This window comes from Hemicordylus capensis, chromosome 4 (genome assembly GCF_027244095.1).
Source record: "Hemicordylus capensis ecotype Gifberg chromosome 4, rHemCap1.1.pri, whole genome shotgun sequence".
Taxonomy (NCBI): Eukaryota; Metazoa; Chordata; class Lepidosauria; order Squamata; family Cordylidae; genus Hemicordylus; species Hemicordylus capensis.
Window position 1 is genome coordinate 282,314,984 of NC_069660.1, and position 134,071 is coordinate 282,449,054.

General features: G+C 43.9%; 3 protein-coding genes across 15 annotated transcripts; 2 read left to right on the forward strand and 1 right to left on the reverse strand.

Moving 5' to 3' along the window:
* Positions 1-404: 404 nt before the first annotated feature.
* Positions 405-26,395, forward strand: CIBAR1 (CBY1 interacting BAR domain containing 1). The gene is made up of 9 exons (XM_053248905.1): positions 405-780; positions 5,355-5,589; positions 6,238-6,306; positions 6,771-6,872; positions 7,495-7,500; positions 9,884-9,988; positions 11,172-11,285; positions 17,942-18,061; positions 25,202-26,395. Exons 1-9 carry the CDS (start codon positions 749-751, stop codon positions 25,298-25,300), a joined length of 882 nt encoding a protein of 293 aa, XP_053104880.1. The 5' UTR covers positions 405-748; the 3' UTR covers positions 25,301-26,395.
* A 2,045-nt stretch (positions 26,396-28,440) lies between these two features.
* Positions 28,441-35,567, reverse strand: RBM12B (RNA binding motif protein 12B). Of its 5 annotated transcripts, none has more exons than XM_053248902.1 (3): positions 35,495-35,567; positions 32,031-32,076; positions 28,441-31,401 (listed from the first exon to the last, which is right to left on the reverse strand). In XM_053248902.1, exon 3 carries the CDS (start codon positions 31,371-31,373, stop codon positions 28,917-28,919), a length of 2,457 nt encoding a protein of 818 aa, XP_053104877.1. In that variant the 5' UTR covers positions 31,374-31,401; positions 32,031-32,076; positions 35,495-35,567; the 3' UTR covers positions 28,441-28,916. The 5 variants fall into 5 exon arrangements, with proteins under 5 accessions (XP_053104877.1, XP_053104874.1, XP_053104876.1 ...); XM_053248899.1 differs by lacking the exon at positions 35,495-35,567 and adding an exon at positions 35,238-35,376; XM_053248901.1 differs by lacking the exon at positions 35,495-35,567 and adding an exon at positions 34,489-34,609.
* A 104-nt stretch (positions 35,568-35,671) lies between these two features.
* Positions 35,672-115,283, forward strand: TMEM67 (transmembrane protein 67). Of its 9 annotated transcripts, none has more exons than XM_053248895.1 (28): positions 35,672-35,708; positions 41,264-41,349; positions 41,467-41,560; positions 45,253-45,352; positions 46,158-46,227; positions 46,336-46,410; positions 48,582-48,644; positions 49,987-50,141; positions 50,250-50,358; positions 52,696-52,782; positions 56,442-56,507; positions 57,844-58,003; positions 60,131-60,254; positions 68,223-68,328; positions 72,497-72,553; positions 72,647-72,745; positions 76,153-76,251; positions 76,642-76,728; positions 78,920-79,019; positions 84,003-84,142; positions 97,856-97,996; positions 99,941-100,021; positions 101,186-101,302; positions 102,737-102,853; positions 104,050-104,154; positions 104,462-104,564; positions 106,789-106,931; positions 114,905-115,283. In XM_053248895.1, the coding sequence occupies exons 2-28, from the start codon at positions 41,347-41,349 to the stop codon at positions 114,983-114,985; spliced, it is 2,682 nt and encodes an 893-aa protein (XP_053104870.1). In that variant the 5' UTR covers positions 35,672-35,708; positions 41,264-41,346; the 3' UTR covers positions 114,986-115,283. The 9 variants fall into 9 exon arrangements, with proteins under 9 accessions (XP_053104870.1, XP_053104873.1, XP_053104871.1 ...); XM_053248898.1 differs by lacking the exon at positions 35,672-35,708 and adding an exon at positions 35,811-35,833; XM_053248896.1 differs by lacking the exon at positions 35,672-35,708 and adding an exon at positions 35,841-35,972.
* Positions 115,284-134,071: the final 18,788 nt, after the last annotated feature.

Here is a 134,071-nt window from a genome sequence, read left to right on the forward strand (position 1 = left end):
CAGTGGTGCTGATATTCCCCACGAACACTGGCCCAGAGCATGGCGCTCACCCAGGGGTGTAGCTATAACTGAGCGGATGGGTTCAAAGAACCTGGGGCCCCCCGCTCCCGAGGGCCCCCCATTCTACCCCTCCCTATTTTCTTCATTATCTCCCTCACTCCAAGGGGCCACCAGGGAGAGGGGCGACCATGGCCCCCTCTCCCGTAGCTACACCCCTGCTCAGTCCCACCTATTACAGTGGTTGCCCTCCGACTCAGCTGGGGCCCGTGGTGCACTTTGCTCAGCCAACTACACGGCACACCACAGGGCCAGTGTGGGTGGGGGGAATAGGGTGGGGCACAGAGGGTGGGGTGGGGGGAATAGGGTGAGGCACAGAGGTGGGAGGCAGAAGATTTCAGGCAAGGATCTCCCGCTCGCCTCTCCCTGCCGCCACCACTGTCGCCTCTTGCCGGGGACCGGCCGGCCGGCGGCACCCGCCTCTGGCCCTGCCTACAACTAAAACCTGCTCCCCGCAGGCTGGGTCCTCTGGGGGTGGCGGAGAGAGAAAGCGCAATAGGCTGCAAGTCGTAGCAGACGTCACCCAATCCGGCGGCCGGCCCTGCTCCTCGCAGTCGGCGGCGGCGCCACCAGTTCTAGGCCGGGTTAGACAGGCCGGGAAGCGAGCCGGATGGGTGGTGCTCGGTTTCCATAGGAACCGGTCGGGCCGCGGAGCGCAGCGCTCCTTCCAAGCACTGCCGCCGCCACCGCCATGTTGATGCTGGGCCGTGGGTTGGACAGCAGGTAACGGGCCGTGCTTGGGCCTGCTGCTTTCCCGGGAAGCGGGGCCGGCACTTCGCCTCATTGCTACTTGGGCCTTTCTCTTTCTGGAGATGGGGACGAGACGTCTTGAGTTCGGGGGAGAGGACGGGGTGATCATTTCCATGGTGATCGCTGGGGGTGGGAAGAGGATTCCGTACACACCATGACCCCCGGTGGTGGCGGGGTAGGGGGTCGAGAGACCGCGAGTGGGCTTACCGTGGGGGCTAGCGGGAGAGCAGGGCCTCCTCCTCGCAAAGCGAGGCTGCCGGGGCTCAGGCCTGCCTTGCAAGCAACCCTCCTTTTCAACCCGGAGCATCGGTAGCTCGGCCGCGAAGCAAAGCGTTGCGAAGGGGGCACTTCACATATTTTAGGATTAAGCTTGGTTCTGAATTCAGATGCCCGAGCGGAGGCTGAACGTATGTACGCCTACTTGGTGGAAGTCCCGTTGGGAGGAGTCTTGATCCTGAGTAAAGATGGTTAAGTTTGCACTTTTTATGAGTCCTTGTGAGCTTGGGCACAAATTAAGCCTGGGGTCCCTTTTGAGTCCCTTGGGCACCACAGTCTCCCCTCTATTAATTGGGCCTATTTCAAGGGTTGTTGAGAGGGGGAAAAGCAAACTTTTGTCTTCTATACTTACTAAGTCCAGATCTTCTGGTCACTGACATTAATAACCATTGTCTGGTACGCACACCTACCACGTTTTGAAGTTTGAAAATAATGATTATACTTCTTTTAAAAAAGCAATTCTAGTACATAAATGTTTGGGGGGAAATGTGTGTATTCGTATTTAATTTCACAGATTTGCTAACTGCAGTTATGTAGAAATTAATTCCATAGGTTTACAAATAGAACATGCTCTTTGGTCAGTTGATCCATTCCCTCTATAGGAAAGTCTCCCATGGCAAATATTTTAAAGCTCTTAACCAGTCCTACTAAAGAAGATATGTTGCATCATGCAAGGGCCAAAGGAAAATTACATTGGGGGCCAGATCATCAAGATGTTTGCATTGCAAGATTATCAAAGGCAGTTGTTGACAAGTGAAGGGGATTTATTGAAGCAAGGAAATTAGTAAGAGAGAAAAATATGGAAACCTATTTTAAGTACCCTGCAACAGTGTTCTCTCTAATTTTTTTCCATCTGTGTGCAGAATGAGTTTTGTTCTGGGTGGCAGTATCAAGGCAGTGTGCGCACACCACCCTTCAGAATGGGGCCGTCCTGATTCAACCTGAGCGGGATCTAAAATGAACTGAGCAAATCAGAGTGAACAAAAAGTGAAAAGTTTTCACAGAGTGAAAAAAAAACCTTGTGGGTGCGCAAACCTTAGAGGGAACACTGCCCTGCAATGCTGTGTGTTCATCATGGTGAAAAACACATACGTTTTAAAATGCCAGATTTAGCATTAGACTTTATTAACATTTAATGCAAGTGTTAATCCATATTTAGTTGTTTGTTGGCATATGACATAAGGATTTCATGGAACTTTTGGAGTTAAATGGCAGAATCAAGGGAAGACCAGCAAGAATGGGAGAGCATGGCTAGTCATGCGACACAGATTAGATCACTATGGCTTTTAATGTTCTGTACTCTCAGGCATCATAACTTTGTTAGTTTGGGATTTAACGCTAGCGTGAACAATTTTAAGTTTACTAAATTTATTGCAACCAAAAGGATACTGTTTCTCTTCCTTCTACAAATGCGAAAGGGTAGACTGTTTCTCTTGCTTTTTCTACAAATGCAGGGTTTTTTTTACAGGTGTTACAGAGAGAGAAGACAGAGAAGAAGGAAAAGAGGGAGAGGAGTGGGGAAGAAAGAGATGAGACTGAGGATGGATGGGAAAAATGAGCCAAGTCCACAAATTTAGGCCATCAGTACTCGCTCATGGAATGAATGTTCATAGTGACTCTCTCCCCTGGCCCCCAAAGATGGAAAAGAGGAGATAGGATTGTTGCACTTACAGCTTTCTCTGTGATATCACTCCTTTTTTTCTTTTTTTTTTGCACATACTTTTTATTGAATTTTGACAACATCAAAAGACAAACACAAATAACACAAACACTCACACACACTATAAGGACTTCCATCTCATCCTTGGAACAAGTGTTGTTGTCAGTAATCAAGATCTTGCCTAAAGGTTAAACATTCTCTCCCCAGTAGTTCATAAAACGTTATCTATTAATTATTATCAACACATCTACATCGGCCCATATCTTCTATTCTCATATACGTTTTATGTCTATCTAAAAAATAAAAATAAGAAATAAAAGGTCTACTCCCTCGCATCTATTTGATTCACCATATATCATATAAACCAAAGTGCTCAATCATATTGAAGCGAAACTCTTGATAATTTCCCATCAATTTTTCCTCAAATCTGTTGTATCTCTACAGCCTACATTAAAACAGTTCCAAAAAAAGTCTCCCATTAATATAATCTGATGCCTATCTATTTCTGTTGTTTGGTTTTCCAATTTTCAACAAAAATCTACTTTTGCCTCATTGGAGGCATATACTGTATGCCCGCTGCTATGTACTTTGAATCTCCAACCTTTATTACTACCACCAATACTCTCCCATAATCATCTTGAAATAACAAATTTAACTCTAAAAGTTCTTTTGTATAAGAGACTGTGCCCCCTTTTCCCCTTAATATCATAGGGTTTCAAATTGTTAACCTAATAATTTATTTTATAAAGACTTTCTATCTTTCCACTCTTGTATATACATTCCTATAGGCAAATCAAATTGAGTTTTCTTTTTCTCAGATCATTAACTATTTTTTTTAGCGTTTTGTTTTGTGATATCACTCCTTCTTAATCCCTACCCCCCAATGATTCTGGTAATATTACAGTTGTTTTTGCACAGAGGAAAGGGCTAGGGAGGATTAGGGTAACAATGAAAAAATTGTTCTCTCTCCATGGAAAAATCTTTGAAGGACATTCCCACCAATTTTCATTTCCATTCCTCTGACCACATTGATAACATTTTATAGTAGTTGTGTTTTTAAAATACCGTTGTAAATTTGACCACTACAGGGTCCGAGCAATAAAAAGCATGATAACATGTTGAAAGCTGAAATTATTACAATGCTATCATCTATTGCCGATCTCTAGAGATGCAGACCTTGTTAAAAATCACAGTGAGCATTTATCCCCCAAATGGTACTGACCACCCCAGCTGGCTCAGCATAACGCTGAGGCTAGAGTTTTGGGAGAGGCCCTCTTTTTCAAGCTAATCTACTTTACAAGGCGGATGTAAGGATAAAATGGGAACATCCCATGTATGCCAATAGGAACTCTCTGGAGGAAGGCAATTTTACCAATTTAATTAATAACTGCAAATACTGACTTATGTCATTTGCGAAAGTGACCTCTTAGGAACATAGGAACAAAGGAAACTGTCATATACTGAGTCAGACCATTGGTCTGTCTAGCTCAGTATTGTCTTCACAGACTGGCAGCGGCTTCTCCAAGGTTGCAGGCAGGAATCTCTCTCAGCCCTACAAGGTGGCGTTTATACCACCAAGTACTACCGCATTGCTTAATGCGGCTAAGCCTTGGTTCCCAGAGGACCAGCAAGAGTGTCCTAAAATCACCTGCAAACAGAAAGCTAGTGAGCTAGGCAAAACATTCAGGGAAACCCATTCACATTTCTTAAAAGACTGTGTGGTAGCCAAAAGAGTGTGGCAGGGAGTAAGCAAGTTGTTAGAGTGGCCTGATTTGGAAAAATAGTCTTGGGAAGAACTAACCTCAGGTTTGAGCGATGGAACCTCTTTTTGAGGTCCCAGAAAGAAACGGGACAGAACAGGTGCCCTCATACTAAGGAATTGGAACGTTCCCCTTCTCATAATCAGGTTAGTAAACCTGTATGTCATTTATGCAATGCTCCTGCATAGGAATAGGGAGGGAAGACGCGACCAAGAGGTTCACATGGATGAGACAGGAAATCTCTTCTGGAAAAGTTTGTATGGTTATGTGCAAAAAGACAAGTGCATCTCTTCTAAACAGCAATGGGACAAATTATGGAAATGGATGTTGGACGTAACCCCCTGCCCCTGCCCCCGCCCCCCGATTACCTGATGTGCCTTGAAATCCCCCATCCCCGAGTTACAGTACTGCCTGCATATACTTTATAACCCTGTGGGTTTCCAAATCCTTGTGTGTAAATCTTTGTAGATATATGATGTACAAACAACCACTTTGTATATAATTGTGCTTTGGCAACGTACTGTATGCTTTGGTAGTTCGTTGGTTCAATAAAAAAATCTTGTCCTATCTTGGAGAAGCCCGAGAGAGAACTTGAAACCTTCTGCTCTTCCCAGAGCGGCTTCATCCCCTGAGGGGAATATCTTGCAGTGCTCACACATCTTATCTTTTTACATTATATATAAATGTTGTTGTGCACCCTGAGCTCTTGTGGATAGGAGAGATTTAAATCTTGATATCTATTTCTGGTTCTTGGTTGTAGTTGAGCTTGGATTACAATAATTGTAGTAGTATTGTAAATGTCTGTAGTATTGTTAAGATCATCTGATGGTATTAAACATCTCTCTGTCTAGGGACAATCAGACTAGACAAGTTCGGGAAGCTGTGTCAAATGTGGAAAAACATTTTGGTGAATTGTGCCAAATATTTGCCGCATATATACGAAAAACTGCCAGATTGCGAGACAAAGCAGATCTCCTAGTCAATGAGATACATGCTTATGCAGCTACAGAAACACCGAATTTAAAACTTGGACTAAAAAACTTTGCAAATGAGTTTTCCAAACTTCAAGATTATCGCCAGGCAGAGGTATGTACTTAAGTCCATACATTGTTGTGGAAAATGAATAATTTAAATTAGGGGCTAAGATGAATGCACACACAACACATTTCTCTCTCAAAGTGTTATATAGTTACCAGTTGGGTGCTCACCTAGAGGCAACTTCTACTTGGAAAGGCAAATGACAAATCACAAGGCAGACATAAGAGCCTGTACATTGTTTCCAGTGATCAGGAAGGATGAACCTTCATATTTTGCATTATTGTTATTTATTAAGCACTTAAGATACTCCTAAGCACTATATGAACTGTAGAACAGACATGTCCTTGCCACAATGGTTTCTGGTCTAATTGAAAAGACCATCAGTGGCCTGGTACAACACTGTGTTAACTCTTGTGCCAAAGTTTGAGTTTTAATATTGTTAACCATCGAGTGTCTTGGTCAAGGCAGAAAGGCAGCATATAAATGTAACAAATATATTTTAAATTAAGTAAGCATGCAGATTTAACTGGCTTAATCCTGAGAGCACAACTTCGGTTTCTTTACTACAAAAACTAAACAGTTTTTTCCCTACCACTTCTCCTCCTCCCACACGCCTGCTTTGTAGTGGGACTTCACATGCTTTAAGATTAGTAGCCAAAATGTACAACTGAGATGGGTTGTTGCTTTTCCTTATAGGTGGAAAGACTTGAAGCCAAAGTGGTTGAACCTCTGAAATGTTATGGGACCATCGTAAAACTTAAGAGAGTAGGTGGTGGAATTTGTTTTGCTATTTTTTAAGGATTCCCCCCCCTCCCCCAAAAAAGTAGATCTCCAATCAGGATTAACTAATGTTTCTGGTATAAGGAAATAGAATTCAAGTAATCAGATCTTGATATCTGCCAAGCAGTTTTTTGTTGATAAATTTTGCATACATGAACATGAAAAGCATGCATGAACTTGAAATTATTACTGTTTAGTTCAGAATAATCCCCTGTAGTTTACCAGAGTAACAATAGCAGCAGTCCTGTTGATCCCAAAATGTAGTGCATTCATGGCAAATAAGCTTCGGAGAGCTGAAAATGCTTTCACCCACATGGAGAGAACTGCAGTACTGGACTATATATATAAACAGATTTTAGTTTATTTCAGATAAGTTATCAAGAACTCAAATGAGCAGAACTTGTGTTTTAAAAGCTTCAGTCTTTGAATATAAATAATTATAATTGCAGGAGGATCTCAAAGCAACTTTAACAGCAAAGAATCGAGAAGCAAAACAGTTATCTCAACTAGAAAGGACACGTCAACGGAATCCATCAGATCGACATGTTATTGTATCCTTTGCACAAAAATTAACACCTCAGGAATAAATAGACTTGTTAAGACTGTGTGTGTGTGTGTGTGTGTGTGTGTGTGTGTGTGTGTGTGTGTGTGAGAGAGAGAGAGAGAGAGAGAGAGAGAGAGAGAGAGAGAGAGAGACTTTTCTACTGCAAATCTTGCTATCCTTCAAGGGTTATAAAAAGCATGGATGCTGTACCTAGTTTCTCTCTGCAAATGTTGTACTTGTGGACAGCAGGACTACAGAGCTACTAACATGCTCCTTAGCCCCACTGCCCAGGTGTAATAATGCCTGAAGAAGGCAACTGTCTCCCTAAAATATTTGTCGGTTGGCAGCTAAATTGGCAAATCAACAATTCAAAGGAGGTTACCAGGTAATGAGGTGAATTTCTTGAAATGTACAGAAAGCCACTTTTAGTTCCCAGTTTGTTACAGGTTTGAGATTTTTTAAAAGTAAAACCATCAGTAATACCTGGGAATGCAGCAAGAGAGAGAGAAACTGGGAGACCTGAGTTACTGTTATGAGTCATAACAATAAGTAGGTTGAGTATCGCACACATAGTTTAAATATTTTCTGTAACTTATAAGCATATTATTTTCCTTTACTGCTAACTTCAGTCACAGGTTGGTCATCTTATCAGACTAAAGTTGCTAATGATATTCGCTTCTTGTGGTTCTTTGCTGCATATTTGTGAAATAGTGGACAGCACCTGAGCAATAACAGATCACTTACTGTATATCTTGTTAGTTGTAATAAACTGCTGTAGTTACAACCAAGAGGCACCAGATGTCATCAGCTATTCTTCAAAATCTCACTTGAGCAAATCATGCACTTTTCTGTTGAAATGGAGTTTCTGAATTTAGGAACTGAAGAGGATTCCATTAATTATTATTATTATTATTATTTACATTTATATCCTGCTTTTCCTCCAAGGAGCTCAGAATGGTGTACTACATACTTAGGTTTCTCCTCACAATACCCCTGTGAAGTAGGTGAGGCTGAGAGAGAAGTGACTCGCCCAGAGTCACCCAGCAAGTATCATGGCTGAATGAGGATTTGAACTTGGGTCTCCCCGGTCCTAGTCCAGCACTCTATTTAAACATATAGTGGTCAGCTTGTTTTGCTTTGAAATTAGTTATATAATTACAAAAAATATACAATGATGTGAAATGCAGTCATAAGAAACATTGTTCTAAGAATAGTATATTGAAATCTTTTGAGATGACAGTGGTGTAAGTGGCATTGAATAACTTCATAAAATTTGAGGGTGGTAATATCTTGCTTAGAATGGTACAGTCTTTTGCTTGTTCACTTTCCCTCTTGTCTCTCTTCAGAATGAGTCTTCTAAATCATTTTTAGTTCATTATAATCAGCCATCCTTTTAATGTATGTTATTAATTTATTTCCCTTTTAAGATCAATCCTGACCCCCAGCCCTGAACTTTTGAAGGCTGCCTTTATCTCTTATCTTAATGGCATTTCTTCCATCATTCCTCTTCCAGTTCCCTCTACAACAAGCCACACTTCTGCTGTCAGCCTGCTCTGATCTTTATGCCTTCTTTTATGCATCTTCCTGTGCCTGGAACATTCTGTCAGACCAGTTTTCCTCATCTCCCTTCCAAATGTGCTTCTTCTTCAAGGTCTTTTCAGAATCACCACTGTTTAAGTTATGAACTGTTCACTACTAGTTACTTGCGTGCCTTTGCCATCTTTGCTGCAAATTTGTCCTCTCTGCCTTTCCAGACCATCCATTTTCAGATTTAACATCACTTCACAGGTTAATTCCTTTATATCCTCCCATACTTAAGATTTCAGGACAGAGATTTTCTTTTCTCAATTAATGTTCATATATGAAGTAGTAATTCCAATGTGTTGGATTTTGTGCATATGGACCTAAGAAATTGCAAGTTTTTCAAATGTATTAATATCGAGTAAATATGTATGATTGTTTTAAAATTGTTATTCCACTAGGTAGGAGTTTTGTCGCCATTATGGTCTATACAGCATCTTTCACTAGGGATGTGCATAGAACAGGTTCAGTGCTCCTTTTCTGGAGCGTTGAACCAGTTCAAAGTTCCTGCGTTCAAGCCCATCCGGAGGGTGGAGGGGTTACTTTAAAGGACAGGAAAGGCGCTTCCTACCTGCCCATCCCTGCCGCACCACTTTCCTCCCGCTGGTGCTCTTCTAAACAGCGCTGGATGCACATGGGCATGGCCAGGGGCGTAACAAGGCTGGAGTGGGCCCAGAGACAAAATTTTAAAATGGGTCCCTCGCTGATACACACACACACACACACACACACATACTTCACAATATATAGTCATGTGACTTGCCTCTGGGGGCCCCCTCGAGGCATGCGGGCCCCCAGGCAGCCACCTCCCCTTGCCTAATAGTAGTTACGCCCCTGGGCATGGCGACGCTGAATGGGGCTGCAAACAGGAACACTGCAGCCCTGCACCCATGCTGTTTAGGAGAGCCCTGGCAGGGGAAAACCAGTGGGGCAGAGATGGGCAGGTAGGAAGCACCACCCCGTCCCTTAAAGTGACCCCCCCCACACACCCTTCCAGGAGCGCACGGACCGTTTTCGTGCACATCCCTATCTTTCACACACTACACTAAACAGAGTTCATAATTAAGTAGCAATAAGTTTCTTAATGCAGCTGTAACTTTGCATATGTTCCATGCCACACATGTTCTCTAAACATTGGAAATGTAGGTATCAAAGACTGATATTAATAGATTTCTTCATGGAGCTTATTACTATAATTGTATGTATTTCCAGAGCATCTGAATGAGTTCTAATTAATAAACTAAATAATACTGGGCTATATCCAAAGAAAGTTGGCCATAACTAAACACTATCAAGATCTATAAGATCATTGTGACTACCATTAATTTCAGTATATAACTATTATTATAACTATACATTATAACTCACTTTCTTTGGCTACAACCACTAAATGTCAGTTTGCAGAATAACTAATTATATCACTATTTACATTTTTAGGCTGAAAGTGAATTACAAAGAGCTTCATTGGATGCGACTAGAACAAGTCAGCAACTGGAGGAAACAATTGACAACTTTGAAAAACAAAAAATAAAAGACATCAAGGCGAGTATATAATTGACATTCTAATATAATGCATTAGCTTGACTTGAGGAATATTAGATTGTTCGGATCTTTTATTTAAATGAGATAATGCTATTCCCAGTTTGTAGCAAGAACGAGATGCCTATTTGTACCAGAGTCCCAAAGTAGAAAGACCATGGAGGTAAACAAAAATTTGAGATTTTTAAATATTTACAATACAAGATAGTAGCATACCCCCAATCCACAGTAAGCCTCTACTTTGTGCCAAAACATCACCTTACATTCTAGCTTCAGGAGTCTTGGGCCTGCAGTTTGCACTCTCTTATGAGAATGTAAACTGGTGTCACTGTGTATGTGACTTGCATTTTGGGTGGTATACAAATGTGTTAAAGAAAATAAAATAAATATGTGAGTTAGTAATTATAAGTATGCATTCTGTTGACCAATTCTTTTTTGGCAGTGAATAAAGTCAGCTAGGGTTGACTAATGTAAAATTGTTTGTCTGCTGAGTATACATATGCTTCTTTTTCCATTCTAAATATTTCTCTTTCCTTTTCTTTTTGATGGGCAATGAAGACTGTTCCTATTCCAGCATGTTTTAGTTCCTTCTGTCCTTTGCATTAATTGTTAAACTGCTGATCCTTTTATGCTTCACAATTATGACTAAGAGGATCAGAATAATAGATTTTATTATAGGATGGTAGGCTTAGCTTAATGGCCAAGCCAAAACAATCATTGTGGAAAGTTTATATCAAGAACATTTAGCCTTAGATAACCTAAAAAGTATATAAAGGGATATCTTGCCAGTTGAAGAGCTGGGTTACACAAGAACTTGGTCACACATTGCTGGAGAAAGAGCCAGTATCTGGCTCAGTAAACAGAAATGTGCTATAACTTCCTTGATCACCTGTAGGATTATGTGAGAAAGTCTCTGTGTATAGTTAGATGAGCTTAGGTTCCAACTGCACAGAGACTTATCTATAATACTGTATAAAGGTAAAGTTGTGCCAACTCCTGGTGACCACAATGCCATTTGGATTTCTTTGGTAGAATACTGTATAGACATACACAATTAGTATAGAATTGCTTTTAACATACATTGAAGCAGGCTCCTAGTTCTCATACATGTGGCATCCAAGTTATAATCTGGCTTTGGGCTAGAGAAGTTACCATAAATATGTAACACTTTTCAATTTACTTTTAGAACATCTTTTCGGAATTTATAACAATTGAAATGTTATTTCATGGAAAAGCCTTAGAGATTTACACTACTGCCTTCCAAAATATACAAAACATCGATGAGAATGAAGACTTGGAGGTAAGAAACCTGATAACCTGTTCTGTAGTGCTATATTTAATTAGTTTTTTTTAAGTTGCTGCATTAAAAATATAGATATTTCAGTAAATTACACACAACTCTTTAATGCATTAAGTTCTTTTTTGTAATATCTAGTTCTAGGAAGAGATTTGAAAATGAAACCTAACTGCGTATACAATCCATGATAAACAAAATAAATACTGTGTAGATAACTAACTCTGGACCATCAGAACTGCTGCTGATTTATTGTAAATATTTATATACTGTTTTTCAACAAAAGCAATACTCAGTGCAGGATACATAGCAAAAGGTAGAAGAAAATGACTTTTCCCAAAAGGGTTAACAATCTAACACACATGCACACAAAGGAGACACCAGCCGCAGTCAATGGAAACAGTATGCAAAACTACATAGAGACAGTTGAACTTCCCTTTACTAAGATATCACCTGCCTGCAACAGAGAATGGTTTTAAAGCAAGCCTGTTAAACTGATTGAAATGCACCATTAATTCTAGAAAGTTTTAAGGGGAAATTTCAAATATGTAATATCTGTGATGACTTGTTTTTTTAAGAGGAGAATTACATAATCGTGGTGTGCATCAACAAATATTGGGCAGTATTAGACTAACTTAGACATGAATGTTCACATTAGGTTTTTGCAGCAACCAGAATATATGAGCTGGGGTGAGGCTGTTGCCATCTTTATCTCCACTGCCTTGCTGCATTTGCAGCTGCTTGCAGCCAGGGGTGGGGGACAAGAAGTAATCCAATTGAAATTAATGGAATTAAAGTTAGTAATAACTGATGTATTTCTTTGATTTCAATGATGCTTATTTGTGACTAATTAAGCTAGATGCTGCCTGCTATCTCAAGAGTTGAATCCTAAACACTTGTTGATTCATGTCTCAATAGAGCAGGGGTAGGCAACCTTGGCTCTTGAGCTGTTGCTGAACTACAACTCCTTTCCTCTCCACCCGGAATAAACTGCAGTTGGGGATGATAGGAGTTGTAGGTCAGCAACAGTTGGAAGAGCCAAGGTTGCCTAGCCCTGCAAGAGTGTACAAAGCTTGTTTCATTGGAGTGCTTTTAGTATTTTTATTTTATATTAGAAAATGGATTAAATTATCAAATACAAAAGCCTGTCTTATACTTACCTTTTAAATGACATTGATATGACATAAGGGGTATCACTTTTGCATATAATCATTCTACTAGGCTCTGTTCATCACAATATGCTACTGTTGTAAAACTACTCACCTTAACTTGTTATATAAACAGTAAAAACTTTGTAGTCTTATATATTATTCTAGCTTTACAAAATTGGCTCCATGCACTCATACTTTGCCTTCATCTTTCACCTTAATGTTGAGCTGAGGAAGGATGCAGAAATTCAGCAGGTGCAGCTTCCCCACTAAACATTCTACTGGTGCACTTGATGAATTGTGACACTATCCACAGCATCCCACAAATGGGCTGGTAAAACAATGTGCAATCAATACCATGAAGTAGATTTGCACTCTCAGCATTCTTCTAGGGTCCTCAGATAACCTACACTAGAAGCACTTCCAGCCCTGAAAAATTGTCTAGTTGATATTTTATTTTAATATGTATACCCCGCTCCTCCAATACACGACTGTTCGGGGTGGCTCACAACATCAACAAAACAGATAGTACTGCTCTTATCTCTCCCAAAAGTGGTATTAGCAGTTGGAGGAATTGCAGAGTGTTGGATCAAGTCTCTGATTATTCCCAAGCATTTAAAAGAAACTTCTTTCAAACTTGAAACATGTAACTTGGAAATTAGTAGAAATCGATACAGAAACAATGCATCTTCTGATTATATAGAGCAAATTGTTGTTGCATTTCTGAAAGTGAAGGGACAAGAAAGAATAAGGAGCAATGAGTAGGAGTAGCCAACGACTCCAATTTAGAGCTAAGCCAATAAATAAATGAGAGGAAAGCACAGTTCACTGCAGTTGTCCATCACAACTGTGCCCTGCATTTTTATTATTTAGGAGGAGAAAGCATGTTGGCTTGTACTGAGGCAACCAGGCAGATTTCTTCATTTTCTTGTTCTGCACTGGCAAGCAAGAAAACAGAATGAAATACAAGAGCACAAAACAAGAAAAGAGTTGCAGTCTGACAAACTGTTCCCCCTCTTCCATTCAGGCTGATGGCAATGCAAAGTTTTTTGGTCCCTCAGCCTGGATGAGTGGTAGAGGAGAAAAGGGAATCTGCTGTATCTTAGGGATGTGCACGGACGGAACCAGTTCAGAGGCCCTTTATGGACCTCCAAACCGGTTCGAACGTCCAGCGGTTTGGCCAGTTTGAAGGTGGGGGGACCACCATGTTTCCCCCACTGGCGCTGTCCTGAAAAACAGTCCCACAGAGTGGCAGTGTACCTCCTTGCTGCCCTGGTGAGTCGTGGACTGGAAGTACCCAGCATGCACACCGGGCACTTCTGGTCCACGACTCACTGGAGCAGCAAGGAGATATGCTGCCGCCCCGTGGTTCCGTGAACATCCTTACTGTATCTGGAATTTCTGCCTGAACATTTATTAAGGTAAGTGGTATGGGGACGGGGCGGGGGGAGCACTGTCACTTGACAATACATCAGGCAGAAATTCATCAAGTGATTAGCAAGCTGTACTTGTTGAATTCCTGCCCAGTCTAACATCTGGCTGAAAGAATGAGGCATAGTGCAAATAGGTGGATGGAGCCTAATTTGTAAACCCTACATAATATACGATAGGGATGTGCAGAATGTTGCCCTGGTGAAATGTTTTGACCCAAAATAAGCAATTTCGAGTGTTTCAAGCTCGAAATAGAACACACTTTAAATTTAGGGACTGTTTCAAGCTCAGAGCCGAACAACCTCCTTTTCAATCTAAATGTTTCAACATTCGAGCCCCAGTTTGGAGGCCTGTTTTTCCCTTGCTGATTGGTTTTCTGGCATTGGCTTTCACTCTCCTTGCCGATTGGTTGGCTTATCATACAAATCAAGTGTTGTCATGGGCAACTGTGCCCCCATTGGAGGGAGGGGGAACATAAGGAGGGAATTTTAAATTCAAAATGTACTCAAAGGGACTGGGAGGCAGAGCAAGATCCCTCATACTGTCCCTCACTTAAAGATACATCAGGACAGGAGGAAGGAAGGTTTGATTTTGTGGTTTTCTTTTCTCAGCACTGAGTGAGAATATGCTGTGCTACTGCTGTTATAGAACTATCTGGTTTTGCTGGGTCTGGTTGACAAAGACAGAACCTGGTGGCTGCCTTGAACTTTCCTTGTTGTGGTTTGTTTTGTTTGTGAGATAGTGTTTTGGTGAAAAATGGACAGTGGCAGCTGTGTGTGTGTGATATTTCTTGGTGATTGCTGTGATAATCTCCATGTCTGGCCTCAAGACTAACTTGTGCTTCTGCTCTGCAATCTGCATTGCAAGAACAAAATGCAGCTGAAGTTGCTATAGTTGAGCTTATGGCTATGCTGGCTGCTAAGTAAGTGTGCTGCTGTAGCAGCTGTTGCAATGATAGGAAGTAATGTAAGGAGTCATAGTTATGTGTGAAAGAGCAGCTTGTGCCCATGTTGTTACTGCAGCACAAGCACTGTGGCTGGCAGTGGATTCTGGGTCAATTATTCTTTTTTGGCCATTTTTGAACTGTTTGAAACGTGTGCTTCTGCAGTATTTTTCAAGGCAGGCTTGCAAATGCATTGCACTGTGTGGCTGCTGCTTGTTCTGGCCATAGGGAACAATGGGTAAATGTGGTAATATCTGCTAGTTCAAGAACTAATCTGGAACAGACATTATTTAATCTGCAGTGCCTTTACATCAGCACAACACCATTATGCTCATGCAACACCAGTCTGTTTTCCCCCTCCGCTGAATTGACAGTGCGAAAAATCCAGGAGTAAAGAACTATACTGCTAAAGTTATATGAGAGTAAATGCCTATGATTTTATGAGAACAGTGCAAACATTTTAATTTTAGAATTCTACCAATTCAGGAGTAGATATAGTAACCTTAGTTACTGAAGTGTCTTTACAGTAATCAAGTTTGAGTGTTGTGCTAATTTTTAACTCTTCCCCCCTCAAACCCCATAGGGGTTTGGGGGGAAGGGTTAAAAACTTGTTTATAATCACCCGCTTGCCCACTTCTTTTGTGGGTTGGGTGGTAGATAGCACCTATCATGCCCTACCACCCAACCCACTAGGAGCTGCCGGTGGGGAACAAAGGGGTGTTTCAAGTTTCCCCATTGTCCCCTATGGCCAAAACACTTGAAATGTTTATAGTTTGTTCCAGCAAAACCGCCGGCTCAACGGCTGTTTCAACAGAATGTTTCAGATGTTTTGTATTTCGTTTCGAGCTTGAAACAGAACGCAAAATCCTTTTTGTGCACATCCCTAATATACGAGATGGTACAAAGTCTTTACTGCTTACATGATGTAAAAGTCAAAGTTACCACCTTCATCTGCAATTTACATGCTTCACAGACTTTACAGTGAAAATTATAAGCATCTTAACATGAAGGGTTCTTTGATATTTCAGTATAAATAAAAACCTTTACAACTCAGTTCATTTCACACACCCGTTAAGCAGAAGTATGAATTGTGCATTTTTGTTTAATTGTCCTCAATGGAATGAGATCTTCATATCAAAGTATATCTGGGTCATAGAACAGATTTTTGATTTTGTTCAGAGGATTTCAAAGTATGTTCCAAGGATCCCTGAGTTTGCTGTTCCTCCATAGTACCTAGTTTTGAGGTGCTCCATAAATACAGGTGAAACTCGAAAAATTAGAATATCGTGCAAAAGTTCATTAATTTCAGTAATGCAAATTAAAAGGTGAAACTGAGATATGAGATAGACGCATTACATGCAAAGCAAGATAAGTCAAGCCTTAATTTGTTATAATTGTGATGATCATGGCGTACAGCTCATGAGAACCCCAAATCCACAATTCCAGAAAATTAGAATATTGTGAAAAGGTTCAACAGTCTAGGCTCTAGGTGTCCCACTCCAGTCAGCTGATCAGTCCATAACACCTGCAAAGGGTTCCTGAGCCTTTAAATGGTCTCTCAGTCTGGTTCATTAGGAATCACAATCATGGGAAAGACTGCTGACTTGACAGTTGTGCAGAAAACCATCATTGACACCCTCCATAAGGAGGGAAAGCCTCAAAAGGTAATTGCAAAAGAAGTTGGATGTTCCCAAAGTGCTGTATCAAAGCACATTAATAGAAATTTATGTGGAAGGGAAAAGTGTGGAAGAAAAAGGTGCACAAGCAGCAGGGATGACTGCAGCCTGGAGAGGATTGTCAAGAAAAGGCCATTCAAAAGTGTTGGGGACTTTCACAAGGAGTGGACTGAGGCTGGAGTTAGTGCATCACGAGCCACCACACACAGATGGATCCTGGACATGAGCTTCAAATGTCGTATTCCTCTTGTCAAGCCGCTCCTGAACAACAAACAACGTGAGAAGCGTCTTACCTGGACTCAAGAAAAAAAGAACTGGTCTGTTGCTCAGTGGTCCAAAGTCCTCTTTTCTGATGAGAGCAACTTTTGCATCTCATTTGGAAACCAAGGACCCAGAGTCTGGAGGAAGAATGGAGAGGCACACAATGCAAGATGCTTGAAGTCCAGTGTGAAGTTTCCACAGTCTATGTTGATTTGGGGAGCCATGTCATCTGCTGGTGTTGGTCCACTGTGCTTCATTAAGTTCAGGGTCAACGCAGCCGTCTATCAGGAGATTTTGGAGCACTTCATGCTTCCTTCCCCAGACGAGCTGTATGGGGATACTGACTTCATTTTCCAGCAGGACTTGGCACCTGCCCACACTGCCAAAAGTACCAAAACCTGGTTCAATGACCATGGGATTACTGTGCTTGATTGGCCAGCAAACTCGCCTGACCTGAACCCCATAGAGAATCTATGGGGCATTGCCAAGAGAAGGATGAGAGACATGAGACCAAACAATGCAGAAGAGCTGAAGGCCGCTATTGAAGCATCCTGGTCTTCCATAACACCTCAGCAGTGCCACAGGCTGATAGCATCCATGCCACGCCGCATTGAGGCAGTAATTGCTGCAAAAGGGGCCCAAACCAAGTACTGAATACATATGCATGCTTATACTTTTCAGAGGTCCGATATTGTTCTATTCTACAATCCTTGTCTTCTTGGTTCCATGTAATATTCTAATTTTCTGGGATTGTGGATTTGGGGTTCTCATGAGCTGTACGCCATGATCATCACAACTATAACAAATTAAGGCTTGACTTATCTCGCTTTGCATGTAATGCGTCTATCTCATATATCGGTTTCACCTTTTAATTTGCATTACTGAAATTAATGAACTTTTGCACGATATTCTAATTTTTCGAGTTTCACCTGTATATTCCTCAGGTCTTTCCTTCAAGATGTGTCTGTAATGCGGTACTGAGATTAGAATCTGGAATGCTGAGAGTTTAAGTCAAAATCTGGATCCCCCATACAAATTGGGTTTGCACCCCTGAATGTTCCCTCAATCTTTTAACACATACAAAGATTCTGTGATGTATGGGTTACTTGGGATAGAAATTGATATGGAAAATGTTTACTGAAGTTAGAAAATCTAAAAACCATAGGTCTAGTGAGTAATCCTGAGCATTTACTTTATTAACAGGTGTTTCGGAGTTCACTCTATCCACAGGACCATCAGACACGTTTGGATATTGTCCGTGCAAATTCAAAGTCTCCCCTCCAGAGAACTGGTTCAGCCAAATCTTGTGCTGGAATAGTTCAGGTACAATAGAAAGCTTGGTTGCTCCTCCTCACTAAATTCTACAGCACTGAATTCTAGTGCATCAAAGCATTTTCCATTCCTCTCCTCATCTTGCCTCATCTCAAAGGCTCAGGATAAATGACAACAGTTTAAAACAGATTTGTACATATTGATTTGGTGGTTGTTCGTGTGAGCTCTAAAATATTTTCCATGTGCTCATTAACTCCTTATCAAGGGGCATGGTGGTTCTTACTCTAGGATTTCTATATCCATCATTCTTACTTAAATATTGCAAACGGCAGCTTAAGTATTACACCAGCTGCATGAAAGATGCTATACTACTACTTTTAAGAGCCTGTCTATAATATATAAAAACTGAGGGACTGGGTTCTACTTGAATTTGACATGATAAAGGTGTTATGCAGGAGACGTTTTGCTGAAATCATCTCCATCTGAAAATCATGGAACTTCATGCCAGAGGTAGGCCTTACAAAAACAAGCTTATTTCTAGCATAGTAAGTTCTTCAGTTCCATATCACAAAGGGGCAAACTCTGGCAGTGTTCTAGTGGTCTCAAAGAAACAATTAGTAGCAAAGACCGTTATCTGTCTTCCCATGGTATCTTTTTTTCTGTTCTGCACATCAATCTAGTCACTTGTTTTTCTCAAGTTATTCTTGGTATTAGGCATGGTATTTACAAGATACAGCAGACTATTTTAGATTAATATAGTGTTTGAATAATGTGAGAGGAAACACTACACCTTTAAGGAAGGCTTTTGGCCATTGATAATAGCTGCTTCTTCAACAGCCTGAAATGTAATATTTGTTATGCAGTCATACATCTGGAATGCTTTCAGGTTCTTAGTACATTGTTTGACAATTTTATACATTTCAGGGGGGAAATATTTGTAACTCCCTTTTCCTCTGTCACTGATATTAGCATTGTAAAGATGTACGCTGTATGTATAAGATACAGGCTCACTATAGTTTATAGAACAAATTCAATGAAGTTTATAATCAAAATAATTGAATCACACAACTACGCCAGCTGCGACCCTACTTGGAGAAGTCATACCTGACCTCAGTCACTCATGCATTGGTAACATCCAGATTGGACTACTGTAATGTGCTCTACTTGGGGCTGCCCTTGAAGACTGTTTGGAAGCTTCAGCTGGTTCAGAATGCTGCCGCAAGGATGCTCATGAATGCAAGTCACTTCACGGGTATCACACCCATTCTGCGTCAGTTTCATTGGCTACCGGTCTGCTTCTGGGCTAGATTCAAGGTACTGGTATTGACCTTTAAAGCCCTACACGGCTTGGGGCCAGGATACCTGTCGGACCGCATTTGCCCATATGAATCTGCCAGTACCCTCCACTCATCATCTCAGGCCCTGCTCATGACCCCACCACTAACACAGATCTGTTTGGCAGAGACTAGAGACAAGGCCTTTTTGGTTGTGGCCCCTCGGCTTTGGAACACCTTTCCTGAAGAGCTTTGCCATGCTCCCTCCCTCAGTGTTTTTTAAAAAAATCTTAAAACGCACCTTTTTAAGGAGGCTTTTTAATGCTCCATTATTATTATTTTGTTATATCTGGTAGGTTCTTTAGCTTTTTATAATTTCCAGTTTTAATTTGAACCTAATACTGTGATTTTTAATCTGACAACTTTTTTTCTGGTTTAATTTAGTTAATGTTATTACTTTTATTCTATCTTGTGTCTGTCATATTGTTGTGAGCCACCTTGAGCAGTAGTGCACTGGAGAGGCAGGGTATAAATATTTTAAATCATAATAACAACTAGAATGGAACTTATATAACTCCCTTAGCAAGTTTGAATTATAGACTAAATAAAGAGTCCCAGCTGACTCCCATCTCTTCCCATCACCAAACTTAGACAAAAGAGGGACATGAAAATAATAGCATCATTAGAAAGTATTATCAATTCTAGGATCATATAGTCTTGCTATATATCCTCACTGCAAAAGAGAATGAGGACGTGCTAGGAAAATATTATGGCAACTGAAAGTAACTCTTCTCTTCAGTTAACATGATTTATTTCTAGTGTACTCCCCACCTTTTTTTGCAGTAGAGGCATATAATAACGCAAGATCCAAGAACTGAAATTTCTTTTCAATATCGGCTAAGATGGGGAAAGCTTGATGGGGTAGCTTAATATGCTTGTGTAAGTGAGCATCAGAATATTTTCAATTTTTCTAGCCCAGCATATCTTTAAGACTCAGAGTGGATTTCAGATGAAAACACTGGGGTGTTTATATGAACATATCAGAATGCTCATTTGATGCAGATGCTTGAGTTGGCAGCCAGCCCAACAATTGACAGCTATTCAGAAAAATGACACATTGTGTCATCCATTGTGACTAAATTGGATTTCTTCAAGTGAAATAGTTTATCCTAATGACCAATTATTGGCAAATATGCACATTCATCTGGAAAGTTGGAGTAAAAAAAAACCAATCAAAAAACAGACTGTACCTGAATTGCTGAATTCATAGTGCAACCATGAAAGAAATACTTCCTTTTCATACATAGCAAAGTCCTCAGAGTGAAAAGGTAAAGTCTTCAGAGAGGAGAGGGGAAAGGAAGAAGTAGGCCACTAAAAGCAATTGTAGAGATAAGTGAGTGAATGTTTCAAAGCATGTGTGGGAATACTGTATAGAGGGGCTTGGTAAACATACTTCAAAAAGGCCATTGGAGTCCTGAAAAAGCTGTATGAAAGGGCAATGGAAAGAAGCCCTGGAGCTCCTTCTCTCTAAGGAAACACATTTTTGGAGCCTCTTAATTTAGAAAATACATTGGAGGGCTAAGGCTATAGAATTTTGTATGGTGCGGAGAAAGTTTTTCACCTCTTCTACAACACCAGAACTCAGTCATCCATGACTAGCAGGACAGGCAGAAGGAAGTATACAACTTATGGAATTTGCTACCCCAAAATAGGACAACTAGCTTAGACAGCATTAAACTCCTTAGAAAATAAGTCTTAACAATTATTAACAGTTGTGGTGCTTATATAGCCTCCAGATAAAGAGGCAGTATGCATCAGGAGGGCTATTTGCCTGCTTGTGGGCTTTCCATAGGCGTCTGGTGGCCACAGTTCAGTGTTGGAATAGATAGATCTTTGGTCTGCTCCAGGAAGCCTTTTATGTTGAGCATTCTTGGTATAAATGTACTAATAGATTGTTTTAGCTCCAGTAACTGCTTAATAACTCCAGTTGTGACAAATCCAATGAAATCTAGCTCTTCATTAAGACTAGAAATCAAAACAAAAAAGACTTGCATGCACATAATGGTGTTGTGCTGATGTAAAGAAACTGCAAATAAAAGAATGTCTGTTCCAGACTAGTTCTTGAACTAGCTGATATTACTGCATTTACACAGACAGAAAATGACTCAGTATTTAAGTCAACCTTTCTAAGCATCAAAGAACTTGGAGAAACACCTAGTCTTGGATTCAAGATACATACAATAATATCTGACACACATTGTATGTGTGCCAGAGTTGATCTTAAGAACAGCCCTGCTGGACCAGGCCCAAGGCCTATCTAGTCCAGCAACCTGTTTCACAGTGTCCCAGCAGGTGCCTCCGAGAAGCCCACAGGCAAAAGATGAAGGTATGCCCTCTTTTGCTGTTGCTCCCTTACAACTTGTATTTAGAGGTATCTTGCCTCTTAGGCTGGAGGTGGCCTATAGCCACCAACTAGTAGCTATTGATAGACCTGTACTCCGCAAATTTTTCAAAGCCCCTTTTAAAGCCATCCAAACTAGTGGCCATCACCACAACCCGCTGCAGAGAACTCCATTGATTAATTATTCCCTATGTGAAGTACTTCCTTTTGTCGGTCCTAAATTTCCTGGTCTTCTGTTTTATGGGATGACCACTGGTTCTAGCGTTGTGAGAGGGAGGAAAAATTATCTCTGTCCACTCTCTATTCCGTGCACAATTTTATACACCACTATCCCGTCTCAGATGCTGTAGCCTTGCCTCATAAGGAAGGTGCTCTAGGTCCCTGATCATCTTGGCTGCCCTCTTCTGCACCTTTCCCAGTTCTACAATTTATTTTTACTTACTAACATATTTTTATACCACCCAAACTTGTGTCTCTGAGCGGTTTACAACAGATAAAAACAACATTAAAACATTAGTTAAAAACAAATTTAAAACATTTTTTTTAAAAAAATCTATTTATTTACAATGTCCTTAAGATATGGTGTATCTTAACTGTACTGTAGACAGTACTCCAAATGTGGCTGCACCATAGATTTGTGTAAGCGCATTATAAGATTAGCATTTTTATTTTCAATCTCCTTCCTAGTGACCCCTAGCATGGAACTTTCAATGAGCTGTCTGCCATGACCCCAAGATCTCTCTCCTGGTCACTCACTGACACCTAAGATGCCATCAGTGTATATGTGAAGCGGGTGGTGGTTCCCCAATATGCATCACTTTACACTTGCTTACATTGAACCACCTTTGTCATTTTGTCACTAACTCACCCAGTTTGTAGAGATCCTTTTGGAGCTCCTCAATCTGTTTTGAATTTCACTACTCCAAATAGTTTTGTGTCATCTGCAAATATAGCCACCTCGCTGGTTACTCCAACATCTAGACCATTTATGAACAAGTTAAAAGAGCACTGGTCCCAGTGCAGATCCCTTGGGGGACCTCAGTTCTTATTCTCTGCATTGTGAAAACTGTCCATTTATTCCTACCCTCCCGCTTCCTATCCTTCAACCATTTACCAATCCACAATTGAACCTGTCCCCTTATCCCATGATTTCCAAGTTTACTCAAGATCCTTTGGTGGTGAACTTTATTAAAAGCTTTTTAGAAGTCCAAGTATACTATGTCAATCAGATCACTTTTATCCACATGCCTATTGATAATCATGCCTGTTGACACTCTCAAAGAACTCCAAAAGGTTAGTGAGGCAAGACTTGCCATTGCTGGTTCTCCTTCAGCAAGGCCTGTTCTTCTATGTTTAACCATTTTGTCCTTGAGTATGTTTTCCATCAGTTTACCTGGCACAGAAGTTAAGCCTGTAGGTTTTTGTTATGCCCATCTATGTTTTCATTAGCAACCAAGCACTGGCTCAGAGGCTTCTGGCATTGGTATATAAACACTTATATGTCAATTATCTTGCCTGACATTGGTGTGTGCCATCTCCATTACCATCACTTGACCGTTTTGACCAGCTGTCACATGTTCTAATGTAAACCGCATGTGAAACATTACATGTTTTAATGTAAAAGGAAACATGTTCCTTTCTGCTCTACTCCTGTTTCTACTCTGTCCCTTTCTGCTTTATCTGAAAGGTTTGCACCCTCACACTGTAAGGGATTTTGCTTGCCAAACCAAATACCAACCAGTTCCTGTGCAATCCTGCAGGCAATATTTAATTTTAAGTGCCAGCAGTCTGGTTCCATCTTTGTTTAAGTGGAGCCCATCCCTATTATACAGGCTTTGCTTGCCCCAAAGTTTATCCCAGTGCCTAACAAATCTAAATCCCTCCCCCCGACACCACTTTCCCATCCACATATTGACACCCCTCAGCTCCACCTATCTCACTAGCCCTTCATGTGGAACAGGTAGCACTTGAGAGAAACCTATCCTGGGAGTCCTGGACTTCAATATGCTACCTAGCAGCCTAAATTTGGCTTCCAGGATGTCCCAACTGCATTTCCCAACAACATTGGTGTCATCATGCACCACGACAGCTGACTCCTCTTCTATCTGTGTGACATCTGCAACCTTTGCACCAGGCAGGCAAGTCAGTGTGCATTCTACACACAGATCACAAAGCCACCTCTCTATATCCCCAGTGATTGAATCGCCCACTACTAGCAGGCCCTCAACCCCTGGAGCAGTATCCCCTGTGAAAAGATATGGGTGCATCACACAAGGAAGGGGTCCACTCTTCTGCCAACCGATGCTCCACTCTTCTGCCAACCGATGCTCTCCCTGCTGGAGATCTTCATTCTCCATGACAGCAGAGGGAGGCCTCTAACATATCTCTCTGCCTCCCCCCACTTCTCCAGGTCAGCCACTTTGGCTTTGAGATAACAAAGTTCTTCCATGAGAGCCAAGAGCTCTTTGCACTGAATGTACACCCATGACTTCTACCCCTCAGGCAGGTAGTCATACATGCAACATTTGTTGCAATACACTGGGAAGCACCCCCTCCCCCGCTGGCATTCTTCATAACTGCCTTTATTGGCTATTTAGAATATATAGAGCTTGTTTACTTGAAAGCTAGGTCTTAGCTGCAGTTGTCAGCTAATTAAAAGTTTCATGTTTTGTCCTCCAAGAAAATTAGGAAAGTGGGGTAGTACTCAGCTTCTCATGCTGGGAGTCTCCTTTGTGATAAAGAGGAATCACATGTGTGTCTGCTTGCACATTTCCCCACTAAACTCCACACAAAACTATGTTAGCAAATATATGTTTGCATGACACTGAGTATCAAAACTCCCCTGGTGTGAGCCTTGTCTTCTCAAGAGTTGCTTCCAAACTGAGCCATCTCAGGAATGTGGCCTCTCCCATAAGCTGTATGACTTACCTGCAGCAACTCCTTACCCACCATCTCTCTAGGCAAAACTGAAACTGCCCTGTCAAAAAGAAAACTCTAGCTGGCCAGAAATCAAACCCTAAAAAAAAAGACTAGCTCTGACCCAACTTACCTTATCCTTTCCCCACTCATTTTCTTGCTGATTTATTTGCTATAGGAAAGAAAACAAAATTTGCTGCCTCCCCTGGGTCTGAGCCTTGTCTTCTCTTTGTACAACTAGTAGTTTCACAAAAGTGGGGAGTGTGGCCAACTAAGTGCACACAACCTATCTTGTTGTACTAGCATAACAGCAATCTGGATACCAGCCACTTTTTCTCTGCTTTGACCACAGGCTTGAAAAGAAAAGTAGCTTTTCCATACCGTGCAAGTATGGATGCTGATCGTATTTAAAGAACACATAACCCAACTATCTCGGTCTACCTACAAGGACAGAATTTTTTCTTACTGCTCTCAAAAATATTGTTGTAAAATAAGGCACTAATGCAATTTTTAAAAGTGAATTGATTTCACTTTAAGATAAGTTTCTCTTCTAAAAAAATTTAATTTTTTTAAAAAATCTGATTTCTCATTCTATGGTAGATTTCTAGGAATCGATTAAAGAAGGAGGAGGAAGAAGAAGATGATGATGATTATGAGGATGAAGATGATGAATTGGAAACCACCAAGGAAGAAAGATAGTTTTTGAGACTAGAAGACATTTAGTCAAATTAAAAATTTTTCCATTGTTGACACATGATATTAGATAATTCATTAAGGCCACCCATTAAAGTTACACCAAATGAAACTGGCAGCTATAGCTAAAAAGGTGTTACCTGGCCACCCTGTGATTTAATAGTATGAAATCTGAAGTCTACTAAAACTGGCTACTTTTGGTAACTAAATACATCTTTAGCTTCTTAACCTATGCAAATTGGTTATGGAAGTAAGTGTAGCAACTCGTAAAAGTAGACAGCTTTGTTTCAGTCCATAATTCTAAAAAGCAGGTACCACAGTAATATATTGGTCATTAATTGTTCCCAACATGTCCTATACCTGGGCTGCTAAAGAGACTAGCGTGCAGGTTCCTCTTGTACCTGCTGAGGTCACCTTCCTCCCAATTCCTTAAATTAATTGAATCTGCATCACACTTGTTCTGCAACAGACAATGCCATTGGGTGAGGACTAGACAGACCTTCTCTCTTCATACAACTTCAGTATTCCAGGTGAAAGTGCCTTCAACCTTACAGTTTCTAATATAGGGTGAGTTCAAACATCATAGTGGCAGGTATGTGAGAGAAAAATACGGGCAACCGTTGCCACCGCCTCATGCATGTCACCTAAAGGTACCAATGTCCAGTACCCTTTGCAACTTCAATTGTTGGTTATGAATGTTAGGCAGCAGAGGGTCCCAACGTTCTTCACCCAACACTGGTGGTTTCAGGCAACATGGAAGTGAAAGCAATAGTGGGAAACCAGTGGTTAGTTGCCAGGATGTCTGAACCCATCCACAGACTTAAGTTGTATCCTAAGAAAGTTAGGATTCCTACATCCCATTGGAATTAATGGAACCTACAGTAAATCGGTCACAACTAACATCTCATTGATTTCAATGGCATTAAGTCATGACTAATTTTCTTAGAATACAACTCTTAGACTTTATTATAATTTCCGATGGAAACACAATATTGAAGACACTTGGGACAATGTATTTCCTTGTAATTCCTCTTAATATCAAATATCTATCTATTTTAAGCTTGTATTGTCAGTATTATAAAGACCTGTATTTCTGCTGGATTGTTTTATTCATCCTTTACTTTAAAGACACTATCATAGAATATTTAAGACACTTAGAAATGAGAAAAGCAAGTTCTTTCATGTTAAATATTTGTAAGAACATTTTACTTTTCAGATGCACTGGGTTAAGAGGGTAAACCTGAAATTCTTACCCAGAGTTAAAGCCCAATTCTGATGGAACGGAATATATAGTCTGAAGGGAAAGCAAAAGCACTGAGCCCAAATAGTGCCGTCTTGATTTATAATAATGGCAGTAACACACAAGATAAGCAAACATACCTGCACACTACTATGATGAATGTTTTGAAAATCATTTGCATTTCAATGACATTCCCCCCAAAAGTAATTTCAAAGTACAAAATAGAAAAAAATCCTATATTGTGAAGCAAGATAATTATGAAAAAAGGTAAAAAGTGACGGCCACAAGATGTGGAAGTTTCTTTGAAGTTGTCATGACAATTTTCCATGCTGTTTCTTGCTTTGGCACAGCGGGGAAATGATTTGACTAGCAAGCCAGAGATTGCCAGTTCAAATCCCCTCTGGTATGTTTCCCAGACTATGGGAAACACTTATATCAGGCAGCAGCAATCTAGGAAGATGCTGAAAGGCATCATCTCATACTGCACAGGAGATGGCAATGGTAAACCCCTCCTGTATTTTACCAACGACAACCACAGGTCTCTGTGGTTGCCAGGAGTTGACAAAGACTCAATGGCACACTTTACTAATTACAAGAAGAAAATTTTTAAACAAGATAGTGAATGAAGTTACCAAATGTCAGACAACACTGCATCAAAGCAGCAGGATGTTGGGAGAACACAATTTTTAAAATAAATGTTTGTAAACTATTAAGATCTTTTTTAAAAAGCAACTCACTAGGATGTCAGCCATCCGTATGTACCTATGCTAAATTAGTTGGATAGAACACACTACTGGATTACTACGAGAATACTAAGAGGATTTTAGCAGTTTTTAATTTGTCAATTAAGAATTCTTTAAAATAACAGTAAAAAGTGAGCTCTGAGTATCACAAATTCATCAATATTGCTACTGTGAAAACTCCACAGGCACCTATTAAGATGACTCTACTAAATCAAGAAAAAAAAAATGAAATTGAGTCCTCAGGCCACTTTCCTACAGCAGCCTATTAGCTCAAGTCTATCCTCCTGCAGACCAGTAATCTCCACTAACCATTAAGCAACTATGGTTCACACTGTTCACAAGAGTTCTTCCCATTTTTTAATTTTTGAAAAGCTATTCCATCTTGGAGCATTCTGTAATCTCAGTAATGACTGTAAAGGGTGACATCTGTGCTAAATACCATAAAAAGTAGCAGTTGGAAGAAACACACTCAAACATAAATCTTTGTTAAGAGGGAATGGAATAAAATAGCATTGCTCACTTTTCTTAGAAGACCAACTAGGGAGTTACAGGTCCCGAGAGCCTTAAGTTCTGGGAAGAAAACTTCTCTCTAACATAGATTGTACCCACCTTCATTTACTTGGAAGAACCGATGAGAACACCACTCACAGACAGCATTCTAAAGTTTGGGAAGCCTGTGTGGTTATGAAAAAACGTATCTTGTTCCTTTTCAGACCAATAGCCATCGACATTACTATTTTGTTATATACTTCCATTATGGGACTGAAACCAAGGTATATGGGTTACCCAGCAGTCACCTATACAGGCACTAACCATACCTAGTCTTCCTTAGCTTCAGTAAGCTGGCTGTATCATGTGCCACGAGGTCATGCAAGAAGCAAACTTGTCTTGCCATTTTTAACCCTTATTAGGAGCTTTCTGGATATGAGCAAACACAGTGGATTTGAGTTCCACAGGCTAATCCTGCAAGGGGCAAAAGGGGGGGGCCTTTTTATGCCAACTGTATCTTCCAATAATATCAACATAATTTCCCATACACAGAACATAATTTGTACACTTGATGGATCAGACACGTTTATACACTACTAAAATCCTATGCTGGTTCTTATTAGGGCTGTCAGTCACTATCAGTTATGAATAAGCAATACACAAGAAACCATATATTTCATTATGTGTACATTTATTTTAAAAGAAATGCTGAGCTGACATTAACAAGTGGTGACTGGACACAACAATGAGCAAGAACTTAAGACACTCATGAGATCATTTGTTAAGAATACATGGGGTGACTTACAACCTATCTAATAGCTTGGAAGGTGCATATGTATTGCATCAAACAGCACGTTCAGATAAGCTGCAAATATACAGGCAACCATGGAATGAAGAACAGAATACACAATATGCAATACAATGCTGTATTTACATTAAGATGCACTTTGCAAGCTAACTGCGAAAGTGATCCAATGCTGTTCACAAAAAAGCTCTAAGAGTTAAGCAAAATAACTTGTAAACTTAAATCAGACATAACTATTTACAAAGAGATTAAGATCCCCCCCATTTTCCACTAACAAAAGTGTGAATCATTTTAATGCATTAATACTATAAATTGCTTTGCCTTTCCTCGTGTGCATTCTCTCATTTATGCCAAAGTTAGCCTAGCTTTACGCTGACCAATTGGCCTATCATTTAGTTCATTAATAACAGCCATGGCCTCTTCATAATTTGCCACAGCAACAACAGCTTGACCGGAAGGCATTCCATATTCATTTTGCTGAATAGAAAGAGATTCTGGTATGATTTTATAGCCATGGAAGAAATCCAAAATTTCATTTGGGGCAGCACGAAATGGTATATTCCTTATTTTAATCAGCGTGATGCGATCTGGGCCACCACTGAAATGAGAGTCAGGCATAAAGCGTCCATGTGGGAAACCTCCAGAAATACCTGCAGCACCAAGTTCTGTAAAGGGGGGAGGGGCTCTAAAACGATCAGGTGAACAAATGAAGTCATCGGATGGACGTCTATAATCAGATGGATACTTTATGTTCCCCTGCATGGCTGGTCCTTGTGAATCAAGTGAATACAAATGTTCACTTCTATCATATGCACGGAGATTATTCTGCATCTTTTCATTTGAGATTAGTGAAACATTAATACCAAACTCCTGCATTTGCTCCTCAGATATACATCTTAGAAGTACCTCTGTTCCCAAAAATCGTCGGCGATTTAAGCTTTCAGCTTTCTGGGCTTGATCTTCAGATCTGAATTTCACCAATGCTTCTCCCAGTCCAACTCCTTTGTCATCATAAAGCAAATGAATATCACTATTTTCAATATTAAATCCTGCAAAGAACTTCTGTACTTCAACGTTTGTCACATCAAATGGAAAGTTTCTTACATATACACATGTTTTTGAGCTGGGGTATCCGTCTCGATTACTTTTTTCTTTTTTCTGTCTTTCTGGTGATCTTTTAGTTTCAGAAGATTCTATTAACTCCAACACTGTTTTTTTAGAAATGGGAAAAATGTGAACTGGCTCACCAAATATAACATTCTTGTGATAGCCCAATGCAGTCTCATATTCTCTCTCAGATTTAAACACCACAAATGCATCTTTCTTCCTTTTCTCATTATCATGTGGCTTTAAGAATGTAATCTGATTACTAGTTACATTCAGTTCTCCAAAGAACACTCTCAAATCTCTCTTCTCAACCGCAGCAGATAGATTTTTAATTAGTATATAATACTCTTTGTTATGAGGCAAATGAGACCGTGTTGAACCAGAGAGAGGTGAATGGGAGTGCGTTATAATCCTCCTTGGAGGTGACCTTGAAAGAGTTTGTGCCATAACCCTCCTTGGAGACCTAGAATGGGTCTGTGGTATAACCCTCCTTGGTGATCTTGAGCGGGTCCGTGCCATAATCCTCCTTGGAGGAGACCTTGAATGGGTCCGTGCCATAACCCCCCTTGAAGGAGACCCTGAACGAGTCTGTACCATAATCCTTCTTGGGGGAGACCTTGAATGGGAATGTGCTATAACCCTCCTTGGGGGAGACTGTGAACGAGAGTGTGCCGTAACCCTCCTTGGGGGAGACCTTGAGTGTGCCATCACCCTCCTTGGGGGAGACCTTGAGTGTGCCATCACCCTCCTTGGGGGAGACCTTGAATGGGAGTGTGCCATCACCCTCCTCAGGGGAGACCTTGAATGGGAGTGTTTTCTTGAGGTCAAATAGCCTGACTCTCGTCTTGAAGAATATTCTCTGTTGGAAGAAAAGCTTTCATTTAAATGAGCAAAATGTTCAGTTCTGAAAGGAGGATCCACCTTGTTGTCAATTCTTCCACCATATGCAATCCATGTATCTTCATTAGAAGGATGCACCTCTAAAAATCTTGAACCCATAAACTCCCTATTACGTTGTTGGCCTTTTAGGGCATCACTCGATGTAGCAAATTTTACCACACCATCTCCATTGTTTCGACCATCACTGCGTTTTAACATGATCACCTCATCCACTTGTAATCCAGAGAAGAAGCTGAGTACATCACCTTCTGTTGCACTGTAAGGCATACCACGTACAAATAAGTACAAATTGTCCGATTCATTCCTAGGTTGATTATCATTTGATTTTGAAATATTGGTATCACACTTTCGAGAGCCATTTGAACGTAACTTGTCTTCCAAGGGATCCATAGAACCATAGTTAAATTTATTAATTCCCTTTTTAATGGCTGCAACTAGATTTGAAAGGTTCCGAACTCCAGATGCTTCCGAATTACTGGAACCCATTCGCCTAGATCCAGTTATTGTTTCTCTTCCATCACGATCAAACCTTTTCCTACTAATTTCTATTATATTCTGCATTTCTGTCTTGCTGCTGAGAAAGAGCTGTATACGCGAATCCTTTATAAATCGTCCTGAGTAGCTCATTGCTTGTCTTGCATCTTCATCTGTTGCAAATATAATAAAAGCATCCCCATTTTCTCCTCCAATGATATGTACACCTCCATCAGGGATATTTAATCCTGAGAAGAAACGGCGAATATCTGCAGAACCCGCAACAACAGGAAGCCCCTGTAAACGGATGACTACAGCCATTCTGAACTCAACCCACAGCAATAATCACCTGTGGACAAAAAGGTATACATGATAGCAAGCCTTTAGTATACTGTAAAAAAATAAGTACTATACCTCAAACTATACTGTTTGAAACAAACACCTCTGCCTTGATCATGATATAAAATGAAAAAACTCCATACACTTTTATCTAATGTTTAGAACAATTAATTATTCAAAATCTGAAATTCTGCAGAACCAGTATTCCTAATCCTAGAAGCACTAACATCAACGTCACTCTTACTAAAACATCACTCTTCTTGTTATCTAAGATAAGATGTATTAAAACCTCCACAGTTTATATGCATTATATAGTTCATATGAACTTCTATGTAAGGATTAAGACAGCTCTGGTCCTAAGTTCCTGCCACGTAATATCAAACGCATAAAACAATTAAGCAATCAAGGAGATCACTTAATAGCACCCCAACACCAAAGTCTATTAAATTTTCAGACATCATAATCTACCAATAAATTAGCTCACTTCATAATGAAGCATGTTCCATCATTCTTCAACACTATTATCCTTTCCCCATGATTAGGATACCCAATTGCCTAGCTTCCTTGCCAGCCACAAGAACGTGAGAAAAGGACACCACCTCAGACAATGCTCAGAAGCATTAAGCTTTAGAAACTTACCTGTTTTTGCTTGAAAGGCCTGATAAAGTCTGTGAAATCAACTTAACTGTGAAAAGAAAATGAAACACAATTAATCGCTGAGAGGCAATGTGATTTACATATTGTGCCGTATTACTGTGCCAAAACCATTAACAAAGCAGGAAAGAAATTCATTGCCTTAGGCTTTCATCCCCATTCCAGGGATATATATATATTTATTTAAATCAGAAATAACAAGCTTCAACCGAACAGCTTCTTAGCTTGTGCATCCATTTGAGGAGGATGTAATAACATCCAAATATTAAAATCACCCTCAGCAAGCAATGAAAATGAGTATTCAACTGATCCACACAAAGTTGACAATCAAGAAAACCGCTCAATGCCTGTAGTCCTTGAAGATGAAAGTGTAACACAGAGAGATGTCTAGTTCTTCTGAAATTCTTTTGTTTCCAAAAAATGGTGGCAAGATTTTCACCAGCAACTAGATTTTGCACTGCAAAGATGATCACATTGAAAGTTTAAAAAACAAAACAAAACTCCAAAGCAGGGATTCCAAGAAAATTGATAGTCATTCCAATTCTCAAAGTGCTTGGTATCCTACCATGAATCTCTCCTCATAAAATCCAGTATATAATATATCTAACTGCCAGAGCATGAATACATCACAAACAAAAGGGTATACAATATGCTTATTCTACACCAAACAAAACATACTTGTGGCAATTGCCAAATCAGTCAGTTCACAAGCTCCACAGAAATGCTTATGTGCATACGAAGAAGAAACAGAAAACCATGTAGCTCAATCCTATGCATGTTTACCCAGAAATAAGTTCCACAAAGTCTGATAGAGCTTACTTCCAAGTAAATGTGCATAGGATTGCAGCTAGTTTCAAAAAGATATATTCTCTAATATTTTGCAGACACACATAACTTAGAACATTCTAACAGGTGACTGCGCTTGTGACTGATGCACAAACCAAAGTTTGTGAAACTGTTCACTCTGAACACTTGAATTCTGTAAAAATACCTAGAACCAACCTATTTTTTCTCACAACACACACATACACCTGTAACACCAAATCAAAGATCTCTAATCCCTTGGTTCACCAAGGATACAATATATATATATACCTATTACAACCAATGGCAACATTCCCATTGATCATAATAGAGATGAACAACATCCTAGTGCTTTACTCAAAAGGCTTAATTCTGCAATTTCCCAACCTACAATTAGATAAACCTTGATATGACAACAAAGTGCTAGAAAACCAGCTAGAACTGTTCAAACATTCGAGTCAAATTGTTCAGAAAAACCATAGATAAAACACCCACATCTAGTACAGAGAAATTAGATCATAGCCTTTCCGATAATGTGCACTTTTAGTTGCTTCTCGAGTCCAAACTGAACGAAAAGCAAAATTAGCTATCTTCGCAACACTTAGTTATCAGATCAGAATAAAGCATGAAATGATTTAGATGTTTCAAGAGGATAAGCTGTGAAAACATCGGATTAACCTCCGGAAAAGCCTTCAGAAATCTAAACAGCTGCCAAATACTCCCCGGATAATAAATTGCTTTGCTTAAACACCAAATATTGGAATTCTGTGAAGTTCTCAAAGAGAAAACTTAAGGGGAAAAAAAAGGAAGTACAGAATCCTGTGTTAACAGCCCCTATCAAAACAAAACCGTGGTGCCTGTTCTACTCATTCCCAACGTGCTCGCGCTGTTTGCCTTCTAGAAATCAAAACCAAATGGAACTCTGGGATATCCTGACATGACTTCAGCAAACGCAACAGTTGTCGCTCACCAGCTGCGAGGGTTCAGTTCCGGGAAAACCTTGCGGTTGGCCAATTCACGGTTGCATCCACAGTGCGATAAATGGGAAACATGGGGTTAGAGGAATCACAACCGAAAAAATCCACCCAAAATAACCCCCCTGACAGGGTGGGGGGGGGGGGGGGAGAGAGTTAAATCTTTTACCATTGCCGCTGTGCGGCGGCAGCGCAGCGAAGACTGCGGCGAGAACTCTGCTGGTCTCCCAAACAGTCGGGTACTGGAGATGGCAAAAAGAACTTTTTACACAGGCCCGCCTTCCTCCCAAATGTTACAGATAGGGTACGTGCGTGAAATCGGCCTGATCTGCAGCATTTGGAAGGAAGGCGGGCCCTGTAAGGAACTCTTTCAGTGCGGCCAACACTGGACCTCCTGCCCCGCCGTTTGGGAAGCGGGCAGAGCTCTTGCCACCGTCCCTCTTGCGCCAACACCGCACAGCGGCTACGGCAAAAGAAAAACAGATACCCCGGAAACCGCCCCCGAAACGCACCCCCCCCCATTTTAATAAAAGCTCTGCAAACCACGAATATTCGGGTCGCTGTTTGCGAGGGCTGTCACAATTTCCCAGTCGCGGATTCTCAAATCCGCGATCGGGAAACCCACGAGAAGCGAGAGAGGACTGTACACCATGTATATAGAGTACCTGAAGAGAGCAGAAAGCATGCGCTCCTAAGCAACTTCTCCAGGAGCACCCAGAACTGTTTATTTAAATTTCCACGTGACTTATACCGAAACTTAAACGCTCGCAACCACCAAGAGGCAGGTTCTTTTTGCAAAACAGACTCTGAGCGGGACTGGCGTTTCTTTAATCCTGTGCCGTTTTCACGTGCCAGTTGTGTACAATCCATTATACTTCCTAGAGGGAACAGCTTCAGAGTGATCCAGTGCGCTCCGAGCGATTGCCATGAACCAACCAACCGAGATTACGTGGGAGAACAAGGAATTCCTAGGCATGGCTCCAGGGGGTCGAACCCATAACCCAAACCTGAGATTACACTTGGCGGAGAAGAGGAGCAGATATGGCGATCAAGCTTCGCAAGAGACCGCGATCCACTGCCGGCTACCCAAGACGGGTGGTGTAAAAGGAGTCCCTTTCGCACAACCCAGCCCCGCGATTCAGCAGCACCACGTCTTCGGCCATCAGAGCCGGAAAGGCCTGCGCGCGCGTCCTTCCCGGCTCCCGCCACCCTGGCAGCACCAACTTCCCGTCCGCTCGGCAATGGAGGACTCTGCCACACGCACGGGGATGCCGCTGGCCCTCGTCTCTCACGAGGAGACGGAGCCAGGCGAGACATAAGGACGCTCCGAAAAGCGGGACGAGCGCCGCGAGACACACACCTCCCCCTCAACCACCCGCGAAGGACGAGCCGGTCGCCCCACAGTTCTACTGACCAGGCCCGGAGGCGAAGGGAACCTCGAAAGCGCTCGGGCTCTCCTTTTTCCCTCGCGGAGGGCGTGGGAAGGAAGCAGCAGTGGGCTTGCCCGCAGTGCGGAGGCTTTGCGACGCCTCTTCTCAGGCTTCTTCCCTGATCCGGCCGCGTCCGTGTCTCCCGTCCGCCAGCAGCACAACACAGCTGCTGTAAAGCAGCCAGCGCACGTGCGCTCCCCTCAAGCAGCGGCGGCGGTGCCGCTCTCCCACGGCTCCTCACCTGCCCCCCAACACACAGACACACGCGCGCGGGAAAAAGCGCTTCCACACAAGCAACAAAATGGCAGCCTCCGTCCAACACAGCGAACGGCGCGGGGGGGGGGAATAGGCGCTCCGCGCACGCGCGCAACCCAGGCCAGACGCAACGGCTTTCGACAACGCGAAACGCGCATGCGTACATGCTACCGGAAACTCAGGACTTCACCAATCCGCAGGTGCGGCGCCTTCCGGTGGCTACACTAGTACGCAGGGGCTACGCATATCATGCGATAAAGTTTTGTCTTGCGCAGGGATGTGTGGGGTCTCTAGCAGCTGTGGGACTCCGACTCCAGTTATGATGGTAGGAGTTGGAGTCTTACAACAGTTGGAGATCTTTAGGTTAGCCACCCCTGGCTTAGAACCTTGTGATAGTGGAGGGACCAACAGGATTTGTTGCTTTTGTTATTCATGTGACTGTGGCACATCGGCTGCCGTTCAGTGTGAGTTTCTCCCCCACCCCACTCTCCGCTTTTTGGAGGCCTACGCGTTTCACGGCTTTTTAGGGTTGGTTTGAGTGCAGTTCGCACAGTTTTCCGGCGCTAGTTGTGGGTATTCTCAGTGGGCTGCTAAACTTATTGAAACAATTCGTGTTTTATTGGACATTAATATATATCGGGAGTCTCAAGGTGCCAACTCGAATAACAAAATGGGGCACCACCCAAACTGCAAAATTGTTTCCGTGTTCGAGACAGACTTGGGATAGATGTAAAAGCAGCTGTTTGACTTCTGCAATTGACTTGACTTTATGTAGAGAAAGCTAACTTGATCCAAATATACGCCCGTGTTGTAAATATAATTTACATCCCATGAGAGATTTTGCATAATGAATGATACACATCATGCGTGTGTGTGATAGTCACACACACACGTATGTATGACACTTAAAAACAAAAAATATGTTCTCAGCTCCGTATACGTAGGGAAAGAAAACGACGTTGGTCCGAAGGATGTGCGTATGTAATTACCTCTTTAAGTAAATTGCTTTCATATGTTTATGATTTGATGTTTAAAAAAAAAAGCCATCCCTCAATTTTAACCCGATCTCATGATTGGCTTGGAGGAGTGGTCTATCAACACATTTAACTTGACTAGAAAGATCACTGTGTTGGCTTGCAGATAACTTACCAATCTTGTATCTGAGAATGCATCCCTTTGAACTTGGTGGAACTTGCTTCTAAGTAAAGTGGTTTACAATTGTGTCTAAACCAGTTTACTTAGAAGCAAGTCCACCAAGTTTAAAGGGATGCATTCTCAAATACAGCGATTAGACTATAACTTCTACTACTACGAATATTTCTATACCACTCTTCAGCCAGAGTTCTCAAAGCTGTTTACGTAGAAAAATAAATGATACATAAATAAGATGGATCCCTGTCCCCCAAACCACCTAAGGATGCACTGGGAAAAGTAACCTGCCTAAAGAGCAGGAAGCTATTAGTTCGAATCCCCACTAGTCTGTATCCCAGAATATGGGAAACTCCTATATCGGGCAGCAGCGGTATAGGAAGGTACTGAAAGACATCATCTCAGACTGCGCGGGTCGCGGCAGAAGGCAATAGTAAACCTCTCCCGTGTTCTACCAAGAAAACCACATGGCTCTGTGGTTTTTCCTTTCCCTATCGCCAAAGGACTCGCATTCTAAAAAGAAACATCAGGCAGATACCAGCAACAGCCACTGGAGGGTTGCTGTGTTGGGTTGGATCGGGCTATTTGCTTTCCCCCAGCTAAATATAAGCGATAAAGAGAATCACCACTTTAAACGGTGTCTCTTTGCTCAGTTAGCAGAGGTTTGCCTAATGAGTACGGAATGAGCTATATTCTCTTTTTTAGATTGATCGGACAAACATCTTGGCCAAAACAAAACGCTCTTCTATGTTTCTTGATCCCTCCGATGTCCTGTACAGGAGTGTCAGAGACCGCCTTTCTTACAAAAAGTTGGGCGTGGCTATTGGCTGTTCTGGCCTAGGATGGAGGTGGGCGGGGTTAAGGTGAGGCCTGAGTAACCATGACGACGCAGCGGCGCTGGCTGGGCCTGGCCTTGTTCTTGCTGCCGTTTCGCGTGGGCCTTTCGACCGGCCAGAGTTTCGCCCTGCCCTTGCGCCAGCCTCAGAGCTGCGATGGAGCCCAATATTTCGACATTGCCCGTTTGGCTTGCGGCCAGTGCGGGTCCTTCCAGAGGAAAAGCACGCAGGGTGAGGCGGTTCAGGCTTCAGACCAATCCTCTTTGACTCACTCAGGCCTGCCGCTCCTAGGGCTGCTCTTGGAGCCGAGGAGAACCAGCCCCCTCTCCACGCGCGGAGCGGTCAGTCAGCCTAGGTGTGGGTGAGCGGATCGGTGTGAGAAGCTTCTCTTGTGAGCCGCCGGTAAAAAACCCACGCCAAGAGCCGAAGAAAGGCGCGAGGGGTGGCGGCCCCGGGAAGTGGAGGGGCAGCCCTTGTGCCCAGCTGCAGGGCAGATGCTGGGCGCAATGGCAGAGGCTGCCGAGGAGGAGGTGTGTGCCCCCCCCCCCCAATCTCTTAAAAATAATTGTGGGGCGGGGGGACTAGAAAGGTGAAATGTTAACGCACAATAAAACAGCAACAAAAACTGACACGGGGGCAAGTTGCAGCAAAAAGCGATCATGAAGGGGAGTGAAATCTGAAAATAAAGCAAGTATACTATGGGCCAGGGACTTAATCCTCCTAAGATTCTAGCAATGCCGCTAAGCAGCTCCATCTCCCTGCCGGCAAGGTTTAAATGCTGCGAGGGTTGAGGGAGAGGAGGCTGCTCGCTTCCCACACCCCCTTTTCCAGCATGCGGAGCTCCTATCTGATCCTTGGAAGCTTTGAAAGGAATGAAGGGCTGTGTGAAGAAGAGATTGCTGAGAGCCTTGGGGTTGCCAACTTCCCGGAGTCTCCAGGAGTTGGCCTCTTTGAAGCTAATGGCAGCAAGGAGAGGCAGTGGAGGCCGCGTTGGGAAGGCAGGCGAAATGGCGGCCCTGGCTGGAAGGAGGATGGCTGCCTGGCCGCAGCAGAGAGGCGGTGGCAGCAGCCCTGGACACGGTGGGAAGCATGCATCGCCGCAGCGGGGCCAGCCATGGCCCGGCCGCAGCGAGAAGCATGCATGGCCGTGGCGAGAAGCATGCGCGCCGGCGGCGGGCCCGGCCGCGGCTAGAAACAGGAGAGCCAGCATGGTGTAGTGGTTAGAGTGCTGAACTAGGACCGGGGAAACTTGAGTTCAAATCCCTATTCAGCCATGATACTGGCTGAGTGACTGGGCCAGTCACTTCTCTCTCAGCCTAACCTACTTCACAGGGTTGTTGTGAGGAGAAACCTAAGTATGTAGTACACCGCTCTGGGCTTCTTGGAGGAAGAGTGGGATATAAATGTAATAAATAAATAATAGTAAACATGCACGGCGGCGGGCCCAGCCGCGACGAGAAGCATGCATGGCAGCGGCGGGCCCAGCCGCAGCAAGGAGAGGCAGTGGAGGTGGCAGCAGCGGGGTTGGCCATGGCCAGGAGGAGGTGGCAGCGGGCCTGGCCCCAGCGGGGTGGTGGCGGCAGCGGGCCCAGTTGCCAGGGTGAGGAGGTGGCTTGGCCGCAAGTCCAAAAAACACAATGGGGGTGGGGAGGCGGGCGGCGGCGGGACGGACTGGCGGTGGCTCTGTGCAGGTTGTGGGGGCAAGGGGAGGAGAGAGGAGAGACGGGCAGGAGGGAGAGGGAAACAGCTGGCCCCAAGGAGTGAGCAGATGCCCTGTGCGGGGTCGGCTAGTTATACTTAATTCTCTTAGCCAGCCATGCGTAAGAATGTAGTAAGGCTATGCATGCCGGTGAGGGAGCTGCCTGATTGGCTGGACACCGGTTGGTCTCTTTGAAGCTAATGGCAGCAAGGAGAGGCAGCGGAGGCCACATTGGGGAGGCGGTGGCGGGAAGGCAGGCGAAATGGCGGCCCCGGCTGGAAGGCGGCGGGCCTGGCTGCGGTAGAGAGGGCGGCAGTGGCCCTGGCTGCAGCGAGAAGCATGCACGGTTGGTGGCGAGCCCAGCCGCGGCGAGAGGCGTGCACGGTAGAGGGCTGGCCATGGCGAGAAGCATGCACGGTAGCGGGTCCAGCCACAGCAAGAAGCATGCACAGCGCGGGCCCGGCCGCGGCGAGAAGCATGCATGGCAGTGGCAGCGGGCCCGGCCGCGGCGAGAAGCATGCATGGCAGTGGCAGCGGGCCCGGCCGCGGCGAGAAGCATGCACTGCGGCTTTGGGCCTGGCCGCAGCAAGGAGAGGCAGGCGAGGTGGCAGCGGCGGGTCCGGCCATGGCCAGGAGGTGGCGACGTGCCCGGCAGCAGCGAGGAGGTGGCGGCGGGCCCAGTCACCAGGGTTTTTTTTAATTTGATTTATGCCCAAAACAAATTACCCCTGATTTATTTTGTATCCAAATATATCCCATCCAAATCACCCCAGATTTGATTTGTATTTGCTTTGAATTGATTCAGTTTCAGACCAATTCAGACCACTTAACAAGGTGCTAGGGGCACCAAATTTGGGTGATGGGTAGGTCCCCATGGATGCCACCTACCACCCAAATTTCAAGGCAATGGGACACTTGGTTGATTTTTAATGATTTTTTATATTTTTTTTACTGATTTTGAACATTTCCACCATAGGAAACAATGGGGATTCGAACTTGCCATGTCCTCATCCTAACATGGATCCCCAGCTTTCATCATTTTTTTTTAAGTTAAGCGCTAGCCCTTGTAGAAGTGGAGTTATAGAGCAAAATGTGCAGTCATTTTTCAAGTGTTTGGATTCTTTGGTGTATAGTAACTTTTTCTCATAATGAATCACTGAGAGGATTCATTGCACACCTTCATTTCTTCTGTTCATTTTGACTGTCACTGGACCAACTGCCAGCTGACAGTTGGCACTGTCGAAAAGACTGTCAAAATGAATAGAAGAAATGAAGGTGTGTAATGAATCCTCATATGGATTCATTGAGGGAAAGTTATTATACACCAAAGAATCTAAACACTTGAAAAATAGTGACCACACATTTTGTTCCATAATTCCACTTCTACAAGGGCTAGAGCTTAGCTTTTTTTAAAAAAAAAAATGAAAGCTGTGGATCCATGTTAGGGTTAGGACATGGCAAGTTCGAATCCCCATTGTTTCCTATGGTGGAAATGTTCAACCTCACCCCTCCCGCCGCATTTCCCCCACCGGCGCTCTGTTATTTTTAAGCCCCTCAGGACGACAGTGTTCCTCCCTGCAGCCCTGTTTCCCACATCGGCTGGAAGTAGCCAGAAGTAGCGAGCGCGCGTTCACATGCGCTCACTACTTCCGGCCGATGGGCGGAACGGGGCGGCAGGGAGGAACGCTGCCGCCCCAAGGGGCTTAAAAATAACAGAGCGCCGGTGGGGGAAATGCGGCGGGAGGGGTGAGTACACCCTCCCCTGCCCTCAAAGTACTACCCCCACTGGCGCCGAAACACACACACACACCCACTGCCGAAACGTTTCAGGCACATGCCTACTGGGTAGTTGCTGCTTAATATTCTGGTCCCAAATGCATTACATGTGGGGAACTTCCATTAGGTGGAGAATGTTTCCATTTAGTTAAGCTTAGAATTGTATAAATCAATAACTTTTATTTTTTTAAATGCTGCTTTTAGAGTAAATAACACTGTATTATCACTTTAAAAAGCTATCATTTTGGTTTTAACATGCAACTGTTAAGATAGCAACTTATTGCATACTTTTCAGATACTTCATGTACTTGTCTACCGGGATTCAAGCTGGTTTCGGATAATGGTGGATCTATTACTTGTGAAAAATGTCCAGATACCATGGTAATTGTTATACCTTGAATATGCTCTAAATAGCTTCCATTATAAACACAATACGTAGATGTATGTGCTTTTTCAGCTACTGTAGTGAGCTTTAATGTATTTTAACCTTTTGTTTAGAGTGGAGTTACTCAAGATGGATGGGACTGCATTGCTTGCCCTAAAGGCTTAACTGCTGATGGGAAATGCAAATGCCTTGTTGATGAGATTTTAGGTAAGAATTATATGTAGTTATTCATTGTCTAAAATGTCTGCTTTTGCTAGCAGAGACGACTGCATTAAAGATTTTCTGTGGCCGTTCAGCTGAAATTAAAAGTCTCCGTCAAAAAGTCACATAACGTAAAAGTAAAGTTGTGCTGTCAAGTCAGTGTCGACTCCTGATGACCACAGAGCCATGTGGGTTTCTTTGGACAGGAGGGCTTTACCATTGCCATCTCCCGCACAGTATGAGAAGATGCCTACAGAATTTAATCTATTAAACCACCTTATGCTGTCATCCCATTGGTTTATCAAACGAAGCATTGTCTACTCTGACTTGAGTGACTTTCCTTGGCTTCAGGTAGAGGTCTTTCCCAGTTTGTTACCTGATGTCTTTTCTACCCCCACCCTCAAAATATAGCAGAATTTGAAGCTGGGAATTTCTGCATGTAAAGTGTATGTACTGTAAACCATAACCCTTCCAATACAAATTATTCTGTTACCTCAATGTTGGAATTAGCCTTTAATTCTTTGGACAGGAGGGCTTTACCATTGCCATCTCCCGCACAGTATGAGAAGATTCTGCTGGTGTACCGGGGGGGATTCTGCTGGTGTACCGACCACCCCGCTGCACTTCAGTCTCCCTACCTGAGCTGGCGGGGGTGGTCTCGGAGGTGGCCTTGGGTTCCCCCAGGCTTATTGTTTTGGGGGATTTCAATGTCCACGCTGAGGCCCCCCTAGTGGGTGCGGCTCAGGATTTCATGGCCTCCATGGCAACCATGGGCCTGTCTCAGTTGGTATCGGGCCCTACCCACGTGGCGGGACACACTCTGGATCTGGTTTTTGCCGACCGGGAAATAAATGATCTGGAGGTGGGGGAATTTGAGACCACTCCCTTGTCATGGACAGATCATCACCTGGTGGGGTTTAGTTTGACTGCTCCGTCTACCCTCTGCAGGGGTGGTGGGCCGATTAAGATGGTCCGCCCCCGGAGGCTTATGGATCCGCTTGGATTTCAGACGGCCCTCGGGGAGTTTCCAGTGTCCAGAGCTGGTGACCCTGTCGAGGCCTTGGTTGATCTCTGGAATGGAGAGATGGCCCGGGCTGTTGACACGGTTGCCCCCAAGCGCCCTCTCCGGCTTGGTGGAGCCCGTTCCGCTCCTTGGTTTTCCTCGGAGCTTAGGGCGATGAAGCAACTCGGACGACGGCTGGAGCGACGCTGGAGGAAGAGTCGTCACGAATCCGATCGAACACGGGCTAGAACCCATTTTAGGGACTACGCCGTGGCGGTGGGGGCGGCGAAGAAACGTTTTTTCTCCGCCTCCATTGCGTCTGCTCAGTGCAGGCAAACAGAGCTGTTTCGTGTGGTGAAAACATTGCTCCACACATCCCCCCGGACAATGGGGGAAGAGCCATCTACAGCTCTTTGTGATCGGTTTGCCTGTCGCTTTGCAGATAAAGTCGCTTGCATCCGTGCTGACCTGGACTCCAGAGTTTTGGCAGTTCCAGCAGACGTGCCTTTGGTACCATCTGGTCCCGTTGTGTTGGATTCTTTTCGGTTGGTGCGGCCTGAGGATGTGGACAAGATCCTGGGCAGTGTGCGGGCGACTTCGTGCGCTCTTGACCCTTGCCCTTCATGGCTAATAAAAGCTGCCAGGGAGGGGACAGGCAGATGGCTGGAGGTGATCGTTAATGCTTCATTAAGGGAGGGCAGGATGCCATCGGGCCTTAAGGAGGCGGTGGTAAGACCTCTATTAAAAAAGCCCTCCCTTGATCCCTCCAGCCTGGACAACTATAGACCTGTGTCTAACCTTCCCTTTTTGGGCAAGGTGATAGAGCGTGTGGTGGCGTCCCAGCTGCAGAGGGTCTTGGATGATACGGATTATCTGGACCCTTTTCAATCTGGCTTCCGCCCCGGATATGGGACTGAGACTGCCTTGGTCGCTCTAGTGGATGACCTACGCCGGGAACTAGACAGGGGGAGTGCGTCCCTGTTGGTTCTGCTGGACCTCTCGGCGGCGTTCGATACCATCAACCATGGTATCCTTCTGGGCCGCCTCTCGAGTATGGGAATCGGAGGCACTGCGTTGCAGTGGTTCCGGTCCTTTCTTGAGGGGAGGGTCCAGAAGGTGGTGCTGGGGGACTACTGCTCGGCCCCGTGGCCGTTGGCCTGTGGGGTCCCGCAGGGTTCGGTCTTGTCCCCCATGCTGTTTAACATCTACATGAAGCCGCTGGGAGAGGTCATCCGGGGATTTGGACTGAGTTGTCAGCAATATGCGGATGACACTCAGCTCTATCTCTCCTTGTCATCTGATCCTAGGGAGGCGGTGGATGTCCTGAATCAGGGGCTGGAGGCCGTGATGGGTTGGATGTGGGCTAAAAACTGAAATTGAATCCGGATAAGACGGAGGTACTGTTGGTCAGTAGGAGAGCCAATCGGGATGAGGAGATTTTACCAGTTCTGGATGGGGTTGCACTCCCCTTGAAGGAGCAAGTACGCAGCTTGGGGGTACTACTGGACCCGGCTCTGCTTTTGGAGGCTCAGGTGGAGGCGGTGGCCAGGGGTGCCTTTGCACGGCTTCGGCTGGTGCGCCAGCTGCGTCCCTTTCTCGAGAAGGCAGATCCGGCCACGGTTACCCACGCCTTAGTCACATCACGGCTGGATTACTGTAACGCGCTCTACGTGGGGCTGCCCTTGAAGAATATCCTGAAACTGCAGCTAGTGCAAAACGCGGCAGCGAGGGTTTTATCCAGAGCTGCCCGTTGGGAACATATCACCCCCATTTTGAAAGAGCTGCACTGGCTACCGGTTCGTTTCCGGGTCCAATTCAAGGTGCTGGTTTTGACCTTTAAAGCCCTAAACGGTTTGGGCCCGGGGTATTTGAGGGACCGCCTGCTCCCAAGGGTTGCTGCCCGCTTGACGAGGACATCTGAGGGGGCCCTGCTCCGGGTGCCGACAATGAGAGAGGCTCGGCTGTCGTGCACTCGGGACAGGGCCTTCTCTGTTGCTGCCCCCAGACTCTGGAATGCTCTCCCAGTGGCCATTCGTTCCTCGGACTCCATCATGGCTTTTAGAAAGCTTGTAAAGACTTGGCTTTTTACCCAGGCTTTTACATAATCGTTTTTACTGCTGCTTCTGGGTGTTTTTATTTGTTGTATTGTTTTATGCCTGTTTTTATATGTTTTTATATTCTAAGCATGTTGTTTTTATTGTGTTTTTATTGTATGTTTTTAACTTTTGTAAACCGCCTTGGGGTTATATTTTAACGAAAGGCGGTATAAAAATGCTAAAATAAAATAAAATAAAAATAAATAAAAATAATTAATACATGTGTTAGTTTGCTTTCTAAAGATTAGTCTTAGGATTCCAAGACCTGTGAACACATAGACACACAAGTAGCTGATTTTTCTTTCCAGTTGTAGTCCCTCATGCTATTTGGAATGCCACTCAGGAGAGGCCCCAGATCTTTAGAAGTGAAATTTGAGCATCTACCAGAGACTGTGTAATGAAGGGCAGCCCCTGAACCTCCACCATGTGTGCAGAACACTGAAAACAGCCTTTTGGATCCTGACCAAGCTTTCCAAATTGTGACTTGAAAGGAAACTGAATTTATCTAATTTTGCTCTTTCAAATCATTATATTTGTACATTGTCATTCTCTCTGTGTGTGGTACTGCATGTTTACTTTCACACTCTCTTTTAACTTAGTGGAAAGAGATACTAATGGTGCATTGTTGCAAGCAGCATTATGTGTTCAATGTGATGGAAAAGAGCAATCATTTGCTGCTTCAAATGTATTAAGTAACAGGTAAGTTTTTTTTAAAAATGTGTATAACATTGAGATAGGAAACATGATTGATAGTTCTTGTCCACTCCCACCCAAATATATGAAAATGGAAATAAAAGCAATGGATAGAAGTTTGATAAACTATATGCACATAGTTTCAGTTCACAAAGTGCCTGTGTGTTAGAAAATATATCTTCTGAATAATCCTGATTATTATTATCCTGATTCATAAAGAGAGTTATTTCTGGAATATATTTTATAAGGACAGCTGTTTTCTGGTTTTATTTAGGAAAAGAGACAGCATTCGTGCTTAACATACTAGACCAGTTCAGACATAACATGAAGCCAGGATTAAACTGGAAGGATTCTACTCATTGTGGTTTAGAACAAGCCAGGATTGCTTGTTGTATCCAAACCAAAAAATCCCAACATTAAGATCTTCAAAATAAACCAGGATCTGAACCCAAGATACAATCCCAGGTTCAGATCCTGATTTATATTTAAACTCTGGTTAGAATAAGCCAGGATTGATCTATTCTGAAATAATGAGCAATCCTGGCTTGTTCTAACCTAGAATCAGAAATATAATTCTTCCAACAGTTCTCCAAAGTCGTGTGAAGGGTAATGGGGAGCGTGTGCTTTTGAGGCTAGGAGATGTTGCACGAAGCCAACATTTAATCCTGGCTCTGTGTTACATCTGAACCTGCCATGTTATGAATCTAGCCATACAATCAACATTGTTATCATTTTCCACTTTATAACATAGCAAACCTACATTTTTCTATTACAGTTATTTACATTTCTAACATTTATCTTGCTTTTATAGGTGTATAAGATGCGAACCAACATTCATCAGTGTAAACAAGTTGTGCCAATGTTCTGAGCCAAATATTTTAGTAAGTAGGGGTCGATTTAGCAGGGGTCGATTTAGTATGTAGCACCATGAGTAGATATAATTAAAAAAAATGTTCTTATCTTGGAAATACATTTTTTCTCTCTCTTAGACAGGAGGTTTATGTTTCAGAAGCACTGGAAATTTCCCCCCAAAGGGAATTGCAACTGTGCGTTTTGGAAAACTAGTAAGTGCACTTGTTTTCAAGCTATTAAGCTTCCTCGTCACAGATCATTGTAGAAAATGTCATAGTTAGGGCAAAAAGAGAAGTGAGTCAGCAGGTGGCATTCTTAAAAGGAGCACCAATGGCCATTTAAGCTACTCTTCATACTCTGTAGCTTAATCAGAAAAATAATTGTCCCTCAGAACAGCATTGTATATCTAGAAATTGGCCTCAACCAAAAACAAAAATGTTTACAAATTGTAGATTATCATAACTGCTATCGTACATGTGGACTTTTATTATTATTATTATTATTATTATTATTATTATTATTCAACCATCTGCTGTACATGGATGATCTGAAGTTGTATGGAAAGTCCCAGTCAGAAATTGAATCACTGCTAAACACTGTCCGTATATTCAGCAGCGATATAGCAATGGAGTTTGGACTAGACAGGTGTGCTGCATTAATAATGGAAAGAGGAAAAATAACAAAAACAGAAGGAATAGAACTACCCAATGGAAGCAAGATAAAGAACCTGGACGAGAAAGAACATTACAAATACTTGGGCATTCTCCAGGCTGATAACATCGCACACACTGAAGTTAAAAGAAAAATTGGAAGTGAATACATCAGGAGAGTTAGAAAAATCCTCAAGTCCAAACTCAATGGCGGGAACACCATACAAGCCATAAACACCTGGGCTATACCTGTTATCAGATACACTGCAGGAATAATAGACTGGACCCAGGCAGAGCTAGAGATGCTAGATCATAAGACCAGGAAAATCATGACCATCAATCATGCTCTGCACCCACGCAGTAATGTCGATAGGCTATACCTCCCTCGCAGCTCAGGTGGAAGAGGAATGCTGCAAGTCCATCAAACAGTAGAGGAGGAGAAAAGAGGCCTTGAAGAATATATCAAGGATAGTGAAGAAGATGCACTTCAAATGGTCAATAATGCGAAACTATTCAACACCAATGAAACAAAGCAGGCCTACAAGAAAGAACAAGTCAAGAAGCGAGCAGAAAAATGGAAAAAGAAGCCCCTGAATGGTCAATATTTGCGCAATATAAGTGGTAAATCAGACATCACCAAGACCTGGCAATGGCTTAAGAATGGCAACTTGAAGAAAGAAGCAGCGGGTTTAATACTGGCTGCACAAGAACAGGCACTAAGAACAAATGCAATAAGAGCAAAAGTCGAAAAATCAACCACAAACAGCAAGTGCCGCCTTTGTAAAGAAGCAGATGAAACAGTGGACCACCTAATCAGCTGTTGTAAAAAGATCGCACAGACTGACTACAAACAAAGGCATGACAAGGTAGCAGGGATGATACACTGGAACATCTGCAAAAAATACAAGCTACCTGTAGCCAAGAATTTGTGGGACCATAAAATTGAAAAAGTTGAAGAAAATGAAGATGCAAAAATATTATGGGACTTCCGACTACAAACAGACAAGCATCTGCCACACAATACACCGGATATAACTGTAGTCGAGAAGAAAGAAAAACAAGTTAAAATAATCAACATTGCAATACCAGGGGATAGCAGAATAGAAGAAAAAGAAATAGAAAAAATGACCAAATACAAAGATCTACAAATTGAAATTGAAAGGCTGTGGCAGAAAAAGACCAAAATAATCCCAGTGGTCATTGGCGCCCTGGGTGCAGTTCCAAAAGACCTTGAAGAGCACCTCAACACCATAGGGGCCACAGAAATCACCACCAGCCAATTACAAAAAGCAGCTTTACTGGGAACAGCCTATATTCTGCGATGATATCTATAACAGCAGCAACAACATTGACAATAAAATTCAGCCATCCCAGGTCCTTTGGGAAGGACTCGATGTCTGGATAAAACAAACCAGTCAATAACACCTGTCTGACTGTGTAAATAAATAATAATAATAATTCAGTTTCTGTACCACCCTTCCAAAAATGGCTCAGGGTGGTTTACACAGAGAAATATTAAATTATTAAGATGGATCCCTGTCCCCAAAGGGCTCACAATCTAAAAAGAAACATAAGATAGACGCCAGCAACAGTCGCTGGAGGTACTGTGCTGGGGGTAGATAGGGCCAGTTATTCTCCCCCTGCTCAGTAAAGAGAATCGCCATATTAAAAAGTTGCCTCTTTGCCAAGTTAGCAGGGGTTGTTCTTAATTGTTCTTTTGTTCTTAATTGAAGGGCATCACCATGATATCCGCATGGTTTCTGAAAAATCTGCAAGCATCAGCCGCTGCTTGCTGGGTAAGTTTTGAAAAAGCATTTTCTTCTTCAACGGGATTACTCATTAATATTCCTAATTCACATGGCTGTGATTTTTGAGGTGTGAACCTTTTTTTATTGGCCCTTAAGCTGAAATGATAAATTCTCCAGAGATCTTGTATATCTAGTTGTTGCTGCTTCCTGGCAATGGAGTGCTGCAGGAGTGGGGGAAGCATTCCTCCCTGCCTGCTTCTGCTGTGCTGCAAATTGTCTCCTCAAGTTGCTTTGCAGAAAGGAAGTGATAGCTGGGATTTGGACAGCTATGGAATGTGCCATTCAGACCTCAGTATTTTGTGACTGTTCTTTCATACCTTATAGATGTGAGGGTAGCCATGTAATGAAACATGCCAAAGCCAAGTTTGCTTGGCAGTTTATTAATCACAACTACAATCCTAGGTTTGCTTATTTGAACAATACAGGTTTTTGTACACTAATTCTAAACAAACATAGCATCAGTCCAACTGATCTTCTTTTCAGATAGGCACATTGGGGGTTTAATTTGTAAGGCTTAATCTAATCAGAGTTACTTTGGAATCCCATTGATTTTAATGAGAGAATTAAGAAGACACACCGTTCTTTCCCATTTAATTAAATGGGGCATCAAGCACTTAATTTTGGCTGGATTGTGTCATTGATTGACATCCAGACAAAGTTACGTAATAGTAAAGGTAAAGTGTGCCATCAAGTCGATTTCGACTCCTGGCGCCCACAGAGCCCTGTGGTTGTTTTTGGTAGAGTACAGGAGGGGTTTACCATTGCCTCCTCCCACGCAGTATGAGATGATGCCTTTCAGCATCTTCCTATATTGCTGCTGTCCAATATAGTGCCAGTGGGGATTCGAACTGGTGACCTTCTGCTTCTTAGTCAAGCATTTCCCCACTGCACCACTTAAGGTGACCTACTTAATACTACTTGGGAATTATTTGAAAGTGTTATTTAATTTCAGTAGGACTACTCAGAAGTACTTTAGCTATCAGCTATTGTTCTTTTAAAAAATTGCTTTGGCTCAGTGACTAGTTTTAAAATGACATTTACCTTCATAACTGAAATTATATCTGTATTTTTGTTTCTGATCTGTGTTAGATTTTTAAAAAGTTACATCCTAATAGCATTTGGTGTCATTCACATATCTGCTGAGTGGATTATGACAATGATATTTGTTGATGAAAAAGCACAAAAACAAAATTGAAGACTGCCAGAAATTGACTTCTAAGATTACACATGTTGCAATAACATGGAATAACTGTGTAATCTGGCAATAATTTTGCTAGATTATACTGTTTTTGCTAACTGGCAATAATTGCCTTTGGCTCTTCTCTTGCAGGTATACTCCAACCTTACCTCTTGCCAAGCGCTTGGAAATATGTGTGTGATGAACATGAATTCTTTGAGCTCTGGCAGCATAGATGCATGTGGTCTATTTCAGTATGTCTTTGCAAATACTGCTGGTCTTGGCACTGTACATTCAGTGTCATTTTGGTATGTGGCCTCTAGTATATACTTTTTTTTTTTTTTTACTTGCAGGTGTTTCATAGAAATTACTTGCAAAAATATAGGCTGTAGTAAATGTTATATACTTGTTTGCAGGAGACAGAACCTTCCATGGCTATACTATGGTGACCAGCCAGGATTAGCATCACAAGTTCTTGACACAGTCCAGTTTCCTACTAGTTTCACTTTTAAAGGAACAAATAAGGTAGGATCAATGACATTAAAATTATAGCTTTGGGTCCAGGATTTTTCTTAGTGTAAGTGTTTTGATGAAATAGTACCAGGTCTAGCTCAAATTTTTAATATTTTTCTTCTTTCAATACCCTGCACTGCATGTAGTTTGTTGTAATACAAACTGCATCTGAATATCTATCATTTAAGTAGCAACACAGGGAAATATCTTAAACAACTATATTTCAACGGCTTCCCACAAAGCACAATTGAGAAGTGACAAAAATGTTAGTGTTTTCAGGTGTAACATAGTAGGGATGTTCTGCAAACTGGTTCAGCCCAACTGCAAACTGGACCAACAGTTCTAGGGCCGGTCAGGGCGTGAAGGCCAGGTGAATGCTGCCGCCGTGCTGCCACGTGGGCTGCTGTGGGGAGCACCGCTGCAGCAGGAAGCTGCCTGAGTGGGGGTAATGCCGGTAAGGATCTGCTTATGTGCTTTTAAAGGTGCCGTTTGCTGCCCTCATTGGCCCTCAAACCACCAGGCCGTGTTCGCAGAACCGATGTTCAGTCTGCAGTCAGACCAGACCACAAAACTCAGTCTGCTCACACCCCTATAACATAGTATCTGCTTCCTCACTGTGTATATATTCCACCCTTCCTTCAAGAACCTTATGCTGCTGTACATGTTCTTTCTCCCCCACCCTCCAATTTTATCCCCACAACAATCCTGTGAGGAAGTTTAGGCTGAGAGATAGTGTCTGCCCCAAGTTAATCCAGTGAGCTTCATAGCTGAGTGGGGATTTGAACACGGGTCCTAGGGATGGACAGTCTGATCCTACAGGATGTGTACCAGGACAGTATATATGCTGGGCCATCGTTTGAGAGTTCCCTTCACTACTTATAGCTAAGGAAGCTTCAATTCCCACAAGATGAAAAAAAATTTTTTTGAATGCTCTATTGCTGAGTTTGTTCAACAATTCTGTAGCATCACAGGAGCTCATCTAATAGCTGCTGAGGTGGAGACAGAGCTTGAAGGCAAGATGATAACAGATACCATCTATCAGAGGCATAATACAAACTCTCAAATAATGGCTCATTTCTAGATCATAATCGGAATATGTCCTCCATATTATCTCTATATATATTTCTCCTAGGTGTGCCTGGGGAAAATGCGTCCCGGCAGCCCAGCTGATTGGCTGGGCTGTGGAGGCGCCTGATTGGTTGGCACACCCAGGAGGAGGAGAATTGGCCGGCCCATGCTGGTGTGCCTGGCTTGGCGACCGTGGTGGCCATTCCCCAAAAGTATCTGCACCCTGGCTCTGTCTTGACAGAAGCTTTAGTCCTTGAACACCAGAATCCTGTGCAGTTTCCTTCTGGCTTTTGATATTTTTCAGGTACCTTCTGGCTTTTGATTGCCTGATTTTATCAGGCAATGCCTTTCAGACTCAAGCGAGCGAGAGAGGCGCGGGGGGAGAGACAGCGCGAGCGAGAGAGGCGCGGGGGGAGAGACAGCGCGAGCGAGAGAGGCGCGGGGGGAGAGACAGCGCGAGCGAGAGAGGCGCGGGGGGAGAGACAGCGCGAGCGAGAGAGGCGCGGGGGGAGAGACAGCGCGAGCGAGAGAGGCGCGGGGGGAGAGACAGAGCGAGCGAGAGAGGCGCGGGGGGAGAGACAGCGCGAGCGAGAGAGGCGCGGGGGGAGAGACAGCGCGAGCGAGAGAGGCGCGGGGGGAGAGACAGCGCGAGCGAGAGAGGCGCGGGGGGAGAGACAGAGCGAGCGAGAGAGGCGCGGGGGGAGAGACAGAGCGAGCGAGAGAGGCGCGGGGGGAGAGACAGAGCGAGCGAGAGAGGCGCAGGGGGGAGAGACAGAGCGAGCGAGAGAGCTGTTGGGGGGGGGACAGAGCGAGTGAGATAGCTGTGGGAGGACCAGCCAAACACATTCTCTCAACTAACCCCAAAAAGGATGTGAACTACCACACAGATGCTCTGTGCGGGTTCAGCTAGTGTATATTATTGCAGTTGCCTTACAAACACTTACATAATCATTTTGAGTCCTAGTTTATTCCAGTTTCATTTCATTGATAAGTTGTGTATTAAAAATACTGTATTACCATTATTCCGGACCACATTTTGAAAATAATAAACTGATTTCTTCATTATGTTTGTATACAATGGAGCCAAGGAGTAAATGGGCAGGATCTGCACTTTGATCTCTAAATTCCTTTTGTAAGCTTATTTTACAAAGGTGCCGGAGGGTGGGGGCTGGGAATATGAAGTACTAATACTAATAGCACTCTAGTTTTTCAACATGTTTCATGTCAGATACACCTACAATGTATGTTTCCAGTTCTTAAAAGTTACTTTTTTGTTGACAGAATGTAAAATTGCAGTTTATTGCAGCCACATATAATGCAGAAGGAAATTTTCTTAAATGGCAATATTTAGAAGATGGTGTTTTACAGGTAAGCTAGTGTTTAATGTGTGTGGTGTATTTTAATATGCAGGTTGAATTTAGATATAGGCCAACAAAATGGACGAACACAGCACCTTGATGTTTATTTTGGAAACCTCATTTTTTTGTCCCATGAACATGCTCTCAAAATGCCAAATATCTGGAGCCACAACAGCAAGCAGTTTAGTTCAGTTGTTCCTTTCAGTCATCCATTTCTTGACTGTATAAAACAAGTTATATTGAATCTTAACTTTCTTTCTGTAAGTGGAGCAGAATATGATTTATGGAATGGGGTTATCTCACCTTTCCCTTCCCGCTACATCCCCTGAAAATGTGCTTCTCAGGAACTGTATTCCCACTTTATAGTCAACATTTGTACAATGAGTTTACACTGTTCACAAGTATAGTTATTCATACATTATTATGCTGAACACAGGTACACCAGTATACTTTCTATCTCTACCATGCATTTGAGGGGCCCATACTGGGGTTCACTTTAAAAATGTATGCAGGACAGTCATTCACACAAAACATGTATGAGTGTACAGACATCTGTACACTTGTACAGTGTAATGTCTCGATAGGGCTAAAGTTGGAGGGCCTCCAGAACAGCCACAGAGGCGGCAGCAGGGGTTGGCAAAAATCAGTGCACGAATGGAAGTGCCTCCCATTTACACAAGCACCTTAGGATAATCTAAGTTTTTCAAAGAATTGTCCCTCTAAGTACAGTTTGTTATTAAACATAGATATTCTGTATTCTTTCTACACGTCGTCAGCCGACTCTCCTGAAATAGTCTTACAATTTTGAAAGTATATGTTTTTCTACTTATTAAATGGTTTTGAATTATTGTTTTATCTTGAGACATACTGTGGCTGAGTTTCTAAATCCTAGGTTTTATGCCCCAGAATAATAATAATAATAATAATAATTCAATTTCTATACCGCCCTTCCAAAAATGGCTCAGGGCGGTTTACAAAGAGAAATAACAAATAAGATGGAAGTGCCTCCCATTTACACAAGCACCTTAGGATAATCTAAGTTTTTCAAAGAATTGTCCCTCTAAGTACAGTTTGTTATTAAACATAGATATTCTGTATTCTTTCTACACGTCGTCAGCCGATTCTCCTGAAATAGAATCAGTATGAAAGTCATTGTAGGCATTTTAATGTATGTATGGAGACTTGGCTGCATATTTCAGAGTAGAGCTAAGCCGCTTTTGAAATTTTTTTAATGTCCACTCATAGGTATTTGTTGTCTTTTTACAACTAGATTTCTGCTCATTTTTCAAAAGGGGCTTTTCAGATTGTCCCTAATTAAAACATTTGTCTCCATAGATGTCCTTTCGATAACCTCTTACTTTGTAATACTGGTGAGCAGCAAAGAAGCTCAATCCAGTGCTGCTTTGCATGGTTCTGACAAACACTCAATGATCCATACAAGTAGTGACTACGATGTTTATGTGTCTGGGCAAGCTTTGGGTACATAAAATTCTCCATGTTGTTGAAGCGAACACGGAAACCCTTGCCCATACAATGCTTTGAATATGAACTATGGTTTCAATGTATCCACGGGAAAGAGGACAGTTATGGTTGATTGTCATAATGATTTCAATTCTATGGAGGTGCTTTGTGCGTTTATGGCAGGGGGGCATTGGGTAGTTCATGAGCGACAGGTAGTTCTTGGGCTTGTCTGAAGCCTTTGGGTTTCCCTTCTGCTTCCTTTCCAACCAGTATTGCAGATCTGCTTGGCATGCTGAAAGGGAGCATGGCAGGGACAGCTCACTAAGGAGGCGAGGTGCAGGGTTGATTTGATTTAAATAAAAGTAATTTAAATCACAATTTAAATCGCTTCACATAAGGACTAAATTTTAATGATTTAAATCACAATTTAAATGACTAGTCAGGAAGATTCTATTTAATCATCATTTTCTATAAAAGTACATTCTTGTTGTCTAATATAAGCTAAATATATATTTAGAGATAGATGTAGGTTTCATTTTTAGAAGATAGGTACACACTTCTTATACTGCTGTTTCATTCGGGCAACCAGGCCATGAATTTCAGTGTTGCACTGTTTGGATTTTGCACACATGCCTTTCTTACCCACAGGTACAGGGATGTCATTAAAATATTACCAAATGGGGTCTCTCTTATGGTCTGCTGACACGATAGATGTTTTCCTTCTGTAGTGGAGGATACACTCGGAAAAAGTTTCCTCAGGACTGCATGAATACGTTCACTTTTGGTTTCACTTTCTAGTCCCCTCCCATGTATTTCTATCCAAACTCCTCCTCCTCTCTCAGATCTACTCCATCCCCCAAATCCTTTGTTCATTCATTGACCTTTGCACTTTTTTGCGGAGGGGGGAGCAAGGGCTTGACTGTGTCTGTTTGTGCGTACTGCATGTACATTATCTGCAGAACAGGACTGATCAGGTCTGTTAATTCTCATCCCCACATATTGCTGTTAAGATGTTCATAGAATATAATTAGAATTTATGATTAATATTCATGATGATATTTTTCACCTAGGTTCTTTATGAACTATTATTTAATCAATTTAAATTTTTAAAAAATCCGCTTTAAATCTGATTTGCTGTAGCTTCTGGGCATGCATCCATGGATGTGGTTTAACCCCATCCATCCTTAGTTGCTCAGAAGCTACTGTGACGCAAGAAGGAAAAGGTGCCATGCAAAGGAGGTGAGGTAGAACCCAACTGACTAGCCCAGTTCCTTGATGCTGGTGTCTGCCTCGGGCATGGCCAGCAGCAGCGCCAGCACTTAAGCTGGAACCTGAGCATGGCCACACCATTTTAAATCCCTCTCTGTTTGGGTGCTCACTGTTTATTTTACCTTCTCTCCAGTTTCTTTCTCACAAAAGCTGCTTCTCATACTCTCCTTCTGCAGCAAATTCTTCCTGGAAGTCCTCCCTTCTTACCCTCATTCACCCAAACATGTATCCCCAATACTTAGTAGCTCTTGCTGGACCTTTGTGCCAGACTTATTGGCTAGAAGGCTGGACAGAAATGGGGAAGGGGTGAACAGAAAACTGGGAGTGGATTTTTTTGAGTATTGAAAACATTGGACACTCTCAACCAAAGTTTTCCTCGTGAAAGAGGGGCTGTGATCAAGAATGCTGACAGCTTGTTGTCCTTTTAAAAACTGCAAATAACTGCACTTCATCAAGCCATCTTCAGATCTTGATTACAAATGTTGACTTGAAGTACAGTTGGCACATTGACAGCCATAGTTCAGTGTCTTTTTTCCTGGGTTCATATGACACACTCCACAGGAGTGTGTGCACTGCAGGAAACTCGGATTCCCAAGGAGCTGTCATTGATATCATTATGTGAACCAGACCTTTATATATCAAAATAATGTGTGTTAGATGACAATTTACAGTTAGATGACAATTGTGGTGGGCCACTGTAGGAAATAGGATGCTGGACTACATAGGCTTTGGGCCTGATCCAGCAGGGCTGTTCTTATGTTCTTAACTATAATATATATCTTGTTTTAGTATAAACAATTTAAGAAATTTTGTATTCTGTAATTTAATTCTGTTTTAAATGTTATAAACAGGGTTAGATACAGTACTTTTTGTTGTTTTGAGGTTTGAAAAGACTATGAAACAATTACAGATGATACATTATGGTTTTGTTTTATGCAGCTTTGCCCAGACACAGTGACTAAGTTGAATGCTGCTTATGTTTTTGGCACAACTTATCAACAGAAGGTAACGTAATTGCAAAGTGTGTTAGATATTTCCATTTTTAAAAAAACAGTTATTATTGGAGAGAAGAAAATAAGGTACTATTTAAACCGAGGATCAGTTATTCTCTGGTGTTTTTAGTTTTTGGTCCCTTATTAGCTGAATGAAGTGAGATTACTGGTAGTGTCTCACAGTGGGTAAAAATGAAATCATGAAGCATTGTACTATATCTCAAAAATGGAATTTTCAGAGCAAAAAATCCGTTAGAGAATTCTGTATTAATCCACTTTATAACCCATAATTGGTGACAAAGTCTGCAAAACCCAAGGACTTTGTTGAACCACCTCTATTCTGCTTGAGAAATCAGTACTTCTAAGACACCTGAGAGAACTAATGTAAGGACTGTATCCATTGTAGATCCCTCAGCATTTTTAATCTTTTCTCATAGTTTGGGTTGTGGTTATTCATGGTGTTAAACATAGCTGTAAATGGAGAGCCGTGTTATAAAGATTGTATTTGAGAATTGCCCAGTATATACCACAATTTCTTAAGAAGAAGATGGTGATGATTAATTTGTTTGTATCCTACTTTATTTCATATGCTCAGAATTGCTTTAGATCATTGGAACCATTTCCCAAACCTAATGTTCTGTTCAGTGATGTAACTCAGGGGTTCCCAACCGGTGGTACGCCAGATGCTGCTAAACTATCACTCCCATCATCCCTAGCTACAATTTATTGTGGCTGGGAATGATGGGAGTTGTAGTTCAGCAACATCTGGAGTGCCACTGGTTGGAAACCCCTGATTTAGTTATGAAGCAATTTGTGTCATTCTAATGCTGCGCGGGAGATGGCAATGGTAAACCCTCCTGTATTCTACCAAAGACAACCACAGGGCTCTGTGATCACCAGGAGTCAACACCAACTCAATGGCACACTTTACCGTAAAGTGTGTCGTCAAGTCGATTTCGACTCCTGGAACCCACAGAGCTGTCCTGTGGTTTTCTTTTCGTAGAATACGGGAGTGGTTTACCATTGTCTCCTCCCACGCAGTATGATATGATGCCTTTCAGCATCTTTCTATATCACTGCTGCCCGATATAGTACCAGCAGGGATTTGAACCGGCAACCTTCTGCTTGTTAGTCAAGCATTTCCCCGCTGCGCCATTCTGTAATTTATTTGCCAAATGGTAATAGTATGTTTATCCTTTGCATTGTGTGAAAGAAAAGCATTTATTATTCATTTTGAGGGAAGAATTTGCATCTTCAAAGCATGCCAGGGATTTCATTGGAATTTGTGAGTGGATGTTTTATTCTATTATGTGTCAATGTTATTACTATTATTATTATTTTTGGTACAGTGTACAGTTTCTGTTTCCAAGATTTTAAAGGATTATTCTCATCCAGTGTTTTATGATGTGTTCCTTGAATATTTGGATGAAGAGGATGGGCAACAATACCTTTGGGCAGTTCCCATTCTAAACTTAAATCTTCAATTTAATGAAATGTTTGTGAATCAAGGTAGGAATATTGATCTGACTCTTTTCAGTTGATTTCTGTTATATACTGTTATAAAAGGACTTTCTTGGTCCTTCTGGATCTCTCGGCGGCTTTTGATACTATTGACCATAGTATCCTTCTGGAACGTCTGAGGGGATTACAGGTGGGAGGCACTGCTTTGCAGTGGTTCCGCTCCTACCTCATGGGCAGATTCCAGATGGTGTCCCTTGGAGACTGTTGTTCTTCCAAATCTGAACTTTCCAATGGTGTCTCTCAGGGCTCCATATTGTCTCCAGTGTTGTTTAACATCTACATGAAACCTCTGAGAGGGATCAGCAGGAGATTTAGTGCAGGGGGTTATCAATATACTGATGACACCCAAATCTATTTCTGCATGTCAACATCATCAGGAGAAGGCATAACCTCCCTAAATGCTTGCCTGGAGCCAGTAATGGATTAGATGAGGAATAACAAACTGAGGCTGAATCCAGATAAGATGGAGGTACTTATTGTGCAGGGTCAGAACTCGGGAGACTATTTTGATCTGTCAGTTCTGAATAGGGTCACGTTCCCCCAGAAGGAACAGGTACACAGTCTGGGGGTGCTTCTGAATCCGAACCTCTCCCTGGTGTCCCAGGTTCAGGCAGTGGCCTGAGGTGCTTTTTATCAGCTTAAGCTGATACGCCAGCTGTGTCCATTTCTTGAGAAGTATGACCTCAAAACAGTGGTACATATGCTGGTAACCTCTAGGCTGGATTACTGCAATGCGTTCTATGTGGGGCTGCCTTTGTACGTAGTCTGGAAACTACAGTTGGTTCAGAATGCGGCAGCCAGGTCTCTGGGTCATCTAGGAGAGACCATATCACTCCTCTGTTGAAAGAACTACACTGGCTGCCAATACATTTCCAGGCAAAATACAAGGTGCTGGTTATTACCTATGAAGCCCTAAACAGCTTAGGCCCTGAGTATTCACCATGAGCCCCACCGCCTTTTAAGATCACCTGGAGAGGTTTGTCTGCAGTTGCTGCCAACTTGTTTGGCGGCTACTTGGGAACAGGCCTTCCCCGTTGCTGCCCCTGAACTTTTGAATGCGGTCCTTGTTGAAATAAGAGTCTCCCCATCTCTGGCAACTTTTTAAAAGGCATTGAAGTCACATTTATTCACCCAGGCTTTTAATTAGATTTATGGTTTTAAAATTTTAATGTTGGTTTTAAATTATTTTAATGTTTAAATGATTTTAATCATTTTTGTTTTTTGATGTATACCACCCTGAGCCACTTTTGGAGGGATGGTATATAAATCAAATAAATACATAAAATTAATATACCTTCAGTTGAAAAACATAATAAATGCAACAATTATAGACATTCTATAATATATGAAGCTGTTGTTTCATTCTGTATGTAATTATATCTTTGTTATAATATTCCCATCTTACTTTGTACATATGTTGCAGCATCCACCCTAAGTCATGAGTAAGTCCCATTGAAATTAATTGGACCCAAGTTAGTGACCAGATAGTCTAGGTGCTGCCCATTGATTGCAAGCTTAATCTGGGATGTTGAAAAGTGGTGGATTTTGAAATGAATGTCAGAACTGCAACAGGTTTTGTGACACCTTGAATAATTTATGGAGGTTTAGAAGCATAGTTTCATATATTGGTGCCTGACAATCAGTGGATCCTCCAAAGTTTCTCAAAAAATGTACTCTATCTGCTTTAGTAATTATCACAGTAATTATTTAGTAATTATCACATAAATAATACAATAATGCATTTCTTTCTAGTTGTGGCCTCCCAGTGATCCAAACCACTGGGGTGCTCTGCTCTTTGTCCACTTTTTTTCTTTGAAGGAAGATTCATTCAGAGTCTAGAATAGGAGACACCTCTTACTTCTTCTCTAAAGGCACAACAACAACCCTGCTGGATCAGGCCTAAGGCATATCTAGTCCAGCATCCTGTTTCACTTGGTGGCCCACCAGATTCCTCTGGGAAGCTCACAGGCAAGAGCTGAGGCATGCCCTCTCTCCTGCTGTTGCTCTCCTGCAGCTGGTATTTAGAGGCAACTTGCCAGTTGCCTTCCATCCTCCGTAGTGAATGAGTTAAGTTTTTTCTTAAAAAATGATAATTTCATCATCTCTTTTTCAAAGGTGACAATATGAACAGCTGGCTTTTGACACGGCGGATGTTTCTGGTGGACACTTTAAGTGGGCGAGAAAATGACTTGGGAAGCCAACCAAGAATAATCCGAATTGCTAGTGAAATAACAATAAGGTGAAACCACATTAAGTCAACTCCACATGAACTTAAAAATTCAGAAGCCAGTCTGAGAACTTTACATATTAGTCACAAAATGTAGGATTGGTCATAGTCCAAAAGAGAATTAAGTGTACTTAAACTTTTTTAAAGCAATGGACTTACATTTATTTAAACCTGTATTCAGTTGGGACCATTACTTGGAACACATACCATGAAGTAACTACTTGCTTAAAAGTAATGAGCACCAAGATTTTCATGTCCATTATAATCTGAAAGTAAACCAAGTTCTGCAATAGCTGTAGATCTCATTGACACTAGCAAGACATCTCCGTATTTGGCAGAAGTGAACCAGTGCTGTATTTTGTATTGTGATTGTTTTCCCAATGAACAGTAGTAACAACCTGGAATATCCATCATGTAACAGCTGCAGAAAACTTCAAGCTACTTTTAAGGACCACTATAAGAATATAAGAACAGTCCTGCTGGATCAGGCCCAAGGCCCATCTAGTCCAGCATCCTCTTTCACACAGTGGCTCACCAGATGCCGCTGGAAGCCTACAGGCAGGAGCCGAGGGCATGCCCTCTCTCCTGCTGTTACTCCCCTGTAACTGGTACTCAGAGGCATCCTGCCTCTGAGGCTGGAGGTGGCCTATAGCCCTCAGACTAGTAGCCATTGATAGCCATCTCTTCCATGAAGTTATCCAAGCCACTCTTAAAGCCATCCAGGTTGTTGACTGTCACCACATCTTGTGGCTGATAATTCCACACGTTGATTATGTGTTTTGTTAAAAAGTACTTCCATTTGTTGTACCTAAATTTATTGGCAATCAATTTCATAGGATGACCTCTGGTTCTAGTGTTATATGAGTGGAAGAAGAATTTCTCTCTATCCACTTTATCTACACCATGCATGATTTTATAGACCTCTATCATGTCTCCCTGCAGTCATCTTTTTTTCTAAACTAAGAAGCCCCAGGTATTGTAGCCTTTCCTCATAAGAAAGGTGCTCTAGGCCCCTGATCATCTTGGTTGCCTTCTTCTGCACCTTTTCCAGTTCTACAATGTCCTTCTTTAGATGTGTTGACCAGAATTGTACACAGTATACCCAAGCGTGGCAGCACCATAGTTTTGTATAAGGGAATTATAATATTAGCATTTCTCGGGTGAGGACATCTCACATGGGTTATCCTCCCAAGCATGTTCCAGAGGGCAGAACATATTTAAATTAGTCAAAGCCTTTAAGAGGCCTGGGAGGATAGCCCCTCCCAGTTTAGTTTGTCCTGCAAAACTCCAGAGCAGACGACACTGCCTTGCTTCTATTACCACTCTACCTCTACTCCATTTTTTCTCTTCGCCTCCTTCACCCTTCTGTACCTCACCTTCTATACCTTAAAAAACAACCAAACAAAAAAATCCTCCTCTACCATTTCTATTGTCTTCCCCACTCTTTTCTCTTCTCCTGCCGATGGAACCTCAGAGATCCAGCATCCTTCATGTGCTGATGCCGAAAGGGAAGAAATCGGCGGACTCCTTCCAGCCCGATAAGCCCCATCACCACCATGTGATGGTGTATGCTGCACAAAACACCCCGCCACACACCACTACTTCTTTGTCAAGCACAATGGGGGCATAAGGGCCACAACCCACTTTCGGAACACCAGAGTGTCTGACTTACAGCAATCTAACGCGCTCGAAAGCATGACCATTCGACCTCCCCCCAGGCCTGTAAGCCCCGACCTAATGGTCCTAGAGGAGGCCATCCTCAGCACTCTGGATATCTCGTGGCCAGAGACACTTCTGGCCAAACCACCCGGTTACCTTGGAATGGACGCTGACACGTCCAAAGAAAGGGAAACCGATACCCAGAGAAGGGACGGACAATGTATCCATGGGCTCCTCCCTACCAGTGAATCCTGCTGGGTTCCCGGACTCTTCAGCGCTGGGAGAAACGCTGTCTTCTCGATCCATTGAGGAGGATGTGGGCGGAGGAGCTCCAAACACACTGCCACTCCAACTACTGCCTATTCAGCCGGAGAGCATGCAGATAGAGGCCTTGACAATACCGGCCCAGCCCACTTCAGTCTGATCCGGTGAGTCCAGGACCCTTTGGGCCAGTAGCCCCTAGTGGACCAGTACATCTCCAACCTCCCGCAGGCCCCGCCATCCCGCCCCCCTCCCACTGGAGAAGTACCTGAACCCTGGTGTCTCTGGTTTTCCTCTCTTTTAAACCAGACACTTGAAAAACATCACCCAAATCGCCCACATAAAAAGCACAACAACCGCAGGAATCAGTCCGCCTCCGCCTCCTCACAGGACTCTGACTCCTTTTCGGTGTCTTCCAAACTCACTCCTAAAAAGAAAAAAAGAGGTCATAAGCATTCCCGTAAGTCCAAGGGAAAGAAATACAAAAAGTCAAACCAAAAGCATAAGCAATCCTCATCTGAGCATTCATCCCTGATCTCTGACTATGACTCCCCTGACCCTCACCCAGGCAGACCTATGGAACCCCTGCCCCCACATGGGCCCTTCACTCCCCAACTAGACCCAGAACTTGAGTCCAAGGAAGAGGGAGAATGGTTGGATGGCCAACAGGTGGAGCCCTCTTCCCATTCACGCAGGCTCTTTCCATCTGAAGACTTTTCTAACCTGTTTGTGAAAGCCTTACAGACTCTGGGCCTGAATATTGAGAGCCTACAGGGTAATACTGCTCCTTCCAGAGAGTCTTTAGTCCTTCCCACCACCTCTTCTCCAGATCTGTTGATTCCACTACTGGAAACCTTTGCAGAAGCACTAAGACAGGAATGGCAGGCTCCTTCTGTACAGAAGAAGACTACTACACTGACTAACAAACACTATGGCTTTGTCCCGGCAGCAACAACCTTATTTCAGATACCTCCTGTCGAAGTTCATGTGGCTGCTCTCACATCTGGTGCCATACTGCCCCAAGACAGAGAATCCATGTTCAAGGACCCCACTGAAAAGAAGCTTGAATTCCAACTTAAGAAAAACAGTGAATGCATTTCCTTATCCATACGGGCGTTCATAGTTGCTTCTATCTTTTCTAGGGCATCACTTCTCTGGACGGATGGACTCCTTCAATCGCCACCACCTGATCCACCCAGACAGAGACTGATTCTCTTAAAAATTCAGAAGGCCCAAACATTCATCGTGGATACAACACTTGATTTGGTACGTTTCGGAGCACACGCCAGGGCCAACAACGTGGTGGCCAGATGCACCTTATGGTTTAAACATTGTCAGGTCGACACAGCTTCCTGCTCTAACCTGTCATCAGTCACCTTTACAGCTAATCAACTTTTTGGGGATGAGGGCTTACAAGATATCTTAGTGGAGATGAAGGATAAGAAAAAAGCGCTCCCTTCATCCACCTGCAAAGATGACAAGTGACCTAATAGAAGATTCAACCAGCTCTTTCGGCCCACTTTTCATCCCAGAGACAAGGACGCAAGACCACAGTGGACCAACTGGAACAGGCCTAGCTTCAACCTCAAGGCTAATGCTACGAAGCAACACTTTGGACAACATTCCAAACCTCAACAATCATCCTGGCCCGTCGGGCATGGGAGGCATGGTCTGATGGTTTCTTGTACGTCGACAGTTCGCTATGTAAAACTACGGCTGCGAAGGCTACAGACTTACTTGGCAGAATTCTGCCGCAATGTTGATTCACAAAATATGATACTACACATTCCAGAGAACGTGCTGGCTTCCCTACATTGGTGGAGCAGCAGAGTAAATCTCCTACAGGGCATACCATTCAAGACTCTGGTTCCTATGGTAGCTATGACAACAGATGCCTCAATGCTAGGCTGGGGGGCACATCTGTCACATCTAAGGATACAGGGCCTTTGGTCAACACAGGAAAGGTGACTACACATAAACTTCTTGGAGCTCCTTGCGGCCTACAAAGTGCTAAGGTCATTCCAGAAGACCATTGTAAACCAAGTGGTCCAGATACAGATGGACAATATGATTGCAATTGCGTATAGAAACAATCAAGGCAGGACTGTGTCACAGACACTTTGTCAACTCAATCTACAGATGTGGAATTGGTGCCTTGCACGAAAAATCCATATGCTAAACATCCATATAAAAAGAGAAGACAACACATTGGCAGACGTGTTGAGCAGAACACAGGTTCTATAGCAACACAAATAGGAGGTGGACCCAAAGATCCTGAAAGAGATATTTGCCCGTTGGGAAACTCCAATGGTGGATCTTTTTGCAACTCAAGAGAACAAAAATGCAAACAATATTGCTCAAGAATGGGGCTGGGAAGCTACTCAAAGGGCGATGTTTTCCGGTACCAATGGACTAAAAAAAATTTCTATTTGTACCCACCTTATCCATTGCTGAACAGAGTTGTCGCCAAGATGTTGCAGTACAGAACCAGGGGCATTCTAATAACCCCTTGGAAATCAAGGCAACCATGGTTTCCACAGCTACTCAAACTTTTTATTGGAACCACAGGTGTTTGCTTCAACCAGTCAACCAGATAAGCCAAGAAAGAGGGCTACTGCTGCATCCAAACCTTCAAACACCGAATCTCACAGCATGGAAGATAGGCTTCTAAGAAGAATCTTTCTCAATAACAGGAAACCATCCACGAGAAGGAGTTATGGAGCTAAATGGAAAAGGTTCTGCAACTATGCACTTACAAAACACTTTAAGCCCAGGAAAGCAACAAAGCAGGTATATCACCTCTTTAAAAACAAAAAGACTAGCGAATGTATCAATCAAGGTACATCTGGCAGCAATATCTACATGGCACAAGGGCTGGGATGGAAGTACAGTGTTCTCACACCGAAAATACAAAAAATTTATGAGAGGTATAAATAATGTGTATCCACCAGTGCGTCAGCCCATGGACAGTTGGAGTCTGTCCTTTATACTCTCTATGTTGACTGCAAAGCCTTTTGAGCCTTGGCAACCACAACCTTGAGGTTAGCTATGTTGAAAACAATATTCTTAGTGGCAATAACTAGTGCAAAGTGCATGAGTGAACTCTTGGCTTTGCTCATAGATTAGCCGTAAACTAAGTTCCATGAGGATAAAGTAGTTAAGCGATTAGATCCAGAGTTTAGACCAAATATAGTCATGGATTTCCATCTGAATCAGGATGTGGTCTTACCAACCTTCTTCAGGAACACATCTACAGCATTGGGACACTCTATGCATTCTCTGGATGTCCACAGGGCACTGTTGTTCTCTATTTAAAAAGAACGGAGGATATCAGGAAAACAAAACAACTTTTTGTTTCCTTCAAAGGACAACATAAAGGCAACTCTCCATCATGCCAACAAGTTTCACATTGGCTAGTAGAGACAATTTTAATGGCTTATAATCTACAAAAGGTGCCTCCCACAAAATCTGTGGAGGCCCACTCAACTCGGGCATATGCAACTTCGGCAGTTCATTTGTCAGGAGTAAAATATAGGGACATCTGTATGGCTGCATCCTGGTCTTCCGACCAGACCTTCATAGTAGGGATGTGCCTGAAACGTTTTGGAGGCCATTATAAAGGCCTTTGAAACGTTTTGCCTCTGGGGGTCATTTCGGCGCTTCAGCACCGGTAGGTGTAGTTGTTTAAGGGTGGGGGAGGGTGTACTCCCCCCCCCCGCTGCATTTCCCCTGCCGGCACGCCGTTATTTTTAAGCCTCTTGGGGCGGCAGTGTTCCTCCCTGCCGCCCCGTTTCCCCCATCGGCTGGAAGTGGCATGCACAGTAGACGGGCGTGCACGCTCGCAATGGGCTCATGCACACTTGCTACTTCCGGCCACTTCCAGCCGATGGGGGAAACGCCGCCCTGAGGGGCTTAAAAATAACGGAGTGCTGTCGGGGGAAATCAGGCAGAGGAGTGAGTGCACTCTCCCCCGCCCTTAAAGAACTACCCCTGCCGAACAACATTCGGGCACATCTCTACTTCATAGAACATTATGCCTTAGTCCTTCACTCTGCAGCAGCAGCCAGATTTGGAAGGACAGTTCTTAAAAGGGTTTTACAATAGCTTGCAGCTCCCACCTCCTTAAAGGAAGCTTGTAAGTCACCCAATGTTTATGACTGTCGTGGGATCACTATTCAGATAAACAGGTTGCTTACCTGTAACAGATGATCTGGTAGTGATCCCACGACAGTCATAAAACCCTCTCAAGCAACCCCACTGCAGAGTGCAAGCAAGAAGAAGAAGGCGGCCAAGAAGAAACTGAAACAGGGACGCCTAACCGCCAATATATACGAATGCTGAGCACGTGCAGCAGGTGGTAGTGGCCGTCTCGAGGAACTAACAAATTTTACCTGAAGTGATCTGCGCAGGCGCAGAACCCACTGTTTGTGAATGTTGTGGGATCACTACCAATCATCTGTTACAGGTAAGCAACCAGTTTTTCCCTAAAGGGTCCATGATATTGACTTGGTCCTAGGCACCACTCAGGATTAAATCCAAGGTCACCTTCTCTCTGGTTGCTTCCATAACCAACTATTCTAGAGCACAGTCATTCAGCGTATCTAGAAATTTGACCACCTTGTCATTACCTGACTGAATTTACCCAGTCTGTGTGGGGTAATTGAAGTCACCCATGATTACTACCCTACCTCTTCCTTGATGCCTCCCTGATTTCCTTCTGCAGCTCCCAGTAACTGTCAGCATTTTGATCCAGAGGGCAATAGCACACCCCTAGTAGCACATTTCCTTTCAAGCATTGTATTGTCACCCACAGGGATTCTGTGGGAAGACTCCAGTCCTCATAGGTTTTCTATCGTATACATTGAATCTCTTACCTGGTGTATACTACCTATCTTTTGGCTCGTTGATTTCTTTGACCAGCTAGCACAGCCTTCTGTCTGCTGTTTATGTGGTTCTATTCTGTCCTCTTCTGTTTTATCTGAATCCTCTACACTCTCACACCTTAAGGATGGCATTTGCTGAACCAGATACTACCCAGCTCCTGTCAGCTATTCCCCAGGCACCCTTTTAAAATCTACTCTGCGACCTTTTTAAAGGTCTTTTATAAGATCTTAAGCACCAGCAGTCTGGTTCCATCTTGGTTCAAGTGCAGCCTGTCCCTTTTGTACAGGCTTTGCTTGCCCCAAAATGTATCTCAGTGCCTAACAAATCTAAGCCCCTCCTCCCGGCACCAACGTCTCATCCACACATTGAGACACCTCAGTTCTGCCTGTCTCGCTGAACCTGTGCGTGGAACAGGTAGCATTTCTGAGAATGCTATCCTTAGTCCTTTCCCACTGTATCCATTAGGGATGTGCATGAACCATTTCGGCATTCTATTCCTAGAACACTGAACCGTTTGGGAACCCCACGTTCAAACCGATTTGGACGGTGTGTGGGGGGGTCATTTTTAGGCGCAGCGAGGGTGCCTTTACCTCCCCCCGCTGCACTTCCCCCTCAGGCACTGCTTCAAAACTGCTGGCGCAGGGTGGCTGTAAACCCTCTTGCTGCCCCAATCAGCATAAAATGGGAAGTGGCATGCACACGTTTGTGTGATGCATACATGCATGCATGCCACTTCCAGTTTTACACTGACTAGGCCGGCAAGAGGATATACAGCCCTCTTTAGGGGGAAGTGCAGAGGGGGAGGTAATGGCATCCTCCCTGAGCCTTAAAGCGACCCCCACCACCGCCTCCTGGGTGTGCACAGAACTGGTGCCCCAGTATCCATTTGTGCTGACATAGTGCAAATTATCAGTTGGTAGCTTGCACATAATGCACAACTCTTGCCACTTTTCCTACCTTATGCTGGCTTGGGGTAATTCACCTGTAGGAAATGTAATCTTCCTTTTCCACAACATGGAACAAATGGTAACTATCCCCAGTTAAAACTAACTGTAAAAAGATAAATGCTACAATTCTGCATTAGCTACCCAAAGCCTGATAGGGCCATACAAATGGCTGAAATAATGTATTCTGTCATCTGTGACTGTTGAAAAGGTGTTTATTACATTTCTGCAGCATTCGCCTTATGCCAAATACTCAGAGAGGAGCCATCTACCCTCCTTTGATTACAATTGCCTACAGTGATGTTCTGGTCCAAAATCCCAGTGCTGAGAATGTGATGGTGAGTATTTTCATTTCACTTTATATTTGTGTCCTGTTGGGGTTTCCCCCCCCCCCGCCTCGAGGAAAGCAAAGCAGCTAACAATAGAAACAAAAATAACCAGTGCACCAGTATCAAAAAAACAATCTGTGAAACAATAATTTCAAAATACATCTAATAATAACCAGGAAATAATTCTATAAGCAAGCCAAATCCATATCAAAAATGTCAATACTCTCATAAACATAACATTTCAATGGCTGACATCCTGACTTAAATATTACTCAGGGAGTATTTTAGAGGACCACTACATTTCAGTAAATTGAAATGTACTTACTCTAATAAATGTAATGTAATTACTGTAGTAAATTTAGTCAGGGTGTCAGCCAGTAACTTAATATCAAATTTAACTAATGAATCCAATAATATTTCAATTCAGTAAGCATACAAAACAAAACTAGAACGTCCAAACCAGCAACAGAAAAATACATCCATATTTATTTATTTTTTAAATTTTATTCTCCACACCACTCCACCTAATAGCACTGGGTGCTTAATATATAAAGATAAAGGTCAGTCACATCCCTCAGAATAGCAGCATTAAAATGAAAGTACAAAAAAATATAGGAGCAGCATAAAATGTCCTTGGTTCTTCAGTTCCCTTCAACCATCCAAATAGGCAATGCTAAGAAAGTTTCCAAACATCAATATGTCCACCTCTCAAGCTATCTTATGACCTCTTATCCAATCTCATTTTGACTTGTATTTTCCTAGATTCACTTAAGTAACAGTCTACCAATTTTAAAAATACATGTTAATGCCTATTTTTATATAGGCACATTTATATTCTACCTGACAACAGGCCTCCAAGGCACTAAAAGAAAGCTAATACAGAATAAGCATACCAACATATTTTTCTAAACAACAATAGTGATTTGGGGAGTGGGGGTGTGGATAGGAGCAGTGTTGATGTTACTGCTGCTGTGGCTATTTCAGGCTGTGTCTGTTGTTCTTCAAAAGCTCTGCAGTGATTGTGGGATAAAATAGCATCTCCCCAACAGGATATGTTCTATCTAATATTAAATTAGTGAATAATGAGCAACAAATAAATAATTACAATCTGGCCAAACAATGTGACTATAATTCTGAAATCTAAGGCAGTCAAAATGTACTGAACAAAACAAGCATTTACATGCCTGCCTAATGCTTCCCATAAGAAAGGGTCTTTACATTCGTTGAAATAGATTCTTGAGCTACCTTTGGCAAACTTCCTGGAGTAGAATGTTGCACAATTGTGCCAGGGCCTCTAGAAATGCCTCTTAATGTTGCATGTGCCTGGACTGTGCTGCTAAGAGGATATCCGTAGCTTCGCGTATCTGTGGTGGGGGAAAAGACACCCAACCTTTGCATACATGGTGGGGAGTCAGAAAAAAACCACGCCAACCTCACGTATCCGCAGATTGGAGGTGTCTAGAAATGATTGTGGAGGTTATTTCCGGTCGCCATTTTGTTTCTCGGAGCCACAAAATGGCTCCCATTTTAAAACAAAAAGTGGCAATTGGGGGGGGCACAGCACACCATGGAGGGAGCAGCAAAGAATGGTAAGGAGCTCCCCCCCACGCGTTTTCCCTCCAAAATTTACCGAAAATTGGCATTTTTGCCTTATTTTCCCGGCGACTGAGAACCTAACCCCCAATTCCCCATTCACTCAGTGCCTGATATTTGTGGTTTCCATATCCGCAGTACAACCGCAGAACAGAACCCCTGCAAATATCAAGGTCGTCCTGTATAGTAAAGGTAAAGTGTGCCGTCAAGTCGATTTCGACTCCTGGTGCCCACAGAGCCCTGTGGTTTTCTTGGGTAGAATACAGGAGGGGTTTACCATTGCCTCCTCCCATGCAGTATAAGATGATGCCTTTCAGCATCTTCCTATATCACTGCTGCCCGATTTAGTACCAGCGGGGATTCGAACTGGCAACCTTCTGCTTGTTAGTCAAGCATTTCTCCACTGCGAAACTTAAAGTGACCTGTATAGTACAGTACGTCTAATTTGCGAAGTGAATTACAATCTTTATTGTCCTCGCAACCACTCTGTTGTTTTCATTTTGCAAATAGGAAGTTAATATTTATTTATTTATTCACATTTCTAGCCCACCCTATACCCAAAGGTCTCAGAGCAGGTTATAATAAAACCAATATAAAACATAGTTAAAATTCAACATCATAAAATAAAAATACAGTGCCTGAGAGGGGAAGAACCACCACATCTCTAGTCAAAGGCCAGGGTAAAGAGGTGTGTCTTCATCATTCTCCTGAATGTACACAATGTTGGAGTTTGGAGCACCTCAGAGGGGAGGGCATTCCACAACCCAGGGACAACTACAGATAAAGCTCTCTCATGTGCCCCTACCCCTTTAACTGCTGACAGTGGTGGCACTACCAAGAGCACCTCTCCTACTTAACTGACAGGCAGGTCTATATGGGGGAAGGCATTCCTTCAGGTTTTTGGGTCCCAGGTTGTTCAAGGCTTTATAAGTCAGTGTTAAAATCTTGAATCGGGCTTGGTGGCAAATTGGCAACCAGTGCAGTTCCTTTAAGACTGGTGTGATGTGCATCTGGCCAGAAGTGCATATCAGCAATCTTGCTGCTGCATTTTGCACTAGTTGCAGCCTCCAAACCGTCTTCAGGGGCAGCCCCACATAGAGTTCATTACAATAGTCCAGTCTGGAAGTTAGCAGAGCATGGATCACTGTGGCCAGGCTATCACTGTGACCCAGATAGGGTCATAGTTAACGGACAAGCCTGAGTTGAAAATAGACACTCCTGGCCGCCGCTGCCACCTGGGCCTCCAGCAACAGTGACAAATCCAGGAGTACCCCCAAGGTGCTCACCTGTTCCTTCTAGGGTACTACCACTCCCTCAAGAACAGCAATAGCTATAGCACTTACATTTATATACCGCTTTATAGCCGGAGCTCTCTAAGCGGTTTACAATGATTTAGCATATTGCCCCCAACATTCTGGGTACTCATTTTACCGACCTTGGAAGGATGGAAGGCTGAGTCAGCCTTGAGCCCCTGGTCAGGATCGAACTTGTAACCTTCTAGTTACAGGGCGGCAGTTTTGCCACTGCGCCACCAGGGGCTCTTGAACAGGATATCTCCCCACTTCATGGACCTGAGAGCCCCTGACACACAACACCTCTGACTTATCTGGATTCAGTTTCAGTTTATTGGTCCACATCCAGCCCATTACCGCCTCCAGGCAACGGTCAAGCACCTCAGCTGCCTCCCCTGATCGAGATGGGGTAGAGAGATAGAGCTGGGCATCATCAGCATACTGGTGGCACCTCACCCCAGACCTCCTGACAACCTCTTCCAGCGGCTTCATATAGATGTTGAAAAGCCTAGGGGATAAGATCAACCCCTGAGGAACCCCACAGGTCAACTCCCAGGGAGCCGAACAAAATTCCCCCATGACAACGATTTGATATCGACCCTGGAGATAGGACCAAAACCACCGCAATGCAGTGCCTCCAACTCACGAAGCCATTCCAAAAGGATACCATGTTCAGTGGTATCAAAGGCTGCTGAGGGATCGAGGAGAACAAGCAGAGTAGCACTGCCCCTGTCCCACTCCTGGGTCAAGGAGAAGGCTGAGATAGTGATTTGCTCAGGGCCACATACTGAGTCTAAGTGTTCTGTGCTAAAAACATTCTAAATATTTCAAATCACAGGCCCAATTCTGTATCAACTGAACTTAAGTGCCTCACATTTCACAGGGTTCCCTATTTGTTTAAGATGTCTCTCATTGTCTTTTGTCCCAAGATACAGAAAATCAGTCTCCAGACTGCCAAGTCCTTTGCATATACAGTCAGGATTTCTACAGGACCCTGATTATCCTCTCTGTGTTTTCACTGATTGCATTATTCATTCACTTTTGGTCAGGTTCATATTCTGCCATTGAAGAGACATGCAGTCACCATTTTTTGTTACTGTCCTCCTTCCACTGTTCATGCTCTGATGCCATTGTTCTTGTGTCAAAATGTAAAAATGTATGTTTTTACCCATTAAATCAGCAGCCCTTAATTCACGTTTAATTTAATTTATGTTCATGTCATCTACTGTAATGTATTGCTGCACGTAATGTGGCATTTGCATGTGTGCTAAAATAATTATTTTACTCTTCAGGTTTCCTTTTCAGTAAACTATGAAATGAACCAATCCGAGGCTCATGTCCAGACAGATGTAAGTCGTCTCTCTCCTTGCCATACTTAGTCTATAGGAACTGGTTTACTGTTTTCTGTATTAAAAGCAATGTGCCTTTATCTTTCCCTTCAGATAGCATTGGGTGTTCTGGGTGGCCTGGCAGTTCTGTGGTCGCTTCTCAAGACAGCAGGCTGGAAAAGGCGTATCGGGAGTCCCATGATTGATTTACAGGTATGAATAGTCCTAGAGGATTGTATAGTACATGTTTTAAAATATAGATCCTGCACACACTCCCTTTTCTGTTACTTTGCCTCACTCAGGGTCAGTGCTGTAGGATTTTAATCTAACAAGCCAACCTTGAGCAGATTTACATGGAAGTAAATCCCCCTGGATTTTTATATATTTTTATACTGCTTTTCAACAAAAGTTCTCAAAGTGGTTTACATAAAAAATAATAACTTTTGGGACAGGGAACATCTTTATCAACAAGAGCTAGGATTATGAACCAGGAAGATGGTACCATCATAGTAAGGCATGTTGGAGAACCAGAGGTGAATGGAGCCAAAGCCACAGCTAGGTAGTCTTCCTAAGGAAGCAGAAACTGGGGAGTGGCGAGTAAATTAATACATGGCTCTAGATCAGGGGTGGGGAACCTTGGCCCTCCAGCTGGGGATGATGGGAGTTGTAGTTCAAAAACAGCTGGAGGGCCAAGGTTCCCCACCCCTGATCTAGATGGATACTAGGAAGGAAGAAAAGCAGAAAAAAACAATGTGGGGGGCCTGAGCCAAAGAGCTGAGTTTTTATCTCCAGGCAAGCCAAGGAGACTATAAGCAGGGCTAGCAAAGTGGCCAAGATCTTTGCTGCAAGTCCTAGAGGCGTGCTGAAGGAAATAGCTCAGTACTGGTTCTGAGATGTTTGTGCTAGGTTCATACACACACCAGGCTGACAGGACATTTTGCTTTCCCTTTTCTGACTTGTTAAAACTATGAAGTCATAATTGCCGATTATAGTTGGAACTGAAAACAAATGAAGCATGACCTTTCATTATTCATCACCTACTCCCTCCTTTTTATTTGTAAATAGCAGCCTTATAAACAGAGATCACACACACACACTTTATTTCAGAAGATGAATGTATCACAATATAGACATGCGAACTTGGTTGTAACTGAACTTGTTTCTAATGAAACATGTATAAGTTGTGCTATAATTAATGGAGGCATGCAGCTGGATACAATAGATCTCCTACTATCAGAGCATGTTGGAACCACTTTTTTTCAGTGGCACAGATGTGCATCCAGTGTACATCCATCCCCCATACTCTACACAGCTTCCTACCTTACTTGTCCCCTGCTAGTCCCTGCAAGTTTACAGTGGAGGATAAGCTGAGTGTAGGATCACTGCAGGCCATGAAATCCACATGTCCAGAGTAGCGTTATAAGTGCATAATTCTTCCATCTGGATAATGATCGTCACTCATGACAAGTGGGTTACTGCGCCTGTGCAAGGATCTTCCGGCTGGACAAATTCTTCCATTCCTCATCATGGAGGAGTAGCTTGCAGTGTTGGATTTAAAGGAAACATATTTCCACATAGCGATCCAACAGAACCACTGGAAATATTTGAGATGTATGGTGGAAGAGTCAGTATACCAATACAGAGTGCTACCTTCAGGTTATCCACCACGCCAAGGGTATTCATAAAGTGTATGGCAGTAATTATTTCATGCCTGTGCACTCAGTGTATTGTAGTTTTTCCTTTCCTGGACGACTGGTTTCTGGTAAGCCGGGACAGAGAAGAGTTACTTTTGCAGATTTGCTCTGTTCTGGACCTTCTAGAGAGCTTCGGGGTACAGGCCAACTGGAAAAAGGCGCACCTGCAACCAGCCAAGAGAATAGATTACATAGGAGTGGTGTTAGATACACAAACAAAAAGAGCTTACTTACCGAAGGAGAGATTGCCTCAGATTGTACAGTTGATAAATTGTACTGTTTTAAATGTTTGCCCTGGTTCTCCAGGGTTTTTGAATGTTTAATTGGTTTTATTCTGTTTTTATAGTTTTGATTTTAATTGTTAACTGGTTTTAATTGGTTTTATTCTGTTGTAAACCGCCTTGAGCCATGTTCAAAGGGTGGTATATAAATCGAATAATAAATAAATTAAGTAAGTAAATTTTCAACAAGAAACCAATACAGCAGTCATGGCAAGTCCAAAAGCTACTGGGCTTGATGGCCTCATGCAGTTTGGTATACACATCTGAGAATGTGTCAGCTACAGCTGTGGTTTCTCAAAATGTTCCATCCAAATGCGGACAGCTAGGTGTATTGCTTACAATCCTGTTACCTGTCTTAAAGTCCTTGAAGTGGTGGACAGTGGAAATAAGGCACGGTGTCTCGCTCCCTGTGCACTCAGCATTCAAATTTGGAACTGCATAGCTCAGAAGGCACACCTGACTGCAATCCACGTCAAGGGCATAGACAACAGCTTGCTGGATAAGCCATATACTTATTTTTACCCAATTAAGGTAATGATGCATATGGACCGGACTTTCGCCCAAAGATTGTATCTGATTTTCATATGAATCAAAATGTAGTACTGCCCACCTTTTTCCAAAATCCCACAACTGATCTGGAGAGGGAGCTTCACTCTTTGGATGTTTGTCGGTTCCTTTTGTACTATCTGCAAAAGACAAGGGACTTTCGTAGGACTAAGACCTTGTTTGTGCCATTTAAGGAAAGAACAAGAGTAGGAGAGTTTCAAGACAGTGAATTTCACATTGGTTAGTAGAGCTGATATTCCTGGCCTATAAGCTGCAGAAACTTCAGCCGCCTAAGGCTGTGAGAGCCCATTCAGCTAGGGTGTATGCATCATCAGCTGCCCACTTGTCAGACATTCAATTTAAAGAAATGTGTGCAGCTGCAACATGGTCCTCTCACTTACCTTTCATGAAGCATTATGCTATAGACATGGCTGCAGAGGCGAACTTTGGGAGAGGTATACTGAAAATAATCCTTGAATAATCTAAGTGGGATGCTGCACCCCCCACTGTGGACAGAGCCGGCTGAACACCCACTTGTCATGAATGACAACAGATCACTATCCAGATAAATTGCTCGCCTGTAACTGTTGATCTGGAAATGAACTGTTGTCATTCATGAGACCCTCCCAGACTTCCCTGCTGCAGCAATGTTTAAAAAAAAAAAAGTAAAGAGAGGAACTTATCTTACATAATGGATGATCGACAATGTATGGAGGTCTACCAGAAACAGAAGAAAATGGCACCCCAATTGATGGAAATAATGGACACGCTGAGCTCCTGCACGGCAGGGAGGGGTGCAAAGAGAAGCTAATTAGTCTGTCCGGAAGGCGCAGTAACCCACTTGTCATGAATGACAACCGATCACCTCCAGATCATCAGTTACAGGTAAGCAACCTGTTTTTACTGCACAAAAGCACCAGTGAAAAGCCATGAGAAATTGTGGCCTAAATGCAGCTCCAAATTCAAGCTATGAACTGTGATTATCCTCCCATTATCAGAAATTCAGACTCTGTGTAAAAATAGCATTTCCAGGTATCTCTGTGGGAACAATTTGACTGTGTCCTGATGTGTCTAATACATTTATAATCTGATGTTGTAGACAGTTCTGAAGTTTCTGCTCTTCTATGCTGGAAACCTCGCAAATGTTTTCTTCATCATAACAGTGGGAACAGGAATTTATTGGCTTATATTCTTCAAAGTGAGTAGTGTTGGTTTTTTCAATATGACTACAAATAAGCAATTGCAAATAAATCTGTGATATCTATAGGTTTACATGTTGTTTTGTTTTCCCTTTTTGGCTTTTCTCATCAGACCATTGAGGCAAGTTGTACCTGCAAAATATTTTCTGTGTGTGTCCCTATATTTTCCATTCATCTCTTCCTTTGACTCTAAATATGCTTGCATTAGCAAATAGAGCTAGTTAAAGTGCTCCAAATCCCAATTTTCTTCCAGCTTTGGTTACTCTTACAAAAGCAACCAGTACAATGTGATATGTGATATGAAATATGATATGATACGATATGATATGATATATATGCATACATATAATTACAGCTTATTTGCTATAACTGACACTCTTCACACACAGGCACAGCAGTTTGTCTCTGTCCTCTTACCTCTACCAAGGCAAGAAGATGATTTTGTTTCTTATGTGGGATGTGCTTTTGCTCTGAAGGTGAGGAGCTTGCTCTTATGTACCATGACTATATTTTATGCCACACTTGTTTTTCAAATTTTAAACTTTTACAGTTTATCAGATGAACCGGATTAAGCATTCATTAGGCAGAGGCTCTAGTTTGGCTGTTTTCTGAAGAAAGCATTTGATAATAGGCTCTCTTTTGGAGTGCTGCATCTTTGTCTAGGGCCATAACGATAGGGGGGCAGGCAGGGCACGTGCCCTAGGCACCACTTTGGTGGGACACGTGGGGGGGGGCGCCAAAAAGTGCCACGATCCCCCCCTGGATCGCACGGCGGTGGTGGGCGGCAGGGGATCGTCATCGTGTGCCCCTGGGTGGCGGTGAGCACAGCGGTGGCGGGCGGCGGCGGTGAGCGCGGCGGTGGCGGTGGGAGTGAGCGTGGCGGTGGCGGTGGATCGCCGAGTGCAGCAGAGCGACGCCGAGGCCTGCCGTCTGGCCCGGCGTCGCTTCCCAACTGCAAGGTGCGCCTGCGCAGTTCATTCTGTGAATGAACTGGTCGCTCTGCTGCACTCGGCGATCCACCGCCGCCCGCCGCCGCCACGCTCACTCCCGCCGTTGCCGCCGCTGCCCACCACCGTCGCGCTCACCGCCACCCAGGGGCACACGATGACGATCCGCCACCGCCCGCTGCTGCCATGCTCATTCCGGCCAGGGCGCAGGTATGTGGGGGCGGGGCGGGGGGAGGGCGCAATTTCAGGGGCAGAGCTTGCCCTGGGGGCCATTTTCCCCAGCTACGCCTCTGTCTTTGTCAGTAATAAGCAAGAGAGGAGGAGGATTAGGGCTCCACATATCCTGGCAGAAAGAAGACCGTTTGCAACAACATGTGCACAGCATGATCTTCCCCTTTTCACTTGCCAAGAGAGTGGGAGAATTGCACTGTTTCTCATGCTGTGATTAGCAACTGCCCCCTGAAAAACTGCAAAAATTGGGGCTTTTAGCCAAAGGGGCAAAAGTTTTTGTGAAAAGGCCCTCCCTCCATTTCAGCTCAGTCATAAAGCATTGCTAAACAAAGCATTGCTAAACAAAGTTCTTTAGCAATCTTCATTTGGAACATAGGAAGCTGCCTTATACTGTCAGACCATTGGTCCATCTAGCTCAATATTGTCTACACTGATTGGCAGCAACTTTCCAAGGTTTCAGGCAGGAGTTTCTCCCTGGAGATGCCAGAGAGAGAACCTGGGACTTTGTTCGTGCAAGCATGCAGATACTCTTCCAGTGAGCTATAGCCCCATCCCCTAAGGGGAATATGTTACAATGCTCACATGTAGTTGCCCATCCATATGCAAACCAAGGTGGACTCTGCTTAGCAAAGGGGACAATTCATGCCTACTACCACAAGACTGGCTCTCCTCCCTTGGCCTTTGTGTTGTAGCTTAAAATAAGTATTTGATTTATTTTTCTGAAAGACAGCATAGAGAAAACCACCACTACCACCACCAAATAGGTACATTTTTGTCATGTTTGTTGTACAGGAAAATAAGCCATGCTTAATATTGCAGCTACCTGTATTCTAGGTAACTAAGTGACGTATGTGAGTCACAAGTTTTGCCATTGCAGGCCATGATCTATCCAAATACTTTTAAAGATCCCATTTCAGAGACAGATTTAAGCACACGTTTGGCGCTTCCACTGAAATCAGTGGAACTTAAAGTGCTTCTCTTTGGCTTGATCATATTCACAGATTTTTAAGTCCCAAGGCATAGTCTGAAGGCACATGATACAGCAATCTTGCTAAAGCAAAGCAGGTTTCGTTCTGATAAATACACAGATGTCAGAATTCCCAGGTGGCTTATATATGCTATTTTGAGTTCTGTCATGGAAGAAAGTTGGGATATAAATGTAAATAAATTAAAAATATGAAGTTTGGCTACAGCTTTTTATCAAATTACACTTTTGTATATCACCTATGATCTAGAGCCCTCCTCACGCAGAGATCTATGGTTGATGGCTATGACCAGGGAAGGATCTAGGATCAGATGTGGCTTTTTCTATGTTGACACTCAGTAATTGGGAAGTCCCATTGTATGCACAAACCAACACTGCTAGATTGCATAGGGAATGCTTGTATGAGTATTATTCTGAATATCGACTGCTTATTTTTAACTGGTTGTCTTTCTTTCCTAAATGCTAATCTCAGTTTATTATTATTTCATAAAATGATTTCCTTAGGCATTGCAGTTTTTGCACATACTGGTTTCCCAACTTACTGTAGATATATTCTTCATCGATTGGGAACGTCCTAAAGGAAAAGTTCTTAAAGCAGTTGAAGGTATTTGAAAACACTCTTTTGTGTATAATGTGAGCAATTAAAAGTTTCCAAGAACATCCATTAAGTTTATTACATGCAACTATTGAGAAAAGAATGTGTATTGCAGTATTTCTCTTTCTCTATATGTAGATAAAAGAATCCTTGTCTCTAAACACGGCAGATCTGATTATATTTATGTATGTATTGGCTCATATCCGGACTAGAACTCACTGGTGCAGCAGTTCCTGACATCCAGACAAACATTGTGCAAGCTGGGGAGGGGCAATTTTCAACATTCCTCTTCCTTCTAAAGCCCATTGTGCTTCCAGAAATTATGTCTCTGAGGGCCACACAACCATGAGGGACATATTTTTGTGGAGACACGGTGAGCTGCAGAGGTTGTTGAAAATCACCCCTCCCCAGATTGGAACAGTGCTAATCTGGATGTCAACCATCCTTCCTTCTCAGGGTGACTTACAGGAACAGTTAAAACAGCAACAAAGGTATAGTCAGAACAGAACTACAGCAGAATAAATCCAACTCTAAAATGCCTGGGTTCTATGAAGTCTTCACTTGGAGGCGAAAAAGCAACAAACTCTGTACCAGAGATTTCAGAGATGGGGCATCACCACAGAGAAGGCCCTTCTATGAGCTCCCACCCACTTCACCTCAAATAGAGTAGGGCTCCAGAGCAGAGCCTCCAAAGCTGATCTTAAGGATCTGGAGCGAGATCCGTTGATACCCAAAAGAATAGGTTCTGCGCCTGCGCAGGAGTCCCGTGGTAGACATGCCTGAGCTTGTCGAAGCGCCGCAGCCACGCCCCCACGCTACAGCGTTATATATAAGGCGTGACTTTGGCGCAAAGTCCCTCAGTTCTTGGACGACCGCCTTTGCGTTTGGACCTCGGTCTGCCGCCTCAGTTGTCGGAAAGTTCCTCTCTTCTCAACAAGAGTTCATCCTTTATTGACTGTTTTCTCGGATTTGACCTACGGATTGGAAAGCGACTTTGATTGGATTTGACTCGGACCGGATTCTCGGAATTTCCTGGCTCTTGACACGGACTGACTTACGATGATCCCCGGACTTCGACCTGGAACGGTACTTGACTACCAAGATCTAAGATGGCTGAAGAGAAGAAATCTTTTAAATGGTGTGAAGGCTGTAGGGCGAAACTCCCCTCGAAAGACCTTCATGACCTTTGTTTATTGTGCCTCGGTGAGGAGCACGTCTCCTTGTGCAAGATCTGCCTTTCTTTCTCGAAGCAAACGAGAAAGAACCGAGCGCTTCACCTTCGGGCGGCTATTTATGATGATGTCTTGAGCCCTTCGACTCGGGGTACGCCTCGTCCTTTGACATCAGCTTCAGCTTCTAAGTTGCCCCTGAGATCAGGATCGGCTCCTCCATCGACATCGAGCCACCACCAGAAGCTGCCTTCTCAAGGTGCAGGGGGCGGATCTTCAAAGTCTTCAAGATCTCCGTCGACGTCAAGAAAGCATTTGATGTCGAGGAAATCTCCCTTGCCGCCGCATAGATCAAAACCGTCGGCTTCGGTGTCAAGACCGTCAAAATCGGCATCGACACCGTGTAGCTCATCATCGTCTTCTCCCTCGAGACCTGCCCTTCGCTCGTGGGAGCAGACTTGATCTCCTTCTGAACAACGGAATACAGATCGGCCTGCGTCTCCACCTCGTAAGCGCCGTAGATCCCCCAACTTAGTTGCTCGTACTCCGCCACCGCCGAGGGGACAGTCTTCGCTATTGTCGGCTCCATCGACATTGAAGCCTCCATCGGCATTGGGAGCTCCATCGGCGTTAACTGCTCCGTCGATGTCGACAGCTCCGTCGATGTCAACGTCTGCTGTTCTTGCAACGGAGCCTTGTCCACCCACTTCGACATCGATCTCGATGCCTATTGCTCGGGCTTTGTCGCCAGCCCCAACCCCGCTGGCCTTGGCTTCACCGTCGACACTGGCTACTGGACTTCTCGCCTTGGTGCTACACACCCTGGTCCTTAATTCACAGGTGACGCCTCACTATTCAGCTCCTGCTTTCGAGATCATCGACGTCGATGCCAAGGATACTCTGCCATCAGCTACCCACTCGCTGCTTTCACTGTTGGACTCGACGTCGAGTAGACGCTCCACCTCCACTTTCAGGGGTTTTTTGCCCTCAGACTCGGCTCCGTCTCAGCCCATGCTTCTTGACTCCACAGCGCAGTCTTCTCTACCTGCGTCCACAAGCCAGGTGCAATCTCCGCTATCGTGGCATACCTGTGGCTTCCCCCAAGCTCCCATGGGCATAGCGTCGCCTGGGGAACCATATGCCTCTGATGACAATAGGGTACAACAACCTCTAGGATGCTCCTTTGCTACTACAGCTACTCAGACACCAGCTACTCACCATGCCTTGCAGACATCCTCGATAAGTACCCACTCTGCCTCTACTCAAACGGATGCCCTCCCACAGATATCTATCAACACTGAAGGGACACAAACCTCTGTACCACCAAATGGGGATGGGCCACCACCTTGCTCCCCTTCTGAACACTATGGGTCTTCCAATTTCGAGTCGGATTCCGATGAAGACAGCAATATCGTAGACCCACCGGTGGATGTGGCTCTCCCTACATATGTATCTCCTTAAGGTAACTTAAGGCTTACCATAAGCACATTTGTGTTATGGCTGAAGCCCTGGGACTGGACATCCGCTCACACTTAGCAATGATAGACAATCCAGTTTATAACTTTATTCTCCAATCTCAGTCTACCGCTCCTGTGGCATTGCCTATGCTGCCAGTAATCACGAGAGCCGCTAAGTGTGCCTGGGAGGTGCTTCACACCTCCACACCAACTTCAAAGAAACTTGAGAGCCTTTACCGGGACTGTCCAGGAACTGTTACCATCGCCTGCCTCAATGTCTAGATCTCTTGACTCAGGACGGGGGCCAGATCCTACACCCAGACGTGCGCACTCTGCGTCTGACCACCTGGCGGATACTTTGCTGAAGCATATCTTGCTTAACCAACGGAAAGAGTCCACACGTAAGAATTACCAGAGCAAATGGCGCCGTTTTAAACTATATGCCCGGTCGAAGGGTTTTCTACCCAAGCAAACAGTCCGTGAGGTCTTGCATTACTTGACGACACTAAAGTCACAAGGTCTCGCCAACGTCTCCCTTAAAGTTTATCTGGCTGCCCTGTCTGCACAACACCCGGGCAGTGACGGAAAGACTTTGTTCTCCCATCCATTGAGTAAGGCCTTTTTGAAAGGTCTTTCGCATGTATACCCGCTGATTAGGCCTCCGGTTGAGCCTTGGAGCCTGTCCCTGGTTCTTTCTTCCCTTACCCAACCGCCTTTGAGCCCATGGCCACATCATCGTTGAAACTAGTCTCCTGGAAAACTGCTTTCTTGATAGCTATTACTACAGCTAGACGTGTCAGTGAGCTCACAGCTCTCAGGATTGACTCGCCTTACACTATCTTTTATCCTGACAAGGTCCGGATGCACCTGGATCCTTCTTTTTTGCCTAAGGTGGTGTCCTCCTTCCACCTCAACCAAGATATCATCCTGCCTACATTTTTCAGGCATCCTTCGACTGATTTGGAAAGGTCGTTGCACGCTATGGACGTACGACGTGCTCTGTTATTCTATATATCCCGGACGCAAGATTATAGGTATTCCAGGCGCCTCTTTGTATCTTACCAGGGCCCCTCCAAAGGGTCTCCAATCTCCAGACAATGTTTATCAAGATGGTTGGTGCAGGTGATATTGTTCACGTACAAACTACAGAATAAGACGCCTCCTGAAGCTGTACGGGCCCATTCTACCAGGTCCCATGCTTCAGCGGCTGCACATCTGGCTGGGGTGACCTTTGGGGACATCTGCAAGGCAGCCACATGGTCCTCTGAGTCCCCCTTTATTAAACACTATGCCATAGATGTACGTTCTGCTGCAGAGGCTACCTTCGGGAGAAGCGTTTTTAAAAGGGTGTTAACACCATTCTTATGGGTATCGACGGATCTCGCTCCAGATAAACAGGTTGCTTACCTACAACTGATGATCTGGTAGAGATCCGTCGATATCCATAAGACCCTCCCATCCTCCCCTCTGCAGTAGTGCGGACTTTATGTACATTCAGATGTGCAGCCCTTTGCATGACACTTCTTTATGTTTACCTTGGATGAACTCTCCTGATTCATCTGGATGGTCGTCCTCCAAGGCGGTCGTCCAAGAACTGAGGGACTTTGCGCCAAAGGCACGCCTTATATAGAACGCTGTAGCGTGGGGGCGTGGCTTCAGCGCTTCGACAAGCTCAGGCATGGCTACCGCGTGACTCCTGCGCAGGCTCAGAACCCATTCTTATGGATATTGACCGATCTCTACCAGATCATCAGTTACAGGTAAGCAACCTGTTTTTCAGCCTCCAAAGCTGATCTTAAGGTAACCTGAGGGCTTTAAAGGTGATTTTTCAATTTAAGGGTGCATTATAATAGGTGCGGATCTCCTTTGAAGAATTGGGCACAACACAACCAGCCTCTTAAGTAGCATTAATGTCAGTAGAAAAGAGTGCTAAGCTTTTCCATTGAAATCAGTTGGACCTGAAAGGATTTAGCTTTGGCTAGACTGCACGTTTAATGTATACCTGCTTCTTCTCCATAATATATGGAATATATTTTTTCCATCACACAGTCACTACAAAAACATGCTCTGGCAAACTGTGATTGGTCTCAGCTACATCTTGGTTGTGCTCACATAGTGAGGAAAATATGTATAGCCACATTGTGGAGAAGTGATGTGTGCTCAGCAGATTCTTAGCATAGAACTGGTTACTGGAATGTGTAAAATGGTCCCAAGACACAAAGAATTATCTTATCTCAACTGTATTCAGCTAAGAGGGGGGTTTTGTGTAGCTACATGTCTCCACTAATAATTGGTGATGCCCTTGTGCCCATGTTATTGGTGTTAATGTTTAAGGCCTTCACAATTTGAACTATTCTTCTCCACAGGAGAAAATGGTATAAGAAGTGTTTCTGCACCAGTCAGCATATGGCGAACATATTTCATAGCAAATGAGTGGAATGAAATTCAGACCATCAGGAAAATAAATCCCCTCTTCCAAGTGCTTGCTGTTCTCTTCTTTTTAGAGGTGATTCTCAGATTGTATGATGATTTGGTTCATGTTTACGATTTCTAAAGGCAGTATTATGCAGGATCTGGATTGTGATCCGTTAGCATTCATAAAGCTGGGTTCAGCACCTGCGCAGGACTTCATGGGTGGGTTCCACGAGCTCCTCATAGCGCCCATGTTCTCACACTCAGAGCAGCTGTTTATTTTGGCGGTTTGGGCGCCATTTTCTCAGTTTCTTTCCTTTTAAAAAAAAATTATTTTTTTAAAAAAATGGATATTTATTTTAAATCACCAGACACTATTACAATACATTTATTGAAAACATCATGAAAAAGAAAAGAAGGAAGAGTCCAAAGTCTATGACTATAAAACATTCGACTTATAACACTCTACAATGTCATTCTTGGTCATTCTTAAACAAATACATCTTTCCAAACTTGAAAGAATTGGATTGTCTCCTCCTTACCATAATTTTTATAGTTCAGAAATAATAATGGATCCTGCCAAATCATAATAAAAGATTGGGATGAAATTATACCTTTTTGAATCTCTAATGAATAAGTCAGTTTTTCAGCTGTTGTAGTATAACAGAGTTTGTTATACCAATCCTCTAGGCATAACTCTCCCTCTTTCCAACTTTTGGCTTTGATAAATCCAACTGCTATCAACATAAAGGACAGTAAATCTTTAGATTTTAGTGTCTCTAATTCTCCTGAAAAAATACCTAACAATGCCAAGAAGGGATCTGGCCAAATCTGCTTGTTCCTCAGTTCCTTTCCGACCGTCTTAGCGTTAACCTTGTTCAGTTTCTGCTCCTCAGTTTCTTGGTTAGGTTCCATGAGTAAAGTACTTGGACTGTGTTTTCTGGCTTTGTGAATTTGGATTGTTTTTGTCTGCTTTTTCAACTTAGTTTTCCAAACGGATGCTAAAAAGACTTATAAAAGATGTGTGGAGAAAAGTTGCTATCCACTGACCACAACAGCTGTCTTTTATGTTTTGGGGGAAAGCATAATTTTACTTCATGTAAGTTCTGTACTTTGTTTTCCTAACAAACTGAAAAATTGGGCTCTGCATCATTGTATGGGCATACAAGTATCATATGAGCAAACACTTTGACTGCCAACGTTGATGCCTTGATCCCCATCTCCTCCAGCATCTATGTCGACATCGACGTAGCGGCTGCACAGTCTAAACCCTTGACATCAGGCATGACCTCTACTGATGTGCTGTTCAAGCAAGCCACTGATGTACCAAAGGGCTTCTTCTCATCACCATATAAAGCATAAGAAAAAGAGGAAAGTGTTGGGCAATGATCACCCTTTGTCTCCATTACCAAAGAGACATAAGGAGAAGGTTGTTGTTCTGACTTTGGAGTCAACGATCAGCACTCCATCTCCAACTGCTGTCCTCCCTTCCTTGTGGGGGATCAGCTTTGTCACATGCGGTATCAGCGACACCAGTGTCATTGTCAGCACCATCTGTGGGTGCTCAGATCTTCTGCTAGCACTCCCTCTCCGACTGCTGTACAGTTTTCAACTTTGCAGTCAAAGTCCACTCAAGGAATTTCTTCTACACAGCCGTGTGCTGAACTCGATCAGTATCAACGAGCGATCAACATCAAACCTCAGTGTTAAATTCTGTTCCTCAGCAGTGTCCTTGAATGGCTGCAGAGACTCCCTGACAATCTCCCCTGAAACCGAAGGGGAACTACCGCCCAACACCTGGAGGTTATTTCTCCGGCAGGTTCTGTCCTCTACACCAACGTTATTGACCTCAAGATTGATGAACACCATCAAAGTGAAGAACAGCCATTGGACTCTGTGTTTACCAAGACACTCTCTTCACTCTTGGATTCAATGGAGAGCACTCCTTCGGTTTCAGTGTTTAAAGGGTTCCTGAGTCAAGGCTTAGATGTGGACCCTGATTTGGATGAAGGGGATATATCTGTCCCTAAAATAGGCATGTGCACGGACCGGTTCGGAGGCCATTCTAAAGGCCTCCAGACCGGTCCGGACACAGGGTGGTTTTGGTTCGGGTGGGGGGTTCCAAAAAGAATAGGGGGGGCTTTACTCACCCCCTCAATAATTTTGACGTATTTATTCAAGTAAGCGGGGGGCATACCTCCCTGCCGCCCGCTTCATTCCCCCTCCTCCGGCGGCGCGCGGCTCGGCTTCCTCCTCGTGTTTCAATTGCAATCGGGCGGCAGGGTGGCTCCCAGTCCCTGGCGCCCAGCTCTTCAATCCCCCCGTCTCGGCTGGCGGCCGCCCCCTGAAAAGCCCCAAGACCCCTGGCGCCCCTTTCCTTCCCACACACAGGCGGTCGGCAGGAGAGCTCTCCTGCCGACCCCGTCCCCTTCCCCGGCTCGGCTGCAAATGGCAAATTTGCAGCCGAGCCGGGGAAGGGGACGGGGTCGGCAGGAGAGCTCTCCTGCCGACCGCCTGTGTGTGGGAAGGAAAGGGGCGCCAGGGGTCTTGGGGCTTTTCAGGGGGCGGCCGCCAGCCGAGACGGGGGGATTGAAGAGCCGGGCGGCAGGGACTGGGAGCCACCCTGCCGCCCGATTGCAATTGAAACACGAGGAGGAAGCCGAGCCGCGCGCCGCCGGAGGAGGGGGAATGAAGCGGGCGGCAGGGAGGTATGCCCCCCGCTTACTTGAATAAATACGTCAAAATTCTTGAGGGGGTGAGTAAAGCCCCCCCCCACTCTTTTGGAACCCACCACCCAGTGCCGGACCACAGCTCCGCGGTTCCGTGCACACCCCTACCCTAAAACTCCTATGTCTCCTACCCATTTCGTGCCTGCTGGACCTATCCACCAACTTCCCTACAAGGTGGTGATGCGGGGCAGGCTTTCATGCAGCCTAAGCCCCAATGCAAGTACGCTCTTCCATGGGATTTCTCCTTGGGCTGTGACTATTCTATGTCCCCTTATTTTCCTGCTTGTTGGGAAGGCCATAGGGAAAGATGTGGCACTGCTTCGCTGGGCCTCCTGTACAACTACGAGTAGTAAGGTTTGTGGAAAGCACAACAGATTTCCACAATGGAGACATTTTGCCATGTACAATTTTCCTCTGGTGATTCTGGGACTTCTGCTACTCAGTCGAGTACCTCTCTTTTTAGGCCTCTTGCACCTGTGACTGGACCTTCTTCCCCATTACATCAGCCTAAGGCTTCTGAACCTACTACTTCAAATTTGCCTACAAATATCTCACCTAATGACCCTGAAACTATGTCTACACAGTCTAATCCTCCACCTTGTGGTTACCCTGCTTCCCCTGATTCTATCCATGATGTGACAGAGGATAGTGACCTTCATCTGAGGGTGACTTTTAGTCTTCTTCCAAGACTGAGACTGTGGGAGTACCCTTCTTACCATTCCCCAGAGGAGCCGGCAATGACTACTTAGATGGAAGAAGTGAAGGATCTTTTGAAGTCCCATTATGGCTTTGAGATGGTTCAACAAATATGTCGATTCTCGGAAGTTCTGTATGATAAGATATTCTACCACTCCTCATCAAGAAGGAATGGCTTGTAACGTTGGATCTAAAAGATGTGTACTTCCACATAGGCATACAGGAAGACCACAAAAGTACCTCAGGTTCACTGTAGGAAATGCAGCATTCCAATACAAAGTACTCCCCTTCAGATTGTTCATGCTAATGCCTTGATCCCCATCTCCTTTGGCATCTATGTTTTGTAAGGGTGTTCACAAAATGCATGAGTGCAATTATTGCTCATTTGAGGGCACAGGGCATTGCCATTTTCCTATAGTTTGACGATTGGCTGCTTGCCACTCGAGACAAAAATGACTTGAGTTACTTTCACAGACTTTGTACATGTTACGTCTTCTCAGTACTTTGGGGATTCAGGTGAACTGGGCAAAGTCCCATTGGAACCTGTTCAGAGGATAAATTACATCAGAGCAGTGTTAGACACAGAAACCAAAAGGGCATTCTTACCAGAGGAGCACTGTCATCCTATATGAGACTTAATTCACGGTTTCTGGTCCAGACTGACCCAGAAGGTGTATCTCATTCAGAGACTTCTATATCTGATGTTTTCTTGCAAATCAGCCATTCAGTATTATGATCTTAACAGGTGGTGGGGTTGATGAAGAATATACCCTCTTAAATACCTTGGACCCAAGCCGTTTAGGACATTATAGGTAATAACCAGCAATTTGTATTTCACCTGGAAACTTATTGGCAGCCAGTGTTTCTTTTAAAATGGGTGTAATATGATCTCTTCAGGCAACGCTGGAGACCAACCTGGCTGCTCTATTCTGTACTAACTGCAGATATGGATCGAGATCTGTCGACAGCCATAAGAATGGGTTCTGCGCCTGCGCAGGAATCCTCTCAGTAGCCATGCTTCAGCTTGTCGAGGCGTCCAAGCCCCGCCCACACGCAGCGCGTGCTATTTAAGAGCGGGGCTGGGCGCCGTGTTCCTCGGTTCTTTTCCGACCGCCTTTGCGCGTGGACCTCGGTCTGCCGCCTCTTCGTCGGAAAGTTCCTCAGTATTCCCTTCAGAGACATTTTTCTCTTCTCTTGGACTGATCTTTTCGTGTACAACCCCTTGTTCTGGCTGACGGACTCTTCTAAAGTTTGACTAGGAACGGCTGCCAACCAACGACTGGCTTGACGCGGACCGGACTTGACTTCCCTATCGTCGCGCTATGGCGGACGATAAAAAGTCTTTTAATAGGTGTAAGGGCTGCGATGCAAAGCTCCCTTCCAAAGACCTCCATGAATTATGCCTTATGTGCTTGGGCGAAGAACATAATGTTTCTACATGTAAGATTTGTCTGTCGTTTTCGAAACAGACGCGAAAGAATCGAGCGCTTCGCCTCAGAGCGGCGATCTATGATGAGGTGTTAAGTCCCTCGACACCGGGCACGCCTCGCCCCCCGACATCGAGGGCTCAGTCTGCTTCCACACCGCGTTCGAAGTCAAAAACTACGGCGTTGACGCAACCTGGATCTCCACATTCAAAGTCCAGGTCCTCGACTTCGAAGAACTCCGGACTCTTGGTATTGCCTTCGACATCGAACTGATCGTCGACACTGAGTGGAGTCTCTTCGGCATCGAAGCCCGTCTCGACATCGAGCAGTCGGAAGCGTCGAGTCCCATCAACCTCCAGCAGTGATCCCGATGCCGACGAAGCCGCGACCATGTCTACGGCGAAGCGTTGCAGGTTGATCGACCTTACGGGAGACGCTACGCCTCCTCCCCCTTCTCGACATCGGCCTTCTTCGATGCTGAGGCCGTCAACACGGAATGTTTCGGCACCGAGAGCGAGATCCCTCTTGCCTGCTCCGACGCCGGTCCCCTCCTCTCCACCTTCAACACCACCGGCTCCGGGACCTAGCGCGCCTCTGTTGCTAAATACACCTCTGCTTACCGCATCGAGTCAGGTCACCCCTCGATATCGATCTCCACCCCCGACCTTCGATGTCGAAGGCGATGCTCAAGATGCTGTAATAGGCTTGCATCCGTCTACAACTCAATCGCTCCTGTCGCTCTTCGACTCCACCGCAAGTACGCCTTCACAGGCCACATTTAGGGGCTTCCCAGCTTCGGAGGAGGAGTCTCAATCAACTTCGACTCGTCCTGTCCTCCCGGTGCCATCACTCTCTGCAGCCCACTTGCAAAGCCCTTTGCCTTGGCACACCTTCGGGTTTACTCATACGCCTCCACCACACATACCTGGTTCGGGTCCAGTGGTCTCCACCAGTTCCCAAACATCCTTACCAACCGAATCCTGGGAACCACTGACTTCTCTTCCCGCTACAGTGACTCTACGCACGTTGTCTGCGTCTACTAATACTCCCTCCAGAGCGACCAGACACTCGTCAACGCAGACACCTGCAGTTATTACCACTGATGTCTGCGTACAAACGCGACCACCAGTAACCCGTTCTATAGCAGCTCAAACGGCACCCCTGCCTTCATCGCCAACTCTTTCAGTACGTTCTCAAGGGACAGCACCTACTTCTCCGACAGCCTCGCCTTCTGAACACTATGGCTCGTCGGATTTCGAGTCGGACCCCAAAGGAGAGGAGGCCATTATTGAACCTCCCACAGATGTGGCACCAACGGTGTATGTGTCACCCAACGAAGAAATGAAAGCGTACCACCGTCACGTGTGTACCATGGCGGACGCCTTAGGTCTGGACCTACGCTCCGAGATGACAACAATAGATGATCCCGTCTACAATTTTATGTTGAAGTCGCAATCGACGGCCCCGGTAGCCCTCCCGATGCTCCCGGTAATCACGAGAGCAGCTAAATGTGCTTGGGAGGTACTCCATACTTCCACCCCTACTTCTAAAAGGCTGGAGAGCCTATATCATATAATGGAAAAAGACAATACGTACCTTTTAAAACATCCGGCGCCCAATTCCCTTGTAATTGACTGTGCCTCTGCGTCGAAGTCTGGGAAACGTCATCTAGTTCCTCCTGAAAAAGAGGGAAGGAAGTTAGACATCTTAGGCCGCAAAATCTATTCAACTGTGTGCCTCTCAATCAAAGTAGCTAATTACGCGGCATGCACCGCTAAATACACTCGCGGTCTTTGGGAAGGATTGCTGGCAGAACTTGACAACCTATCACCAGAAGAATTCAAAATTAATTTTCAAAAAATTCTGGAACACTCGGGTGATCTTACTAGGCAACAACTCAGTATTGCCAAACACCTGGCTGAGAGCGAGTCCAGAGCTATGACTGCCACTATCACTCTCCGTAGACATGCCTGGCTCAGGTCTACTACCTTACAAACTGACATGAGAGATAAGATAGAGGGGCTTCCTTTTGACAGCACCGGCCTGTTTAGTGAAACCACGGATACCACTATGGATTAACTTAAAAAGTCCAAATTCACCGCAAAGACATTTACAGCACAACCTTCCACTTCTACGTGTGCATCCAAGTACCACTCGACGTATAGTAAGCAGCGCCCTCCTTTCAGACAGCAAGACCCTAGGGACTTCCGCAGGTCCTACCAACCTTACCACCGGCGCACTTACCAGACCAAGTTCAAAGCAAATCAGGCCCAACGTCCTAAGGGGTCAGATGCCCAGAAGCGCCTTTGAGTCTCCAGTCCATCCACCGTCAACTCTCCACTCTCCATCCCCGCCATCGGGGGCAATAACAACTCAGCTAATGGGTCCCAACACCGACCCCTTGCCAGCGCAACCCACCATCAGACTGGCGAGCCATGCCCCCGCATGGCAACATATAACATCAGACCGTTGGGTCTTGAAGATTGTATCTTCAGGATATGCCATCGAATTCAAGTCAATTCCACGGTTCAGGGGAGTGATATTCACCCTTCCTTCCCCTACACTACGGGAGGAAGTCAAAGAACTTCTAGAGAAAGGGGCAGTTGCCCCAGTACGGTGGGCGGACAGACAGGATGGATTCTACCCCCGTTATTTTCAAATCCCGAAACAGGACGGGGGTATCCGTCCGATCATGGATCTACGCAACCTAAACAAGTTTGTCCATGTCAGGAAGTTCAGAATGATGGCGTTGCAGCAAATCCTCCCACTCCTCCAAGGATAGCAGTGGCTGGCAACGCTGGATCTCAAGGACGCCTATTTCCATGTGAACATTCGACCCCAGCATTGGAAATTCCTACACTTCACGGTCGGTCACCAAGTATACCAATACAATGTATTACCCTTCGACCTGTCCTCCGCCCCAAGGGTCTTTACGAAGTGTATGGCCCCAGTGATTGCCTACCTGCGAACGCAAGGCATCACAGTCTACCCTTACCTGGACGACTGGCTCCTGGCCTCAAAGGATCAAAACGAATTACGTTCGCAGATCCGTTACGTTCTGTCGGTCCTGCTCGACCTAGGCATCCAAGTCAATTGGAAAAAGTCACGCCTGGAACCTATGCAGGTGGCGAACTACATAGGAGCGGTTTTGGACATGATACACCAAAGAGCATACTTACCAGAAGAGAGGTACGACTTGATCAAAGGCATGGTAACTCTATTTCGAGATCACCCTATCGAACCTGCACGCTCCATCCAATGCTTACTGGGCCTTATGGCATCATGCAATACGGTGATTCACTATGCCTGTCTGAAGATGAGGAAGCTTCAGCTCTGGTTTCTCTCAGTCTTTCACCCTGCAAGACACAACCAGGAGAAATGCCTGCTGATCCCTACACCCATTCTTCGCTCTCTCTCCTGGTGGACAGAACACAGGAACCTCCTGGAGGGAGTACCCTTCCAGCTCCCTTCCCCGACCCTCTGGCTCACGACGGATGCCTCCCTTCTAGGATGAGGCGCACATTGTGCGGGCCGACAAACCCAGGGCAGGTGGTCCCTCAACCAATCTCAATTCCATATAAACTTCCTGGAATTACTGGCAGTTTTTCTCGCTCTACGATCTTTCCTACCACTATTGGAGGGCAGCTGTGTCCAAATACAATTGGACAACACGACGACACAAGCCTACATAAACCGCCAGGGCGGAACGGTCTCCCGGAGCTTGTGCGCTCTAGTCCTCCAGATGTGGCACTGGTGCATACGCCACAAAATCTACCTACTCGCGGCCCACATCATGGGCCTAGAGAACAGCCTAGTGGACGATCTCAGTCGAGTGTTCCTGAACGACACTCACCACGAATGGGAACTCAATCCGAGATACATCAACCCGCTATTCCGTCAATGGATTCTTCCATCGATAGACCTGTTTGCGACCTCAACGAACAAGAAGTGTGCCCGCTTCTGCTCCAGAGCAGGTCACGACCCGCTATCATTGGGGGATGCTTTTCAGCTGGACTGGACACTGGAAACACCCTACATGTTTCCTCCTCAACCCCTAATTGCCAGAGTAGTGGCTCGACTCCTGGCGCACCCAACTCCCTGCATTCTCGTGACGCCTTGGTGGCCGAGACAGTCTTGGTTTCCACAAGTATGCAGACTGTCCGGAAATCTTTTCCATCGCTTCCCACCAGGAGTGGATCTTCTCTCACAGGACAACGGCCACGTGCTCCACCCAGATGTTCTCACTCTCCGTCTGACGGCGTGGCGGATAAACTTTTAGATGGTATATTGTTGAATCAAAGGAAATTGCCAACCAGACGAAATTATCACAGCAAATGGCTCCGATTTAAGGCTTATGCAAAGTCCCATGGTTTTTTGCCCAGACGAGCCTCCGTTCGCCAAGTACTCCTCTACCTGTCCACTCTTAAATCGCAGGGCTTGGCAAATGTTTCTATCAAGGTGCACCTTGCCGCCCTATCGTCCCTTCACCCGGGCTGCGACGGTGTCACTCTCTTCTCACACCCCCTCAGCAAAGCCTTCCTGAAGGGCCTCTCCAATGTCTATCCACCGATAAGACCGCCAGTAGAACCCTGGAGCCTTTCTTTGGTCCTTTCTTCACTGACGCAAAAACCCTTCAAACCTCTGGCCTCGACGTCTTTGAAGTTACTATCTTTAAAGACCACGTTCCTGGTTGCAATCACGACGGCACATCAGGTGAGTGAACTCACTGCATTGAGATTTGACTCCCCATACACTCAATTTCATGACGACAAAGTATGTATGCGATTGGAACCTGCCTTTCTACTGAAAGTAGTGTCAGATTTTCACTTGAATCAGGACATTATTCTACCTACCTTCTTTAGGAACCCACAATCGGCCTTGGAAAGGTCCATGCATTCGCTGGACGTTCGTAGGGCCCTTCTATTCTATATGGCTCGTACAAGAGACTTTCGAGCCACCACGCTTCTCTTTGTATCATACAGCGGCGCCGCCAAGGGTTCACCAATTTCTCGTCAATGATTGTCTAGATGGCTCGTCAACCTCATCTTACTTACATATGAGATACAGCATAAAACACCACCGAAATCCATCAAAGCCCATTCCACAAGGGCTTACAGTTCATCGGCTGCGCACCTTTCGGGGATTGGCTTCCTGGACATATGCAAGGCAGCTACATGGTCTTCCAATCTCCCATTTGTCAAGCATTACGCCATAGACGTGCGCTCTGCTGCAGAGGCTAGTTTTGGAAGGAGTGTACTTAAACGGGTATTGCAATAGCACTACTGCACCCCCCTCCATGGGGAGCTTGCTAAACACCCATTCTCATGGCTGTCGACGGATCTCGATCCAGATAAACAGGTTGCTCACCTGTTACTTATGATCTGGTAGAGATCCGTCGACATCCATAAGATCCTCCCATCCTTCTCCTCTGCAGTAGTGATGCTCCTCTGTGTGCGTGATGCTTACTATACTTACCGTATCTATTCGTCTCCACTCATGATGTCCATCTGCGATGATTGTCTGCCTCGGTGGTCGTCCAAAGAACTGAGGAACATGGCGCCCAGTGCTGCTCTTAAATAGCACGCGCTGCGTATGGGCGGGGCTTGGACGCCTCGACAAGCTGAGGCATGGCTTCCGAGAGGATTCCTGCACAGGCGCAGAACCCATTCTTATGGATGTCGACGGATCTCTACCAGATCATAAGTTACTGGTGAGCAACCTGTTTTTTCCGAACTGTGTACAAAGGCAGCCCAACATAGAGCACATTGCAATAGTCGTCTGGATGTTACCAGCATATGCAGCACTGTTTAAGGTTGTTTATCTCTAGAAATTGACATAGCTGGTGAATCAGCCAAAGCTGATAGAAAGCATTCCTGGCCACTGCCTCAACCTGAGAAATCAGGGAGAGGTTTGAGTCCAGAAATACTCCCAGACTATGAACCTGCTCTTTCTGGGGGAGTGCGACCCTGTCCAGAACAGACAGATCTAAACAATTTCCCAAGTCTTGACCTCTCACAATGAGTATCTCTGTCTTGCTTGGATTCAGCCTGTGTTTGTTCTCACTCATTCAGCCCATTACTGCTTCCAGGCAGGCATTTAGGGAAGTTAGGCCATTTCCTGATGAAGTGGACATAGAGAAATAGATTTGGGTGTCATCCGCATACTAATAATGCTCTGTACCAAATCCCCTGATGATCTCTCCCAGTGCTCGTGTACATCATGTAGATGTTAAAAAAGCATTGGAGATAATATGGGGCCTCGCAGGACTTCATACTGGAGCTCTTGTTTTGAAGAGTAACAGTCTTCAAGTGACACCATCTGGAACTTACCCAAGAGGTAGGAGTGGAACCACTGCAAAGCCATGCCTCCCACTTCCAACCCCTTCAGGTACCCCAGAAGGATACCATGACCGATGGTATCGAAAGCCGCCAAGAGATCCAAAAGGATCAACAGAGTCACGATCCCCCTGTCAATTCCTAATTGGTGAGCATCCAACAGGCTGACCAAGGCCTTCTCAACCCCATAGTCTGCCTGAAAGCCAGTTTGAAATGGGTCCAGATAATCCACTTCCTCCAAGACAGCCTGGAGCTGAGATGCCACCACCTTTTTGATCACCTTGCCCATCCATGGGAGTTTGGAAACAGGCCTATAGTTGTCCAGTTCTGAGGGAGCCAATGCAGGTGTCTCTCTTCAAGAGGAGGCATCCTGATGTCCCTCAGAGAAGCATTAATGATCTTAACAAGGTCTTCTCCAGTAACCTCACTGCTGAATTGTATGAACCATGTTGGGCAAGGGTCAAGAGAACAGTGGCGAGGCACGGTGTCCCAAGTATCTTGTTCACATCATCAGGAATCACAAACTGAAATTGATCCAATTTAGCCACACAAGAGGAGCTGTTGGACACCTCCACAATAGACTCTGCAGTAACTGTAAAGTCTATTTTCAAGAAGTGGAATCACCTTTAAAAAGTGTGTGTTTCTCTTTAGATATAAATAGCTAGACGTGAATAAAATGGTTAGCTGATATCCATTCCTGCAGACATTAAGAGGCAGGTGAGGCCTAACCATTTATCACTATTAAGCATGACAAGGGATTCAATGTTGATACTATTTTTGTATAATCTGTAGAGCTATTACTAGTACTGCCTTCACTTTGGATTAGTTTCCATAATAGCTCTTTACATATTTGAGTATTTTCTGCCAAGTGATATTTCTGAAGCAGGAAGTGAAAAAAGCTGCTCAGTTAAATACTTGACATCATAAAGCAGGGATTGCAATCAGTGTTTATTCATCTGAATTGTCATATCTTTTAAGTTTCATAGCTAAAATTACCCTGTGCCTATGCTAATTGTTGCCAAATCTTAAACTAAAAATGGTTCAGTGTGGTTTTGAGGGGAATGAGAGAAAATGATAGCAAAGCGCATGAAATTATTATATTTTTGACTTCTAAAAAATCTTTTCTGATGTAGCCAACATCTGCATTATGATTGCAAGCCTCTCCTAACTATAAAGACTAGATTTAAAAAACAGTGACTAAAATATAGATTGATGAAGTATTACTCTACTTCCAGAGTTTGGGCTCTAAGACACACAATAAAACAACTAAAGATGGCAATCAATTCGAACATATGATGCTGCCTTATACGAAGTCATACCACTGGCCCATCGAGCCCACTATTGTCTACTCTTGCTGGTGCAGCTCTCCAGCAGTTATCTTGCTGCCTCCGACCTTTTTAACTGGAGAATGAAGGACTGAACATGGAATGTTGTGCAGGGAAAGCATGACCTATTTCCGCTAGTGCTTGGGCTTGTTTGGGAATCGAAAGAATTTGCACAATCTTTGTTAATGTAGGTTGCTGTAGTGGCACCGCGGAAGAATGGCGAGGCGTTCAGTGGTGTAGTCCATTCCTGTCCTCTACACATGCTAATAATCATATATTGCTTATAATTATATATTTCTGCATATAGAGGACTGATTTCAGGCCTTTTCTCCTTGGTCCTTTCTAGAAGAAGTGAAGTATGAATGGCCCTGACTCTCCCAGACCAGGTGCAGACTTGATGTTTATATCTTGCCAATTAGCATAGCTAGGCATCGGCAGTGCTTCCCAAAATAATTGGGAAGGATGAGAAACTTTGCCCAAGACGCAGATAACGGTTCCCAGAACATTTAGGGAAGATGAATCAGGCTGTGCCCAGAATTGGAATGCACTTGGCATCCAATCACACACCTGCTGATAAGAAAGCCCATCACTCCCTTCATCCCCTGTTAGATAGCAATAGCAATAGCACTTACATTTATATACCGCTCTATAGCCGGAGCTCTCTAAGCGGTTTACAATGATTTAGCATATTGCCCCCAACATTCTGGGTACTCATTTTACCGACCTCGGAAGGATGGAAGGGTGAGTCAACCTTGAGCCCCTGGTCAGGATTGAACTTGTAACCTTCTGGTTACAGGGCGGCAGTTTTACCACTGCACCACCAGGGGCTCCTTGCCCCTTGATGAAAGGAATAAAGTACCCAAATTTTACACACATACAGTTGATGGCAGTGGGGCCCACAGCCTTCTCCGGGTGCTGTTTAAGGGTATAAAACAAGGTACACAGACACCCTAAAGCTGGGAGTTCTGTGTAGGTCAAGGAAGCCATGGCCGACGCTGCACACCAGAAGGGACACTGTGGGTCGTTCTCTCCGTTTTGAGTGGACTTCCCACGGACAAGGTCCCCAGCAGGGGAGGGACGTATGACTGTTCTTTAATCTGTAATCTTCTCTTTGTTCTATGAATCTCTTTTGACTTATTACTTAGTTTCATTTCATCTGTAATCCTCTTTAAACTATTATTGAGCTTTGCTAAATAAAACCTCTGTTAGCATTCAACACTGGTTTGAACCTATTGTCTGCGAATCTTGAAAAACCTCTTGCACACCGGCTGGCAGTGACAATATTCTCTTTTCAGGTTGTAGGATTTTCAAACCTAGCCTTAATGGATTCTTCTTCCAGCCTGGCAAGGAGCCCTGAAAGTTACATCGCTCCCTGGAGCCGCATTCTGAGATTTGGAGTGTCTGCTGTACTCTGGCTAGTCATTGCCTTAATACAGGTAGAGTGTTATACTGGCTCTCTATATTCAGCTAAGTGTGCCTTCCCTTCAAATTATATAATTCACCAGTGATTTTATTGGATATAGGTAACTGTATTTTTTTTCCCCCAGTAAAGCTACTTTTTGTAATTGGCTGATGGTGATTTCTGTGGCCCCTATGGTGTTGAGGTGCTCTTCAAGGTCTTTTGGAACTGCACCCAGGGCACCAATTACCACAGGGATTATTTTGGTCTTTTTCTGCCACAGCCTTTCAATTTCAATTTGTAGATCTTTGTATTTGGTGATTTTTTCTATTTCTTTTTCTTCTCTTCTGCTATCCCCTGGTATTGCTATGTCGATTATTTTAACTTGTTTTTCTTTCTTCTTGACTACAGTTATATCTGGTGTATTGTGTGGCAGATGTTTGTCTGTTTGTAGTCGGAAGTCCCATAATATTTTTGCATCTTCATTTTCTTCAACTTTTTCAATTGTATGGTCCCACCAATTTTTGGCTACAGGTAGCTTTTATTTTTTGCAGATGTTCCAGTGTATCATCCCTGCTACCTTGTCACGCCTTTGTTTGTAGTCAGTCTGTGCAATCTTTTTACAACAGCTGATTAAGTGGTCCACTGTTTCATCTGCTTCTTTACAAAGGTGGCACTTGCTGTTTGTTGTTGTTGTTGTTGTTATTTCGATTTCTATACCGTCCTTCTAAAAATGGCTCAGGGCGGTTTACACAAAGCATAAATAAATAAGATGGCTCCCTGTCCCCAAATAGCTCACATTCTAAAACGAAACATCAGATAGACACCAGCAACAGTCACTGGAAGTACTGTGCTGGGGGTGGATAGGGCCAGTTACTCTCCCCCTGCTAAATAAAGAAAATCACCACGGTAAAAGGTGCCTCTTTGCCCAGTTAGCAGGGGTTATTTTACATACTTGTTAAGATGCAGTTGTTCAGAAGTAGCTACTTTTTAGAATTTGGAAATCTAGAAGTAGCTGTCTAGACACCTTTCTTTAAAGGATAAAATTTTTAGCACAGGATACCTTAAACGTAGTCATAGTTAGCTGTCCTAATCAAACTCTTTGAGGCTTTCCAAGAGTAATTAAGGGCGGATTTCCACATTCACCTTATGCATCAGAGTCTGTCCTTTTAAGTATGCCTGGTTATCACCACTGCACATACAAGTGCATGTACAATGGGATTAGTTGTACTTATATGCAAGTCACTTGTTACAGAAAAGCAGATTTTCCACTGGGGTGACATTTGTAGATCTGAGTATATTAATATCATGAATGAGTATATTAATATCATGAATGAATGAATGAATGAATAGGTGTGTTACTAGAAATAATTCAGCCATATCTACGGACTTGGGCACATAAAGTGGAAATGCAAATGCACAGAGTCAGCAACCTTTGCTCTCCAGGTGTTGTTGACTCAACAGTGGCTGGGGATGATGGGAGCTGTAGTTCAGCAACAGGTAGAGAGCCAAGATTGCCTACCCCTGCTTTAAGACAAAACAAAGAATTGACTCTCCTTGTGGCCTTCACACTTATTAGAGAGATGAAAAGCAAAGGATGGTATCAGCAACAGGTTGGCTCATCCCTGAGTTCCCTTTCAAGGTTCCTCAGAAAGGGTTCCCAGGGTTACAAAAGGACTGTGAAAGAAAGGAGTTGCTAAGTCCACAACCTTGGGGGGGGGGGGCAATATGCAGCTGACTCAAAGTCCCACATTAAAGTCATTGAGGAGCATCACCTACATCTTGGCTCTTGCCTCCTTTTGGAACTGCCACCATCTTCTTGAGGAAGAAATGATGTGTCTTAGACTTTACAAAGCAGTGGCAAGATGAGCAACTGGTGGCTTATGCTATTTTGACTGCTTCTGTTTAAAACCGATTCAGCTAGAGCAGGAAGGGAAACCTACATTTCATGAATTTATTGGTAATCACTGTTTTGTTACAGGTGGTATACTTTTCTGTCTTTTATGAAAGATTTGTAGAAGATAAAATAAGGCAGTTTGTGGATTTGTGCTGTATGAGCAATGTAAGTATTTAATTGATTTACACTTCCAATTGGTAGCTTTTTAAATTGTGTCAATACACACAGTGCAATCCTGTGTGTGTATACTTTAAAGTAAGTCCCACTGTATTAAATGTAAGTAGGACTAGAATGGCAAAATCTTATAGTGATTGATATTTTAAAAAGAGGGTAGTATTGGTTTTCATCCATTCTTTCCAAGACCTCACCAGAGTTTGATTTTTTGCTCACTTCTATGAGGAGGATCCTAGAGAAAAACATCCAGTTCTGTAGGGAAGATCCTGGAGAAGTATATCCAGACACCCAATCATTTTGTGAGAATGTTGTAGTTGTAGTGAATACTGTGGCATAGTTACCTTAAAGGCTCTGCATGCAGAAGGTAGACAGAAGGAACACAAATCTATATTTTGTACTTGTGATATTTAACATCCTGTGTAATTATATTTGAACATCTGCAATTGGCAAAACCTGGGCATTATGCTATCTATCTGTAGCTGGAGCCAAATTCAACCCGTAGCCCAGATTCACCCAACAGTCTGGGGTGTGCACCTACACATTTTTATGTATACACATGCGCGCACACACATCCCATTTTATAAATGCATCTGGAATAAAAATTTGCCCCAGTTTCAAAGTAGATTGTAGTTTACCAGCTGCAGCATGGTGATGACAACTCATAAATGATATGTTAGTGGCCCAGAACCTTGCATTCATATGCAAACCTTATAAATATACTTCATATTTTTCACTGGAAGGAAATATAAAGTTTCATTATTATTTACAATCATCCCTCACCAACCATGAGGGTTCTGTTCCAGGAAAACCTTGCAGTTGGAAAGCAATTGGTTAGATTGGAAGCAGGGGGTTAGGGGAGTTGCGGTTGGGAAAAGACCAAAAAATACAGTTAAAAATAGAAAAAAATCACCCTCTGACCCCTAGAAATTGCAAAAAACCCACCACCTCAAATGGCCCCCAAATCTTTCCAAACCACAGATACTCGGGCCGTGGTTGGCGAGACCTACTGCAATTTGCCTGTAGCGGATAATTTAAAAACCGCAATTGGGAAATCCACACTTGGCAAGGGATGACTCTCATATATTTGATATTCGAAACTATCATGAATCTGTATTTAAGAAGTTCATTTCCCCCCCTTTCATTTCTATCTTTCAGATTTCAGTTTTTCTGTTGTCACACAGATGCTTTGGGTATTATATTCATGGCCGGTCTGTACATGGTCACTCGGATACCAACATGGAAGAGATGAATATGAACCTAAAGAGGGAAGCGGTATGTAAAAGAACTAGGAAGGGGCAAACCAAAGATTCACCTTATTAAAGAATATAGTGGGGAATTTTTGCATGAGACGTGCTCATTATGGACTGTGCTGTACTTGGATTGCCACTCAAAAAGGATGTTAGAGTTGATCAAAAGGTAAAGAGGTAGTCATATATGATATTTACTGAAAGGCTGATACTTGAATTCTTTCTCACTTTCAAATGTATGGATATGAATCATGCATTTTTGTAACTTTGAATTGTTTTTCATAATATCAAACATCTGTATTGCTTACAGCACAGACCATGTAAAGTTGCATTTAGTGCCTGGTTCTGTGTCAATAGATGTAGGACTGATAGAGGAGTTATATGTGAATAAATGAATGCAGGGTTACGGTTTGAACAAGTATATTATATTAGAAACATCTATAAAGAGACAAATCGGAAAACTTGTGTAGGAACATATACATTACATTCACCTGTATGTTCTGTCCCTGCCCAGTTTGAAGGGATCACTGCATACAAATGATTCTTCCTTCTTCTTATTCCAAAGTATTTAATTATATAGGTCAGAATCCAAAAGGTTTCATAGGCTCACACAGGGGATCTTTGCTTTAGCACAGTGAAATCTTGGCCATTTTATTTCCACATCTGGGCTCAATACCATAGGAAGCTGCCTTCTACTGAGTCAGGCCATTGGTTGATCAAGCTCAATATTGTCTACACTGACTGGCAGCAGCTCTTCAAAGTTTCAGGCAGAAGTCTCTCTCAGCCCTACCTGGAGATGTTAGGGGGCAAACCTGAGGCCTTCTGCTCGGAAGCAGATACTCTACCACTGAGCTACAGCCCCATCTGCTAAGGAATCTTACGATAGACAGTGCTCACATGAAGTCACCCATCCAAATGCAAACAAGAATAGACCCTGCTTAGTAAAGAGAACAATTCATGCTCACTGTTGTAATGCCAGCTCTCCTTCACTCAATATCACAGACTGCTTTTGAAACACCCCTTGTTTCCATAAGCCATCCATGTAGTATGGTGTTTGAGCAACAACTTTCAAATTTCTTTTTGGAGATGGAACAGATTTCAAGGTTCTTTGGATCCTACCCTTAATTTTTATGACTATTTACTTTCCCCCCCCTTATTTTCCTGTTCTTTGCATTCTTAGCGCAAAATGTTGGTGCATTACCTCATCTATTGGTATTAAAGACTAGGGATGTGCCCGTATCATTTCAGCGTCTCTTTGAAGAGGCGTCAAAATTATTCAGCTCCCTGCAGCTGAAATGTTTCCCTCGGATGTGCCCAAAGTATTTCGTGCACATCCCTATTAAAGACCAAAAACAGATGTACAAGTACAGCTAGATTCGGAGTGACAAGAATAATAAACTATTGAGTTCATTCTTTGTACACGTTGTTCCAACAATTCTTCTTTATTTCATTTATTCAGGAAAACCTATGTAGTCAAAGAGGTTTGTTACCAAATACAGATGCTCAGACATTTCAGATTTCCATTTCAAGCAAGATGAGGCAGCAATATGATAGGATTCATGAAACATTAACAAGGGTATGTATATTATTTGTATCTTGTTCTGCTGTTCTTTGTATTTAAAATGTGATTGACTGGGATCTAATTCAAATATAGTACCTTTCACAGCTATTTCTATATATCTTTGTACAGCCAATACATTCACTTCTCCATGCATTGTACATATGGATCATTCTCATTGTTTTCCTACAATTTGATTGGGGTTTATATGTGCATATTAGGATGCTTCTAGGATGTGAACTGTTCTCCTGAGACATTTTTCTAGAGTGTCATATTGTGTCCAGATGCTTTAAAATATCTGTGCTGCAGATTCCTGCTGCCCAAATAAAGAATGTAGCATAGTCAGGTGAAAAGATGCAAAAACTGAGATTACAGGTGGACTTCACTCTATGTGGTAATGATATTTGTGGTTCTGCACATCTGCAGATATCTAATTAACAACTGATGTCATTATTGGTGGATACAAAAGGATACTCATGTATCCGTGGTTCCTAGATGGCTGGAAATGACCTTGGAGGTTATTTCCAGCCACCATTTTGTCAATAGGAGCCATTTTGTGGCACATTTGTCCAAAAAAGGGAGAGTTTTCCCCCCATGATCTTTTGCAGAAAAATTGGGAATTCATTACAGGGGCAGGAGGCATTCCTAGATAGCTGGAAACCCACGGAGCACAGTAGGGCACTTTATTTGTCTTTCCCCTTGCTATTTGTGTGTGTTTTCTTGCCCTTTTTGCCAGCCTCAAGGAACCTAATCCCCCCCCCCGTCATCCCATTCACTTCAATGCCCTGATATCTGTGGTTCTGTTATCCATGCTTCCCCCACTGAATGGAACCCCCGTGGATAATGGGGTTCACCTCTATTACATCAGTCAGGCTTTTGTAGGATATGAAATCTTAACCAAACCTTAGGCATGGGATTCTTCTTTTTTCAGTTGTGTGGTTCTGTGAATTTGTTCTACTGCATAAGGGCGTCTTCATGAAACCTTCTAGTGCAGTGAATTTTTGGTACTATGAGGGGATTGGAATTTAGCACCAAACAGATATTCTATCATCTTAAGGGTATATAAATTGGAACTGTTAATTCTTTCATTGTGAACCTTCTGTGTCTTAGTGCAGAGGCATCAGAGCCATTTCATACAGCCATAATGTCAGCGGGGGGAGGGGGGAGTTCTAAGCCTACATGTTTTAAATTCACTTTACTTTTGTTTGTCCCAGAAACATGGTCCTGTTCGGCTCGTAAATTCTTCTACAACTACATTTGAACAGAGCACTAAAGCATACCATACCATGAATAAATTTCTTGGATCCTTTATTGATCATGTATGTATCCTAGCATTTAATTGAAGTATAGAATTAATTATTCTGTTTGCAATGGGAGGTTGTGGTTTTTCCCTTGTTTTATATCAGACTATAGACTAGCCACTAGAGAGTGCATTGCATTATTGTGGAGGAGGTGATTTGCGGCCCTGTAATCAATGCCATAGCAGCTCCCTTTCCAAGATGCAAATTTCATGTAATTCTTTATGTACCTGGTATATAGCACCTATGCTTTTTTACCCCCTACATCGTATTATAATTAAGTTCTGATGTTTTGAGTTCTGTTTTGAGGTTTTCCCCTCTTTTGTAGGTTCATAAGGAAATGGATTATATTGTAAAGGACAAATTGTTGTTGGAACGAATTCTTGGAATGGAGTTTATGGAACCAATGGAAAAGAGCATCTTTTACAATGGTATTGCTAACCTACCTATCAGTATTGTATTTTACATCTGAATAAGCAAAACATCCCTGCACAAATTGTCTTGACTAACACCTCCCATAAAGCTGCTGAAGCTTCATCAGTATAACTTCTGTAATGCTACATCTTGGAATTTCAAGGAGCTGTTCCTTGTTTGTTTGTTTTTCACAACCTTCTCTCTCAACTTGATGTTTACATCTTCCTTAGAGGTCAGAGGAGAAAAGCTGTCCTATCTTGTAATGCTCAGACAGAACTTGTGTCATTTTGAACTTTGTATTTGTAGTGCTTCCTAAGCTTCATTTGGCAGGGCCTACAAAAGACGCTTGCCAGCATAGGATTAACCTTTAGCAAGTCCTGAAGCCAATCTATGAAGTTATTAAGTTTAATAGAAGGAATACAGAAATTAGTCAAGCTGAACCTTCGGAGTTAAGTGTTCATTCATTCATTCATTAGATTTCTATACTGCCCTTCCAAAAATGGCTCAGGGCGGTTTACACGGAGAAATAACAAACAAATAAGATGGAACCTGTCCCTGAAGGGCTCACAATCTAAAAAGAAACCTAAGATAGACACCAGCAACAGTCACTGGAAGTACTGTGCTGGGGGTGGAGAGGGCCAGTTACTCTCCCCCTGCTAAATAAAGAGAAAAGGTGTTCTAAACTGTATTTCTATGAGCATTGCTTTTTATAAAGGTCTTGGATCTCTGCTGTGCTCTTGATAAAATTCCAGAATGAAAGTTATTTGGGACACATGGCTAAGGAGCACAGAGTGTTAGCTAACAAAGTCGAGAGTATAATACAATGTATATGACACTTTTTGATTGCATTAGTGAGAGGAAAAACAATTATTTTAATAGTTTTAATTCTAAACATTTTGAAATGTTCTGACATGGTTCATGTAGTTTAAGATCAGTTGTGTATGATATTTTCAAAGAACTTACCTTTGTCTTGAATTTTCAGCTCTAAAAGATACTGGGAGACCCTTTTCAAAAGCATAAGTAGCAATTTAGATCTTTTCATTTACCTTTGACTATTTTGGAGTTGAAATTTGAATTGGATTGTTCAGTTGATTAATAATGACTCTTTATCAACAATTTGACTTTCAACTATAAGTAATTACTGATGTCTATATACAACAATAATGCCACTCTTCATTAATAAGAATAATAAACTTTGTTAGCCGCCCCATTACAAATTATTCACAACACAACATAAAAACATACAATAAAAACATATCAAACACATCAAATAACAACACGCACCCCAAAATAAAAATACAGTACAAAAATTTAAAACCTTGTTTTTTAAAAGTCAATTTTAAAAATCAAAACTAAAAAGCCTGAGTGAACAGAAAGGTCTTTACCTAGCGACTAAAAGAACAAAGTGATGATGCCAGGCTCCATAAATGGGGTGCCACCACCAAAAAAGCACTCTCCTTAGTAGCCACCCGCCTCACCTCATTTGGCAGGGGCACTTGGAGCAGGGCCTCTGAAGAAAATCTTCCAAGTCAGAACATCTGAGGCAAGGCGCTCTCTCAGACAGTGTTCCCTCTAAGGCGTGTGCATGTGCGAGCACTCGCATTTTTTTTTTTTGCTGTCCACTCAGTTAATTTTAGATCCCGCTCAGGTTGAATCAAGAAGGTCCCACTCTGAATGCACATGCGCACACTGTCTTGATATTGCCACCCAGAACAAAACTCATTCTGCACACAGATGGAAAAAATTAAAGAGAACACTGCTCTCAGGTAGCCTGGTCCCAAGCCATTTAGGGCTTTAAAAGTTAAAACCAGCACTTTGAATTGGGCCCAAAAACAGACTGGGAGCCAGTGCAGCTGTCGAAGCTCTGGTGTGATATGATCAATCCGTCCAGTCCCAGTTAATAATCTTTCAGCCCTATTCGTACCAGCTGAAGTTTCCAGACCATTTTCAAAGGCAGCCCCCACATACATACATTGCAGTAATCTTAAGCGAGAGGTTACCAGAGCATGAATAACTGTGGCCAAGCTATTTCTATACAGGTAAGGTCACAAAAAGCTCTACAAAACAGTCTTATAAAGACCAGCTATAATAGTAATTGTGTTGACCTTCACACTGTCTGTGGCACCTTGTTACCTATACTTTTGTAACCACTGCAAAAATCGTTGGTTCATTGTGTTCAACCATATTCTAGTAGTTTTTCTTATTTGTTACAGATTTTGAAGCAGGTTTTCTTTTTTGCAGATGAAGGACATTCTTTCAGTGATGTACTCTATTATGGCAACGAAGCCACACTTCTCATCTTCGATATGCTATTTTTTGCCATTGTGGATATTGCTACTCAAAGTTTTGTTTTAGCAGCTGTTCTCACATATTTACAAGAAGAGGTAAGTTTACTTACTGGGATTATGATGGTGCTTTTTGTTCCTTAAATTATTGGTTTCTATCATTTTGTACTCCTATTTGCAAACTGTATTAGCAAAGATGGGAAGTCCTAAAATTGTTCAGTACTCTACAGAAATCAAAAATTTAAAAAGCCTTGCCTGCATACTTTCAGTCTAAAGGTAAAGACAAAATATACTAGGAAGAAAAGGAAAGTATAGGTGTTCTCAGACAACTGCTGGAAAGTAAGGTGGTAGGAACCAAAGGTTCCTGTTGAGCATATGCTCCCAATGCAAGCAGCAACTTCCAGTCATTTCTGTGTCATCCCGCCTGAAAATGTCAGGTTCCCTCCACCACCTGACATCTGTAACCAACATTTGAAGTTGGGCAGTTAATATCAGGTGGCAGAGGGAACCCAGCATTGATATATTAGGATTCATACAACATGGTAAGAAATGGAAGCTGCTGCTCACACCAGGAGTGTGTGCTCACCAGGAATCTCCAATTCCCGCCACCTTACTTTCCATTCTGAACCCACTCTACATTTTACAATGTATTGGGTGTTCTCTGCTAACGGATGAGGACATTTCCTGTGGGTTATCCTTCCCATGTGCTCCAGAAGGCAGGACTATGCAAATTATGCAATGGTATAAGAGCCTAGGAAGGGGAAACCCTACCCAGTTCTTCTAGTTCTGCATCCTGCTCCAGTCAGCCTTCTTTTTCTTAGCCAAGCCTATCTCTTTTTTCGATATATATTCCCCTTTCTGCTATTTCTCTCTTACCTCCTCTACACTCCATTCCCCTTTCCAACAACAATAACAAAAACCCTTCTGTCTTTTTCTTTCTCTGTTTCTAAGCCACTATGGCTCAGATGCCTAGGAGGATCAGAAACATCCTACACTCCAAAGGAAATAATACCTCCTCCTTTCCCCCACGGGGAGATCCCACAATCAAGCAGTGATGAGTCTTTCCACCGCCAGATGCAAGCCAACAACCAATAGGTTCTCGCCAGTGCCTGTTAACGGAGGTGGCAGCTCCAGTCCTCAGGAAGGCCCATCAGCCCCACCTGTTTCCAGGACTGGACCTTGACACAACCAGCCTCCAGCTCCAGATTAGCCCAAACCATCCTTGGGCCTCCTGGTTTCACCTCCACTGCTTCCCAGCGGTTTGGATGGCTTGCTGGGGCCTGCCCCCACCCCCCACACTACACAGCCTTCCAAATGGCCATGCCACGAATCCTCACTCGCCTTGGCTGAGCCTTGCACACTTCTCATTCCACAGCCTCATGGTGGCGGCAAGGCAAAACCTATGGCTTAAACACTGACAAGTGGGCTCTGATTCACACACAAACCTGGCAGCGGTACCATATACTGTACTGCATCCAAACTTTTTAGCAATGAGGCCCTTAAGGAAGTACTCATTGAAACTAAGGACAAGAGGAAGGCGCTCCCTTCCACACCTCACAGGGACTATAGGTGACAGCTACAGAGACCTTTCCAGTCCTTTCATCCCCTCCAACATACTTTCAGACCTTCACAATATTCATTCTGGAAAGACAGCTCAACAACAATAAACCATCTAACCAACCACACCAGCCCTTCACTACCCAATCCAAGCCTAGGCAACAGTCCTGACTCCTCACCTCCCAGTGTGGGAGGTCGCCTTTCAGACTTCTTCCATGCCTGGAAAGCCAGCATATCTGATGAATGGGTCTTCAACACCATCTTGCATGTCTACAAAATAGAGTTAACTTCCCTCCGCAAAGACTGCTTCCTGCCATCCCCTCAGTCACAATCACCCTGCTCCACATGCAGCCCTGCTCCAAGCAATTCAACATCTGACATCCATCAGCGCCATAGAATGGGTCCCACTTCTCTAAAGGGGCAAGGTCATTTACTCTGTTTTGTTCACTATGCCCAGAAAAGACGGATCCCTCAGAGCAGTTCTCAACTTAAAATTCCTGAACAAGTTTGTCAGGTGCAGAAAATTCAGAATGGAGACTCTATGCTGCATTTCAGGGTCCCTCCATCACTCAGACTTCATGGAACTAATGAAGACCTCACAGAAGTGTACCTACATGTGCCAATTCACCCTGTAAGTCGCCCCCTGCTCCACTTTGCAGGCCAGCATTATCAATACAGGGCTCTTCCAATTGGCCTTTCCTCAGCACCCAGAATCTTCACAAAGATAATGGCCCCTCTAGTAGCCAAACTTCAAATTGGGGGGGGGGGGGCTCTTTGCTTTGTTAGATGACCTACTGCTCAAGTCTCCCTCCCTCACAAGTGCTGAGTCAGATGTGCGAGACACTCTGCAGACATTCTCAGACCATAAGTTCTTTGTAAATGAGACAAAAGTCACCTATACCTGTCTAAGTAGATTCACTACCTTGTAGTAATAATAGCCACTTCTTGAGACTGCCTGATTCTTCCTTCAGACCACATAAAGAAAATTCGACTACTCATTCACCAGCTATCCATTGTAGCCACAGTGTCCATACTCACAGTGGCCAAACTTCTGGGCATCATGGTGGCATCCTTGGACGCAGTGCCTTGGGTCCACTTCTACCTGCACACCCTCCAGTGGTTCCTCTTGCCTTATCGTGCCCAACCAAAGTCAAACTACCACTGCCAATCCTCACTCCTTCCAATGGTGGGCACACCCATCACATCTCTCACAAGGCAAGTTCTTTCCAGACTCACCCAGAGTGGATGCCTGTCTATCTGACAAGTGGGGGAGGGGGCTCATTGCCTACAACACAATCTCACAGAATCAACTGGTTGAAGCTCAGGTCCATCCACTCCACACTCTGTGCATTCCAGCATCTTCTAGAGGATAAACACATGCTAGTCAGTGCTCCCTCTAAGGTGTGCGCATGTGCATCCACTCACAGATTTTTTTTAGTCTGCCCAGTTAATTTTAGATCCCGCTCAGGTTGAATCAGAAAGATCCCACTTTGAATATACGTGCGCGCACACTGCCTTGATACTGCCACCCAGAACAAAATTCATTCCACCCACAGATGAAAAAAAAAAAGAGAGAACACTGATGCTAGTCCACACCAACAATGTCACAGCAAAGGCACATGTGAATCATCAAGGGTGCACTAGATCCAGATCCCTTCATCAAGAAGTGACTATCCTTCTCCAATGGGCAGAGTCTCATGTAACCCTTCTGGCAGCACATTGTGTCAGTGGATCCCTCAACACACAAGCCGGCTGGCTCAGCAGGAAAGAGATACATGCGGCAAAATGGAGTCTCAATGGACATGTGTTCCAGATCCTGATCCACGTGCTAGGTCATCCTCTTCACCACCCCAGTCAACACAAAACTTGCAAGGTTCTTCTTTTGATTCCCATGCAAGGGAACCAAGGCCGTGGATACCCTGACTTCTCCCTAGCCTCCTGTATGCTTTCCCTCCAATTCCAATTCTCAGCCATCTACTCTGCAGAATTCATCTCCTCAAGGCTTAGGTATCCTAGTGGCACTGCATTTGCCATGGCAGTTATGGTTTGCAGAAATAATACATCTGGCTGTCATGGGCCCCTGGTTCCTTCCAGTATCTCAAGAACTCCTCCACTAGTGCCCCATACTTCATCACAACCCAGCGTGGTTCAAACTTACCGCATGGTGACTGAATGGAACATCCTGAAGCGCCATGGCTACTCACCCAAAGTTCTGGACACTGCTGGCATCCAGAAAAGATTCTACAAATCGTATCTACCAGTCTACCTGGCGGGTCTTCCTACACTGGTGCTGGCATCATAAACTCTGCAGGGAAGACACTGGGCTGGGTGAGCTACTCCTTTTCTTACAGGATGCCCTGGATAAGGGCCTCAAAGCTAACACAGTCAAACGTCAAGCAGCGTCTCCTGTAAATTTACTCTCCACCAATTTCCCTCTAACAAAGATTCCCAGATGTTGTTGACTACAACTCTCAGAATCCCTAGCTTCAATGGCTTTTGCTTGAGGATTATGGGAGTTGTAGTCAACAACATCTGGGAATCCCTGTTAGAGGGAACACTGCTCCTCCACCTCTTCTGCACATGGCATACACTCACACTATCATCTTAAAAACTTTCTCAGGGATACCACTCTGACCACCTCCAATAGTGCACAGGTTTTCCTCCGGGATTTACATCTACGCATCCTGCATGCAGCTCTCTTTGAGCCCATCCACTCTTTACCGCTATGCTTCCTTTCTTTCAAACTGGCCTTCCTGTTAGCCATCACATTGGCCAGATGAATGTCTGAGTTGCAGGCCCTATCCAGTACAGCTGAACGCCATTATTCGCAAGGACTCCGTTCAGCGGTGGAACCACTGATAATGGAACCACAGATGACGGGACATTGAAGACAATGGGATTGCAGGGGTGGATTCCTGGAGGCTGGCAAAAAGGGTAAAAAAGGCAAATAAAATGCTCTACCGTGCTCTGCGGGTGTCCAGCTGTCCAGGAATGCCCCCCTCCACAAGCCCCAAATTCCCCATTTTTCCATAAAAAATCATGGAAAAAATTATTTTTAAAACAAATGAGCCACAAAAAGGCTGCTCTTTACAAAATGGCAGCCAGAAATTACCTCCGAGGTCATTTCCGGCCATCTTGGGACTGCGGCTACATGGCTTTTCTGTATCCACAGATAATGAGGATACATTATCTCATTAATGAGGGTATCAGTTAGATACCCACTGATACGCAGAACCGCAAATAGCAAGGTCCACCTGTAATCTCATTTTTTGCATCTTTTTTACTTAACTCTGTTCGCCTGATACCTGATCCTTTCATTCTACCTAAAGTTTCTTCCGTCTTTCACTGCTCACAGGACGTAATACTTCACTCCTTTTGTCCCAAGCCAGTAACCTCTTGGGGGAAAGCCTGGCAGAAATTGGGCATGTGCTGCTGCTTGAAGTGGAGCATTGTATCCTTCTGCTCCACTGATACCTTGTTCATCTCCTTTCTTCCCGCTTCTGTGGATCAGAAGGTTTCCACTTCTGCCATCGCCAGTTGGATCAGGGCTTGTATTGTGTTGGTCTTTGAAGTTCAAAACCTACAACCACTGCTCAACATCACAGCACACTCTATGAAATCATCGGCCACATCAACTGCATTCTATGCGAACACCCCACTTTCTGAAATCTGCCAAACGGCTACATGAGCAGCTCGGTCAACTTTCACTATGCAATATAAGCTTGACTTCCACCACTCCTCATAAGCAGCCTTCAGCCAACAAGTCCTCCAACAGGTACTTCTGCTTCAGTATATGCTGATGCTCCCACCCAGGATTCTTAGCAGTGGCGTGTCCTACAGGAGATGTCCTCATCCAGTAGCAGAGAAAGGAGCATTGGTTACTAACCATGAAGACTTATTCTTGCTACTGGATTTGAGGACATCTTGACCCACCCGTCTGGGCGTCTGCGTCTACTGGTGTACCTCTCCATGTTTTCCTATGCATTTGATTACCATTTTTCTCCCATTTATCTCTGTATCTTGGACTTGGCTACTGTCAAGAAACTGGGTGGGGTTTCTCCTTCCCAGGCTCTTAAAGCATTGCATAATTTGCATAGTCCTGCCTTCTGGACTATGCACATGGGAAGAATAACTCACAGGAGATGTCCTCAAATCCAGCAGCAAGAAGAAGCTTTCACAGTGAGTAACCAATGCTCCTTTCTCATAAAAATATATAATACTGCAAACACTAGGACAAGTTTATAACATATTTGTCCTTAGTCATGCCTATGTTCCAGGCTGGTTTATCTCTCTCACGGAATGGTATGTATAGAATCTTGTTCTTCTATCCCCTGCCCTTCAATACTGTACCACCTGGTTTTGTTTAGGTTTCTGTGGTGCAAATAATATTTTTCATTTGTCAATTAGGGCAGAATCCTCCAGCACTACCCCACCTTCCCAATAAAAACTGCATTGTTCAAATAATAGAAATATATGGCTGCAATAGTTCTGTTGCTGCTCAAGATATTTTGCCACATGGCTTCTAGGATTTTTAAGCAAGCCTAAATTTACCAATCACCAAAATCTCAAAAGGAAAGCGTTAGCCTATCGCCTCATCCAAACAAAGTATTTCATAGGATCATGAGTAGGAGTCCCAACAAGCACAATCGGCATCAAACCCAACTCTGGTTTTGGCAAGCCTTTGCGTATCAGCTGCACAGGAAACCCTTGAGAGAAGGAGAGCATTCACTGTCCCAACACACCAATCGCTGCTGCTCCTATTCTGGTGATGAGATCATGCTACCAAATTACCATTTGTACCCTCATACTATTGTTGAGACATAGACATCATACAGTGGTTCATAGACCTTAAAACTAGGATTTTTCGTTTTGATGTCTGTATCTTCTGGATCTCCCTGAAGATAAATCCCAGAATAATTGAACAATATAGTCATAGAAAGATATGATTGTATTGGTTTTTCTCCCACACATTTCTATTGCAACATTAACTAATCATTTCTCCTAAAGATCTTCCAGTAATAAAGAAGTTTGGAGTGGACAGCACAAACTGTGTTGATACTACCGTAATAACAAGATCTGTTACATAAAGTTTGTTGCTGATTTTTCCAAAGGGAGGTCATTCTGTGATGGAATATAAGGCATCTGGAGATTAATGGTTATAGTCATATCTCTTGGGAAAGCAGATTGTTTGAGTGTTGCTATTGAGATAACTTAAACAACTACGTCTGTTCAACTATCTGTTCAACTATTTTTGCTCACTTATTATTATAGAAGACTTTAACTTGGTTTGGTCTTTCTTGCTAAATCTAACCTCCCATCCATAAGTAACCAAAAATGAGATTGGAGAGCATCTAGTGTTGGTTCAGCATCCAGTCAAATGAGCAGTTGCTGCTACAAAGACATTATTTTGTACCATTTATTCCAACTGATGTTTATTCAAAACTTCGAACATCCTGACAAAATTGAGAGATGGAGGAGTAGAGTTCTGAACCTTTTCTCAAGACTGTTTGCTTCCACCCCACACACACTTCCCAAGCAGAGAGGCTGGCCTAATCTTGTCCCTTGTTTCACCTACTACAATGGCAACAGTCTCGTTAAATGGAATAGTAAGGAGGTAAAGAATTCTTCTTCCTCTCATCCATAAGGACATAAGAGCAGCCTCCTGGATCAGACCAACGGCCTATCTGATCTAGCATTCTGATTCCCACAGTGGCCAACCAGAGCCTTTAGGAGGCCTGCAAGCAGGAGCTGAAAGCAGTACCTCTCTCCCACTGATCAACTAGTATTCAGAGGTGTACTGTTTCTGAATCTAGAAATGGCATACAGCCATCCTGGCTAGTAGCCATTGATGGACTTGTTCTCCATGAACTTACCAATATCCTTTAAAAGCCATTTAAATGCATAATTGTGGCCATGACCAAGGGCAGGATTAGGCCTGCTTTTCCAAGCTGCCCCTGTCCACTGTTACTCCAAACCACCCACAACTTTTGGACTCTGAGAACAATGAGAGGGCTGACCACTTTATCCTAGAAGCTGTTTTGAGGATGGGTGGAGAAGAAGAAAACCTCCCCTCCCTTTCATAACTTTGTACCTGAGGAGCAAAGTTTTAGACTGGCTGCTCCTTTTCCCATAATCTTGGAGCTGGCTTCAGGAGGTGGCGGGGGAAAGACATTGCTCCCCTCTATCATGGTGTCCCTGTCAGTGGTGGCTAAGCCACTCACCTTTGGGGATGATCAGCTGGCATTGCTCCTGCTGCAACATTGTCTCCAGGTATGATACTTTCATTTTTCTGCCATTATGTATATATGGAAATGTGCCCTCAGGCACACCATTGTGATGGGGACTAAATTTGCTCCTTGCCCTGCTGATCCCAGCCATTAAGAATGATGCCTTTTCTTGCTTACATAGCCCTATCCTGGATTCTGTTTCCTGGTTACATTAGAAAGTTGTGACAAAAAGTTGCAAGAGTGTCTTAGATAGATAGATAACTTCTAAAGCTGATCTTGTGTGTTCAGATTTTTAGGTTCATCCGTAATACTGTTGGGCAGAAGAATTTGGCATCTAAAACACTGGTGGATGAAAGATTTCTTATATAAGTTACATAAAGCTCTATCTGGGAACTAACCATGACACGGAAAAGTAATGGATTAGTTTTCAGCACTGTGAATACTATATGTATAGTTTCTTCTTTCACATTGTGTATTAGAAAACTGCTATTTTTGTATGAATTAAATACTTTTGTACTTGTAGTGAGTGACAAACAATATGCCTTGAAAGGGATGCTAATATATGCAAAGATTCTGCTATCCATGCATTAAGTTCAGATATTTCATGAATATGTTTTTTGCGAGTCATTGTTATGTTACATTAAACATGTTTGCATTTTTAAAATAAGTGTCTTTTTTTTAATATGTGGGCTAGGAAGAGTGGAGCTGGGTGGGTTAAGGAAGAAAATGCACAAATAAAAGGGTGTAGGAACCAGTGGCCATACCCAGTGAGTTTTTTAGATTGAGGAATAGGGGTCACTGAAGATCTAATACGCTTACAAGGTGGTGATGAAATTGTGCTTTAGCCTTGCTCAGACAGGAAGGTTTGATGGCACTTCCTGAATATTCACACCCTTTAGTGAATCTTCAGAAAGAAGGAAATCCATTATCTGTGGGACAGACCTCATCACCACCTCTTGTTCTTGCCATACTACTTCTACACAAATGGAATGGGCCAGAAGAGCTGTTAGATGCAGCTTCGAAGTGGAAAAATACAGCACAAATATGCACACTAGCTGCAGCCCACCTTCTTGGTATAAACAAACATGTAGTTTGTTTTTCCACTCTGCTTCATGTACCATCAACAAAAGGATTCTCGAATTTGGGCTCTTTAGCTGGCAGTTTTGCTGATCTGTAGGTAAAGGAGTGCAGTTTGGCCTTCCGCTGGGGTCAAATGACAGTCAAAACAATGTGCTGATCTAATTAAACAAAGCAGATATAGCCTGAGAGACAAATAGGCCTCTGCCACAGAGCCAAGGGTCAGTAACAGCACAGCAGCCCTACAAAACAGCCTGGCCTCCTGCAATGAGACTATTACAGCTGATCATTCTCATAAACAGAGGTATGCATTGAAGTCATCACAAACTCACTGCTCTGTAAATTCTAGAGGAGTGGTTCCCAACCTAGGAACGATGTTGTGAACCAATGCTGAGTGTGGGAGCTTTCCCCCCTATTATTCCACAATCTGGTTCAGTTCATGGTTCTTCATAGAATCAGAGTAACATGATGCAATGGGAGGAGAACCATCCATACAGAACATTGGTGGCATGTAGGTGGCATTGAACATTGGTGGCATTCAAAGGAAAGGAAAAAGTCTGTCTTGGATAAAGGGCTAGTTTTGCAACCCAGACTTATACACTATTGATTTGTTAGAGGTTTGTTTGTTTGTGTATTTGTTTGTTTGTTTGTTTGTTTGTTTGTTAAAACATTTCTATACTGCCCAAAACTTACGTCTCTGGGCGGTTTACAACAAAATAAAAACAAAATAAAACATTTGTTAAGACAAAAAGGGGGGGGGCCACACACATTACAACAATTTAAAAATTTAAAATAATATTTTAAAACAACATTAAAACCAATTAAAACAACATTAATTAAAAGCCATATTTTACCATATGTGTTCGTACTTAATTGCTGTCACATTAGGACAACCTATACATTAAATAAATCACTATACTCTGCATTCTGTGCATGTTTGGAAAGGGGCTATAGCTCAGTAGTAGAGCACTTGCTTTGCATGCAGAATATCCGAGGCTCAGTCCCTGGAACCTTGAGAGCAACTTTCAGTCTGTGCAAACAGTACTGAGCTAGATGGACCAATGATCTGACCCAATACAAGACAGCTACTACTGGGCAAGGGCAAAATGTGCTTATATAGAGGTTTCAACTCTCCAGACATTTCAGCCTTTCAGGGGAAAGGGAGTAGCAAATTTCCAGACTGTAGGGCTAAAGAAAAGTTTGGAATGAAGGAGGGTGGTGTCAAGTGAGAAACTGAGGACAATCTTCTTCTTTTTTTGCATTTTAAATTTTTATTGGCTTTTATAATAGCTTTTACATTCAAATTACATTCATTTATTTAATTCTACACATAAGTAAATATTGACTTCCCGCTTACCTATCTGCACGGTTCACAGTAACTATACATATAAACCATTGCTATAATAATTCAAAACACACAGGAAACTGAGGACAATCTAATGAGAAGTCTTTGCAGTGGTCACTGAAAGGTTTCCAAAAGCTCTGGAAACCTTTGAAATTTCGCCAACAGATGCACAGATCCTGTCTGCAAAGAAAAGCCATTCAAAATGACAGTAGTTCAGGAAGGTGCAACTCTGTTTTCCTCTCTGATTGTTCCTTTTCCCTGTTACATTTTCCTTCAGCCTCTTCCCGAGACCCATCCCATCCTCTGCCAATAATTCCAAGTTCCTTTAAAATCTGAATCACGAAATTAGATGCAAATAAATATAAATCTGTACCATTTACATAATGTGCCCTGATTGCAGAAGTGGATTTCCTTGGTGCCAAATTGGGCCTGTGGGGGAGTGCTCTCACTCCACAAGTTTCAGAGGAACAAAAGCATTGGGTTGATTTACATAAATAAATAAACAAGCAGCTGTGCAAGTAGCTACTTGAACATCATCACTCCACCCTGCCTTGCAATAGCATGGGGGAGATTTCAGAAAACATGAGGAGCTGCTTTACAGAAGCAGTCTCTATTATGCGGTTTTCTTTCAAACTCCTCTGCACACAGCTACTTTAATGTCTGAACTGGGTTCTCGGTCAGAAAAGCTGTGTGATCATTTTTCATCCAATTCTGGTGGCTTTCTTAAAATAATTTCAAGAGAATATCAAAACCATTCTTCATGTTCCTAATACCAGGCTGAACTCTAAAAATATTTTTCTTATGAGTAATTGAGGAAATGAGCATTTCCACTGCAGCAGAGTTCCTAACTGCTGTTCTGTATGAGTCATTAAGATTATTGAATTCTGAATGCCGTACATTCTCGTCCTAACTTGGTGAACAATGACATCGGCTTGGTAAATGCCATTGCACAACAGACTGAAAGCTTCATATGAACTACATTGCAATATAAAGCCACAGAAAATGTTAACTTTTTGCATTATTCAAAAGGCTAGATACAGAATAAAGGAGTCAGAGGGCTGGAAAGAACTTGCACAGTTTTGTTCAGTCTTGTCCACTATGGTAAGATCCTCTGAAAGCAAATACACCTTGTTTTCTTTTGTTTCCATTTTTTATCCTACTCTGTCTTTCAGCAAACAGCTTATAATCACATAACATTATTATTTCTATACTGGCATGTTTATAAAAACCCAACAGCAATAACAACAAAACAACCAATTAAACCATTAAAACAATGTTAATGTTTAAATGTTTAAAATGTAACCAAGTGGAGACAGTGACACTATAAAGCAATAGACAAGATCATCAAATTATTAAGAATATATACTGCTTTTCAAGGGGGGAAATCTCAAAGTGGTTTACATAGCAAAATTATAAGAAAATGGTTCCTTGTCCCAAATAATTCATTAAAACCACCTGGAGCCATTTGGGTGAGGCAGTATAAAAAATCAAATAATGATGATGATGATGATGATAAATACTTCTCTGAAGTATTCAGCTGCTTCTGAAACACAGTGTTGGACTCTGGCAAGTTTTGCAGGGAAGGAGATATTTCCATATGTATAAGGCTTCAGTTCTGGTGATCTGCTGCAGTGCACAGATGGAATTCAAAGCTGAGTTTCCCCGGGAAGTTTTTCACACAGGCCTTTGAAATCCTTTAACTTGTATCTTCTCCAAAATGGAGGGGGTGCATACACATATGGGCCAGATTCACCCCAAAGTCCCTGCAAGTTATCGGGGAGCAGCTCTCACACAATTCAGGTTTTCCACTGCATGCTAGAGTGTAGCCCGATATATATCCGGGGTTAAAAAAATCCACTACTTTCATCAGTTTTTTGGGACAACTCTGAGTTCGCAGTAAAGCCTCCCAGTAAACTCATAGTAAAGCCTCCTGTGTGTAAAAGTCCCAGCCAGCTAGAAAGGTTCATGTCAGGGCCAGGGAGGCAGCTCCTTAAGACAGCAGTTCCCAACCTTTTATCCTGAGATGTTGGACTACAACTCCCATCATCCCCAGCCATAATGCCTGAAGGCTTGAGGGTCAAATGAGATGTTACTTGAAAAATGTGTTGAAATTCCATGATTGGGGCTCCCCATGTTTTTCTTTTTACAAAAAGCAGATGTGGGGATCCCCAATCTAGATTGGGACTGCAGTATGGCAGTGGGTAGTCAACCCTTCCCCCCTCTACCTCTGGAACTTCCTGCCCTTTGATTGTCTTTTGTCCTGCATTTCTGTTCTTTTAGAGACTGTGTTTTATTAATGCTGTAAACTGTCATGAATTCTTTTATGAAGAATGGCAGCGTGTATTGATTGATTGATTGATTGTTAAATGTATATACCACCTTTCATTAAACACAAAAATATATAGACACATTTTCCCATTGAAAATCACATACACACATACTGCTGACTCAACTAGCAATACTGATGAGCAGTTTTGACTCAACTAGCAAAACACACACTAGCAAAACAGAGAGGACATTTCTGCAGCGGTAAGAAAAACGTTACCAACTGAATTTCTTTCTTCTATTGAAGTATTTAAAATACAATACGTAATATCCTCTCCTTGATTGTATCTGGTCACCCTATTCAGGTAGCTATCCTTAAGCTGCTGCCACACTCAGTCTCAGCAAATCTGGCTTGATTAACTGGGATTCAATCTGTTAGACTGCTCAGGCATCTAGAATGCATAGAGTTTCCCTGGAAGTCACAACTTGCTGAGTGGGAGAGGAAGCTGGAAAAAAGTAGATTTAAGTCAGCATCTGGGGTGGGGGCGGTGGAGAAGTCTGGGAAGCCATTTCAGCCTTCTGTGCCCCCTGCAAGTTAGAGGTGGCAGGCTGTTACTTGCAGACTGGAGTGTTGTTGCTCCTTTTTGCTGTGACACCTCTTGTGGTAAGCCTGTGTGCTTGTTTCTTTGGCCCTGTGATGTCTGCTCAACCTGTACCTTCAAAAGTAACCAGATTTTTTATAAATGTGGTATGCCCATGTTAGTCAACTATATAGATTTTAAATAAATTAAATTAAATTAAATTTTAAAAGGCAGCACCTTTTAAACTAATATTTTAATTCATGGGCTTTTGTGGGTTATAGCTAGGGATGTGCGAAACGTTTCGGGTACAAAATGTTTTGTATTCAAAATGGGCCATTTCGGGTGTTTTGTAGACAAAACAAAATACCCATTTTCCAAATCCGAAAGTTTTGTACTCAAAACAAAACATTCCTGTTTTGGCTACAAAACGTTTTGTTGTTTCGGACCTCCATTTTGTGGCAATCTCTGAGTCAGTTTCCATTTTGTGTTCGACATCTCTTTGAATTTCCCGCCCTTGCAGCCTTCCAGTTGGTGACCTAAAGCATGGGCTGATCTGCTGACAGTTCTCTGTGTGTTCCCTATTGGCTCTTTTGCCTCTTGCCACTCTTTACTTGAACCCACATTGGCCAGGGGGAGGGTCAAAGAAGGGGCAAGGGTGAGGGGGAGTTCAAGGAGGGGTTTTCAATTAATTCAACAAGTTAGTTACTCATTCACCTTTCTGCCTCATTGGAGAGAGAGAGAGAGAGCTAGTTTGCATTGCATGGCATGCCTCAAGTTGCCATGATGATGCCATGCCATTGCCTATGCCTGCCTGCCTTGTTGCTAGCCTGCCAGCCTGCCATGGCTACTGCATGCCAGCCTGGGAATGGATTTATCTGCTGCATTGCCTTTTTGTTCCAGAAGAATTTTTTCACCCCCTTGAGAGATGCCATGCCATTGCCTATGCCTGCCTTGTTGCCAGCCTGAGCCCAGCCTGTAGATTCTCTGGTAGCAAATGAGATTTTCAACAACAAACCATGAATCCACTCTCATATGCTACCAGAGAATCTACACTCAAAACATCTCAGAAACAACAGAACCCAGTACCCCGTGGGTTAGCAACCTATGGAGATGGTTGGCACCCTATGTGCTCTACACCACCACTCGCTCTGGGCCACCCCGATGCCCCTCCCCAAGTGCAGTTATGGGGCTGATGAAACCTCCATCATTCTCTGTGGAGAAGAACCTTAAAGACGTGTAAACTCCATTAAATCTTTAAAAATCAGCCCTCTGCCCAATTCCTTTGAAATAATTCTGGCAGGTTCCTTGCCCCCACTGGGCACTACCACCCACCTACTCTGCTCTGGGCCACCCTCTTTTCCCCTGATGTATAGCTATACTTTTGCTGAAACCTCCATTCTTCCCTATGGGAAAAATCTTAATCTTCAAAAATTCACCAGAAACCACCCCTTTGCCCAATTCCTCTGGGTGGTAGCTTCCACCCATTGGGCACTATCACCCCAACCCACTAGTTTTGACCCGGGCCATTTTTTAAAATCCAAAACATTTTGGATTCGGATTTTGCGATTTCTAACAAAGAACAAAATTGGGGTGTTTTGGATTGGCTGATTTCGAACAAAGAACAAAATGGGGGTGTTTCGGATTCAAGCCAAAAACAAAAAAGATAAAGAAAAAAAACGCACAACCCTAGTTATAACCCACTTTCTCAGATGTAGAGTGAAAGATGCAGTTACAAGCAGGTAATGAGAAACATTCATAATATGTCAATGGGTTTACATTCCAGATATCAAAGGAAAGAAAGTAATGATTTTTTAAAATGGAAAATAAGACATCGTTGGTGCTCCTGCAGAGGATATCACTCCAGAACCTTCTGCCGTTCAGGAAACGCTATTATTTCTACTGCGCTAAAACAAAAGCTATTCTGTTTAGAGACTAATATCTGAAATAACTAACTTTACTGCTTATCTTGTTCATATTCATGAGAGAGTCACACTGACCTGCCCTTTCCCCTTGCCTTCTCACTGTTCCTTTTATCCAAGATTCCTGCCCTTGAGCCAAAAACGTTTAGGAATACTAAGCAACCTTTGCATACAGCTTTATCTCAGACACTGCCTGTAATATCCTGCTGGCTCAAACTGCAGTGTTGTCTGGACAGTGGAATGTAAACAAGATAGCATGCAATAGGCTTAGGTAGTTGTTTGCATATGGAAGGCATTTGGAATTTTAAGTATCCCTTCTCCCCTGTGCAGGATTATCATCAAATATGTTAAAGGCTGATACAGCTCCTCAAATGCCCTGATAAAGTTTGATAAGAGGAGAGGCTGCCACTCTTTGGGAAGGAGCACACACTATAGAAAATTACCTTTTAGTTATTCTGTCTACACTCCCTATTAGTAAAGCGAGCATCCAGCAGGCAGACATGCTGGGCAGAAATCAGGTGAAAAGACAGGCAAGGAGTGGAACCCCCAAGGTATGCAAGAAAAGTGTAATGGTAAAGTGTGCCATCAAGTCGATTTCAACTCCTGGCACCCATAGAGCCCTGTGGTTTTCTTGTGGTAGAATACAGGAGGGGTTTACCATTGCCTCCTCCCTCCCAGTATGAGATACCTTCCAGGATCTTCCTATTTTGCTGCTGCCCAATATAGTACCAGCAGGGATTCGAACTGGCAACCTTCTGCTTGTGAGTCAAGCATTTCCCGACTGTGCCACTTAATGTGGTAAACCATGTTTTTTTTTTAATTTAAAAAATTTTCCTCCCTCCTGCCCCCTAAAAATAAATATCACAGGCGCAGATTTGCATGTGCATACTGCAGTGTTCGTCACTCTAAGTCCTGGGGGCCGGTGATGGCTCCCATCAACCCTAAATGCAGCTCCCTGACTAATGGTTTATTGGGCCTGTTTGAAGCTTCAGCCAAAGCTCAGTACTCCACACAGTGCTGTGCTTGTCCCAGCATGGGACAAGCACAGTGGGGGCTCCTCTAAGGGAAAGGGAGCCCTCTTGAGCCCCTCCATCTTTCTTTAAAGGGCCCTCCCAGCACTGGGGAAAGTTCAATACTGTGCTGTGGTCAGTAATGCGGACCACAGAATGGAATGCCACGGCTCACACATGAAGGGGTTTTTTTCCAAAGTGGCCCTCGCTTGAAAAATAGTGATGATCACTGGCATTACTACTTCTGAATGTTAGCGGACAGTATTTATTGTTTGTTTGTTTGTTTGTTTGTTTGTTTGTTTGTTTGTTTGTTTGTGTATTACATCTATAAACCGCCCCATCCAGAGGCTCAGGGCAATGTACAACAACTTCTAAAAAGACATAGAAACACACAGTTCAAAACACAGTATGGTGCTAGTACAAGCTGTCGGGGCTCTAGTGGGGAGGACTTGGCTTCAGCTATGTGCTCTCGGGCACTCTTAACAAAGCATGCTTCCATGCCATTTAAAGAACCGGTGGGGACAAATTTGCCTTGGAGCACTCATGTTCCCACTCCCCATAGGAGATCTACCTCAGCCCTTCTGCTTGAGCAGGGTGCCTCCAGTCTCTGCTGCACCCAGAACCAGTTCCATCCAGCCAGTTGCCTCGATCCTGCTAAGCAAATTAGGTTCAGAGACACTGGCGCTTAGCAGATTTGTCCAAGGGGGTTGGGGCCATAGCTCAGTGGCACAGCATCTGCCTTGCATGCAGAAAGCCCCAGGTTCCCTCCCTGGCATCTCCAGGTAGGGCTGGGGAAGACTCCTCCTGCCTGACACCTTGGGGAAGCTGCTGCCAATCAGTGTAGACCAGGGATTCTCAACGTGTGGGTCCCCAGATGTAATTGGACTTCAACTCCCATAATTCCCAACCAAAGGCCACTGGGGCTGGGGATTATGGGAGCTGAAGTCCAAGAACATCTGGGGACCCACACGTTGAGAAACCCTGGTGTAGACATTACTGAGCTAGATGGACCAAGGGTTTGACTTGGTATAAAGCAGCATCCTGTGTACCTATATCTGTTCCATGGGAAACAGTGCAGTGTAGCTGGTGCAATCTGACAGTCCTCCTTGAAGAACCTGTAGCTTAGAATTTGGGATGGGGGGGGAAACATTACCAGGAGGAAATTTCAGGGGCAGGGATGCCTGTTGCTCATTGGCAGCAATTGTGGCTGTTCAACTTTGCTAAGCAGGGTCTGCATACTGTATGAATGAGAGACTACATGCGTGAGTGTCAGGGTCTCTCCCTGATGCCCCTCTCAGTTCCAGGGAGGTGATTTCTTTTTATATTGATCTACGACAATTAAGAGCCACTTAATGGTGCAGCGGGGAAATGACGTGACTAGCAAGCCATAGGTTGCTGGTTCGAATCCCCACTGGTATTTTTCCCAGACTATAGGAAACACCTTTATCGGGCAGCAGCAATATAAGAAGATGCTGAAAGACATCATCTCATACTGCGCGGGAGGAGGCAATGGCAAACCCCTCCTGTATTCTACCAAAGACAACCACAGGGTTCTGTGGTCACCAGGAATCAACACCAACTTGACAGCACACTTTACCTTAATGACAATTTAGACTTCTGGGAATTTATTCAGTTTTTTACTTTCGCTCGCTGCCACCATATAAATTCTTCCTAACCTGCTCTCAGTACTCAACATCTTTGGCTATGTATCCTCACGAATGCAGGATAAGTGTGTGTTCAGGATATAAATGAAACAAAACTTGAGGTATAAAATGAAAACAAGAATAAGTATATTATTTACTGATTAGAATAAAGATATCTGCCAAGCAGGACACTTCTCTACCAGGTACATCCGCTGTTCAACTTTCTGAGTGTTTCTTTTCATCTGGATAAAATGTAACATATGGGGGGGGGGGTGAGCTAACTGGAAAAGAGGTAATTAAAACTGGGTTTGTAAGTGTAGTGAATTCTTCCAGACCTTCTTGTCTGTTACTAGGAGCTGCCCGGTATGCTGCTGGTTCTCCTGCCTCCACACATTCATTCTTCAAGTTCCACACAATCCCTCCCCCCCGAACAATCATCCCTGTTCAGAACACCAACTACTCTCTCAACCCTCAGCCCCAAACACCTCCTACTCCCACGCAACTAACTCCAGTTCTCCTCATCCTCTCTCTGTTTCAGCTCCCGTTATTTTAAATCTTTTCCCCTCTGAACCTTCTGTGCCTGGTTACTAGGTAACCCACACACACCCATGCACTCATTCACCCGCTCCTGCAGATACACCACACACACACACACACACACACATGTGTGTGTGTGTTCCATCACAGTGAGCATCTATATATTAAAACGCTAAGGTCGTCCGATCCGTAGCTAATCTATCTTGGGTGGTATGTGGCTCATCTCACAAGAGTTCCGGCAAAAGAGAGTAGCTGGAATGGTAGCTGCTGCCAAGGAGGGAGGGAAGGAGGTCGAGGAGCAGTCAAAGAAAGATGAGACATTGAGCAACAGCATCCGTCTCCCCACTGAGTCTCCTCGTGAGGAGGACAGCCGAGCCAGGGTGGAAGAGTGCACTGAGGGCCATCCATGCAGGCTGGTAGGGAAGCCCCAGTTTGGTCGTCCTCCTTGCGGGGATACTCAGCAGGGTGACGCAACAGAGGCCAATGGTAGGAGCTGAACTAGGCTGCCATGATGCCACTCTGGCTGAGTGAGTGGGGTGGGGATTGCTTAGGGGAGACTGGCTGAGGGGAGACGGGTTATGGGGCTGAGGGGAGACTGGCTGAGGGGAGACTGGTTATGGGGCTGGGGGAGACTGGCTGAGGGGAGATGGGTTATGGGGCTGAGGGGAGACTGGCTGAGGGGAGACGTTATGGGGCTGGGGGAGACTGGCTGAGGGGAGATGGGTTATGGGAATGGGGGAGACTGGCTTAGAGGGTGGGGGAAACTGGCTGAGGGAGTGAGCAATAAAGTACTAGCGCACAGATGCTCTGTGCGGGTTCAGCTATTTGTAAGATATCCCCCTTAGGGAACGGAGTTGCTCTGGGAAGAGCATCTGCATGCTTGAATGCAGAAGGCTCCAGGTTCCTCCCTGGCATCTCCAAGATAGGGCTGAGAAAGATTCCTGCCATCAACCTTGGAGAAGCCACTGCCAGTCAATGGTCTGACTTGGTATACAGCAGCATCCTATGTTCCTATTATGAGGCCGTTCACATGCACAGCCTAGCCCAGGCTGCACATGTGAAGCACTGGGATCGAGACCAATCCTGGCGCTGCCCCTGCACCTAGCCCCACTTTTTAACCTGCCATTTAGCGGAGGGCTTACTTCAGCAGGCAGTCTTCTGGGCGATTGCTGCCAGGTTAAGAGGCTTGCTCTGGGCCCACTGCCATTTCTGGCAGCAAGCCGGGGGAGGAGCGGCTGCACTAAGCATGGCAGCTGCTCTAAGAAAGCAGCCACCGCACTCATCGTGCAGGGCACCTTGGGATGTGGGAGGGGGAAAGTCCTCCAGCTCTCAGCTTCTATCGTCGCTGTGCTGCCACTCATGTGGACATGTGGACATGTGGCGCGGCAGAATGGAGGGGGTCTCTGCTCGTCTGCCAGGGAAGGGAGACAAGCTCCTGCCTTCCCCACAGCGTGCCCAACAGTGGCCATGAGGTGGTGTGACAGATCTCCATCCCTCAGAGATATTCCAGGCCCCCTCTCTGAATGTTCCGCTTCCATTTCAAAAGGTTTCTAGCCCTGTTACTCGCAGAGCTATAAGGAACAATGGGCAGGCAGCGTTTTCTTCTGTCTGTGCATTCTACCCATTCTGCTCATCAGAAAGTTGATTTGTCCTGGCCAACTGCACAGGAAACTGTTGGAGCAAGGACCCTGGCAGCCTCAGCTCTCAGCTGCAATGCTTCATAGTGACCACTGGAGGGGGAGGGTTAGGGTATAAAAGTGCTGGACTCCCCGCCCTTTGTTCTTCTAGTGTTAGTCTCCATTTTGTCTCCCCAGAAATGGCCGTGGTTCCCCCACCCCTTTCTTTCTTCAGCTATGAGCTACAGCTGAAAAACTGCAGGCTCTTTCACATTTGTGTGTAACCTTTTCTTTAAATAAATCCTTGTATTTCTTCACTACTAAAGAACTTGCTTTGCTGCTTTCTCACCAAACTGGTTTTGCTTTGCTATTTGGGGACTGAACTGCCATTCTTCCTCTACAGAAGCATAGGAAGCCGCCTTATACCAGACCAGACTATTGGTCTGTCTAAATCAGTACTGTCTTAGCTTTTTGTTCAAAAGCGGTGTATGAATATTCATAATAGTAGTAATAGGACACCGACTGGCAGCAGTTCTCCAGGGTTCCAGGCAGGGGTTTTTCTTAACCCTACCTGGAGATGTCTGGAATTGAACCCAGGACCTTCTGCAGGCAAAGCAGATACTCTGCCACTGAGCTACAGGCCCATCTCCAGTTAATGAAGGGGAGCAGAGATGTCAGATAACCCATAGGCCTCTCTGTTTACCTTGTAGACCATTAAATATAACTTTATTAATATTTCATACCATTAAATATTTTAAAACATTTTAGGTCACCTGTGTTCTAGCTGTTCTGCAATGATGTACTCCCCCACCCCCCATGCACCCCCACCACAGATCCAAACTCTGCCTTGTGGTCCAATAAAGACATATGCAAAATCTAAGCAAGGAGTCAATATGGCTGCAATCCTTTGCAGTCTTTGCTCAATTACCCAGGAATAAGGCCCACTGGACATACAGTAGGACTTCAGAGTAAATATGCATAGAAATACACCATAAGGAATGTAACACTTCTCAAGGCAACACTGTATAAGTCTGGAGTTTCACTTTGCAGTATAAATCTATTTTAACAACTCTCCCAAGCATAAATCTTTTGATCCTAAAGTGCAAATGTCAAGAAGAGGGTCAGGGACTGTGAATCCAGATTATCTGTGTGAATTGTTTCTGTGGTTGGTTAAACAGAATAGAACCTCCCATTTTTATAGCCCCTTCCTAGACTTGTTTATCTGGAAAAATGTCTCTTTGACCTCAGTGAGGCTTGCTTCACAGTACTTTTCTTTTAGGCTTGCTGTGTTAAGGTGTTTTCATCCCTGCCAATTTTTTTCCTGGCGTAGCTTGTGTGTCTTTAATAGTTTGTATGGCCGGCAGAAGTTCAGCAGTGGGTGGTTGCATGCTGTTGCTCTGCCATTAGTGTGGCTTGGTTTCTGTAGGACATTCTGATTCGGTATGAATTCTGATTGAGAGAAACATGCAACATGGAAACACAATGCATCTTCTTCCTAGACTAGGCAAGGGCGCCCCTTTCATGAGGCAAGGTGAGGCAGTCACCTCAGGCAGCAGGTTACTCGGGCACCAACAGGCGGCAAGAAGACTCCCACCGTCGCCATCAGAACAGCTCTTTGGGAATGATCTGAACCTTGCCAATTTTGCAAGGAGTGCCTCTCCTCAAACTCCTTGCAAGGCTTGCAAGAATCACAAGGAGAGGAGAAGAGGCTGGTGGCAACCACCTGCCTCCCTGTCCCCCTGTACTTTCAAAGCTTGCAAGGGCTGGTTTAGAAATAGGGGCATGGCTCCCATTAGGGGCATGGGGCAAGGCAGAATTTTGTGCTTCACCTCAGGCGCCATTGTACTTTGAGCCACCCTTGGATCCAGGCACCCAATATGCATAAGAAGCTGCCTTCTGCTGAGTCAGACCATTGGTCCATCTAGTTCAGTATTGTCTACACAGGCTGGCAGCGTCTTCTCCAAGGTTGCAGGCAGGAGTCTCTCTCAGCCACCCTATCTTGGAGATGCCAAGGAGGGAACTTGGAACCTTCTTCATGCAAGCATGCAGGTGCTCTTTCCAGAGCAGCCCCATCATCTGCAGGCAGGGCTGCACAACCCTGGCACTCCTGCAGATGGTGGACTACAACTCCCACCATACCTGACTTTTGGCAGCTATGCAGGGAATGGTGGGAGTTGGAGTCCAAAAAGCAGCTGGAGGGCCGAAGTTGTACAGCCCTGCCTAAGGAGAATACCTTACAGTGCTCACACATGTAGTCTCCCATTCATATGCAACCAGGGTGGAGCCTGCTTAGCAAAGGATACAACTCATGCTTACTACCACAAAACAATGCAGGGTGAAGTAAGGCTTCCACAGGGATCTCCATAGAAATGATGACTTCCCACACACTTTGTGCGGAGCAGGGGTCTTAGGCTTAGTATATACCAGGGGTTCCCAACCTGTGGTACTCCAGATGTTGCTGAACTACAACTCCCATAATCCCCAGCTGTTGTGGTCCAGGCCTGATTTATATACTAAATATGCTCATTAGCTAGCATACAAAATTAGGCCTGTCTCATAGTGTCACCAAGTGACCAAGTTCTTTTATATAGTGACCATGTAGGATCTGGGCACAAGGAAGAAAGGAGAGCAAACCAATCCTAAATGAATGGGCTTTATTGAGTATAAAAGAATAACAACATCAATCTAACTGAGCAGAAAGCAGAACATTCTATCAGTATTACTAACAGCATTTCAACCCTAGCCAGCACCAAAATTCACCCAGTGTTCCTAACTAACATATGTGTGTGTATTAAATCTTCCTAGAGCCTAATACAATTCAGATATAGACGGAAAAAGGGGGGTTAAGGAAGGCTGAGGGCTGGCATGGTTTGGGGAGATCAGGAATTAGTAGAGGGACGAGGGGAAAGGAGAAGAAGGGGAAAGGATGGATGGATCCAAGGCTTGTGGAGGCAGCATATTACCCGGATCAGAGGCTTGAGAACGGCGGCTCTTTCAGCTGAAGGAGAGAAGCTTTTGGCTGGAGACAGGAGCTTTTAGATCAAGCATGCAGTTTGCTCAGAGCACGGCTGAGAGTCAGAGCACCATGGCTGGGGAAGTCTTGACTTCTCACTGCGCAGTGGAAGTCACAGACAGTTCCTGTCCCATGGAAAGAGTTCCTGCCTCTAGCCCTGCGGCTTGGGCAGCAAACCCTTGGATGCTCATGAGCAGATCTTGCTTGTAGGCACAAGATTGCTAGTTCTCTGTCCAGTAGCCTCATTCTTTATAGTTGTATTTTCCTTTGATCTCTCATAGAGTCTATTCAAATCTCCTCATCTTTTCCTGGGTCCCCAAAAGGGTGACAAAGCTGTTACCTTCTGGATAATGTCTTTTAATTATTCAGGATATTGGCCAGTGAGATCTGAATTCCATTTCTGTAAGCTGTGAGCTTAGAAGGGGGGGGACATTGCCCAAAGCAAATCTGCATCTCTGAGCTGCAAATGGGCATCTTCTATTGTCCCAGATTTGCTAGCCTGATCCCAAAAGGTGTTAAAGTGTTAGTAAAGTAAGAATTAAAGTCTATAGGTGTTTTCTTTGTGTGCATTTACCTATGTTGAATTTCTATAGAGAGCAATTGAGTCAATCATTGACAAAGATTAACACAGACTTCTTGCAACAGGAAAGGGGAGATCAGCCTCTGGCCTCTTCCACAGACATTATCTGATAGTGAGTCACATTTTAGCATTTGGATTGTTCTGGCCTGGCTTTTGTGCTTCTTTGAGTACCCATTTCACAATACAATGCTGGATCGCCTCTTCTTTCACAGACCAGTTGAGATCTGGGATGTCAATTCACCCTGAGCCCAGGCATTAATTCCTGTCTTAATAAAATTGGAACCAGACACAGGCCTGAATTCCACATACTTCTGAGTTGGTACCTCTGGGTCTAATATGTTGGGGGGGCAGGGGCGTCCCCAACACAGCCACAATAAATTGCAGCTGCGGATGATGGGAGTTGTATTTCAGCAACATCTGGAGTACCACAGGTTGGGAACCTCTGGTATACACTAGATATGTATGCTGTGTGCATCAATGATTGCACTGGGAAAAGCCTGAAATATAGATCTGGCACAGAATTCAGCATGCTAGGTATCCTATTTAAGTTGCTAGCCCTTGTGACTGGAGCTTAAAATGATACGCAATGCCTCATGGGTACTGAAATCTCAAAAGCCAGAACGGGAGGATGAGGGCTGGACTTACTGTAGTTTGGGCACAAGGTGTTCTGTGTAGTTCATCCTTTGCACGTGACATGCAAATAAATTATGCAAAATACAAATGTATAATTTATTCTGATTGCAGAACTTGGGTTCCCTTGGCGCACAGTTCATGTTTGCTTTTTGCAGCACAGATTGCATGGAGCCTGAAGGCTGCATCTGCTCAGTGCATCAAAATAGTAGCATGACTAATGGATACTCTTGGAAGAGTATCGTATTATGCAAAACATAACAGCCCTGAGCCAAGACTGTATACCTTTGACAGGGCCAAGAACATGCCTGATGTCCCTTACTGTAGTGTGAGATGCATGGCAAAGTGTCGAGCTCATGCCTAATGCTGAAATGGATGAAGGGCATGTCGTATGTGCAAGAGAACACCTTCCCCTTCCTGCATGGCACTTAAACATCAAACTAGAAGCACGAGAAGTAATCCCCTAAAGAAAGTACAGTGTGACATGGGTGATCCCTGTGCTGACACACTATGTCTTGGATTGTTTGGAAAGAGCAGGGGAGGCTCCAGCTCAGTGGTAGCACATCTGCTAAACCATGCAAAAGATCCCCATTTCAATCCCTGACATTTCCAGGCGGGGCTGAGAAAAATGCCTGCCTGAAGTCGTGGAGAGCCTCTGCTAGTCAGAACAGGCAATACTGAGCTAGATAGACCAATGGTCTGACTCAGGAGATGGCAGTTCCTTATGTTCTTATGCTGGCTCTGGTTTTATTCCACTCTATTGTGCAGGTGGAAATGGGACCATTCAAAGATCAGGAAAGGGTGCATGTCTTGTAATCATTACACTGAAAGAATTCATCCGATGTGTACACACACACACACACACACACCCCTCATGTCTTCTGAAGCTGGATTAAGAGTTCTGGTTTTAAACATAGCTTTAGCAAAATGGTGCTGTAATTGCCTCTGCTACCTATTGTAAATCACACACACACACACACACACACACACACACACACTAGATTCAAAGCCTGGAGCAACAGATATATACTATACTTCTCTGTAAATTTCCAGTCTGGTGATTGGGGGAGTGGGAAATATTTGGGAGGGGAATGCCTGCTACCTCTTGGAGTCATCACTGCCTATGCACTGTACTGACTTGCCTGTAAAGTAAATATTGCTACGCTCCCCCAACATCTCTTCTGTGATGCTTGAGTGTACCACTTAAGTAATGAATTCCTCTACAGGCTGGAGTTTGCAATAAAGCACTGGTTTAGAATGCAGAAATAATAAGAGTTGTCTGCTGCTGGGTGTTGTAGGTCAGTAGGAATTGCTCAGCCTGTGCCAATCACTCTGAAATATAAAAGTGAATGTCTTTTTCCAGTCTCAGCTATCGTAACCTGGCTGGCACCCAGCATGTGTCAGGTTTTTAAAAATAACTCGTTCCCATGACCTTTGCAGCTCACCAGCTTATACAATAGGGCCGCTCTTCTTCATACAAGAACTCCAGGCTTGGCCTATGGCTGCTGAAATCTGAGGCAGGCAGGCCACACAAAAGCTAATGAAAGCAAAGGGAGGAGGCAAGTGCTGCTTATGTAACTTACCTTCATGTGGAAGAAAGTGGCAGCAGGTTGAAACTGTGTCACATACACCTGACAGCTGAAGAGCTGCAGAGCTCTGATCTACGTGTTGCTCGGGCTTCAGAACACACAACTGGAACAGGTGGAGAACTTTTGCTCTCAGAATCCCTCAGTACAAGCTTCAAAATAACGCTCTGATTATATAATATAGAGGCAAACCTAAAAGAGAGAGAGAGAGAGAGGCAGTCCGAATAACACAAGGATATCCCAGCAAAACTCCCATTAACCTTCCTGTTGTGCTAGCTGATAATTCATGTACAGGAGCATGGACAGCTTTCCAGTGGGATGTGCTAATATTTTCAGTTCTGTTTTGTCTGGCTGTCATGCAGTCAAACATAAGCCATTGGGTCTAGCCCTGCAATACTGAATGGTATATGACTGAACCAGTCACTTACACAGGAACATAGGAAGCGGCCTTGTACAGAGTCAGACTATTGGTTCACCTAGCTCAGTATTGTCTGAACTGACTGGCAGTGACTCTCCAGCAGTGATGCAGGTAGGAGTCTATCCCAGACTATCAAGAGATGCCAGGGAGTGAACCTGAGATCTTCTGCATGCAAGCATATGCTCTGCCTCTGAGCTTTGGCCGCATCCCGTAAGGCAGAGATTCTCAAATTGGGTCCCCGGATGTTGTCGGACTACAAATCCATCATCCCCAGCCTTTTGCCACTGTGGCTGGGAATGATGGGAGTTGAAGTCTGGCAACATCTGGGGACCCAAGTTTGAGAACCCTTGCCCTGTGGGAACTGTCTTACAGCAGACAGCGCTCACACGTAGTCACCCATCCAAATGCAAACCAGGGCAGACCCTGCTTAGCAAAGGAGACAATTCATGCTCACTACCACAAGACCAACTCTGCTCCCCACTTGGCGCTCCCTTGCTCAGTTGGCTGCAGGGCTGGATTCTTCAATGAACAACCATCTGCAATAACGACAAGGGAGCAACATGTGAACCTGCCTTGCCTCCTTTCTGTCAGCCCACATATGGGAGAGGAAGGTGGCAGCATGTGAACACTGCATTCTGCCTATGCAGGTAAATTACTGATGGATACACACAGTTGCCTTGCCATGGACTGATGTGGCTGGAAATCAACATGTGCTGTCTGGCTTCCTGAAATGGAGATGGGACTACGCATCAAGTCAGCAAGGAAACAACAGTCTAGAATTCTCAAGTGCTGCAGCTCAACACATGCTCGTATATACATAAGAATGTACTTAAGTGTGTGTGTGTGTGTGTGTGTGTGTGTGTGGTGTAACTGGGCTAACTGGGCTTTTTAGTTAGTTGGGGTGTTTTAATTTGATCTTTTATATGTTTTAACTGTTAAATTCTTGGTTTGTTTTATGCTGTAAACTGCATAGAGACTTCGGTAGTGGGCAGTATACAAATTTGCTGAATAAATAAAATAAACGTATGAACCGTCTAGCCGATTTGAGCCAAATTTTCTACAGTTGTAGGGACACACAGGGACACCTCAAAAGCATAGTTTGTGATGATGTCATCCACCCCAATCCAAGATGGTGGATGTGTGAACCTTTGAGGTGCAAGTGGGAACTGATTTGGAACAAATTTGGTACAGTTGTAGGGACACATAGTGACACCTCACCTCAATGAAATTTGTGT

What these genes read in the sequence shown, in the direction of transcription:
- CIBAR1 (XM_053248905.1), top strand. Translation starts at nt 749, where the DNA reads ATGTTGATGCTGGGCCGTGGGTTGGACAGCAG. An exon ending in AAAAAATAAAAGACATCAAG is followed by an intron (nt 9,989 to 11,171) that starts GCGAGTATATAA and finishes ATTTACTTTTAG; the next exon opens with AACATCTTTTCGGAATTTAT. An exon ending in ATGAGAATGAAGACTTGGAG is followed by an intron (nt 11,286 to 17,941) that starts GTAAGAAACCTG and finishes CTTTATTAACAG; the next exon opens with GTGTTTCGGAGTTCACTCTA.
- RBM12B (XM_053248902.1), bottom strand. Translation starts at nt 31,373, where the DNA reads ATGGCTGTAGTCATCCGTTTACAGGGGCTTCCTGTTGTTGCGGGTTCT.
- TMEM67 (XM_053248889.1), top strand. Translation starts at nt 37,538, where the DNA reads ATGACGACGCAGCGGCGCTGGCTGGGCCTGGCCTTGTTCTTGCTGCCG. An exon ending in CTGTGCGTTTTGGAAAACTA is followed by an intron (nt 46,411 to 48,581) that starts GTAAGTGCACTT and finishes TCTTAATTGAAG; the next exon opens with GGCATCACCATGATATCCGC. An exon ending in TAGTCATTGCCTTAATACAG is followed by an intron (nt 97,997 to 99,940) that starts GTAGAGTGTTAT and finishes GTTTTGTTACAG; the next exon opens with GTGGTATACTTTTCTGTCTT.